Source organism: Phalacrocorax aristotelis, chromosome 1 (assembly GCF_949628215.1).
Source record: "Phalacrocorax aristotelis chromosome 1, bGulAri2.1, whole genome shotgun sequence".
In the NCBI taxonomy this organism is placed as follows: domain Eukaryota; kingdom Metazoa; phylum Chordata; class Aves; order Suliformes; family Phalacrocoracidae; genus Phalacrocorax; species Phalacrocorax aristotelis.
Window position 1 is genome coordinate 170,474,446 of NC_134276.1, and position 144,179 is coordinate 170,618,624.

At 39.0% G+C, this 144,179-nt stretch overlaps 1 long non-coding RNA gene across 2 annotated transcripts; it reads right to left on the reverse strand.

The window, feature by feature from the left end:
- Positions 1 to 15,208: 15,208 nt before the first annotated feature.
- On the reverse strand, positions 15,209 to 79,903 carry LOC142051531 (uncharacterized). Of its 2 annotated transcripts, none has more exons than XR_012658534.1 (4): positions 79,649 to 79,903; positions 34,117 to 34,208; positions 22,389 to 22,480; positions 15,209 to 16,020 (listed from the first exon to the last, which is right to left on the reverse strand). It is a non-coding gene; the product is annotated as an uncharacterized LOC142051531 (long non-coding RNA). The 2 variants fall into 2 exon arrangements; XR_012658533.1 differs by lacking the exon at positions 15,209 to 16,020 and adding an exon at positions 18,782 to 19,454.
- Between the last annotated feature and the right edge of the window lie 64,276 nt (positions 79,904 to 144,179).

The following is a 144,179-nucleotide window of genomic DNA, read 5'->3' on the forward strand; positions in this document are numbered from 1 at the left end:
GCAGGAAAAAAGATATCTTTCACAAGCAGCCGTAACTGTGTCTCTGACATTTGATAAAGGGGAGAGAGATCTGTTTGTGTGTAGAACTCTAGAGCCATTTAATGATCAAAGAGCAATCCTGATTTAATCTTCCAGTACTTCCTCAGTGGTGATAAGATTAATTCTTTTAATGTTACGTTAGACTGCTCTAACCATAAATAGATGTGTAAAAATACAAACGTGCAAGACTTGGGAAGGAACAGGGAGAATTACTTTGTCAGCCAGAGTAAAAAAAAAAAATCTTAAAATGTTTAAAATACATATATTTCTTTTTTTTCTTTGATTTTGAATTTTCATTAAATTTTTAAGTAAAAATGTATGAAACTACAAAATTATTGTTTACATACAAACCTAGAGCTGTTTGCTTCTTTTTCTTCTTCTTTTCATATCCTCTTTCTCTTTCTTTAATAGAATGCCATGCTGTTTTCAAGATTTTCTGACATCTATTCTCTATCTTACTGCTAATTCTGTCTGCCTTCTGCTTGATAGATGGGATGTTGGATGCGGGCCCTTCCCTGCAGGAACTCAGTTGGCACTTGCAAAGACGGCTGTCCCCAGCAGACGTCAATTCTGGAATGTGGCAGGGGATCCCCTTCCAGAAGTCAAGTGTGTGATGCCGGAAATGCTAGTAGCTATTAATACTGTCTGTATTTTTATGATGAAAAATTGGCAAGTGCAATGCTTTAAGACCCATTCCTACCCAAAGTGTTATAGTGGATGTTGGCATGAGACCAAGTGGGTGACTTGAGTCTTGTAAAACTAACCTTGTTCTCTCTTTTTTCCCCCTCTACAGGTATAGTCATCAGAATAATTGAGGCACTGTTGTAACTTAAAGAAAAAAAATGTGTTCTGGGAGCCTGATGAGATAGTAAGACATGAAACTCAAGCCTGATACATTAAACCCTTGAGGAAAATTAACTTTGTTCATAGTGTATGGTGTAAAATAGCAAACTTTTATTCTGTTTTATACAGGCAAAAGTTAAAATTGTTAGCCTTTATGACCTTTGTGACCTTCCTATAGCATTACATTGCTGGATATTTAAAAGGTAGTTTTAAGTGTCAAAATTTGAAAGAAATTCAAATTTTGCATGTATAGCAATATAGTTGTGCAAGTGAGAAAGAACTTACAAATGCATTGGTATGCACAGTGTAAGATCTGAAAATCTGAAAATTGGTATGCTGGTCTGCTTTTCAGCAGAGCTATTTTGGCAGCTGCCTGAAGTGCCTGTTCTAAAAAGCACGATATTTAACTTCTACTCTAAGGATTTTTACATTCCTGCCATTTTTGTCCTCATAGTAGCACATCAAAGAAGCTGGTGGCATTTTGGATGTCAGGGTGAATACAATATTTACTAACTAGAGCTATTCCTAGAGACATGTAGCCAGAGGACAGGAAATTATGGGTCTGTCCTATACTTGGATGGGAGACCATGAGGAAATCTGGATATAAGATGAACATTTACCCACAGGAATTAGGCAGAAGCATTGCACTTAATTCCATTGTCACTGCTGAGCTGAGAGAATAGGAAAGCGGTGAAAGTAATGCCTAGAGATTACAAGTGGGTTCAGGGTTCTTTATTAAAATATGTGATAACTCTTAAATCCTGGCTTTACAGAGTTACATGAAAGGTGGGGGGAAGGATATTGGGGAAACAAATACTTTATGTTTAAGTTACTTTTAGAAGCAGAAGACCACTTGGAGCTGGGATTATAGTCAAAATCTTCACATGCCTAAGTGAACAACAATTTCATTAGCCTGTGCTGCCACTTCATCAAGTACATCAAATGCACTTCATCAGCAAACTCCCTGTTAGCAGCCGTAGCATGGGGGCTGATAATGGCAATACCATTCTGTAAGTCTTCTTCTTCTTTATTTTAAAACCAGAGGAAGAAGGAGGCAGAGCTGTATCAGAAACCATTCAGTTCAACTAGCTCTTAAAATTATAGACAGCTCTGGAACAAGATATTTGCTTGTTTTTGCTGCATGCTTTTCTGGACTCCAACCCCTCAGTGCCCACCACCACCAGCCTTTGCTGCTCCTTTTCCTAAGAGCCATGTCGACCAACCTCACATAACAGAGGGCTTCTCTTTCCTTTCTCCTCTCTCCTCTCTTAGGCACAGGCTCAGAAGTCTCCACTCCTGGGCAAGGGAACAGGTGCCAGAGAGGCAAAAAGAGAGCAACAAACTACTCAAGATGGGCTCCCTGTGCAACCCTCTGGCTAATGTCTGATGTATAAATGAGCTGTCGTGATTTAACCTTTTCATACACCCTTGGTGAGAACAGATGCAGGTCTGATGATGACAGTTTAAAAATGAGTTAACATTGGAATAGGGTGCAGGAACCATTCAGAGGTAGGAAGGATGAGCTGCAGTGAGTATTGAGAAAGGAAAAAGCTGTTTACCGAAAAGCAGATTAAGAGATGTCTTAGTTACTGGATATTAGAAGCAGTGTGGAAAAATTAATTGCTAAAAGATTATTGAATCTACTAGACAAAAACATAAAAAGAACTGATGTTTTGAAGCTCAAGCTGGACAAATTAAATTAGAAAAGGGAACACACATTTCTTAACAATTAATAGGATGTTAACCTTAGAAAGAGGCTTCCAGGAGAAGAAATATGTTTTCTTCTCTGGATGTCTTTCTGGAAGGTTAAGTTTTAATCAAACCCAAAGTATTGGCTTTGGTACAAGTAAATATAATGGCCTGTGATATAGGCAGGCCTTAAGTTCTGCCCAGCAGTAGAATACATGAATAAAGACGTTGTATGAATCTGTGATTATGTGATGCATTCATGGGACCAACAACTGAATAACTGAGACAGGAACTTGGATGTGTAACCTGTTGGTTGGGACCTCTAGCTAGCTTTGGGAGATGGACCTGGCCCCGGTCCTCTCTGTGTCTTTATACTAGAAAATCCAAAGGAGAGAGAAATCCAGGAGACAGATCCTACCCTGATCTAGGCCATGGCTGCTAGACCTCACAGACAGTTACCTTTTTACACACTTTCCTACTATTTCCCCAAGTCTTGCTTTCCTATCTGCACAGGGGTCTTTAGCCTGAAGAGAGGGAGATGACAACCCTGCCCTCGGGTAGTACATAATAGTCTAGGTGATACACTCTTAAGATACAGAGGCTACGAGCCTGACTCCTGGGTTTAGACAAAGCTTCACATCAAGTCTCTGGTTCCCTGAATGACTGACCAATAATTAATTATGTATAAGTGGATATTGCCATCAGCAGTTGTTTTTGTTAATGAAGTGGTGGGTTCCAGTTTGAGATTAAAGTACCTGCATCTATGGTCTCATTACAGTCAGGGTAGATCAGGGTAGTCAGTGCAGTCTCACTGATGCTGAGAGAGATATTAATTTAACCAGCCATTAGAGTTGCAATTCAGTTGCCCACAGAAAGCCATTTGGGATCCTCCGAACATCTGAAATGTCTGCAGAGTGCTGGCAGAAATGCCCTATGGCTTATAGGAGATCCTGGAGTGGAAGCTAGATGCCAGGGAGGGTATCCCACAGCAACTAAAATAGCACTAGACATCTATAGCTGGGTAGCTCAGTCCATCCCTGGGTGTCAAATTCTGGTTAGATAAGCCATTCTCATGGTTCTATTGCCTATATGACTAGATGTCTGTTGAGTATGATGGGAGTTTTGAAATCTCGCACACAAGTAGGCACCCATGTTTAGGGGTCTTAATCTGAAGCTAAATTCTACCCAGACTAACTGTAGTTCTGGTCCTTTGTGTTGTGGTCACTGGCTTAAGTCTGTGCAAAGCATACCTCCTCAGGGATCACAGGTTTTGTGTGAATGCTAGAATGAGTGCCAGGCTCATCGCGTGTGGGTAATTGCACCCAAGTGGCTAAACCTTGTGGTTCTGAGAGCTCCGAGGCTCAGTCTGGAGTTACCCTATAAGTCGTAAACATGACTGATTAAAAGCAGTGCCAGTGGGAAGGCTTTCCAGGTCTGCTCTTTAGGATCAATATGCCTAAACTGAGCTGTAATCCCAGCTTGGATGGTCTGAATCTTGTCCTAAATGCTTTATTTATTACTTTGATATTACAAAAAAATGTATGTATGTATGCTTTGGCTTAACTAGAAATATATGTACAATAGGCAACAAACCACTGTTACGACCATGATCTATGACGGGGAGAAATTAAGTTCTATTACTAATGAAGAAGAAAGATTTTTAAAAGCCTGAAAGATGAAGCAAAGTTTCTTAATCAGTGTCCTATTCTTAAGAATGGTTAACAATATCTTTAATGAGATCTACCCTTGAACGTTTGTAATGGCCACAGAGTCCTTTTCAGCACACAATAGTAAGGTGAGGGAATAGAATTGGGAGTTTATAACAAAAGTTTTCACTTCAGTCAAGGAAAGATCACTGAGGCAGATAAACTGGGTAATGAACCATTACTGACACTAACTTCCTCACAACAACCAAAACAAAAGAGTCTGGGTCTTCCACTGTGGACAGTTTCATTTGATATAATACCTACTACACAGCGACTGATGACGTGAATAGAGATAGCAAGTATCACAGAGCCAGCTGGGAAGAGAGCTAGCAGCAAGCAAGGAAAAAAACAATGGCCATCATTTTAAGCCGGATAATTCACATTTCTTATGTCATACTATCTGACTCCTTTCTTGTCTGTCTACACTGGCATAGCTGATCCTGCTCTGTTAATATACTTTGTACAATGCATATCCCAGCCCTATTTTTTCTGCCAGCATCCTTCAGACATCTCTAAAAGCCCCACTGAAGCAGAACATTGTTTAAAAAAATGTAACAAAAGTAGAATTATTTGGACGATGTTACAATGCGGAAGGTGAGTCCTTGGTTTTCTGCCCTACCCCTTTGCCATTACTGCCGCAACACATGCTGTCCCTGGGTAACCATGGGCCAGCCAAGCACAGGGAGAACCTGGTGTGCCTCCCACATCACTGCAGTCTCATCCTTCAACTCCAGAGCTGCATGGTTTGCACTGGAAACATGGATAACCGATGATAATCTATGCACACTATGGCTCCCTCCACACTGTGCTACTTCACTCAGGGAAGTTTTGTTGAGACTTTGTCCTGCTATATTAGGTACAGAATGCAGAAGAAACTGAGTAAATGGGTGTGATGTGGTTAGTGGATGCAAACTCATGTCCTATTTTACTTACCTTCACTGATCTTCTTGCCTCTTGCCAGAACAAGCACCTTCCCAGGGAGGCAAGGCCTCAGCTGCAGGAATGGATACTGCTGTACTATTTTCTGCTCTTTCACACATCCTATGTCTGAAGGAGCTCCTCCCTTTCTTCCTGGGGTATTTAGAGGACAAATACCTCCCAGGTGGGATCCATTTTTACTTCTGTGTTGTGGCTGTGAGAAAGGTACAGCAGAGTACTTCAGTAGATTGGTGGACAACATGCTCTTTATTTCTAGAACAATGCAGCCTTTTTCTGAGTTGAACAAACACTTTACCCAGCAATAGTATCCTTGGCAGTACTACAGTGTTCCCAGCTTCCATGGACTAAGTAGGTAGATTAAATTTCTCACCTTATTAATCACCCCAGTGACCCTTGCCCAACCCAGGTGTCTCTGCAGAATAAGACATTATCGCTTGCTGCAGTCACCGATGTTCTTTTCTGCTGCAAACTTTTTGAGAATTTGGATAAAATCCTTTTTTGCTGGGTGCTCCCTTCCCAGTCACTGCTAAACCACTTATTTGAATCTATTTTCTCCAGATCAGTCTCACTGCTGCAGATCTCAGAGGTTCCCAGTATCCAAGCTAAGCTTGTCATGCTGCAGAAACATCTCCTCTAGTGTTCTTTTGCTTCTTGGCCCCCTCCCACTGGCCTACCAACTAGTCTAGAATTACCTTGCCCGTTACCCTGCCTTGGTTTTGGACTGACAATTGCTGTCTGAAGTGATAGTTAAGCTGCTAAAAACAAATAATTTTGTCCATCTGGGTTTCATACTTTCCACCTTCAGTGAGTGGCTGTGGTCTCTTGGATATTTTCTTCAGACACGGCTCAGCCTGGTGGGAACTCTGTCTGTCTCAATCCAGTGACACTGGAGCAGTGGGCTTTTCCTGTGATGCATAAAGGGGATCTAGCTCTGCTTTTAAAGTGTAATCAGAAGAGAAAATATAATTTAATATTCATAAAACAGTGGGGGAAGGTATAACCTGGGGGAAGGTATAGCCATTAGAGCTTGAGGCAGCAAACAGCCTGTTGAAAAAGGGGGCTTGAGCAGAGGAACACATTTTCAGTAATCTGCAGGGAGAAGCTGTGCAAAGCTTTCCGCATGTTTCAGTTCTCACTTGTTTTGGCAAATTACCCCTGGAGAGGCAGTGTGTACCGTATGGGTAACCCTAAACCCTGCTTTCAAACTGAAAGGTGTTTGCATTCAAAAAGTTTAGCCCCAGATTTGCACACCATGCTTCAGAATTGTAAAGTATGAGGGGTGCCAGGTACAAACCACCCCATCTAAATATTCTTCCTTCCTACCAAGGTAGAGAAAAGCTTTAAGGACTTCTCCCTTGAGCATCTTTGATCTTGAGGTGGAGCCGATTCATTCTCCTTCCTCCCAGTGATGGAAGCCACATCAGGCCTTCTTCCCCTCATCCATAGAGGACATGTGTCCCACAGAGGGCTGCAGAGAGAAGCTGCTTTTCTATGCCCTGGCTAGGGCTAACTGGCAGAGGTCAAAGCAGTACCATTAATCACCCTGTCATGTGATGGATGTTGATATCCACTCCCTTCAGTGATTACTGTTGCATCTCCCTCCTTATATAAAATCAAAAGCAGCCAAAACATAATGTCAGCCAGTAATTTATTGAGAGCTGCAAGCTAATTCACCCTATTAATAAACCACACTGGTTGACATGGTGAGGATGAGGCTATGGTAAACAACTGAAGCCTCCTGACAGAAGAATGGATAAGACTGGTCTCACTGGACATCTATCAGCAGCTCTCTTCCTGAATCTTGCTTGCCCCTCGGGGCAAGCCCCCAGGGCTGCTTCCTCCTCCCAGGGGGTTTCCTTCCAGTGCAGCCTGTTTGCTGCTAGAGAGAATCATCTGTTTCATGCCTGCTGCTCTGGTGTTTCTCACTGCCGTTGGCAGGGTGGACGGTGGTACTTCTGTTGGTATGGAAGGGCTGTTGGGAGCCTTCCCAAGCTCTTAGGAAACATAGAAATTGCAGGCATCTGTGTTCTGCTTCAAAATCTTCTCTTTCTTCTGTGGGATGGGGAAAAAAGGCTGGTTATGATGTACAGCTGCAGGATGAAAAGAACAAGTGTGGGATCCCCCAAGGGTTTCATGGTGTATGGCATTTATTTCATTACTCACCTCTTTGGCTAAAGAAGTCCATTGCAAAAAAAAACATTAAGGCTTTGAGAACACCTACCCCCAGCTGCATTGGGGTGCTTGGTGGCACCCTCTTAACACACTGCACTGGGTCTAGGAAGAAATGTCTGCTCTGGGAAGTCTAATCTAAGGGGTAGCATTTCTTAGCATGACTATAAAGAGGAACTTGTGCGAACCGGATGTCTCGGGCTCTCTCCTCACCATCCTGTGACTTGCTGTGTAAAAGTGATCCTTATCTGCAGCCTGGCAACTGTATATAGGTCTTTGTACAGGCCACTGGCTTGCAGATTTTGTAGGAGTCCTTTCCTCTGAGTAAGATATTAGCCAGTCCTGAAAGAGTGTTTTCCCTAATGCTACTTTGAATCAGTTTTATTGCATGACAACATTAAGGGGAAAATAATATGTTTGCTTAAAAACGTAGGTTTTCAAAAGTGGAGCAATACTTCAGAAAGACCATCCATTATTGGTACCCTTTCTTTCTGGTTCGTATTTTATCTTCAAACTGTCATTAGAACTAGCAAGAGAATATGAGGGAGGAGGTCACTGGTAGATAGATAATATCAAAGTTGGCTAGCTTATCTACCTTGAAATGTATCTTGTAGCTATACTAAAATATTATACAATAAATTGTTTTTCAGTAACCAAAACAGGCTCCTCCCCATCAAATTTCTCTGGCAGAAGAGCTAAAATAGTTGCAAGTTGCTCTGCCAAAATGCTAATTACTCCCTAGGGAATCATCCAGTTATGCACAAACATGTGGCTGTTTATGTCTTCTGCATAATGCATATAACTTAACTAATGCACTTTTTTTTTTTTTCTTGCACAGGAGATCTGTATATCTGAATTTATTATATCAGCTGCAAGTCCAGAAGTTGCAGAAGAAAGAAAGAAATTAATGTTAATTCCAGGAATGCACAGAAGCCTGCCTTGTATTTCAAACTGAAAAAAAATTTCATGCCTTCTCTGCATAGCAGCCACATATATCTTTCTGTCTTCTAATAACTTTCAGGTTCTCAGGGGACTGCAATGTAAGTCCAACATGGGCTCACTACCAGCTCAGAAAACAGGCAGAATGGATGATGAAGAGATGCTCCTCTTTCACTGCTCACTAAAGGTAATTTGAGGGAATGGGAGTTTCTGTGTGGGAGAATATGTGATGCAAGAACAATCTAAAAATATTTCTTTTTGCTTCCATAGCAACTAACATGCCAGCATCTCTTTGAATTAATTAATTCATTCTTTCATCCCTCTTTGTGGGCTCTGTCCAGTTTCAGAGGTGCAAAGTGATGTTTACAGCTTGTGTTTACAGACGTGTGACTGCAGTCTGTTCTGGCAGCAGAGTACCTCCTATCCTCTGCTGGCAGCAGCACTGGCTAGGGGAAAGGGTGATGGCCCTAACCTCATGCATGGAGCCAAAGGACAACAATTACTCTCTTGCAAACTGCTCTCACCTTTGCACTCTGGCTCATGCACCAGCTGACCCCTAGACATCAGAAGGTAGGCCATGGCAGCCCTCACCTCAGGGTACAATGTTGTAAAAGCAGTCTTGCTCACATTCTATCTCTATCCATTCTGTGACATAATGGCGCAATTCTGAATTTTATACTTGCAAACACTCATTTCGGTAAAATACCCTGTCTCTGTGAGGGAAGGAGACAGAAAGAGGGTGCAAGATTTGCTGAATTGATCTTTTTTTTGGTCCTGAAGGGAAACTGTTTGAGCACTGTTGAGACGACATGGCTTTGTTGAACATTTCCAGGTCAGCTGGATTTAAGGGAGAGATGGAAATGAAGTGCATTTTGCTGTAGAAGTCTGCCTTCTGCCTTTTGGCTGTAAAGAACACTCTTAACACCCAATGACTCTGCTTTTGAGTGGGTTTTGCAACAACAAGCTCCAGTGGGTAGGGCAGGGATCTGAGAATCTCTGGTCCTCATCATGACACTGGTTCCTTGCAGTTGAGTCTTTCTGCCTTGTGTCTGGTGGCAGCAAAGATAAAACACATCTCCTTCTTTAAAAGTTATAAGCAGAGCCTTGAGTGAAAAGTGCTGTAACAAGAAAGGTTTTATTGCTCTCCAGAATTTTTTTTTTAGAAAAATTATATTATTTTAGAGAATGTGTGGGTGCTTCTGGAAATTCAGCGAGGGTTAATACTGATCTCATCCCTGTGATGACCCCTGTAAAACTTTTATTTACAGGTAAACAGTTTTAAGCAATAGCGGGTTAGCAATTGGTCACGTTAGCACATATCATGCTTCTCCGGGGTATGGAGGGTGAAACAGCCACAGCATGCCCAACCTTCCACAGGCCATGGTGGACAAGTGACTTAGGTTTGATACAGATTTGTGTGAGGAGCAGTTATTCTGCAGGATGATAACTATGAGGCGAAAACCAGCCTTCTGGCAATGGTAATGGTGGGAAGGTGCTGCCAGCGAAAGGTCCACAGAGGTTCATGCAAGTAGCTCTGAGACAAGGGCCCCACTGGACTCAGGGGGCTCCCGCAGCTGAGGTGCGTGGCCTCAGCTGGGCCCTGGGCACAGGAAGAACCATTCTCTATGTCTTGAAGTCCAGACCCAGCCATTTCTAATCCCAAACTTCTGTAGTGCTCTGAACTTTTCTGTCAGAGTCTTGTCCAAAATCTTCCAGTTCCCCAATTCAGCAACTTCTCTTACACCCCAGACTTTTATATCCTCCATTGTCAAAGGAATGGAGATTCAGGTGATGTGGCCAGAGGGCTGTTGGACAGTCCTTTCCATTCCCCTTTTTTTGTCTTTTGTCACCCTTAGACTAGATTAAAAAATTTGGTTTGATCCTTTTATAGTTTTGACTTCAGCCTTCAGCCAAGAAAGTCATTAAAATCAAAAGCCAGCACAGATATACGTCAACAACGTATCAAACTGTAATGTAATAAAATAAAAAAACAAGCAAACCACTCCAGAAGATACCATTTGAACTAATTCAAAACAGCTGCTCTGCCACCTAGTGTCATTGAATAATGTATGCTGAAACCCAGCTTCCTCCCTAACCGTTGAAACACCGCTATCATGTATTTTTCTTTCTAGTAGGTTTTTAAGATCTGGCACGTGCATCTATCAGTGGGTGACAGAAAGAGGGATATAAGTCAGGAGTAGTCTCCATTCAGAATCTTTCCCATGGCAATAAGGTGAATATAAGTTGTCTCTTACATAAAAGGACTGTTCCTTACCTGGAAATGTGAGCTGCAAAGCTAGACACAACTCAAGAACTGCTGGGCTTCTCCCAGTGATTCGTTAGCTCTAGGGAGACCACATAACAGACTCTTTATTTTAGGCAGGAATGCAACAAGCCTGTCAGGAAAATTCAGTTTTTTTCAAGCCTACCAGATGTTCATTTTGCCCCAGGTATTTTCTGCTTCATAGTATGAGGTCAGCTCCAGAAGTGAAAGATTGCCTAAATTAGGCAGTAGAGGTCTTTGCTGGATGAAGGGAACAGACTGGAATTTGTTTGTTTCTTTCTTTTTAATTCTCCCTTTGCATGTTTAATGTCCCCCCCAAATAAACTTACATTCATCATGCTCAAGGAGCTGTTTGGTTTTTAAACAATTTAATAATAAATAATAAGTGATAAATATATTTGCCTATTTTAATGCCATATATAGGTACTTAGAAATTATTTAGAAATGCTTTTTTTCCCAGCGCTAAACACCTTCCTTGCCAGGGGAATCAAACATGTGGAAATTAGGAGTTATTAATGTATTCTGCTTGTTTCTTATCAAACCAAATCTCCTTACTTAGAGGTTGTCCTGATAAATCTTTAGAAATTGACCTAATTTGCCAGAATAACTCCAAATTTGGATCAGTGCCCACAGCTTCAATTGATAACAGATGTTTGGCTCCAGCTAAAGGATTTAAATCTTAAGTATGACTTTACACATCTTCTTCTGAAATGTCACAGCTCTTTGTACTCATAACTAGAAGCTATGCCAGAGCAAACCAATACTGTCAATAGCAGAGCTGAAAGAAAACACACAAAGCACAAGGAACTGCATTCCAGAAACAGTACAAATGTGGTTTGGAAAAGATCAAATTTGAGACTACTAAAATTATGATATAAATACTGCAGCACAATAATGGTCTGCTTAATTTAGGAGCTGATGAGAAATACTGCCCTAAATCATCTTCTTTCTCAAGCAAGCCCATGAGATTGCCACTTTACGGGAACATAAGTGCAGTGAGGCAGATCTCAGCTACTGTTACTTAAAGGTTTCCTCGAGTTTTTGAATTCCTAGTCCAAATAGATATTTATCCTAAAATAAGGAGAAAAAAAAAGAGAAGAAATTTTTTAAGGCCAATAGAGACTGATTTTATCTTACCATAAGGTCTCTAAAAGAAACATCCGTATAGGCTGTCTTGCAGGCAAGACCTCTAAATCCACATTCGTTCCCTAAGCACCCTAGTCTGAAGTGCTGTAGAGGACTCTGGAGACCCCTGAGGTGTCTCTGCTGAACATGCAGAACTGGATTGTGTTGTAGGTGACCCCTTTGCCACCAAAGCTGACCAAAAGACAACCGGGGTTTCAAGTGTTAAATGACAACCAGAGGCCAGCAAGCTTGGTGCATGGGTGTTGTTTACCCTTATGTGCTCTAGTTCTCAAAATAAATAAATTATCCCCTTCTCACCAAAACTGAGTTGTGTTTTGTTTTTATCACAATAGTCCCAGCTGTTACAAATAGCTGGCACTAATAATCTGTGGTTTAGGCTGATTAGCATCCTATATCCCTTCATTTCTAAAATGGAATTTTAATCAGATTGTAATTCCTTGAAACCTCCACATCAGTGAGTACTTCCCTAGCCATTAATCAATTGAATTTTGCCCTCTATTAAGCTGCTTAAATCCACTTCACATTGCTGATTGATAACTTCCATTGCCTCCAGCACGTCGCTGACATACTGTGGTTTTTTTTTTAACATTAGGGCCATGACACTATTATAAGACTGAGAAAAAAGAGCAGACGTTTGCATTGCTGCTGTTGTGGCTTTGCAGCTTTCCCATTTTAAATCCCTGTTTTCTTCAGGGATTTGAAAGTAGGTCATAAATTCATTCCAACGTGAAATCACTTTCATTGGTCTAATCATGCAAGTACTCAATGTCTCTACTGGGAGGCCAGTTCTTAGTGTGGAAGTAGCTTAGCTCCTTCTGCTCAAACCCCCTGCATTCATATTTTCCGGCCTTTATGCTCATTTTTTGGTTTTTTGTTTGGCTCTTTGCTTTTGGTGCTACTGTGTTGAAGCACAAATTTATTTTTAATAAAGCAGTCAGTAAGTTGTGACTCTCCAGTGCAGAAGGATAATAGCAGTTGTTTCTGCTAAGAAGGCAAATGAAGTTTTTGGGTTAACTAAGAGTTCATGATGGAGGGCTTGATTCAGATATGTCCTTTCTTAGATATTTCCTTTTCCTGAAGCAAATTAGGTGCTTTGCACGCTAATTTACAACAGTATATGTGTTTTGTTTCAATTTCAACCTAGTAACATATTCCAGCTATGATACACTCATGCATTTAAGTCATTATCTGAAAGGCAGAGCCATGGACGGTAACACCTACAGCCTGGAATTTGGCCACCAGAAGAGGTCAGAAGAAAATAACCCCTCAGAACCCCAAGGCAGCACAGAAATCACCTTGAAAGAGTAAGCTAAGTTCTCCTCAGGTCTTGCTACCAATGTAAAAAAGAAAAAAAAACGAACCCCACAAACCCAAGCATTTCCATTATGATTACTACTGCTAAACCTAATTAACTCACAGTATGTGCCAGGCATATCAGACCTGATTAAAGTCTCCTGTTCTGGTGTTAAAAGGTAATCCAAGGCCTTTAAGCTTTTATTCAGATGCCTATGATTTTGCTAGAGCACCTGCTATACAGAATATGCTAATTAGAATTTTTGAATTAAAATTGTCTACATCACCCATTTATGGGAGGAAAGAAGGAAGGAAGGAAGGACATTTTAGCACTAGCTGACTGCCAATGGCAGCTCCTGAAGGAGTGGAGTTGCGCTGCTGTCTGCAAGAGCTTAGGATATTTTTTCCTTAATCGCCTCTGCTGGAGATTAACTTCACCTTTGTTTCATTTCTACCTTACAGAAATTATGTTCCTTACCTTGCCGTGTATTGTTCAGGCTGCTGGAATACTGTTGTTTGTGACTAAAGGTGTGTTTTGGTTCCAGCTAAGATCAGATTTTGTTGCTGTAGCGGAGTTCTTCCAAGTTCAGAGTAAACATTTTTTTTCTAAGACATTCCACTTTGCACCAGAGCAGACTCAGAGCAACTGTGATGACCTTGGTGGTATCATCGACTATGGTTTTGACAGGAGAACTAGCAGCACGAGGTGTTGTGTAGTAGGAAGTGACTGTATCCTGAGTTAATCAAAGTCCACAATATAATACATAAACAGGGTTTGACTATAGTTCATTATCTTAAAGCTTTTAATGTTGGGAAGGAGAAGAGCAGCTTGCCTACTTTTATTTTGAAGCAGCTCTATAACTTATGGTAGGTTCCCAGCTCAGTTATTAGAAAAAGACACATAATACTTTTTGGTACTTTTTTGTTTGCTAGAACTTGTGAGGTCTCCCAATGCTTGTCTATAAAGGTTTACCCAACACAATCCTTTAACAACCGGCACGTGTCCCCATTTGTTTCAGGGGAAGTCCTTTCCACTTCTGTTGACATTGCAGCCTCCTGTGAACCACTGAGTGAGGAGGTGGAGAATCAGGGGTCCCATTTATAGCTTTCTAAGTCAATAGAAATAATCCCAGGGGAATTTTGAAAGAGATCTTTAATTACTTAACACTGACCCTGGAAAATAATCTCCTGTCAAAGCTAGCTGTTCAGCAGGACAGCTAGTCACCTGATGCTTTCTTATGCTTTTTAAAGAAGGAACAAAACAACTGGATGTATTTGTTATTGTCAAGAATATTTTTAAGACATTAACTTGAGTTCTGATTTAGAAGTTTGCTAGGCCAATTCAGATGGCCAGTTTTTCATAACAGAAAATACCTACATCTGTGTGTGGGAGTTCCTTCAGAAATGCAACATGGTTTTTTTCCTCAGGCACTGTTAATATTTCAGGTTGACACTGTGTTAGAAAAATACAGAAACCCATTTTTCTTGTATTTTGGGTTATGCTGTCTGAAATCTTTTCCATGGCTACAAGAAATGTTGGTGCAAACCGCAAAATTTTGTAAAGGGAAATCATGCTGTACTAAATCTTGACCATAATCCAGTAACATTAAGATGAGAGAATACTTCAAAAGAGTGAGTTTTCCTCCCGCTCTCACATCAGTCAATCAGTAATGCGTAAGTATTTGCATATGCGCAAATCTGGTACAGTTGATAGCGTGATAACAAAGCAAGGCTACAATATTTTCACTGTTGCCACCGTCCAAGGTTCATTAAAAAAAATGTATTTTTTCCTGCCTTTTATTTATTTGCATATAGATTTTGACCCTTTGTCATTTGTATCTCCAGACCTTTTCCTGCAACTGTGAAAGACAAACAATGTAAAAACAGAAGTCTATTATTTACAGTTACAAATTTTATATAGCTATTAATTAAAGAAGGTTTTAATTTCCGTTCTGGCTTTCTGTTGTAAGATCATTGTTACAACTGAATCCCCTTTTCAGAGGCTCAAAAAAACTCCAGGAAGATTTATGGGATAACCTTTCTTTTAATCACTACTTTTTGCGTATATGTTTACCTTTTTCTCTGTCCATTGCTCGTTCTGGGCATATTTGCCTTTATTTCTGTTGCTTCCTTTTCTGTGTTTGCTATTCACTGTCATTCCTATTTTCTTAGTGTTTGCCTTTCTCATGTATGCTTTTAATGTACCTTTGCTTTTCTTAAAGCTTTCTGTGTGCTCATATTCTCTGAAGGTGCAGGATTATGTTTGGCAATCAGTAACTCAGTGACTGAGTCACCGATCACACTGAATTAATGCTGCATCTCTGGTATCCTCCCGTCACCTTTCTCAGCTTGCTTCTTCCTGACACTCCAAGGATTTATTAAACTACTGTGTCAGGTTAGGAAAATAGCACAAGCTTGCTCTGAGATAGTTTCTTTCCCCACTGTGGTCTAGTTTGCTCCTTCTTGGCCTTGCAAGATTCATTGCCTTGCCAAAGCTGTAATATCCTCCCTGCTTTGTCTGCAAATGGGCCAGTACATTTTTGGTGAAGCTGTCCTTTCACTCCACTATAGTGAGCCAAAGGGAATGTGCTGATCATGGCTCTGCTTCAGGATGTTCATATTGTGCTAATGCCACAGGACTGGCACAGACTATTCCCTTAATATGCATCATGTGACCACATACTTTTGCTGTGATCCAGCATCTCAGCCTTGTTACTACAGTCTTCCTTACCATTTTGTGCAGCTCAGTACCTCATGAAGGTGTTGTACTCCAAAGCTAAGATTTTTACCCATGCATTTATTGATTTTGTATGAGCTCTTCTTAGGATAAAACTTGTACATTCAGCTGATATTAGCAGGAAAGAGATGATGTCGTGCTATCATGTCTGGGAGTCTGTAGCATATGGTAAAATGAGCTGAACAGCCTTGTCCAATTCCCATTGATACATCATTCACCACTGCTGCTTCTATCACCTGCAGGAAGTGAATGGACATGTAACTGAGCTGTCATCTTGAATTAGAGAATGAAAACAGACATGTTATAAGTGCACATCTTCACACCTTGAAAAAATAAGTGGTGCATTCTCTCCTCGAAAAGAGTGTTAATTTCTTTTTTTCCTCATTTCTAAAGCAAAACTTCAAGTCTAAAAAGGAACAACACAAAATATTTATGACTCTGGAAATCCTTTCATAAAAGCAAGATTCCATTTAAAGGCTTCCCATACAAAAACCATCATTATTTTAGTTAAGTAATGGACACATGGTAATTAAATAGAAATTGATTAGAGTTCCTATGCACAGCAATACAAAAGCAGTAACATTAAAGGTAAGAAACCTGCGAAACTTCACTCCACTGGAGATTTTAAACAAGAACAAGTTGAGAATGAGCAATATAACCTTAGCTACCCTAGCTTAAAAAGAAAGACTTTTAGGGAACATGGTCAATATAAACTTAGAGATAAATTAAAAATATTTTTCTTGTGTTAGAATGATTAGAGATGCTTGATGTTGTTGATTTTTACACTGAACTCTGAGACCTTTAACACTGACTACTGGTGGATAGGCTGTCAGACTTGATGTGCCACATCTGATGTAATGGAGTTATTGCTGTGTTGGTGGGACATTGTGGAAAAACTCTGGGCTTAGCTGGGCCGGAGCAGCTGCAGCTGCAGCATCGATGGGGCTGGACGAGGTGAAGTGCAGTGTGAGTTGGCCACTGGGGACTTTGGGCTAGAGAACATGTGCAGCACTGGATGGCACTTAGGGGCAGGAGAGGAGAGGGATGTGGCATAGCATTAGGTCCTTACACCCAGCAGGTCTGCATCGGTCTGTGGGTGACTATGGAGCTCACGGGGAACTGTCAGCTTGACTTCTTTCACAAATTCTAATTTCATCCAACATCATTAACTTTTTTCTTTTAAAATGCTGTTCTTTGCACTGACTTTAACACTCATCAGTTGGTGGAACATAAAAGGCCCTTTTTGAAAGTGGTTTATACAAAAATATTCTCTAATAAAGAAGAACGTGTCTAGACATAGTACTGTAGATAATTCTTGCTAGGATAAAAGTAATTTCCATGTTAAAGGGAAAACATATTTTTAATAGAACTGTCTTTAAAAAAAGGAATGTTTTCTTCAGTAATGTTTTGCGATGGCTGAACTTTGCACAGTTCTTCTTTCAGCCCCAGATAAACAACCACACCTCTCACTTGCATTCCTATCAATCTGCTGTCCTGACAAGAGTCCTTACTGTTGCCACCACATATTCTTCTTAAAAAATGCTAGTGGGACAGCAGTACATAAACTACAACAAGCCAGCACAAGCACCGGTCTGTAGGAACTGAGGTCTTTTACATATGACCAGACAATAAGAGGATTTGAAAGGATGTCAAGTGTGAGACTTCGGCACAAGAATGTAATGCATCATCATTTCCAATCTCACAAACCTTAGTGGCTGTGAAAATTAAGAACCACTGTTAACAGCTATGTTCCCACACATGAAGTCCCTGCTTTGGCTTCAGGCTTGAAGAGGGTACTACGAGTATGAAACATTGCTCATTTTTTCCGGTTCTGACAGTTGCTCTATAAAAGACATTACTTCTCCCTGCAAACCTTGCCTCTTTCGTAATGGCCAGGGAAGCCTTGCTGCAGCTGCACTGGCAGCACAGGGTCCTGCCTAGAGTCATTCTTCAGACACTGGCTCAGTGTAGGAGTGTCCAGTATCCCAACTTGATGCAGCACATGCCCATTTTTAAATTGCCCTCGGTCACTTCTAGAAAATATTTTGGGACACTGCCAGTTTCCAAAAGATGCCAGGGATCCCAGATAACAGTGCCAGAGGGACCTCCCAGGATGTCTGATGAATTCACAGAGCTGCTGAACGGACTGTGTGTTACTTCTCAGGACTGACAACATGCGCAGATCTGCAGCCTTGCTCATTTGGGCTAGCTAATCTTTAAGAGAGTGGCAAAGTAATTTCAGGTTCCAGGTTTTCACCCCATATTGCAGGCATGAGTAAATACTTCCAAAGGGGTTTAATAGGCAATTTGAGTGCTGAGTACTGTAATCAATTTACAGTACCAAGTACAGCTTCACTTCTCTCCCTCCCTAGCCAGTCTTCCTGGCTCCTGGAAGTCCTAGACAAATGGTCAGTGTTTGCATGAGAAATCCAGGTTTCTGCTGCTGGCCAGGCAATTTGTGAAATTCACATACAATGGATCCTGGAAAACCACAGTGTATCAGACACCACACAGTCCACACTCACGGTTTCCCTGTAAATCACAAAGAATGGATGTACTGGAAAGGATTCTTAGGACAGGACTTAGGATTTGTTGTCCTAAGTAATAGTCCAGTGAGCACTGAATTTTGTTGGAAAAGCTGAGAAGCATTAACAGAGATCTACCTACTGAGGAGCTACCTGGGTTGGACAGGCAAACAACAGAGTGGGAAATGCAGTGTCTTGCACAGTAGGAAAGGAAAAAGACCAGGAGTGTGAGTGAGGGCTGTCTGCTGTGCAAGGCAGGAAACAACAACAAAAAACCACCAAAACCAAAAAAGCCCTGCAAAGGAGGTAGGTAACCAAGTTTTTCTATACAGAAAGGTGGCTGGTGAAGAACTTCACTTAGCGTAACAAAAAACTTAACGGACATTTAACTGCAAAATCGGTCTGCTTCAGATCCTGATAAGCTCCATTTTATACTTAGAATGTATAAACAATCAAAGAGGAAGTAGCATCTGGGTATGAAGTAATTTTATTTGTATTTACAAATACATGCACGCACACACCCTCACCCACTTATTTCTGTACACACAAACCCACACATATATGTATTTATATTACTGTGCTCTCCAGGATGTAATTCAGGAGTGCTTGGCCAAGCACCATTGCCCTGACCTGCCAGCACTGGACAGAGAATGTTTAAAGCAGGCCTGGGTTTTGGAGGCTTTCCATCTGCAGACTGGTGTGCTAGGCTGGTTATGCATAGGAGGGTTGGGGTGAGAGCGAAGAGGTGGGCAGTTGTAGGGCTGGGGTAATGATTTTTAAAACCATCCTCCTTGTCAAATGCAATATTTTAAGACTCTTCCTCCAAATGCCTTGTTACCTCCAAAATATCACCAAGAAAAGTTTCCCTCTAATGAGACAGACAGTTGCAGCAAGTCTCTGCTCACAGTGGGGGCTCAGCTATTCCGACAGGCAGCAATGATCAATGAGAAAAGCGGTGTCTGGCATGTCACGAACGGAACAGAAAGGTTGCGGACATCTGAACGAGGGAACTCTGCCATCACCATCAACCTTGCCTCTGGGTCTCATTCTGAAAATCGCAGGGAAGCTGTGCTCCTCCTCTCTCGAGATTTGCATAGGACATTTACTGCATCAAGGATTCCTTCTGACATTTCTAATGGAAACAGCTAGAAGAAAGAGGGAAATCAGATAGCAGAGAGTCTCTACGCGCTGTGCTGTTGCCAAGCAGATTATGTGCTGTAATCTGTAAGCACTGAACTGTGTTTGAATTATGAGGAACCTCTCCCTTGCTTTTGTTTTAGCCCCCTGGGAGAGGCGATGTTTCCGGACTGCTAATGTCACAGCGTGACCTGTTAATAACCTGCAAGAGCCTTCCTCCACTCCGCCGCCTCCTGCTCCCCCAGGACCCGGCAGCTGCCGTCACATGGATCGAATGCCTGCCTTGTATGCGGTTCATTGAGAAAAATTCAAGCATGTGGCCTGAGGTTCCCCTGATGACTGTCTGGGGATGATGATTTCTACCATCTGTTCTGGCTGCCTGCAGCTCCCGGAAACACCGAGGTGTATGTTGCTTCTGGCCATACGTGGGATTCCTAATGAAACCTCAGCTGCCGTCCAACTGTTTGCGAATATCAGATGGGTTTGAATTATCTTTCCGCCAAGAGGGGAGGGAGAAGCACTTTGTTTAACTCTTTAATCTGAACCACTACACAGCACGTGCATAATCACAGGGTACAAAGCCGCTGAATTATTTGCATCTGCATCACGGTGGCAGCTGTAGCGTTTGCACGTGTGCTGGGTCTGTCCGATTCGAGATGCCCAGGCTGGTTGTTTCCAGGCTAAATATACAGCCTCAAGTCAAATTCATCTTACTGTAGCTCACTTGGAAGCCCTGTAATTATACCAGAGATTTATTTGATCCTTTCAGTTCTGATTTGTGTTAAAGGCACATTTCAGCCATATAAATTGTATATCAGTATATGACAAAAGGCTGCTTATCAAACGGTTTAAATGCAGCTGAGGGATTGCAACAGTTTCAAAGCTATTTATTGAAATAGAGGAAGTCACAGCAAATTGATATTAATTTTGGTATATGAAAGAGACTTTCATGCAAAAAACCTTGATAACAAATAAATAGAAATCCCTTGTCTTTCAGGATTTGACATCCTGTCTCTTATTTTCCCTGTAATCTATCATTTAGAAACCTTTTCTTGCTGTTTGTTGAATATCAGATTTCAGTGGATGTTGAGGGGTACTAAATCACTTAGAGGACCAGGTCTCAGTAGAAAGGATTTTACATTCATTCTTGTTAGAATTACCTAGACTTCATCCATTTATACTCACACTGTTTTCTCCATTGATATTCATACTATTTTCTTTGAATGAATAGATGCTCTCAGTAAGAAATCCACTGAGCTTTATGTGGTCGGAAAAATTGTTTACACAGTCAGTGCTGGAGCAGTGAAGTTATTACAGAGTTGCCGAATGGATCAGGAATAACTGCTTACATTTCTTGCAGTCATTGTTCAGGCAGGACAATGTAGAATATGAGACTCATAAGTGGCCTCAAAGCGCAAAAGAAAAGGAAAAGGAAGTAGCTACCCAGCAGTAGGCAGTGGTGATAACCTTGGGTTGTTAACGGTAAGGGGAGAGTGTCAGTACACGGGACTGGATGTTTCACATTTGCAGATGCAAGTTAAAACACCTCTGTAGCATGACCTCATCCACTTATTTTTAGATGCTGTTTTTCTACTAATATTGTGGATGCTAATCAAAGAATGCAAAAACACTTCTTAGCAGTGGCTTGCTGATTGGTTTTGCTTTGGGAGCTTATTTTGTTATGCGATGAGACATCACAGCGATCTCCAAATGCATTCAGCAGCTAGTGCATAGGCATGGGGGTGGGAGGCAGGGTTCCCACTGTTGCTGGCATTCCTTTCTCTTGTCAACTGACTCACAAAGAGATGTGCACGTACCTCTTACATATGCACACTGCCAGAAATCAATATCAGGGTAGAAGGCTTGAAAGCAGATATTACCAGAAAATTCAATAAAGCTTAGAAAAATATTTCTATTTCTAATTTTCTACTTTATTGATCCTTTTTTTTTTTTTTAAAAAAAAGACACTCAAAGACACAGGAACTATATACGGAAACTTTTCATGCATTTATCTTTTCCAACCTGGAATGACCCAGGAACTACCTCTGCTTTCATTTTTAAAGCAATTTTTCTTTTAGCAACAAATCCAAGACTACTGGCTTTTAGCAAACATGAGCTAGTTAAGCAGGGCATGGAAATACAGAAGAGGTGGTTTGTTTAGCAAAGCTTTTCTAGGAACATTTCTTTTTTTGTGGTCTGGGTATAGGAAAATTTCACTTTACTACCAGTGGCTGTCCAAAAAAAGAAAAAAGAAAAAAAAGCTGAAAAAACCCACCTTATTTTTAAAAATAGTTAGATTTTGGCCTAAAGCTTTTTAAGGAAAACCTGGTATTTCTTTCTTCTCTCTGCGTAGATCTCTGCATTACTTAAGAGAGATTTGACAGATGGAGACAGCTTGTAACAATGTACTTGAAGCTCTGAAAGACTAAAATGAGTAATCAAAACCATTCCAAAAATGACTTTTTCATGAATCTGTCTAAAAATATATGTCACAGAGAATTTCTTTCCCCTCCTTTGCACTCCTCTTTTTTGTTTGAAGTAAGGTGCATATTTATACTTAGCTGTATCTAATTATGCGTGATTTCCCTTCTCTGTTAGTCACATCACGTCTTGGCTTGCAGTCACAAGTGACGTAAGATGTTGCAAAATGTCACTAATAAATATGTTAAGAGCCAGTGAACTAGAAATAAAATATGGGGATCCCAAAGTTAATCTCATCATCAAGTTCTTCTGCTGTAGTCCCTTTTTGATGAAACTTAGATCATGATGAAATGTCTGAAAGAATTATTCTGAAATGGAAAAATATACCCTGCAATTTCCAGGCCTCAAATGATGGCTGTAATCATGCTCGAAGGGACAGAACACGATGCTTCCCTCCTTCTGTCACTTGAAATATTTCCTCTAGGCTTAAAGGGCTATTAGAGGGATTTGAGTATACATACCTGTGGGAATATTTGGCCTGAAGGGATTCTTTCTTGGTTGCTATTGAGAGTTGACTGTTGCACTGAATTCCCAGTCGTCTGTCCCACAAACCCTAATAGGATTAGAGAGAATGTTAAGGAGAACATCACAGACGATGGAGGAAGAAATGGCTGCCAGAGCAATTTTGTTGCTAGCAAAACAGAATAAAGCCTGTATTTCCAAATACATCCATATGTATTCCCTGCCCCACCTTATGAACACCCAGCCTGAGGTACCACAAGGGTCTGTCTGACACAGATGCTGAGCACTTACCTTTTCGCTTGTGTAGTTGAGAGTTTGCAGTTCTGAAAATGAAATCTATGATTTCTCAACACAAGCAACCATTTATGGATGCATGCATTAAAAGCAGTTGGATGGCTAGGCTTTCAGATACCTGATCTGTATTTGTGCATGATGATAAGTGGAGTGTTAGCTCTCTATAAATGAAGGAAATTTCAGTGCTGAGGGGCTCTTTTGATAAGAGCCCTGGAAGTATCTGGGTTACCCATATAATTCAGACCACAGAGAGAATCCTAAACTTTTAGAGCCCTCCAAAACAGTCTTGTTATATAGAGGAGGATTAAATTTTACATGGAGAAAATGAAGAAAGGTAACTTCTCTAATAAAGGAAACATATCACATGGTGGAGTATGTTCCTACAGAAAACGTGCAGGTGCCATCACTCAAGTCATAAGACTGACTAAAACACTAGAAATATACAGGTAACATTAACTCTATGCTGAGTAAGGTTCTAATGTGAGTCTCCATCTCTAACAACTATGGTGACATTTCTTTGCAGTGGCAAACTCGGACTGAGCAAAGAACAGTTAGCACTAAGGGAGTAATTTGCCAAAAAAGTGTCCCGTCTTCAATTAGAGCAACCTTCTGACTGCTCTAGCTTGTCCTGCCTGTCTGCTGTTTCAAGGAATTGATACAGCAGCTGGCAGCCAGCAAGGTTTCTTATGACAGCAAGTGCATACACAAATAGTAGTAGTCAGAAGCTTCTGGGCTTCCTAGAAGGAAATTTTAAATAATCTTGCAAGATCCTAGGTAAATCGTTTGGACTGGCCAGCGAACAGATAAAGCCCAGACAGTTGCAAGTGCAAAATTGTAAGCCTTACAAAGATCAAATGACTACATAAAATGGTACTCTCTGAAGAGGCTGTAGTTACCATGCTAAAGAAGACTTTTTTGTGTCTGTTTTGCTCTGTGAATGCCACAGAATTTCAGTTACTGAAGGTAACATTATTGAGGTGTAATACCAACAATGACTGTAAACAAACTCCTTAACATTCTAGGTAAATTTGGATCTAAATTTGAAATAGTTCTAATGAACTGGGGAAAAAAAAAGCATTTTACAAATACATTAAGTACTTGGTTTTGACTGAATTCTCGCATAACACATTAAATGGAATGTATAAGTAACTTCCCTGGGTTTTTCTTTCTGAAGCAAGCAAGCAGGTATTGAAAGGGCCAGTAGATAATGACACAAACCTATCTTTTTGTCAGTTCTTTCAGTTAAATCACATCTCAGATTCTTACCGTACACAGCTGTGTACTAGTGAAAATTTCAGCAAAGGACAGCCAAGTCTGGTTCTGGAGAATTGGTGTGATTGCTTGGTAGCCTTGATCCCTGATAGGCAACTGATACAGAGTACTTTTCCATCATATTATTTTAATCCAGAATTTAGGCCAAATTCTGATATGCTTGTAAGACTGAAGTCCTCAGATACCTATGAGGTCAATGGGACTACTGCAGGAATAAGAGACTTTTCATTGAGGTAATCAAGTGTGCGAGACTCTGGCCCTTTGCTAACACACTGTTCTCCTCTTTTCCTTCCATGTTTTTATTGTCCTTACACTGCTTACTCTAGGGGTCAGGGATTCTCATCCTATGTGTTCATGCATAGTGTTTCACAGTGAAACAGCAGCACTAAAAAAAGTACTGTTGATAAGAGAATAAAAGATGCAATATCAGGAATGAATATAGGGATACCCTTAGTATGAAAACTTTTGTGATAGAGACCTTTTTGCTAGCAACTAAGAACAGAGACTATTGTTTTCCATCATATGTGCCTTCCGTGATTCTAGGAACACACGAAAAAAATTATTTCAGAAAGTTTCATGGTGGTATAGCTGAGGAGAAAGGAATGATATCCCCAAAAGCTGGATCACTTTCTCTCACCAGGTTCTCCTCAGAGAGACTTGCCCATTAAGGGAAAGCACACAGTTTCAATTTCAGTGAATGCAGTTCTTATTTATTCTGGGTACAATTGATAGGATGACTCACTGCTCTGCTAATGAAAGCCTGGTATTTTGCCTTTAAAAAAATACATTCTGAATTCATTCAGGCAAAACAGATTTTACTTACTGCCTTTGTTCTGCTATTTTAAGGGTGGGATTAGAGGACAATGCTAATAGGTAGAATTAAAAAGACATGTTTGTCCCTGCATGAGCATAAAATGAAAGCACACAATTAAAAACCCAGTGAACTAGAACGGAAGGTGTACAGTGAGTAACAGCAGGTGTGCAGGTCTGCGTGTCTCAAACAAGGTGTAATGTGATCACAATCTCAGCCTTCCCATGGACCAGGAATAAGAACATGAAACAAGGGGAGAAAATGGGGCCACATCCTCAGTTAGTGTAAAATGTCATAGCTCTGCTGAGTTAAATGGGACTCTGCTTAATCACCTTAGGTAAGGATTTCATCTTCTCAGCATTCTCCCTAGCTGGACCCTTGCCAGACTGCCACGTGGGTGTCACTCCATTCCACCTGCGTGATCTTCAGCTCTCCCTTGCTTAGGTGGATAGCAATATTGCTCCTGCCTGTAACCTGGATCTGGGGGATATGCCTTCATGGGAGGGAAGCTCTGCTGCTTTGCACTCCCACAAGCAGTGACGTCTGCCCTGGGGCTCAGTTGTACATTTCCCTGAGCCACCACTTATTTGGGGTTCAGAGTCTGGTCTCACTTCTCAAGGGCACGCGTGTATGTACAGACACACGCGCGAACACACACACGTTTTACATAAGATTAAATAGTATGTTAGTTTTTATTTTACTAACATGGAAAACATGCAGATCTAGGGGAAAAAAATAACGTGCTAAATCACAGATATATTTTTTTCTTCTGTTTTCTGTTGACAAAATTTTGTTTGGGTTTTGGGCCTCTGTGTCCAAGTTCCTTATCTTTCCATCAAGTCATGGAGCATCTCTCGCTCGTTGCTGCCTGCTGGCGTGTTTGTCCATTTCTGATAGCCAAATTGAACACAATCTGCCAGCTGCTATAAGTATGCTCCCCACCCAGCTGCCTACCAAGTAACTCTATGATGTTTCTTGGTCTGTACCACCTCTGCACTCTTTAATAATGCAATTACCTAGGATTTTCTACTTTCACATTCAACAATAAAGAAAGCCTTATTTTTTCTAGCTTTAGCTAACTGATTGTTCAGTGTATTTTCACCTGAAAAGACGGCCTTTTAGGTTTGACTACAGATTGCAGTTCTTTGTCTTTCAGAGATGCTACTCAGCTTTTGCCAGTAAATGTGTCTATAGAAATGATACTCTACAATACTGGTACTTCCATATTAATGATTTAATAATTTCTATATTTTTCATGAGCTTTATCTAGTTGCCACCCTGCAACCACAGGTTGACTGTCTTATTAAGTCCTGATGGTATTTTTATTGTTTATTAAGCTTAAAGATAATTTTTAAAGGTAGGTACAGATTATATTTTTCTGAAAGTTATAAAGCAAAGAACAACCTGAAATCAGCCTGGAATCTGAATCTACTGACTGCTTTGGAGAACTTATTTCCTAAATACTTTACATCTCAGGCTGCAGCAAAATGAAGGAGATGGTTCTTACTATAATCTGTTCAAAGAGAGGGAATTAATGGGCATCTTATTTCAAATTTCACTATAATAAAATGGATAAGATTAGATAACTGCTAAAGCCCAATCTTTTAAAGAGAACTCCTGGCCCACTAAAGACAACGGAACAATTTCCAGTACTTTGAATGGTGCTAATGTTTCATTTCACTTGTTCAGTCGGGTAAGTGATACAAAACAGGCCCTTTTCCTATACACTGGTTTTCTGTGTCAAGTGACAAAATACAAAATATAAGGACACATGACTTCAACACTTGATATAAAACTTGGATGTCTATTATCATTTCAGGTAGGGAAGGCATATCATGTGTCTGTGAGAACAGGCAGAGGAAGGGTAAGCGATAATCTGAAGTGCAGATTTAAGCCTGGTGCAACTGGAATAGTACTTGAGAGTAATGATATACCATGCTGTTGTGACATTTTGCCAGATGTAAAGTAAAGTAAGGGTTGCACTGCAATAAAATGGGATTTTAAAGTTAACTCCAGAAGGGTTACATTCTAATTTTCTTGAGTGTCCTAAGAGCAGTTTTCTGTTCTATATTAGCTGAAGGAGGAGAAGAAAGTTTTATCTTGTTCTAAGTGTCCAATGCACTCTGCTGTCAGAGTGCACTGTAACGTGCCTGGAAGGATCTTTTTGCTTTTACCTGAGTTCTTATATGCAAACACACGATGACATTCTTCAGGTTCTGAGGGATGCATTCTCATTTGTTGCAGTACAAAATAGAAAATAAAATAAAACCTACAGAATAAAATCTGCTGTAAACTGGCTAGTCCCCATGGGCATATTTGCTTCTTGTATCCACAGTTAGTTCACTTGAGACAGAGAAGCAGAGACCAGACTTGCTCTTGTTCCACATAAAAGCTCCCGCACGGTTTGGCAGCCGCACTTTGCATAGTCATTTCCTGTGAGTCAGTAAAAGCTCTCAAAGAGAAGGAGTAGTTTTGCTAAACTGGATAAGTAATACCTGTGTTTATGATTTCCAGTCTTCTGGGAGTAATATTTCTCTATCCAAATTTCCATGGTATTCTAATAAAAGACACTGGATGCTGTTTGCCCCTATTCTCCCTAGATTTCCACAGCTTTCCTTATTCGGCAGAGTTTTTCAGGAAGATTCCTGTGCCAGGTGGGTACGCTTCAGGTTCAGCTCCATGCCCTGGTTCACAGTGTCTCCTAGCGTACAGCTGTAACACAGAGAAGCGGGCACTGGAGAAACAGCACAACAAATGCAACTAAATAGAAGAAAAAATGTTGGTGGGTTCTTGGTTAAATATGCACTAAAATATTCATTGTTAATTGTGTATTATTTCAATGTTCCATCTTACAGCCCTGGCGTCTGAAATCACCTATTAATGACACAGGAAGTACCAGCCAAGAAATGTCTGTTCCAGCTGACCAACAGCACCAGCTAATGTGCTCAGATCCATTTTCAGGGGTGAGGAAGCAGGTTGCTTGCTCTATTCATTCTGTGCCAGGGTTGCCAGGATGTTGAACAAGGTTGTATTTACACAAGGAGTTCTTTGCTGATATGAGAAAACTGGTGTACTCTACTGTTAAAAGGCTTCTCAGGCAATTGCAGGCTACAGTAGCAGAGCTGTTGAAAGCCACCCCTCCCAAGTAAGGCAACAGCAGCAGCAGCTCTTTTCTCTGGCATAACTCTTTTCGAATTAGAGAGTTCTGATAGTGCAGCTATGTCGGGGCAGATGTGTAAAGAGATGAAAGCCATAAAATACTCCTTCCACATTACCATACGCAGAGTCTATGTTTCTGAGTAAATGCATGTGTGAGGAAAAAAGGTGGAAGAGCGGGAATCATGAGAGAGAGAGAAAAGTTGCCCTCTAAGTGTTCTTAAGAGATCTGAGATTCATTTCACATAGGCAACTGCTAATTTATCTTTTGTATTGAGATGAGTTTGTGCCACTCCATGGAATAATCTAGGAGGGAAAGATCAGGAAGGAGAAGGGAAACATTGATACCCCAAACGTTAACATAACCACAGGAAGAAATAGGTCCAAATTGGAATGAACAAATTTAGTCTGGAAAACAGAAGAAAATTCCTAACCATTGGAGGTCTAACATCCTGTACGACTTCCTAGTAGAGAAATAGTAGAGGCAGTTAGTAGTTAATTATTAAGGGACTGACAGTAGGAGACTGGTCACCAGGGCACATAATGACCCAGAAGGACCCTTCCAGTCTTATGTTCCAAATAAACATTTTAGGAGTTACAACAGAAGATAGTAAAAATTTAGGAAGGCACAGTACAGTTTCCTGGTTGTCAAATGGAAAGGAATCTCAGCTCCAGAAAATGGCTGGGTGAAAAACGCTACTCTATATCATTACTCCTGGCTACAGCTGTCTGAGCCCCTGATGACATATAAGACTGATGTGAGAAATTAGCTTGAAATTAAGTGGATAAAGTTATTTTTTAAGGTGAAGTCTGTGGCAGTTTGCAGAAGGCTGCAGAGGAAGCAGTATCCAACTCTTCACCTCTGTCCACATCAAGTCCTTTTATGGGGAACATCCACTGATGGACTTCTCAGGGAGAAAAAATGAAAGTGACTGTAGATATATGGATATAGAGGTTCTTCCTTGCCCCCACTGCTGAGCTGTAGTTCTTGTATCCCAAGCAACATTTCTTCCTGAGCTGGATGTAAACTCCAGTTACTAATGAAGAGGGAGACATCCACAAGAGTAAGGATGTGACCCAGGTGTCATCAGGTAACCCAGGAGAAAAATGCTCCTCTCTGCCTGTCATTGATAGTTCTCAGAGCCAGTTTTCTCTAATTCTTAATTGCCTTCCTGGTATAGCTAGGTATTGTCCTGCAAAACTGTTGGTCTTTGTTTTACAGTCATAGATAATTTTAAAACACCACTGCCTTTTATAGTGAAAATTACACACATGCTACCAGTGGTGTGAATCACGTTAATTACATGCCAATTCAAATGCCATAATAGTACCTTATGTAGTGGAAATGCCACCATCTGGTGGTTGCATCACTGCCGAAAGGCAGAATGGCGGGGGCGGTATTAGGGATTGAGCTGCCTCTGCTCAGTGAGGAAATCCTGGTTTAGATTTAGAGATTAAGGTTCTGTGGAAATCGTTTCTCCTGGACAGCATTCCACATTACAGATGTGCCAGATAGGCGCAGTGATGCAGAGAAGAAGGCACTGGAATGAATGTCTTTTCTTTTATTATGTGATTTTATTACTGAGAAGCTTGTGATGTTCAAATACTTCTAATGCAAGCTTTGGTTTTGGTTGCTTTTTGGGGGGGGAGTTGGTAGGATAGAGTCACAACGTGACTTTTTAAGAAACACATATAGAGGCCATCTCCACATTTCTTGAACATGCAGCCTCTTCTTCCTCCTGTTTAAATGCTTCCTACAGGCTTGTGAAAGGGAAGGTCTGACACTGGCAGAAGCTTATTCTCTCCCTACGAGACACTCTCTAGAGGATCTTAGTTTCTCTTGCTTTTCTTTTGCTGTCAATGTCACTTTGTTACAGAGAGGCTTTTGTTCAAGTGTAATTGTATATACATCCTTCTGAGGTAGCTCAATGAGTTTTGCTATTATTGTCACCATGTTCTAGAATAAATAAAAATATGCTTGAAATAAATAAATAAACAAACAAACAAAACAGAAAAATTAATTATTCTGTTCCTGCATACCAGGAGGGCAGCCGAGGAACAGCAATGATCTCAATAAAGACACTTTGGATTTACCCTAGGACAGAAGAGAGCACAATGAGTCTTTATGCTGAGCTGAAGAAGGAAATGAATGATAAACTTTGAGCAAGCAAGAGGCTTTCGTGCCTTTTGACTGAAGAATTTTGAGTCTGTCTCATTTTTGGAAACTGGATTTGTGATTAGGTTGCTGCTGTATTTTGTGCTGTAATTAGGCCTGAAGTTCACAGCAAAATGGATTCATGCTCTAGAGCAAAGCCCTGCTCTGTGTGACACAACAGAGCTGCAGAGTAGGATATCCTGCATAACTTGCAGAAAATCTAAAACAAAGCTTTGATGCAATACAACAATATGTTACGAGGAGCAGCTTGTCTAAGCAACCTACAGAAAGTCAAGCTTTTTTTTTTCCCCCAATCACTTTTTATTATTTTCAATTAAATTTATAACTCTTGAATATAGGGTCTGCTTCTCCTCGCACACTTGTATGGTGCCTAGTCCAAGGGACCTCAGCCTCTGATGGGACCCCTTAGCAGTACTACCATATAAAACAGGTGCTCTTATCATGCACAAATTGCTTTGACAGCTACAGTAGCCGGTTCTTGGTTCTCCAATTTCCCGAGCCCTTCTCGGATGCTGTTAGGGAAATGTGGGTAGGAAATACATCCATGTGCATTAAATCCCATGAAGCAAAATAGCTAAGGTACATGGATGGCGGGCTCTGGTGCTTCAGGGGAGACACCGCCAAAGACACCCTGCCCCATCATATTACACATTTAGTCAGCAAAATTGGCTATCCAGGCATAAATAAACATTGAAAACTGTGCAAATTAAAAGGGAGAGCAATTAATATGCAATTTTCTATTGAAGTCCTGCTTCTAGTCAGCCTATGTGAAACACAGTTGTTAATGCATGTCAGATTTTTTCAACTGGCCACTCTCAGCTGCTTCCTGCACCCACCACAGATCTCTCTGTTCCCAAGTCGGCTGTGGATGTTATAGCCAGTGAGAAAGGCTGGAGTTATATGACTGAAATTCGGCAGCCACCTTTGCAATTGATTTCTCCTCTCCATTGTTAGGAAACATCAGATTGCTTAAAAGATCACACTGGGAGTTGTAACCTACTCCCCCAGTGGCTCTTTGTAAGCCATTGATTAAACGCACTAGCCTGTGCTTTTGCAATGGCTTAAAAAAAAGAATGACATGAAAATGTTTTGTCAAAGGATAACCTTCTCTTTCCAGGTATTTTTAACCTCACACTGGTATTGATTTCAGCTGCAACAGGTTCTAGGAGTCCCTGAGCTTCCTGTTAGCAGTACTAATTGCCCGCTGATGCCAACAACAAGCCCATACCCCACCCTGCAGTGTCTGGTTCCTCCCAACAAAGCCAGCATGCAGTGACACCCACTAGCAAACAAATAGAGAAAAAAGACCCAGAAAGTGGGTATCTTAACTCGCTATGTGCAAGGCCATCTGTCAGCTACCTGGCAGCTAAATGTTTACTGGCTAGCAGGTGTGCCTTGATGAAGACTTAATTGTCTATCACTATTATTAGTTACTACTTATTCAGTGCCAACAATCTGTTCCCTGCCATTCAGTAGAAGATGCAGCTTTCTCATCTTCAAACACCTCTCATGAAACTATAATGAGAGAAGATAAGTAATAAACAATCATAAACTACTTGGTTTGGCTTAACTCATGGAAATAGATTTCCGCCCCTGCTTTCCCAGTAGGTTTTTGTCTTTCAGTAGATTACTTTAAAAATGCTCCAAAACCAGGGGGAAAAAATAGATTTATGCAGGTGTTTATAATGTGCCATCCTGTTTAATTTGCTCCTAAGCAGTGACTGAGATTACTGTATTGTCTAAATATGCATAAGGAGGGATTTCAAGCCACGGGGATTTCAAGCTTTCTTGTTACTTAATCCTCCTCTCAGACAGCCACATCATCCAATTAATGCTGGTTCTGTCAAGACTTTCAGACTCTTCTGAGAAAAAAATATTGCTCTAGGGCTATGGGGACATACTCTGGAGCAAGACAATCTATGTCCTCTAAACACAGGAGGTAAACTCCCTGCCTTCCTCCCCACACCTGAAGCTTCTGGGAAAAAAACCAACCACAATAAAGAATTTATGAAGTAATTTTAAAGTGCACGATGGGCTTGATATTGCATTACTTCTAAGTGTCAGATTAGTCTTAATAGAAGTAACTTATTAAATAATTCAATAATCACATGAATTTCAGATTCTGTTTGACTGAAGACTATATGAAAGAGAATATATAGCATAAACAGATAGAAAAACACTTTTATACAGACGAAGTAACTTGGTAACTTCTTTCGCAAAGTAAGTTTGGTGCCTAGACTACCTAAATACAACAGTAAGTAAACAGTAAATTCAAAAAACTATGTGCTGGGAACCTTCACTCACCTGCTAGCTGAGTCCCTGGGGCCTTTATGTTTACATCGATTAACTTAATGCCTGAATGAGGTGATAAAAATAGGTAAGCTGCCAGTGGCCCAAAGTCCTTTGGAAAAATGGGACTTACACCCTTCATACGGTCTTGAAAATGACAATCCAGTTTGAATATTCTGAGGGGTAATTGGATGGTTGGCCTGAAAGGGGTCATTAAACCAAAACTGCTGTCAGGTCTCGCCAACAGCTGCAGTTTCATTAATTTTGCAGCCAGCTGAAGGTAGGCACCTCACTGCTATCAACTATGGTGTGTCACATAGGCTACTCCCTGCTTTGCTCAGATAATGCCTGCTTACCCACCCAAGTGTGTACTTGCCATGGACAAGAGTGCACAGATGTATAGGAAGAGGCTACTGTGGAGCAATAATACCAATGTGTAGTTGTCATACACAGCACCAAGTCCATAAAAAGAGTAGGGGTGGAAATGAGAAGTGTATTCTGTTCTGTACTAAAAATTAATTTTGAATAATAGACATTCGCATGAAACATGTCAGATCATTTTACTAGCAATCCATCTTCAGAGATGTTTATGTGTATTTGTCTATACTTTTTTCTCCTCAGAAGTTTAAAAATTTCTAACTGCCTGTGCTTACAAGAATTGCTTAGCATCAAAACAGATAGTAGAAATAAAAATTATTATAGCAGTTTTTCTCATAGACTTCTTTGCTCTGATTTCTCTAAGTGCACTTCCCATGAATTTACTTCAGTTGCATAGGTTTTACACAAGTGGTATATGTGTTTTACGTCTTGGATTTTCATTAGAATGTACTCTTACTGAACAGCATGGTTCCTAATTTCTCATGTTCCACTCACATATAAAGCACACATTGTCAAAGAGAATTGGATGATATACATACACATGATGTATATGGGTCACATTTCTCCAAGTCCTCCCAAGGCTGAAGGAGATGAAAACTGACCTGAACCTCTGTGTCAGAGATCCACTTCATGTATAAATTTAAGAAATACAGCTGTCATGCCTGATTCCTATACCATCTTCTCAGACCGTTGATAGAAGTCTGTCAGAAGACAGCTCAGATGGTGGCCAGCCTAGGGTCCTATTTGTAGGTTACAATGAGAACTAGAATAAAAAATATTGTCCTTGGGGCTGAACAATGTTCTTCTTCCAGGTATTCAGTGTGAACAATGGGGGGAGACCTCTACATCGTTTCCCTGTGATTGCACATGGGCCTGGACCAGATTACATACTCAGCAGAGGAGTTTGCTGTGCAGACTGTAGGTCCAAATGGGGGATTACTGAAGTTTGGTAATCGCTGTTTTCATTGACTGTGGGGCTTAAAAGCAACAGACTTCTCTGTCCCAAACAGTTAGTCAGCTTGGTATGAATGTAAAGAATAGGTTCTAATTTTAAAAATAATTCTCAAAGATAAATTCACAAAATAGCAGCCACCGAAAATGCATGAGGACATTGCTGAGCAGACTTAGTCAGGCTCTTCTCAGTGCTTCATGGCTGTGAATGAAAATGTTCTTAGCATTAGGCTGTTAAGTTTACAACCCAAGCCATACAGCAGCCAGCTTTAGAGGCTACCTGGATGGACAGAATCCATTAGATGGAGGCATGTAATATTTTTTATTTGATGTCTGGATCCAGGGACTGAGTTAAACTGTTCAACTGTGCCAGTAAGGGTTGACCCAAGGAAGTGCCTACCTCCTTTAAGTGTCTTAAGTGTCTGACCATGACATGTGTTTCATTCATGTCTTCTCTGAGTTAATTTAAGCAGACCAGGCCAAGTGGAACACCTACAATGAGAAATATTTAGAATTATTCATCATCAAACATAGCCAAGTGATTATAGCTGTTCCTGGAGATGTTATGAGGGAGTTGAATTCCCCTCTGGTGGAAGAAGGAAATGAATTTGGATTTACTACCTTCTGGCAGAATGCTCAGCAGTTCAACCAGTAAAGAGGAATCCCATCAGCTGTCTGCATCTTCTCTAAAACTTATTCCATTTCTCTCACTACCCAAACCCTAGGTGTATTGCTGACTTTTGGACACTTTACAGAAGTAAAATTGCCTTTTCCTTTCAGTTGTTGCCATGCAGGCCTAGTCTTCAGTGTATTGCTTCTCCTGTGCATTGCCTTTTCCCTCTTGTACCTCCAGTGGGAACTGCATGCTTACAAGAGGGGTGGTTTTCACATAGACCTGTGAATAAACCTGGGAACACAGAGTTGCTGTTCTATTGACTAAGAAACATAACAACCTGGGCTTGTTTTGTCATGTTTTTCTTCATCCCAAGACTTAGCATTATTTCTCACTGCTTCTCACCCATCCCCAGACTATAAAACTGTCATTCTGAATGAATGACTAAACCTGCCGATGAATTGACATTAAAATACCTGGTCAGCAGATGACTTCCACCTCAGTTATGCAATTCTGTCATGCTTACAGCTATACCTTACTTACTGCTTAGGCAGTATGTGTTGTCAGGTCAGCCAAACCACTGCCATGTCAACTTTTCCTGATTCCCTGAGGTTCAGCAAACTTAAGGATCCACCTGATGGCAACCTTAGATGCTCTTATTCTTGCTTTTCCCGGATGGTTCACTTTTCCTGAGTCTCAGTCATTTTGGAGATCTCTCAAAAAATTACCAACAAGGTATGCAAACTGGCCTGCTTCAGAGTTGAGATGATAAAAAAGACTAAATTATGAAAAATATCAAAATTGTTTCCATTTAACAGAGTCGAAACCAGACCACTTGCTGCTTGAAACTTCTTGCTGAACTTCTAAAATGCTGGACGTATATTTTTTTTTATTCACAACAAAACATTAAGCATTCTTATTGAAAACATTCTTTACACTGTTGTAGGAAAACAAAAATTATGTCACTAAAGAGTTATTTTTATTCTTTACTTCATTGTTGTATTTATTTATTAATATTCAAAGATGGTTTTAATTCCCTCTTTCAGTTTTCAAAACAACTGTTGCCAAACTGTGAGAGATAAGCCCTTTTAGATTGATCCTGCTGTGGATAGTTTGAATCTGTGAATCTGCCTATCCATTTAGTCTTCAGACCTGAAACTAAAAGAACCTGCAACACAATTTATTTAAAAAAAAATCAGAAAAAACGCAAACCAAACCCAATTTATTTCTCTTAATTTACCCTTATTTATTTGAATTCTTTGCAAATATTAATAGATATATTAATAATAATAGATATATTAATAGATACTTTATCAGGTAATTAACTAGAGAATGACTTATCTAAGCGAAATGAAAATAACATTACAAAATTGAGCAAAAGTACTTGGGTAACGCATACTACGCTACCAACTCATGTTGATAATTGCCCATGTTTCACTTTTATTCGTAGGCTGTCTAGGCCTTCCCTGTCACTTTGGACATCAAGCTCACTGAAAGCCTTATCACTGCATGAATGCAGTGCTTGGTATAGGAATAATTAACCTGTCTTAAGAATTAGTGCTACTACAAACACAGTTCTGTACTGTGTAGTTATTACTACTTTACCCAGACAAATTAGCTAAGAAGAAAGGTTGCCAACGTAACAGTGGATGTGATCCTGTTTGTTATTATTTCTTTTGTATTACCTCCGCTGCAAAAAGATAAAGGTTATTGGGATTACATCACAGGGCAAGCGATCTATATTTCTGCTCCTGTAACCTCCTTTCTGGAAGTATGCAGAGATGGATTGTACCTGCGTGTTCCTCAAAATTCCTTACAGTTTTGTGGCCACACTCACTGCTGTTCATAATGCATGGATTTAAGGCTCTCAGACCCTGGTTCCTGGTGTGACATCCAGCTGCTATAATTTGATAGGCAACTTCCAGGGCACAGAGTTTCTGAGAAGCATGGCAAGCCCAGCCTACCAAAAGTGTGTATGTACGTGGAGTACAGACTGCAGATACGCACTTGTTATGAGCATGGTCTGGAAAAACTGGTGCTTCCAGCAGCATAACTACAGTCTCTTCTGGTGTTATGTTTGTGCAAACAAGAAGCATTTGGGAAATATCATTTGGATTTCTACCTAGGGAAACTTCTGCGCTTCTCCTTGTGCACTGCAGTATGACTGTCTTCTAGAGAACAGACATTTCCTCTTGTTAGGTTTCTGTTTCCTCATGGTTTTTTTGGGGGGAAAGGAAGGCAGAAAAGGGATGGGTTATTTCTTTTCATTACTCAGGGACAGGGGGAATGGCAGAGATCATTAATTACTCTCCCATGGCTGAGATCATTTTATTCACAGTATTTTTACCAGAAAATATCCGTCTTAAGACTCTGATGGATAATTCCAGTGGGTGAAAATTGAATAATGGATTGAGTATGATCTCCATTTCTCTGATGGAGGTTGTCTTCCTTGAAAAGGGTAAGACTTAACTGCCTCATAAGCAACTCCTGAACTGCTGGAATGTTTCACAGAATGATAAACCCATGCCAATTCCTGCTGACTGTACAAAACCACGCCCAAAACTACCATAGTTTAGGAGTGGTTAAGAGGCAATCATGTTCAAAGGGATGCTGGGGAGAAGACTAAATAACAACACATGCTGCAGCTGGCCATTTTTCATTTATTGCCATATATAAATCAGAGCCCATAGGTGCTGAAGTTTGTCTATGGAAATCTGAAATCCTATTATTTCTCTGCCTTTCCTCCCCAGTCTTTCTTTCTTTTCTTTTTTTTTTTTTTGTTTATATTATATGTCCTTCAGTTCTCTTTTCCTGTTACCTTTAAAAAGACTTTTTTTCCCATTTTTCACTTAATTTTCTATCTTAAGTGTAACTTTGCATGATAACCTGAGGGAAATACTACAACCAGGAGACACAGGTGATTAGGTGATGTTGCGGCTTGATCATTATCAGCTTTTCTTTGACTTTTCTCAGGAATGCTATTGCTGTGCTGGAAGATGCTAATGGCTGCCATAAAGCTTGTCTTTGATCTGCAGAAAATTCCAGGCCTCATTAATCCCCTGGTTATGGTGGGCGCCCTCCATTCAGTCTAAACAAGAAGAAGCAGCTAAGCTCCTGTATGAAGTAAAGTAGCTGAAAACAGTAGAAGCCACCACCCAGGCAGTTATCCTACGAAGAAAAGCTGAAGCATGAAGTAATTTGTGGAGAACAAAGAACTTTCCTGGGAAATTATTATATATTCACTGGCTGAGACATCAACTGATAGGAGCTATGTTTTTAAAAGTAATCAGAAAGCTGGGAAAAAAACAAATAGGCAATGTGGGTGGCCCAGAGAGAAAGCCAAGAGAAAAAGCTTCTGTTGAACAGAGTACCTACTGAAAAAGGAGAGTTGGATTTCTGGGCAAGGAAATAACCTTCTGCTGTTTGTTCCTACCATATTTAGGGAAACAGGACTTTGTGTACACTGTTTGGAACTATACAGGATTTCATTAGAGAAACATTATCTGGACCAAATCAACAGTTACTCCTGCTGAAAGAAATAACGTGTCAGGATCGTAACTGGTGGCTAAAGGTTTGGGCAGGACAACAGCTGATTGAAAATGGGAGGTATTTCATAAGGTTTGCTTGTTTGTTAAGATTGCAGACTTTTTCAACCTTGAGAAGCCCAGTTCATGTATGTGACCAGCCCAGTGAGGCTCAGGAAGCTGAGGCATCTTGTAGCTCAGATTGTCTTTCATTTTTTACCATAACCAACTGCAGAATAAATCTGGCAACTGAGTGATACTCATGATTGCACAGGTGAATAATGAAATTTTACCAGATTTGGTGAATTTCTCCTTGGCTGTTGTAATGCTTGCAAAGATAATTCCCACTTCTATTGCTGTATATGATTAAGTAAGATTAGAAGACTATAAATCTGCACTGAGTTGAGCCTGAGGCTAGATAGAAATGTTTCAGGCTGCTGAGCTGGTTTGGTCACTGTCAGAGCCATTTTGAATGTATATAATTGTTCTAAAGAAGCTTTTTGTGTCAATGAGAGGTGGTTCACTGATGTTGTTTTATTAGGCCACAGTTTAATGCTAGAGCTTTAAAAAGCTTATTTCTACTCTGAGGCTTCTACCAACACTAGGTTTTTTCCTAAATTGTGTGATAACTTTGTGGCCTACAGGATTTTTGAAGTTTAGAATTGTAATGAAACTTTCCTGGAATTTCTGTCAAAGACAACAGAATTTGTGACTCAAACTTAATAAACTATTTATATTATTTTACTATATCACAAATGGCTTTGGGACTAATTTTTTTTTCTACAGATATCTTTGCTGTCTGTAGATTCATGCATTTATTTTTCCATTTATCTGTTCGGCCTTAGACTGACCAGTTTATCTAAGAATACCTGAAGTCCTTGTTAACTAATATCATCACTGCTTCTGTTTCTTTGGGACTACTTGCATGTATTTAACTTCCTAAGCTTGAAAAAAAAAGTCAGTGTAAGGATTTGCTGTTGACCCATTCATACTAGACTTTGACCCAATTCCGTCAGAAAGAGAAATTGTTAATATAGGCCAGATATCTTGAAATGCATCTAGATCCAGCAACGGAGTCAGTCTTGAGTCTTTTTGGATTTAAAATAAATATCTTGAAAGATATTAGTGTTTATCAGTTTCTTACAAGACACCCTTTGGAAAATTTTGCTGCTATGAGATCAGAATGGGAATTATGTCTTTTGGTTGTAGTATATGAAACACACATTCAGAAGAAAACATCTTACTTATCATTTGTTACAGCTATTTATTTTTAAGTAGGATATCTAGGCTCTTTTGAATTCCTACTCAAAAGAAAGCATATTAAAAAACAGAATCACAAGGGCTATCTTTAATTTTTCCACTCTTTTAGACTTGGCAGGGGACTCAAGTTCTGAAAGGAAAAGGTATCTGTACTACATTTCTCCTCTCCCATCCACCCCACTGTCTGCCAGTGAGCACGTATGCTGTGTAGTCTGGGGAGTTTGCTCCACTGCAGCCTTCTCAATACCTCTTCTGCAGAGGAAAGACTTGCCCGTTTCACACTATCTTAACCTTTCAGAATGCAAACTTTGCTTTGGAAATTCTTAACAGACTGCATTTTATTTTGGTTAATCTTATTGCTACAGTTTGCCTGTAAAACGGAAAACAGGAAAAAGGACATATACAGTATACCAATGCCTTAAGCAAAAATAGCTCAGCTATCTAAGCTGGCCTGCTGTTGGAAAATCTCCTAAGTAACTCCGATCCCTCCCTTCATCATTCTCTCATCCCCAAAGTAATAAAAGTGGAGTTAGAACAGCAAACACCTGGCATGTTGGTCACGCAGCATGACTTTACATTGTAATCATCTCGTCAAGGAGCTGAAAATAGCATTGTGCTGCAGTGTTGGAGCGGTACTGCTTCAGGAAGGAAGACAATAACCAGCATTTGGCAGCAACCTACACGCTAACTGCGAGCGATACAGAAGTATTCCACAAATTGTTTCCCTCGCCTCATCTTGAAAACATTCACCCTGCATCCCTTGGCAATGTATCACTGAAGCCCACACACTTCTTGTCTCCACGTAAAAGGTGGTGGGCATTTACTGTGCTGCACACAACCATAAAGCAGTCTTCCGTATAGCAACACTCACTCCAGCTTTCAACAAAATAGTGCATAAAATTAAATTAATTCGAGCATGTTCAGTGTGCCATATAAATTGCAGGAAAGAATGGCACAAAAAGGCTTTGTCTGAATGAGTTAAGATGAATCATGAACAGATAAGAATCGTGATACATAATTATTAGACTATACAACAATCCAAGGATATAAGATTTAAACTAGAAATTTGGACAAAGGATCTTGCCCAAAGAGAATTTTGAGGGAGATCAAGAGGGTGGAGAGTGTCTCTCAGTTAATCTGGCACCAAGGTAGTGCCTTGTGAGATTAAGGGGATCACAGGAATTAAAAAGAGATTAGGAAATAGACACTGTTTTCCAAAAGTTGCTGCCATCGTGGCAGGAAAACTTATTAATTTCTTGGAAAAAAAGCATAAGCTTTGGAACTTGTAAATATGAGTATTTTCATGTTCAGTCACTCATTCATATAGACAGCTAACAAATTTATCTGTGGACTAGCAGTGATTGTACATTTTTGCATCTGGGCAACTTCATCTTTATATATGAATTTTTTTTTATCACACTACTTCAGCACAGCTCTCTGGGTTACTGCCTGCAAGACACAAGATCAGCAAAGGGAAGAGGACTAGGGCACAGCGTCTTGACATGTTAGCAACATTTATTTAAATTTGATGTTAGGTTTGCAATTTAAATGAATAGAGCCAGTAAGCTTGCATTCACTAACCCGAAGAAACTGGTAGAGGTTATTCCTGGCCTAAGTATTATTACTAAATTGTGGCTTATGACAAACATTAAAGAATTTTGAGTTTTATAATTGCAGCAGTTTTCCAAAGGTCAGGTAGGATGACCTAGATATCTATGAAGAATTAAGTATGTCCTCATTCCCAGGCAATATGATAAGAAAGCTGGTATTCCACTGATTAAGAAATATATGTGTAGTCAGTACAACTATATATTATTTTATAGAAAGTGGTCAGACAAATATGTTTTCATTCTCTGAGGAGATTTCTTCCATGTGAATTCCTTTATTTACCAAACTCGTAGTCTGTTTGGACAGATTCTGGACACTTGAGTTAGTACTTAATGGCTTTCTGATTAAAAAAATAGTGCTACACAGAGTAATACAAGCCTAGTGCATTAGACGGATTAAGAACTGCCTAACTGGCAGGCCCACAAAAACAATCACCAAAGGGAATTGCTCCCAAATAGAGATGCTTCTACTGGAGCTTTGCAGGAGCTGGTGGTAAGCCGTAACACCATGCAATGTTTTCTTCTGCTGAAAAAAATTGTGTATGAGAAAAGATGGGCAGAATGGTAATTAAGGAAGAGGGCAGGACAGTCATACAAAACAACCTGGACTGTGTAGCAAAATAGGCCCCTGTTAAACAAAATATCTAGTAGTGCAGTCAGAGCAAAACTGCCCGTGCAGAAGTAGGAAATACAAATGAAATTAAAGCCTTTTTTTCCCAGACATTTGGACGCTACTCAGAAAAATGCTTCTGTTCCGTACAGAGGATGTTGGAATCATAGAAAATAATAAGTGAATTTTAGCTGTGAGCATATGGAGGCTAACACTGGAAGTAGAAACCGGGAAACAGCAGAGTAGAAGGCAGGCAACTTTTCATCCTTTGTATTGTATGGGTGATGCTGCACAGGGCAGGGCATAGGGAAGAGCCTCAGAAATAATTCAAGGACTGAAGAAAATGGAAAGATTGTAAAGATTCAGGGTTTATCTTATTAAAACCAGATGACAGAGTATTTAATTACACAGTGTAAGTACCACAAGTAGGAAGAAAATAGTAGCTACCAGAGGGTTTTTTATTCTAGCAGAGAACAGCATAATGAGAAATCAGGAATGCAAGCTAAACCCATGTAATGTTAAACTGGAAATAATAGAAAATTTTTCCAACACTGAAGGTGATCACCTTCTGGAAAATCCTTCAAAAGGAAACACCAATTTACGTATTTTTAATGTCTTTAGACTAACATTTGAGTTGGGCCTGATGCTGAAACAATCAGAAAGATGTTCAGATTTGTGCAATGAGTGACTTCTTTTCTGGTCCTTGGAATTTTAACATTCATTGCAGGTGCTGTCTTAACATCCTGTTTCTGTGCAAGCATTTATTGCGTGTGCATTTTTAATGCAGTTTTCTTATCAGAATTCCCCTTTTGAACAGTGTGTTAAGTGGTAATCATAAGGATAGCGTCTGATCTGTACTTTTAATTCAACAGGCAAAATTCAGCCTGATCTCCTGTGTTTTCTTTCACTTTGACTAACAAGCTTTATTTTCACTTTTTTGTTGTTGTTGTGACAGGGAGCTAGCAGAAGGTAAAACATGGTGGGCATTTTTGTAAAATGAAGTTTTAAGCAATGGGTTTGCTAATGTATTCTTTTTTCCCAAGGGTCTTGTCAGGTGAAAAATGAAAACCTGATTGTTATTTTGCTGTGAGATATGCTGGTGTGTCTCATATTCTATCATTTTTTGGTGCTTGGCAAAGAGGCAGATAGAGGAAGACATGGAAAATATGTAAAATTAAGACATTTAAAAAGGGATGAGGGAGAGAGCAATCTATAATGAAGCAGAATGTGGTTTGCCATGTTTGAATTCTATGTGATGCTCAGCCTCATTATTTTTCCCCAGTGAAAGTCAGGAAGTTTTCAAATAATTATGTTTTAGCACATTGTGCATGCTAGAACAAGAGAAAAAGAGAGAGACTGCCTGTAACTCAAGTGCACATGACTGTTTATAATTTTTTGTAGATTCTAACCTCTTTAATTGCCTCTCTAACCAATCCATCACTTCTGCTGATTATATTTGCTAAAATAATATAAAGTGAAGAAAATCAGCTCTGGCACAGTACATTCTGGAATATAAAGATATAAATACACTGGAGAGTAGCTACTTGAACCAGAGTAGTTAAGCAGTCACGGCTAAAACTCGTCATTTAAGATTGATGATTGCCATTTGTGCAACTGGAATATGAGCTGAATATACATTTACAACTGCTTGCATTGACTCCTTCCAGGGACTGAAATCATAAATGCATCAGTTTCTAAGTGTCTGGTACAGCAAAAATGAGTGTTGTGCCTTGTGCCCTTTCCAGGTTTTGGTTTATTGATCCTAGATCGCATAGTGCATGGCTGCAGAGCAGCAGACAAATGGGACTTGACGCTTCTCTCTGTGGGATATTGCTCTACACTTCAGTTAACAGTAGAGGAAACTTCTACTTAATTGATTTTTAGCTTATTGCAAATTCGTCTCGGGCTGGTGTCACAAAAACACACCAGTATGACTTGTGCCAGCTTCAGTAATTCTGTAAGAGAGAAAGACTGAAAAGTGAGGAAGAATGATTTACCACATCATTCCTGTGACTGTCTCTTCTCTGCTTGGAGGTGGAGCCAACTGGCAGTAAAAAAAGAGCTCATGTTGCCACTCAGCACTGACAATCTTAGTCTGTCAACAATAATACCTAGGATTTATATAATGCTGTACTGGCATTAGCTAATTAATTCTTGCAACAGCACTGGGAAATAAGTCTCCAAGCACCTTTAAAAAGACTTTCATTATAATACCTCTGGCAATGTTATATGCTAAAATGCACCGATTACTGGTATTCATCTCAAACAGAAGCTAGGAGGTGACATTAATATTTTATTTATATTTTTTATAAAAGTAAGAAATAATGTAAAAAAATCTCAGGAGCTTAATAATGAGAGGGAAATGTTTATGCTTTTAACTCTTGATTCAAATCCACCTTGTGTCAATAGTGAATAAAAGGGAATTCCACCAGAACTCTGGTTAATTTCAAATGAAATCTCAAGGGATAATAACTGAGTTCAAATCAAAACCCACAAATGCACTTGCAGTAAAACAGCATCTTGTTTAGATTGTCAATACAGAGGGAAATGCATTGAAAATTAAAAAATTTTATTTTCTCACCTTGACAGCTGGGCCTCCCAGACAGCATTGAAAGATGCCATTATTCTGCCAGAGTAGAGAAACACTGCTTGCCAGAGTAAAACCTGTTACAGCAGTGGGAACTTTTTTTTTCCCCACTCAGAAAGTAGCTTTTTTGGGGTGGGGATTGGTTTATGTTGGTGAGGACTCATGCTATTCTTCATCTGTGGCAGGCACAGCCACAGTACTGTCCTTGGCAGGTTAGAGTTATCCTTGCACTTTTACCTCCTGGTAGGTGATAGCCGGTGGCAGACTTGCTGAGGAGCATTTTCTCCACTGCCTGCTCTCCCTGGGGCACCCCACAGCCCCAGGGCTGCTGGCCATGCCTGGGGTCTGTTGAGGCATCAGCAGTGCAGCCTCTGAGCACGTCCTGCATGTGACAAAGAGAGGGGCAGAGTGCTTACCCCAGTGCTCTTTCTCATGGAGGCAAGTGTAGCATATATGGTAAAAGACTGGAAATATAAATGTGTTGCTGAGCTACAAATGAATGGATTCTCTTTTTAGGTGCACCCGGAAGGTCTCACTTTCTAGCCTGGTAATTACTGCTGACTCCTTCTACTTAAAAGCAGTCTGCTCTCTCTCCAGTCCAGGTATGAAACAACACAAACTGGTAACCTTCCTGTGAGTACTATGGCTACAAATGAAGGAGAAGAAGGACCGTTCAGAAGGGAAGGTGCCATCACATCTGTGTCAGCCAAACAGGGTGCTGTTTGTGGTGTTAGTACTATGTACTTGCACACAAAAGTATGCTTCTGTACACAGAAGTACAGCAAACTTCTGGTACTTCTATTACAGGCCACTCATTTTTACAGAGAAGGAATGAGTTCTTTGGAATTAAACTATTCAGAAAATGCATTGTTCACATTCTTTAATAAAATAGTTAATCATAAAATCAATGCATGGCATTAGGAATCACATATCCACACAAATATTCATTGATTTATATGTGGGCTGCAAGGACTATTGAACGTAAAATACTCCACAAATACTTATCCCCCCAAAAAAACCACCCAGGTGTTACAATACATAGTCTATTAAAATACTTAACATACATACAGTGACAAGGTTACACTCTACATATAAGGATACCAAACATGTAATAACTAACTTTGGCAGTTCCTAAAATACTGATGTTTTGTATACATCATGTATATGTAAGACAATAATAAAACACAGCATGCAAGTAATCTATATCTGTTTTTTTCACCACAGAACTGTAAATTGTCTGCCAACATACACAGAGTGTTGACACAGACACCTGCATTCTGTGGCAGAGATTTAATATATGTGATAATGTGATTAATACATGTGATATTTGATTTTTTTTAAGCTTAAAAAGTAGTCCATAAAAGTTCAGTAATCGTCTTTAGTTCAATTCAGGGTTGATTTGTTCTCATTGTTAGCTTTATAAGAAATTCAGGAAATTCTCTAATGAGGTACCTTTAGAAACTGCTTTTCAGCCAAATGCCTCAGATTTTACTTGCATACATTCAGAAGCAGCCAGCAATGCTATGCTCTCATGACAAGGTGATTTGATTAACAAGCATGGTGTAAGTCTGAAGTTTTCAACAGTTTATAAAAAAGCAGGTGAAAAGTTATTCTGGAAAATCTTTCCACAGCACTTCTACAAACAGTCTTCAGGTTTTTTGAGACACTGTCTTCTCATACCACAGCATATCCATGGCAAGAGACAACCAAATAGCACTATTTATATAAACTACTTTTTTCAATAGTATTGTATTACTGTGTGTGTTTTCACATATTGGCCTCTATTACTTATCTTTATTATTTAAAAAAAAGGTCTCAAAGAGAACTCTACTGTCTTATTTAATGTAATATTTTCTGGTTTCTGTTGCAAACAGTAAATGATTGATACCGCATTGCTTTTTTTCCCCCAAGGAATGCCAATTTGTCCCCGGTGGAGCCAGCAGTGTCTGCCAACTCCCTGCTCAGCACAGGAGTAGCTGGAGGGCTGGGATGGATGCGTTGGTAATGCAGTGTGTGGACTATTTGTTTGGAGAACTCAAACAAAACCAGGAAGTATGATCAAGATAAAGCTTTTAATGATGTTTGCCTTATGATAGTTGTGAAGCCGGTCTGTTGTGTCTTCCCCATCGTTTACTCAAATTGCTAAGTCGTTTTCAAGTTCTTCCCATAATTAATGTGAATGAAGCTGACTGTTGGCTGGCTAGAAATATTTGCTGTTCAATCTTCATTCATTAAAAGCTGTCATGAGCAGTGGTCAGGCACCGCTGAGGTGCTTAAAATTTATACCATACCTATAAAGTAAAGGATAGGTTAAATTCTTTAGAAGAGACTAATTTATTTCAGTTGTTCATTTTAGTTGGTGCAGAACCTGCTGAAATATCTTATGACAACAGAACAGAGTTTTGGTGTAATTTGAACAACAAAATGGAGTGCAAAATCACTTTACTGTGCCAACCTGAGTTCCTTACATGAACTGTTCTAAAAATTGCTGTGGTCTCATTGGCTTCAGCACAGCTATTCCTAGAGAGCATATGAGGACATATGTAACTTGAGTTTTTCTCAAAATCCAAAGGTTGAAACTATTTGCTGACAGCTTTCCTGATCCACACTTGAGGGAAGAAAATGTGCCATGTGAGGATGTTTGTGCAATAGTGGTGTGAATGTTCCACAAAATCATAAAATAACTCTCTGTTTAGCTCTTTGCTCCTTTCCTCTGCCTACACGCTATTATTGGTTCTATGCAGTGCCTAATTCTTTAGCTTCCATGCAATTGTTTCTAATATCTCCTGTGATGAACTTTCAGAATGCTATTTATCTCATCTGTAAATACATGTAAATAAAAAGCTTTTACAGCCTGAATTAAGTTATGAATAGTTGACAGTATTTTCTTGGATGATGCAAGAGGGAAAGTCTGGGGCAAGGAAGACTTACCCTTAGTGGAGGGGGACCAGGTTAAGGAACGCTTAAACAAACTGTAGCATCTCTCATATGAGGAGAGGCTGAGAGGTCTGGCATTGTCCAGGCTGGCTCAGGGGAGTTCTTATCCATGTGTATGTCCGATCCATGTCCCATCCACATCCCATCCACATCCCATCCATGCGATGGGAGGGAAAGAATATTTTTCTCAGTAGTGTCCATTGACAGAACAAGGGGCAATGGGCACCAATTAAGACATGAAATTCCATCTCAAGAAAAGAAAACACTTTTTTACTGTGCAGGTGATTACATACTGAACCAGGTTGAGAAAGAGAGGCTATGGAGTCTCCATCTCTGGACATACTCAAAACCTGACTGGACACAGTCCTGGGCAACTTGCTGTAGGTGACTTTGCTTGAGTGAGGTGGGGGTGGACTAGGTGGTCTCCAGGGTTACCTGGATCACAGTTTCTGTGATTCTGTGAAGATAAATTAGTCAAACCTCTGAAATTTGGTAGTACGTAGGAAATATTGTTCACAGCATCGGGGCTTTCAAAAGCTGTCTTAGACCCTCAGACAAAGCAAATATTTGCATTCAGTTTTTTCCTTGCCTTGTCATTTTACTTTGGTGATACTCACTAGAATATCTCCTTTTCCCTCCTCTCCTTCTACTCTTTACATTTTCTGACAAGAAACTGGACAAAGAAGCCTAAGAGATATTCATAGTGGCTGTAAAGGTCAGAGTAGGCAGGGCAGTGTGGATGTTAGACAAAGTCCCTGAGCCTTGCATGGCAGAAACTTCTGCTGGGTCTGGGTGGAAAAACCCGGCTGTCACTCACTCTCAGAAGCGTCATCCAGCATGACCTCCGTGACACCCCTCACTGGGACCGTTCAACAAATCCAGGGAGACATTTCTCCTTCATGGAAACATTTAGTGTGTCACATCTAAACACCTTCTCCAGTATATGCTACTCACTTCCTCATCCTTGAAGGGACTGCAGAGTCCAACAATGCTACTGGTGTGTCTGCTAAACCTCCATGCCTTTGAATTGCTGTTGGCAAGTAGAGATTCAGAGGAAGCAGAATAAGTCCAAGTAAATAGTCTTTCCCAGTGCTGGTGCTGAAAGGGAAGAGAAATCAGTTTTTGGAAGAAAATGTGCAACATAGTATTAAAAGCTCTGCAGTTGATGTATGCCTTGAGACTAGGTCTACATTTAAAACTGAGATGATTAATCATCATTTTATATTTCAGAGTCCAAAATGCATGTACTGAAAATCCTTTTTCATCTGCTATCTATCTGTCTCGAAGGAGCTTATTTTTTATCAGTGAAGTTCCCCAGATACTGGAGTTCTGCTTCTGAGCATGGTATGCAGTGCCTGACATCCACAGTGACTTAGCAGCTAGATTCTCACAAGGAGAAAAGACTTGGATTCCAGTTCCTACATCAGTAGGAAGTATAATGCTTGTTGGAAATGCAGTAGGAAATAAAGCTTGTATGTGTTTGTATCCTGAATGTTCACTGGGGCAAGGACAGGCACTAGGGCCATTTTTTTCTTGGAGACAAACAGATCCATTACCCTGTCTTCAACTCAAGACAGGGTTAATTTGTCCATAAACTTTTTTCCCTAGAGCCAATACAAACACTAGATCCAAAGTATAACTGGTGATATGTATTGAATCACAAGGCTTGTTAATTAATCCCATGGTGGTTCTATTACCCACGAAGTCCTTGAGCTGATGCACTGCCTAGCCAACTGCTAGTCACCGAGGTATCTCAGCTTTTAGGTGTTCAGTGGCACAGCGGGATAAAACATAACTGGTCCACGTAATGACTCTTCTGCGATGGAGTTTGGGTACCTTGGAACTTATCACAATACTTCATCCCTGGGATGACACACTAGCAGACCTGATGTATGAAAGGTACTTTTGGAAATCACAGTATGGTACTCCTCAAACAGTCCATATTCAGTTCACACTGTGCTGAGTGCTGTCTTGGGACACTAATAGTGATGGCTGTGATAGGGTATATACAGCTCCTAACATAATTTCTAAAGTTACACCTAACCAGGAGAAGTCTGGAAAAAAGATTTGTCTGTAGCAAAGAAACTGAAAATGAAGTTTCTGTAACAGCTGTATGAAGCAGTATCCTTCAGAAATATCCTAATAACTATTTTTGTAGGCAACAAAAGCCATGCCTATTCAGAAGTAAGCTTACAAAAAGGTGCATATATGTAACACACATTAAAACATTCTATTCTTTTCATTCATTTTCACAAGAACATGTAGTCTTATGTGCAGTATGTACCACATTTCACACTAGTCTCTCAGAACTCTGTTGGAGAACTTTTCCACTATTGACAGGTTTCCCCCATTTAAAATTAGTCCTTTGCGTTGCACTAAAAGATATGCAACTTGATAGTTTGGGTAATAAAAGTATACCTTGGTCGATGCCCGTTATTATGTTCTGTTTTTGTTTAAAAAGTAGAACCATACAAAATGAATATTGCACACAGTCTTTGGTTTAAACTGGATATCAGATAATCTCAAAGTATAATTACATATAGGAATTTTAGCCCTCTTCCATTTACATTTTTTCTTATTGACCTGGAAAACATACAATTATGACTAAAAATTTTAAGCCATACTAAGAATGCTCAGATAGTATATAATGGAAATGTTGGACTAGCAGACACTGAGTAATTTTAATTTCTTATTAACTTGGCAGCAGTGAAATAGTAGGTATACTGAAGCCAACAAGAAATCCTGACTTTCCAAATACGGACCACTGGCTAAATTTTCATTTAACACACAGCAGTAACGGCAGTTTTCTTACTGCTTTTCCTCTGCTGGCCTACATCATTGACTTTCTCCTTAACATTGATCATTACTATTTCTGCCCAGATTTAGCTCTGCACAGAGACTACACTTCACCAGGGGATCAAGGTGAGTGGAGACAAGTGCTATTAATGCTCATGTTGCACTTAAAGTAAGAGTTAACTCTACCAAGTTTTGGAAGAGTTCAAGTTTTGGAAACTCTGCCTTTCTGACTTTGGAAAAGAATTGGGTTCATACCAGGAAACCAGTGAAGGCTCAGCTCATACTGAAAAAATGTTATCAGAAGGACTTATATGATGAAGGATGTGCACAGGCTTAGGGATAAAGGAAAAAGAAAATATGCACATGGCCACCCTCTTCTTTCCTCTGTCCCTCCCCCGTGATGGCACTCGTACAACTGCTCTTGTTCCAGTATCTGCATTCCAGAAGGATGACAAAACTTTTATAAAGAGCCATGAGGATGATAAAGCATTAGAAAACATTCATATAATAGAAGTCTTAAGAAGCTCAGTCCATTTAACATACTGGAAGAAAGGAGGAAGGTGCAGGAACATAGCTTATAAATACCTAGAAGAGAAACATTAGAAGAGATAGTTCTTCAGTCTATCCCACAAATATGCAACAGCCTCTAATGGAAGGTAAAGTTAGAGAAATCCAGTCTAGAAATAAGATGCAATTTTAAAAAGTGAAAGTAGTTAAACAGTGGAACAATTTTTAGACTTTAGAGCGGATTCTCATTTCTCACATTCTTAAATCACTGTCAGGCCTATTTGTAAAATATATTTCCCTGTTTTAACTACAGCTACTGAAATCAGCTACTGAAGCGAGACATTTCCTATATCCTATATTGCAGGCCTGACCACAAAAAAAACCCTTATAATCTCAACATTGGTATATTTTCTGCTGCTACTTCCAGAGTTACTGACAAAAGATAAGGGCAAGTGTATACGGTCCCAATTGCAAGGGATGTTTAACTCTGATCGACAGCCTCTTCGTTAGACTCCTGTGTGGAGATGAGTTGGACCCTGTTGAACAGTCTACACTGTCTGTTCTAATATGAAACAGAACACTTTAATTGAAAATGTATACACTTAAAAATATAGCATTCATTTTCTAGAAGTTTTTCTGTACCTGTATGTTAGCAAGCCCCATGTGCAGAGAGAGAGAGGGAGGGCAGAGAACACCTGGGAGCAATGCTAGCAGGAATGAATACTCACACAGCTCTCCTGCAGCAATTTCAGCTCCTGCCCTGGAAAACCAGACGTTGCTTGTTTGCCTTCTAGTGGCTTCAGTTTAGAAAAGCTTCAGCCAAGAATAGGTCTTGCAAAAGAGCTAAGTGAAACTGAGAAGTTATTAGCTCACAGACACTATTATTATAACAAGTTCTGAAATGTCAAGATGCTTTCGGAGGGAAACATCTGTGAAATGCCATATACTGTATTAAGAACCTGTAAGGACTAGACCAGTGCCCATGTGCATGAAGCAGATCTAAAGAACCATGATTTCAAATGAAAAGATGTCAAAGTAGATGTGGTTGTTCTGATACCAGTGACTTTTCATTCAAGCAACTACATTATTATTTTTGGAAATCTTTGGCACAGCTGTGACTCTGAAACAGTGGTCCCTCTGGAGCTGCTCCACTTCGTGTGGGATGGGTCCCCCCCCGGCGCAACTGGGCCTACTGAATATAGCAAAAAAGACTGAATGTGCTTTACACGTCATAACATAATTTGAAATGACCTTCACAGACTCCTCTCATTCCCTCCTGGAATATTTGAGACTAAAGATATAGGTGAGCACTGGTACCGAATTTACTGCAATAGACAGACTGCAATACAGACAGCCCTGCTTCTGCTGTTCCTGCAGATGTAAACTCAGGTGCCTCTGTTCCCTTTAATGAGGCTACATTGATTTACATTATTGCTCAGGGCTAGATTACAGCAAATTGTGAAGCAGTAACATATGAACTTACCCACCTGAACCTTTTATGGTGTGGTATCTTAATGTGTACGAAACTGGTCCTCTTAGTGAATGAAGACTGCTGTGTTAGTGTGAATGTATTTTTTCTGAAATACAGTCTTGGTTTTTGTCACTTTTTTATTCCTTTACCATCTAAACTATATTTAGATTTACAGGATGGGTTTTTATGTTAATAATACACTGTTCCTTGCTGAGAGGCATAAACTCATCCAGAGACATCCTTTGTCTGCTGGGGTATCAAGGCTGCTTTCAAATTTTGCTGATCCTTCTCCTGTCCACTCTGGAGCACTAGCAACTGTCTCTGTGCCAGCTGTACTAAATTAGTCTGCACTCTTCTGGTCCATTCTGCTGAACACTGAAGGCTTACCAGAAATCTCTGTTGCTTATACGCTGTTCTGCTAAATTTAAATGGGTCAGAAACTCTCACCATGCTGTCACAAAAGCTATTTTTAAATTTAATACAACTCAGAGCTGGATTAATGAGTGCACATCCCTCTAAGTGTGCATGAGCTCAGTATGGTCCAGCAGGAAATTGTGCCCTTGGCAAGCACACGTGAGGAGCATCTTTCTGTGTCAATGCTCATGGCCACCTGTTCAAATGGCCTAGTGCCCTCTCACAACGTGGTCAGACAGCTGACTTTGGGAGTTCATAAAAGCAAGGACAGTTTTAGAGCCATACAAGGAATAACACTGTTAATTCCAGCTCCTCAGCAATCCTGCATGTGACAGCATTGGTCGCACGTGCCCATTTCTTCTCATCATTTGTATGTTACTATATGTGTATCAGAACTGTCAAGAATACAGAATTTCTGAAACATAATTTTGGCTGCCAAAAATATGTGTATTCAGGACTGGGAGAAGACAGGAGAAGAACATGGAGAATTGGATTCTTCTTGTATCAATTTGTATTAATAATCAGGTAGTCTTATTTCACAGATCAAACGATATTTCAAAGATCAAAAGAGATTTCACAGATCAAAAGAGTTCTTTTTTTTTCAGTTATGGATCTTGTTTAGATGAGATACACATCCAAGCCTTTAGTGTTCATTTTCTACACAGAAGCCCCCCATAGCTGCGCTAAGATAATTCACAAGTGATCTGCAGCTGTCTCTTGTGTGAGATGTGGCAGCAGCAATATGCAACAGGAATACTTTCCCTAGTTGAAGAAAGAAAACATAAGGATGTTCAATTACTCAACTTCTTAATTATTTCAGTTTATGAATGAGTCATTATTCCATTTTGCAACAATATCAGAACATCCAAATGTCATTCAGTTCGTTTTGCTCTTGAAAAATACCCTCTAGCAAAATTACTGTGAGAAACACACAACAACTTTACCTTCTAATTCCATTTCCACCTAAGATAACCTTGAAACAGAAACTTTTTTTCAATAAGCCCCGAAACCAAATGGGTTTGGATAATAAAGGTCAAAAAAGAAATAAAGCTCCAGAGGAGAAAAATAGACTCTTTAAATATGTCTCCAAAGAGTAAGTACTGCCCGTTTACTCTCTGGAGAGTCCTCATGACCTACTACGTGATAGGTACAGCTGATAACAACCTATACAGGGTCACTTCTGGACATGAACCCAGCTATATTGCTGGATTCTGGCTGGACATCAGACTAAGGAAGATCAAGTTTCTTGGAAATGCAACTGTCTTAATGCACTAAAACAAAGATTATTTCAAGTAGGGAAAGGCACTTGAATTAAGAGAATGACAAGTTAAGATCGTATAAGCCATCTTAAAAACTGTTAAGAAACTGAAAATAACAGTATGACTCACCTGCATGAATGATCAGAATGTAATTTCACATGATTTTACATGTGAAGTTCAAGTAGCAGCATTAATATAGTATCATTTTTTCATTATGTCTTTGTGGAAGTGTCCTGTTCAAAAACCGAACTACTTGTTCATACTTAACTAGTCAGATTAATAAAATAGAAGCTTCCCTTTGGTGTAATTACAAGTTATATTATTTTACTTACACAGACATTGTCAAATCAAACTCTCTGATGAAAACACGCCTGAATTGAGTCTTTTACTGATACACAAATGATTATGAAAAGAAATATCTCATCCGTTCAATAATCCAAGTTCTTCAGGATGTCTTCTGCAAATCCTATTCTTGGTTTGCATGTGTCTCATGTTTTTGAAGAGTCTGCTCACTAGAGCCATACGTATGTCCACAGATGTTCTCATGGAGAGGGCAAGGCCACAGAGGGTTCTAAGCCCAGAATACTGTGACAGTGGTGAAATAGAGTGAAGTGTTCCTTATCCACATATGAAAAACACACCCTGAAGGTACTCAGATACTCTACAATTAGGTTTTTTTCTTATTTTGAAAATCTATTCATGCGCACGCACACACACACACATACATGCCCATGTGTGCACGTCTTGGTGCACAGTAAAGGAGCTGAAAATTTGGAGTTAAGGAGAGACTGTCATGCAGCATTACCAAAAGACCTCTACCTCCCAAAATAGCAGTGCTTTGTCAAAAGTATACTTACTTTTATGTGATTGTTCTAGGAATATCAGAGAAAGAAATGGGACATGAATACTCTGCAGATGGTCTCCAGGGACTGCTAATATAGGCCTTACGCTGACCTGAGAAATGACCGTGTTTTAATAAGCCTAAGCTGAATCTAATACATGCCTGGGTCTAAAAATCTGTAAGTACTTCAGGGAAAGACTGTGACTGGATATAAGTAATATTTTGTTTGAATAAACCCAACATCAAGGCCAGTGTCTCCACAGCCTTCGTATTTTATGTAACCACTGTTAAGGAGGCTTTTAGAGCTAAACCTGGCAAGAAAGACATGCTTTCACTTCCAACCTGACCAAGAGAATTACATTAAGGCTTTATGGGCAGAAACGTTTTCTGACTGATAGAAAGATCCTGGTAAGTCCCTTCAGTACAGTGGGGTTGCACAGTCCTGGGGTGACATGGAGAAAGAACTGCCGAATACATGCTAATCATATTCACAGAAAACCATCATGTTTTAGAGAGAATAAGTAGGCCAGTATGTTAGGCAGCTGGATATCAATAAATTCCTACTGTCTGTTTGCACCAGCTGGTAAATCTCCCAGTTCAGAGAGCTGGCCAGCCTCGGTCTTTTCTAGTGTGTGTTAAGATAATCTGTATTTCTGAGAATCATGATCCTTCCCAACTTGGCTTCCAGCCAGAAGCCAAGTCATAACATTGAAAAAGGCTGTTTTTGGGTTTGCAGCTGACATTTTGTATGAAGATATGGGATTTTGGTTGGAAAGGAAGACGCATTGGAGGATAAACAAAAGACAAGGCAAACTCTGAACACTGAAACTAACAAAATATTCATGATGTTAAAGAATTTTGTCTGATCTGCCATTGTATCCATGGAATCATGAAGGCTAGAAGACAAATATGTGTAAAATGTTACAGACCCCACTGTGAAAAAAAAATAGAGGCCAGAATGGATATCAGATGTTTTTTGTCCTGGATCAAAAGGCATTTCCTATTCTCAGTTTTCACAGCCTGATAGCATCTTTGGTCCATACTGTGACTCACTGCGTCTTTTAACTCCCCCTCATAGCTTGACAAGAGATGTCTGCTCAGCCTGTTCACTGGGTTTTGTAGATACAGCAGAAATGACCCCAAATCAGTGGTTTCTTCTCACCAAAGCTTATTTGCAAAGTTAATGCCTGTCCCAGCTCTTGCGTAGTACATAAACAGGGACAAAGAGTGTCCTTGGAACATAAACAAGAAACACAAAGTTCTCAGAACCTATTTTTAACAGAGTTTTAAAAGTAAGATCTACCACTAGTTTTCCCCAATTCATTATTAGTTCTCCTAAAAGGTCCTGAACAGTACTAGTGGCAGGCTAAGCTGAAACTTCAATGTTGTTCTAAAGAGCTCTGGTCCTGAAGAGCTCCCAGAGAAAGGTTCCAGATCTGGAAAGAAATCCAGGAGAAAACTTCTATGTAGAATTGACACCAGTGTTCTGGTAGTTACAAAAAAAAAGAATAATAAAATATGTCCCTTTCTTTAGAAGGAGTTTCCAAAGAACAAGGAGGATGATTGCTAAAATTGCATACCAGGAGACAACTTTGATGATTTTCCATGAAAGCATAGCATAAAATTGTTATGCTCCTATATCAATGCACCTGATTTCTCTACACCAAGCCCTTTTTTTGTTTGTTTGTTTTTATTATGTAAGTCCCTATTAAAGGAGCAAAGGAGATTTTTAAGTATCTAAGCTTCTTATCGATAACTTTCACTCTCGGGATATGTTTGTGCAGTTACAGTGAGTTTGCAATTCAAGTTTAGAAGAAAAAGGAAGGACAGATCTCACGGACCAGAAAGGACTACAAAATCTGAGACAACCAAGGAGAATCTTGAAACTGGTTTCTTTTCTTTGGATTTTTGAAAAAGATTGAGAGCAAATTGCTCTCCAGGTGACTCCACCTAGACACTGGGAATGTGTTTTTTACTTGACTATGGACTGCCATCTGATGGTTGTAGTTAATAATGCTGAAGGACATGTTGAATCTACTTTTTAAAAAACTTAGCTCAAAAGAAAACACATATAGGGCCTCATATAACACTGCTGGATAGATTTCAGATGCCTGGTGATTTACAGTTGAGGTTAATTTTTTGACATACTATTCCAGAGTTACAATAGCATCTCTCTGAAAGGCTTTTCAGTACAGTGAAGAATGTCTAGAAAATTCCAGTGTTGCTTTACAGAACAGCCATGACTTTAAGTTGAATTTTCCAGGATTCATGAAGCTCTTGCATGTCTGGCTGTTTGAGAATTTTTCTGGAAAGGAACACAATCTTCTCTTACTACCAGGGTATAATGACCTATCATGGGTGTGTCAAAGGTTTCTCACAATGGGGAGAGCATGAGGCCGAGCCTATGGTGGCAGCCCTGTTAACAGAGGTTAGGGCTCTTTGAGAAGTAGACAAGTGTTTTCTCCTTCCCAGGCTGAAACGTGAAGTACATCAGTGCTGAAGAAACCAAAACAAATTTTTGATGACCTTGCCAGGTATAGCTAAAATCTAATGCTCTTTTTTTAACAAACCAGCTGGGAAACTAACAACAACTATCCAGTGTCAATGGAGCTACCACTTCACAGTTCATGGTGCAGTACAAACCAGACTGAAGACTAGGAGGAATATCTTTGTTCACCCAACTGCCTCTCCCAGCAGTACCTATGCTTGCTACATGTTGGAAGACATTCTCGGTATCAATGAACTCAAAAACTTCCCCTTTCTCTACCTGTCAAGGAGTACGTTAGCTAGGAATGTTTATTCTAACTGAAGCACTGGCATTGAAGAAACCCCTCACCATAATGTAATCTCAGACTACAAAGAGAACTAAATATTCTAGGATTAAATACTTTTTGGGTTGTATACCAGAAAATATCTGCATTTAAAATAAAATATAGCAAAATAGGTATTGTGCTGAGTATCTGGATGTACTGCTCAAAAGGAAAATCTACCATGCCAGGAAAAAAATAAAACAAAACCCAATTATTTTAAAAATATTAAATATGACTGCTAAGATAATCAATATTCAGGTTAAATGTTATTAAGAATGATTTTATTGTAAAGTGTTTTATTACAATTCTTTTAACTTTTAATTGTTCAAATAAAGGGTCAGTGGCTGATGTCAGTATATTATATGGTCTCACTAAAGCAAAATTTTGGCAATATTTATTCATGTTAAATTCTTAGTTCCTCATATACTGATTGAAGAAGGACAAAACTTATGCAGTAACAGCAAAAGGTCAAGGCATAAACAATCACCACTTAAATCTTTAAAGTAGCTTTCTATACAACAGGTGAATGTTAACTTCTATGCCTGTAAAGTTGAGAAAAATTTTATAGACATTTGGATAAGTAATGTTTATCTCTGGAAGAAATGTTCATTGTTTTGACCACCAGAAGGCCTCCTTACACTGGGAAAGCTGCTGCAGCAAAGCCATTATGCTTTTCCTCCGCTTAGTTCACAAATCATTGTGTTAAAGAAAAAAGGTGAAGTGATCAAATTTTCAAAACATTTTTCTTGCTGACCACATCAAATTTTGATTTTACATTTATAATGCTTTATTAAGGGTTACATTTGAGAAATATTTCCAGTAACATATTTCTTTTTCTCATAGTCTTCCCCTCTCCACTGAACACTTTTTCCTATTATTTTGTAGGTCCAGTGCTGGGAGTTTTCTTCAGATATCCATCACTTGCACCTCTAGTCTTCCCTAACAGACACAGCTGAGTCTCTTGCACCATATTTAAGGTGAGAAAAGACTAGAGTCCTCTCATATTGTGGCCTGAAGTTCATACATCTGTTTAATAACACATATGAATGCAAAATTTCAGATAATTGACTGAAGCAGTATACTGGAGTTGGGACCAGTTCTTTGTCATATATTTTCTCCTTATGGAATGAATCTATAATTCTGAATTTATACTGAAAGACATTTTCCTTACATCAGGTTTGTGTGGAAAGGGGCTTTATAATTAATAAGTTGGTAAAATTTAGCATTTAGGTATATAAGACACATTCACCTCACTCTTAGAGTTATTGTTTCAAGTAACCATTGTACTATTAAAAAAGAAAGAATCTTGCACTCTCATGCACATAGATTTCCTGTGATTTCAAAATTAACCTACAATAAAACTATTTAAAAAAAAAATAGAAGGAAATCTCAGTGTTTTGCCCTAACAACATTGTTTGCCAGGAACTTTAATCTTTCAAACTCTAACATACAATACAAGCCAAAGGACTGGGCTCCAAATATTTTCTCATATTTCAATGTACCAGCATTTTACAATTAATGTATTTTTAACACCACAAATTGTGGCCAGTTTTATGACATTTTAAACACTACTGTCAACATATCTCAAATATGTTTTGTTTCTGTTGTTTACTTATTCATAAAAGTATCTTTTTGCAACATGTTAAGCAATTACTCAAATATATTGATAAAAAAATCTGTGTTTCTAAGAGCTGGTGAATTAACTCTTCTAAGCTGTCTAGACACAAGCATTTTCAAATTTCAAAACTTTAAAAATGTGTCACATATCATATGTGACCGTTGCCCCATTGCACATCTCCGTTGGTACTGGATTTAACCAGATTAAGTGCTGCCTAATTCTGTAGTTCTTAGATATCCTGACTCTCTTTGAATCTTTCCGACTCAGTCATCTTCAGACAAAAACGTCACATTGCAAAATGACATAGAACAAAAATTTGAGAAGTATACACTGATTTGGATTGCCTTCATTTACAGGTTTCCTAAAACATGGCTCAGGTTTGATACTTTAATATAAAGGTCTTTAAAATCAGTGGACTCTCTAAAACTTGAAACTGTACTACTGTACTTCATTTAGTCCTGCTCTAAAATAAAAGTAGTAAATTTAAGATCCGCATGTGAGAGTAGCAGCATATATTCTTACTATTTTTCAAGGATGCTGTCATCTTATTTACTATGACTACATTTTTCTTGTACTGGAATAAAAGACAGATAAGCCAGAGTCTGTTATTTTCCATGGTATGGTTTCATCACAGTGTTCTGTTATGATTGGAGATGCAAGATACATAAATAATAATTACAACATAGACTACTGTGGCAGTAAGTTCCAAATAAGTTATTTTTTCCTTTTTATGAATTGTTCCTAAGGAAAATATAGAACTATTAGTTCAATTTTCAGCTTATTAGGATTGCTTAAGATAATAATTGGGAGATTTATTTGTCTGCTGCACATTGTCGCACACTCTTTTCCTCTCATTCAGAGATTTTAAGTGTAAAAATTGATGTTTTTTTTAAATTAACAGCTACTTGAGAATGTAGGCTGTGAACTTTAAGTAACTTTTTAATACCTATTGAAGTTAAGCCAGATAATTATATGAAAGTAATTTACATGAGCTTGATTTTGCCTTTTCAACCTAAATCCAGTGATAAAAGGAGAACTGCCCAGTTCCTTCTCATGTATATGAAAGCAGATAGCACCAATGATTCAACCAAGTGAAACTGTAAATTAAAATGGTTTTCTCCCACATAGGAATCTACATAAACCAAATGTTCCATATTCATTCATCACCTATTACAGTGTAAGCACTCTTTAGATATCATACATCTGAAAGACCACATTGAAACTCAAACAGCAAACAGCTGAAAAGTAGGTATTTTACGTTCAGAACATTTTACCAAATAATAAGCATGCTCTTTGCTTATTCTCTTCTGAAACTATTGAGATGAATGCATTTTAGTTACCATTTAGTTCAACCAAATGTGCACCCAGTCCTTCCACAGCTGGAGGCCACTTTTCAAACTATCCATACTGTTGGATAAGTTGGATGCTTACAGTGGGCACCAGAGCTTAAGCAGGTTTTCCAGCAGATCTGGGTCCTGGGAGCCAAGGCACCTCCAAATCAGTGTCAATGTGAGGCAGGTACTTCCTGCTTTCCTGAATTTCAAAGTCTCTGGAAGATGACTTACCTCACACAGCTGACTGGTCTCATCTTGCCTCTTTGAGCATCATCCCCTTCCAGCTCCTGCTAGGTTTCAGTTGTCATACTGAACCACTAATTTGAGAATGAAAACTATGGTCTGGCTCATCACTCTGGAAAGATTACCACCCCCCCCCCCCCATCCCCCAACCCCTGCAGTAATTATGGTCTCCGTATTCCAGGGAAAACATCACAGAGAGCAAAATTTCCCCTCCCATCAGCACCAGACATCTCTGTTCACCAGGGAAGTGTTTTGATGGCAAGGGATGTTCTAAGTTCAGACTATGCAACAGATACCTGTACTACCTGTACGGTAGGGGAATAAGTGATTTCACTGGGCTGTTCTCAACTTAGTTGTAGGTTGTATTTGTGAACCTAAGTATCTCCTGTAATTTCTCACCACCTCAGTTTCCCTAGGGTAGAATGGATAGAACTCATTAACATTTGAAAAGCCATCTGAGATCTTGAGATGGAAGGCGAAGCGTAACTGCAGATCAAAGAGAACTGTGCACCAATACTGATAAAAAGGAGAGCACCACAGCTCAAGCTATAGCCTTAAGTACACCATTAGTGTAACCTCAGTGAAATTTATCTGCATGAGTGGAGGTTGTGAAGGATGCCCAAGGACATGGGCAAGCTCTTGAGGATCTGATGGGTGTCTTCAAAGTCTCCTCAGCTATCCTCTTACTTCAGTGGGAATTATCAGTGTTTATGACTTGGCAGGACTGGTTTGTAGACATACAATGTGCTTGTAATTTTATTTAGCATCTGTTTAAACAAAGCATTGGCACGAAAAGATCCCTGATACAGAAGGAATGAACCAGAAGACCTTTTATCTGTAAGAAACTAGTTGAAAGGAAGAGTGGATGATGAAACCACTTTTTTGAGGTAGTTGGTAATTTATGGAATGAGATATATAATAATATGAAGAACATCACAAACATGCCTAGACTAAATAAAGATATAATAATATAATCTTCTCCTTCATGCTTTTATGCAAACAGATATATAAGGAAACATTCTTTAAAAAAATCACCAGAAAATTCTTCTTTTCCATTTTCCTTTTCAGGCATATAGCCCATGATTTCATCCCTCGCAAGGGAGAAGAGAGGAAGAAACAGTCAGGATGGTTAATGGAATAAAGTCCTTTTCTGACCTGAGTCTTAGCAAACTGTTATTTTCAGCTTTCCCACAGCAAATGACAAATCCTTTGTCCTGTGACATAAGCCATTGTTTAAAAGGAAACCTAAACTGACTGTGACTCTGTTCTTCTCAAGTAATAGTATTGGCCTGAAAACCTCATGTATTTAAAGCTTCACGTTATGTCATTCTTCTTTAAGGTTGTAACAAAACTGCAATAATGTATCCTCACACCTTCTTTATCTACAGACTGAACTTGCGAGAAATAGTGATCAAAGTAACTGATTAATGTGGACACTGAACAAGATTCTGACTTAGCTTAGATGTGCCCAACCATAATGATTTTAATCTCGGCTTTGTCATCAAACACATTTATTTCTGCATGCAGCAGAATTACCCTAATTGTCTGGGTTCCTTTCCTTTTTTTCTTTCTTTTTTTCTTTCTTTTTTTCTTTTTTTTTTTTTTTTTTTTGTTGGACTAAACATTAAAAAGCTGCTCCAGAGCTCTAAGCGCCTCCTCAGCTATAAATCAACAAACAGAAGTGCTGTAGACTAGCCCTCAGAACTCACAGATGTGCTTGCACACAAACCTACCCACAATGAGCTTGGCTCCCCACCTGCCCCCACTCTGCATTTTGCCTTCTGCAGCTGCCTAAGCAATATGCACACCAGACAGCACCTTGGCAATTGACAAAGCAAAGATCATTCAGATGGATCTTGTCTGAGAGCAGAAGGTCTATAAATGAGAATGTTCATATATTGCTGCAGCTCAGATATTCCAGAATTGTTCATTAGTACTTGTTGCTGAGAGATGGACAGGGTGTTGTTTTTGCAAAGTAAATCAGGGGTTCTCCTTAAGAAGACATGATGTTAAGATTGGGACATTTCCAGCAGTGCTAAGGGGAGTGGCAAATGTTCAGATGACTTTGAAAAACCTTCTGAGCAGCTGAAGAGATTCTTCCTGAAGCGCAATTTCTTTTGAAAAGTCCCCAAGGTTCAAGGTCCATATTCCATGCACTATTAGTTCTCTTTTCTTTTCACTAGAAATGTTGGTCTCCCTTCTTTTTCTCCTGCTTATATCAGCTACAAGCCCATGAAGTCACCTGTACCTCCACTGAGAATACATGCACTCCCTTTTCACTTCTCTTGTTAATCTTTGCTTCTCACTCTCTACTGGACACTTTTCCATCAGTGCTTGCTTTTCTTCTGAATGTGTCAATGTTCATATTGTCTCTCATTTGATGTAAAGCATTCATTTCCCATCTCTAGCTAGAAGTTGTACCCTTTGTCCCATCACCACAACATTTCAGCTCACAGTGTTCCCCGAGAGAAGATCCTGTTCATGCATCTGCTGGTGGGTACTGCCTCTGCCCCCCACAACTCTCCCACTGCTCTCCTGCCTGGATGCTGGGGGCTAGGGAAAGACAGTGGATGGATCTTCGGCAGGTGTTTTGTGTGAAGTAAAAGTCCCAGATATGCATGTGAGCACAGCCCTGACATCAGGACTGGATTAGTACACAGAAATTTATATACCAGACAACAGCTAATTGAATTAAATTTAAGTGCCTATATCCAAAACTGTATTGTTGAAAACTTCTCAGCTGCCACATAATCCTGAGGACCTCTAAACTGATTAATCTTTCAGGTTTTCCAGACTTAAAGCTGTACAGATCAGTGCCTTGCTAGCACTTAAACCCAATTTTGAGCTCTGAGCAATGCAATACACTTATCAATGGCAGCTTAACAGTCCAGATCTCACAATGTACAGAGGTATGTGCCCCTGTGTTTTGAAATGCTCAAGGTGTTCCCAGAATTCATGCATAAAATAAGACTAACCACAATGTGGGAGGCTTGGGTTTAATTCTGTCTTTTGAGGAATTCAAGCCAATGTTTCTTGTTTCTCAGCAAAAAGTCCTAAAACCAGATGATAGATCACCCTGGCCTGAGTCAGTCTGTACTTCAAACCTAGTGTTAGAAAGAGTCAGACATGGACCCTTCCATCCCTATATCTGCATACTGCATAGCTTTATGGCTACAAAATTTAGGTAGCAATGAGGTTTCCCAAAGGTGGCGATTACAAGTAGTTTTCCCAGTTGCTTGTTTCTCTCTGCAATACTATTTTGAATTGACATACTTAAAAACATGTAATTCCAAGAACAGTTTAGTGCCACCAAAAGTGGCATTTTGGAGGTGTCTTCCATTATCGTTCTCCTCAAGTCCAGAAGTTGAGTAAAGCTTACAGATAGGCTGAAAGATTTCTCAAGGCTGATGATTTTCATACAAGGATCCCAGTGCAGCCCTATGCTCACAATTGTATTTATACATTCTATTTACACAGCATTTACTGTATTTACAGTGTATGTATAAAACAAAAGGTCTCTCTGTTTTGGCAGGATTTTATAGTAAACCCAACTTACCTGTTGCTTTTTCCTGTGCTTTCCCCCACATCATTCCATCCTTTGACTCATGACACTGTTCCCCAGACTACCATTGGTAAGGGTCGGGATATCTCAGTGACAAATTGGTTAAGGACAGAGATTCTGTGCCCAGGTAAATAAGTTTTATAACCAGTAGTGGGTAATGTTCATGTGCTTTAAAAAATGTTGATTTTGACTTTTAGCCATACCACAGAACAGTTTAAAATAATCATGCAATAGAGAGAATAAATAGATAGTAAAAGAGGAAGGCTGGGGTATTTTTTTAGGTATATGGCTTTTGTGCTACATATTTTGTGCCCAGTATGGTGGTTAAACTTGTAAACCCACCAAGGTCAAGCCTGAAATTCAGAATAGAGATGAACTTGTTTTTTTCAGGATCGATTTGTGGCAACAGCAGTTTTATCAGCAGGGTGTAGTAACTATGGCAGAGGACTGTCAAACTGCCAGCTGAGTCTCTGGGAAGCCTATTATCAGATAGGGCAATGATTATTATTACAATCCCATCATTTTGGTTTTGTTGGAATATTCTTGTAGAAGTGTGAGAAAATAATTGATAGACACAATACAGAGATTGAAATGACTTATCTTTCAGAGTGTACCTTTACAATAGATCCTCTATCTCCTTCCTCACCTTACTGTGTAAAAATGACTGAAAAGACAGAAGAAAAGAGGTGAAGGCACTGTAGAAAAACCTAGACAATTTCTTCATTATTAGGGACTGAAAACTGTGTGGTAAAACCCTGTACATATCACACAGATCTCAACCTGAACAGCAGAAAAGGAATCTTCTTCTATAACGCTGATAAAGTCATATCGGTTGTAACATAGCTGCTAAAGAGACCAACCAGTACTTATAGAAGTTAAAAAAAAAAAAAATCTCTGAGACGAAGGTAGAGGGAGAAGAATGTAGACCAGAGAAATAGAGGAAGACCGGCATCCAAACACATAATCACAGAACAACTAAAAGTACTAGGCAAGTGAGAAAGGAGATATAGAAATTAAATAACAGAGGGGCTGGCCCAGCAGATAAAGCATAACTTCTGCGTTCACAGTGGCTTGCTAAGACCACACACATGTGCTGCCCACAAAAAGTTCATTCCAAGGTCCTGCCCAAGGTCACTTCCTTGTGATTGCACAAGAGGCTGAAATATTTCACTTTCTGGTATTCTTCCTTTGGCAAGCAGCTTTCTTCATAGCAGCTTTGAAAATATCACACAGCAAGGAATGTACATAGCAGATGCCTTAGAAGAGTTCTGAGTACCATGTACTTCATGCACCATTCCCTTCCTCTAGGCTTCTGTATTGCATATAATCTATGGGAAAGAGGAAGAGGGGGAGTAGAAGAGATTTTTTTCTTCCATCTGGCTAAGTTTTCTAAATTTCTCCAAATGCCACTGCCTGCAATGTATGTACATATCTGTAAATAACATGCCAATAGTTGCATGTAGAAGTCAGCAACTACCTTATCTTGCGTGATGTCTACAGATGCAGATGGAAAAGAATCTCAGTGATTAGTGTGAATTTTTCTCCTTCAATTGCCAAGATTTTCGTCTTCAAATTAAAGGCAACTTATAGCAGAGGCTTCTGAAATACTCTCTTGTTTTTTTTTTTTTTTTTTTGCTTTAAAACACATTACTTGTCACTAAAAGAGATTTTCCATTCAGTAAAAGCCTGTAGCAAGAAAAATTGTTCTCTTGGAGTCTTCTCTTGGCTCAAAAAGGCCATGTCATTTTCTAAAATTAGACCACAACTTCAGGTCAATATAAACAAAAAAGGGCGAGGCTCAAAGTAGCCTCTATATTTCCTTCTCTCTTCCCGATCTATTTCTCTAATTATTTCTTATGGGTTTAGTGTGATCATTTTGTTCTGATTATCTGCCTTTAGATGTAACTTGCCTCTATCTCCCTCAGACACAGACACTTCCTGTGCTGCAAAGATATACAGATCTTTCTGGATAGTCAATTTACTGCCATTACAGTAAACACATCAGTCTTCCAGTATTAAATCCTGCAGCTAAATTGTAGGTCTTGTCAGAGGTGCATCCAGAGGGAGGATCAAGCTTTACTTGATGATTTCTCCCTCTGCCATTCTTTAGTTCAAAGTTCTTGGTTGTGCTTTGGAATATGCCAGATAGGTTAAAGTTCATTAAAAACAGCGGAAAAGATACGCAGTGCCAGCCTTCCCACGCTGCATTGCTAGTAAGTGGGCATGGAAGGGCATATATACCAAATGTTCCTTCTATTGTAAAGACTGAGAAGCATGAGCAATCATCATCTTCTCCACCCATCTGTTGTCTCATTCACCTCCTAAAAAGAGGTACTTCCATTACAATTGGTCATACCAGTCATAAATAGCACAGAGGCACGGCAACTTTGGTGTGTTCCACAAATGGCTTTGATTCATGATTTAAATTGTAAAAGTGAGTTGGGAAAGTTCATTTCTAGCCAAGCCTGTTTTTTGGTTTTTGAGGTTTTTTTGGTTTTGTTTTGTTTTGTTTTAATTTATTTGACTTTGTAATGCATTTAGAGGCATAGGGTTTGAAGGGATGTGCCTGAGAAAAAGTTCTTCAGGGTATATTAACCATTTGAGCCACTCCCTCTGCCCCAAACCAGGATAAAAGGTTAGGTACAGAGAGGATCAGAAACTGATAATCACAGAAAAGTACAGCAAGATTGTGTGATCTCAGGTAAAAGAGACTTTGAAAATAAATTTTGTTAGACAGGAATGCTGAAAATATGGGCAGAAGCAGGAAGAAAAGGCCAATTTGACTCATGTAGGCAGAAAGGCACGCACACAATTCCTCAGAGTATGCACAGCTTTTAAGCACCGGTTGAGATCAGAATCCTTCTATGCTTTTGCACTCCGTTATCCCTTAGGACAGAGATGGTGAAAACGGAGGGAAAAAGACCATATGGGGTGCAGAAGTACCTCATGTATTGAGCAGCTGAAAAAAGACCACACTGCTGATCCCACTGGGTCAGTGCAGAACACCAAGGGCATGACTTGACAAGTGCAAGATCACAGCTCTTTGTCCCACAGTTCCAGTGCTCTATATCATATTAGTCTGCATAAAGAAGGTATATGGCAGTAAGCCAAGATCTTCCCTTTTTTCCTCCTGACTGCTTTAAAAAGAGCTTTTCCATCTAAAAAAAAAAAAGAAAGTAACAGAAACAGCAGTAAAGCTTCACCAAAGACAGGCTGGCTCCTGAATTGAGGGAGTAAGAGAGATAAGGTGACCTTGCTTGAGAAGAGCAAGAGCAAAGGAGTGACAGCGAACTCTATTCAGACTTCGCCAAACCCCTGGATATTTATGGCTACAATGTGTCTCTTGAGCTCTTCATCTTAACCCACCTCCACATATGAAGACTGACCCCTAGATTTAGTGAAAAACAACATTGCATAACAGCATTAAAGCAACGTGCTGTCAAGTGTCCCAGTCAATTAAGCCCAATGTTTGCAGTTCCCCTGGCAACCTAATCTTAGGGTGTGTAGATATTTCAGCTCTTTCCATACTGCTAAATAAAACAAGGGCAAGGAACAAGCTTGAGCACTGGCCTGATGATCATGCACACTGTTTAATTGCTGTCATGCTTCCAGGCTGCTTTGTCCTATGCCAGTTCTTTGGGAAGTGGTGCCTAAGCCTGGCTGGAGGGATAGCCCATTTGGGGGTCAATTCCAATAGGCAGTATAGCCACCATAACACCAGGTTTTGTTCCCTCCAGCCTCAACAGTCTTCCAACATCATTCCAGCTTTGTTTGCATCTCCAAAGATTCCTCATGCTGTACCCTAAAGGAAGCAATGTATGAAAACATCATTCTGATGATAACCCAACACAACACCCAGATTTTTCAGGTGGTTTATACTGAAAAAAAAATTACAGAATATAGTTACGTTTTAGACCTAGAAGGATAACTTCAAGGTTCATAGGAGGCCAAGCGCTATGTAACATAACGTGGCTGGGCCGGGCCACCTGCTCTCAGGGTCAGAAAACTGCTCCGGTCTCATTTAGCAACAGGGATGTAGGCTTTGTGTCTCTGCAGAAAGCTCAGTGGTTCCACAGAGCATTATGGCAATAAAATGGCTAAACTGCAGCTAAATTTTGACATAGAGGAAAACATGGGAAAGGGATCCTCTTCCATTATGCCACAGCAGCAGCACCATGATTTTATCTACAAAATACTGGGGAGCTCAAGGGAAGGAAACAAGCCAGTGCTGTCTGTCATTGCTCCACAGCCACCTGCAGGCAGTATGTGCAGGTCAGTGCACTGACAGCTCTCTCACTTCTGTTTGAACAGATGGAGTAAGGAACAGATGATGAACACATTCCTCTAGTAATCCTGCCAGCACTATGGTTTCTATGGACCTGCCATAGTGGCTTAAACTGGAGATGGCCTTAACTTTGAGGTTTGACTTTCTGAAGAAGAAAAATAAACACTCACAACACGTATATAAAAAACATAAATACTGTTCCTGCCCCTACGTGCCCATATCTCAAAAGCCAGTGCATCCCCAGACTTCTCCCCAGAACTGCCCTGTATTTTATTTTCCCAAAGACCTCAGGCTTCCGTCATGGACCCACAGATTTTAAACACTTTTTCTAAACTTGCTTTCTATATGGACTGGTACCAAAAATACTTCAAGAAATTTCCAGCAAGAGCTAATTTTCCCTAGAACTCTGACTTGGCTGAAACCCAAGGTATGTGAGTAGAAATCATAGCTCTCAGCACCTAGGCTTCATTATCATAACACAGATCTAAACCCATGCAGTCCTCTTGTGTGTTCTCTACCATACAGTGCTATGTCCTCCCACTGCTATTATTATTAATGGTTTTGTTATTTTGACTTTCAGCTGCATCTCACTACAAATGAGTTCAAAGGCCACAATCAGAATTGGGGACCAGTACACTGTGGCATACACAGACATCCTCACACACAGAGAAATCCTTTGGATCCTGTCCCAAAAGCTTATATTATAATTAAGATTTATATTATAAAGGCACTTAAAGGTGCCAAATGGAATTGGGGCCCATTATGTCATAAACACATGCACTGCATAAATACATAGTAAAAAGCAGTTCTTGCCTTGAAGAACCTGCAGTTGTGAGCTTCAAGCAACTGCTAAACCTGCAACTGCAAGTTTAGCAACAAAGTTTGGGACACACCCAGCTTAAGTCGGAGATTAGTGTCATTGCTATCAGCTGTGTTATTTACTCATGCCTCCATATTGGGCTGAATCCTGCCTAATTAAAAAAATGCATTCTGTTTGATAGATAATAAAATAACAGGAAGAAGAAAGGCCTGAGGATACCTGTTGCTACCAGATATTTTATAAAGGGTGGACAAGGTCACAATATGACAGTTTCACCGTTGACTCTTTTTCAGCTCTTCTCTTTGAAAAATTTCCACCTTCTGTGATCCATCAAAATGGTTTTAGTACCTATTTCTTCCATAGTAACCATTTCCCTCTTGTCCCCATACAATCACCCACTACCTGAGGAACTTCTACACTTTTTGCTATGTAGAGATCATGCTGAAGTCACAAGAAGGTGTGAATTTCATTTGCCTAATACTTATGGTGGGATCTGTTTTCATGACATAAGGCTTCTGAGATACCACCAAGATCTACCCATAGATTGAGCTCTCAGTTTACTATGTCTCTTTCTCCTCCCTCCTGAAGTCAACAGCTTTTTATGAATAGCAAGCCACCAGAGTCTACAGATCTGGACATTCAAAGAATGTCCGAGTCTGTAAATGGAGGAAAAGTGGGTTGCTGAGTTCATGTCTCCTGGTTGGGAGAAAAGTTAATGCCTTTTGCCGCCGTACATAGACAATAATGGAGAATTGCTCTTAAATCTCATTTCCTCAGAGAAACTCTGTGAAGGTATTCAGTCACAAAAGGAGTGAAAGAGAATGCAGATGGATCGTGCCGGAAGGTTGTGAATTTTCTCTTTCTGGAGGATAACTAGACTGTATTCATCTTTTTTAAAAGACTTTTTGGAGGACTTTTGCTTGATCTCACATGCTTAAGACACGTGAGTGTCCAAGGCAGCGCTGTACGTAGTGAGTTCTTTCTGTAAGCTTACCTGATTTTACAGTTGCAGCAGGTATCTGGTAATAGCGTTGATCACAATGCATCTTTGATTACCTTTACCACGATTGTAGAGAAGGAAACCTAAGTACCTTGCCCTTTCAACACAGTTGTCATTTCTCACCATGTCAGTATATTTCTGTCTCCTGTAGCAGCACTGACATCAGAGTAGGAAATTATTATTTCAGCTTTATATATCTCCATCCTTTTGTACACCTAGCCTTAGTCACTCTATGCAAGGCATTCAGCCATTTGGTACTAGTACACCTGAAAGGCTTAGTCATGGTCTGGATTAAGGACTGTCATCTACAATTCCAGCTGACCTGCTGAGCATGATTCATGAGAGCGGGTCATACCCACAGATGCATTTCAGAGCATAATGGATTTTTAAAAACAGACCAAGAAAACTAAACACTTCACCGAGAACAGAATTCCTCCCCTATGTCAGGAGAGAGAAAACAAATCGTATCTGACAGAGTGTGTCACAGTATTTACTACACTACTGAAGGTGATGAGTTTGCTGATGGTATGGGAAGTATCTGTAATGGAACAAAATACAATTAAATAAAGCCTGAGATTCACCAGTACTTTTTTAAAAAAGGTATAATCAAGAGTGTATTAATTACAAAAAAATGTTTAATATACTACAATTCTCTGTCTGCTGCCAGCACCTCAATTATATTCAGTCTCTTATGTGCCTGCAGCCACAGACATGCCAATACTACACACTGAAGGAAAAAACAAATTCATGTCTTATTAAATCTGCAACTGTAGCCGCGCCCATTTCACACTTGAATTTCTCATCCTCCAGGCAGATTTCACTTATGCATTTTTAAGCGAAATGCACTATGTAAGAGTTTCTTTCACCATTTAGGCTCTTAAGTATGCTGTTTCCTTCTCCTCTAAAAAATCGTATTTGTGTGGTCAATGGAGGATCCTGAGGTCATGAACCATCATCTCTTTCTCTCTTCCAGTCAGAGTTAAAATCATAAGAATATAGTGTAAGATATAAAACTCAGATTGCATAGCCTGTTTTTTCCTATAATGAAAATTCAGGAGTTATCATTCAACAGCTTCACATATTATCTTATCATGTGCACTTAAAAGTGAAAGCAACCAGTTTGTGTCTTTAATTACTTAACTTTTTGCCATACTCTGTACTTAGACAAACTCACACAACTCACATTCATGTCCTTCTGTTTCTATGCACAGTGAGACCTGACTCACCTGACATTACAGTTTATTTATACAAGATACTTAAATTTATAGAAAAAAAAAACTATTGTAGGGAAAAAGACAGAAAGAAAGTTCTTGGATAAGCTAGTTAAGGGTCATAGCTACTGTTGACAATTGCTTATTTGATTGATGAGATACTGGACTTTCTACCTCTTTTATGGTTATACACAATGAGATAGGAGAGCTTTAGCAAGAGACATTGCAGAAGCTTCCTGCTTTCTAGGACATTCTGTCCTGGTGGATTGCTGGAACACTGGTCTTAATGATTGAACATCGACATTTACGTCCTTGCAGGCAGAAGGTTGTGAATTCAAGTATCCCACAACCTACTTGAGGTTTCTGATTGCCTAGCATCACTGCCCCTTCCACAACTTGTACAAGGCCTGACCAGAGAGGCCTCTTCAGAAAAAACCCACACAATTTAACTGTGTACGTGGATAGACTGAAGAACATGAAGTCTATGGGTCTCAGCAAGGCTCAGGTGCCTCCTGTCTCAGTATTGTGAACAAGACCATTCTCACAAAAATACTTTTAGTATGCAGGTATGTTACTGAGGTCACTTCAAGCACTTTATGCTGTAGGAGTCTTTAGAGCCAGATGGCATTTTAGTAGAGATTAGTTTAGCAGAGAACCTGCACACACAACAAAGTGACTTCCATGTGAGTACAGTACACTAGCTAATTGATAGGTGATATGGAGGTGCTGGAAGGTAGGCTGGTTCCCCCTACCCCACCCCCCACTCCCCTTTATGAGCAACACTTGTCATTCTCAGCAAAGGAGAGTAGCCAGGACATGGAAAGCAGTCATTGATCTTGGGCAAAAAGATTGGATCAGTCTATGAAACATGGGACCCCACCTAGCACAGAAAGGCCACTGTGTCGGTTAGTAGCTCTTTCCTATTGAACTAATCATTTGTGTAACTGTTTCAAAGGGCTGTGTGCTGAGGCAACATAATTGTCTTAGATATTTTTCAGATACACTGATGTTCAGTGGACTCATCACTTTTCCAGGGTGATGTAATATTTTTGTGATCTGTATCCTCATGACGAGCAGTTTCTTACACAAAATACAATGTACTTCTGTAAACCTATAAAATCCTCCAGAAAGGGGGATGCGTTGGGAGATCAGGTTGTAAGCTGGGATCTGCAGAATTTCTGCTGTAGAGACTTTGTACAGCTTTAACCAAGTATCTTTATCTTTCAAGTTAAATTTGCTGCTGATATAATGATTGGAACTAAGACTACTGACATTCATGCCATTGGAGACTTTGTTCTTATGTGACGTCCACTGTGTAGTGAAGATGATAGTTCTCACTGTGAGAGCTGGTAGGAAGGTTGGGAGAGTTAATTCAGGTTTTCAAATCGCTGCCTAAATGCTAAATAATAATGGAAGTTACTATAATACAACTAGTCTTTTTATTCTTTACATCACTACCTTATTTTTGGTTATTCATCAATGTTCTCATGCTTCCTTTTCCTTTTCCTGAGACGTCATTATAAAGCAACTGTTTAAAGGCACCAGATTGCTCACAGATCCTGAGCAAACCTAGCAAGTGCAAGAATAGTTCGGGTCTCTGCTTTTTCCATTTATTTTTTAAGAGTACCTGCATTTGATATATACTGGTCTCTTCTTTTTGTCTGTGTCTCTTGTCCAAGCATTTTAAAGCATAAAACAGAAGGACATTGCCTGAGGTAGTAGGAGGGGATGGAGGAAATCCTATACTGGAGGAACAATTACAGGAAGCTGACATAGCCATTAAGATGTTTAGAAGAATCAACTGAGAAGAAAGTGGTTTTGGTGTGGTGCCAAGTTAGAGGAGGAAATGGCTTGTATGCAGGGATGGATTTCAAAAAATAAACATTAAAAAAAGCACAAAAAATGTAGTGTTAGTATTTAGCTGAAAAGTCCTGCAACTTTGAGATAGTCTGTTGCCTATGCACCTGCTGTAAAGGAGGTAAACATAGGTCACATGTTTCTAGAGAGGGATTTCCTCAAAACTGAGGAAAAGAGCTGTCAAAACCTTGTACCCATCTTCATAGGGGCCGACTACAAAAATGAATGTGACTGAACTGCATTGTATTAGGATTTTGTCCAAGTGCCCCATTAGGAGCTTTTAGCATCTGGCATAATTTCATGCTGCCTGAAAGTCTTACCCGTAATCTGTACTGGTCTGAGAAATGGAGAGGCATATGAGGCTAAATTCTCACCTTCAAAAGCTTTCTAAAACTATGGTTCTTTTCCTTGGTCCCCCAAATTTTGTTGAGTTAAAAAACCTTGAATTTGCATACTTTTAGTAGAGACCTTCATTTTAAAAGATAAAATCTTCATGCTCATGAGGCATATTCACATCCCTCTGCTGATGGCAATGCTAGTCAGAAAGATCATGTTCCATCATCAAAGAAGAATTTATCATATTCTGCCACCTAAGGGCTTGCACATGTGACAAGTCTGCATTTGCTCCGTCTCTAGAGTGACTGAGTGTACACAGTCCAGGGCTGAGAGGCGTGAAGGATGGACACAAGCACACAAATGGACATCAGGAAGTGCAAGCCCCTGGTACCCTGACAAGTGGACGGAAACTACCTTATGGGGACTGAAAAATCTTTCTCACAAGGAGAAGAAATATGTTACAAAATGTATTGAGATTGAGAACTGCATCTGAGCCTGGAAGGCAATAGAGGAAATGAAAGGGAATTACTGTGGCTTAGCAAGAAGGAGAGGTAGGAATAGAAGCAATTGGTTGCTTATTAACATAAAATCAGAAAACACCGTATGGAAAATAGTTGGAGTAAGATATGGAGAGACAAGTTCATCAAAGAACTGGGATGTGGGAGGGCCACTGGAATGAACTGGTCTAGAAAGTTGGGGTGAGGAGGAGGAAAGTAAAAAGATGGAACAGATTCTGGGCAGTGAGATGGAGCCCAGCTCAGCAAGATTGCTGTGACAGAAGTGAAATAGCTGAAGAGCAGAGACTGAGAAAAAACATGGTGTAAGGGCAAAGGTGGAAAAAGGTATGGATTAAAGACAGAAAGAGAATTAAAATGGAAAAACAGGCATAAGAGTTAGCGCCAATTAAAAATCACCCTGTTCCATAATATTCAATGGAGTCTTATTCCTGTCAGCCCTGCTGTCAGAAAATATCTGTGAGACCCGCAAGCAAAATGTCAGCCTCGTACTGCCATTAGTGATGTCTGCATGGAGGACTCATGTATAAATTCATAGGAATTAAGACTGAAAATACCATTGATTTCCAAATGTTCAAAAATAAATCCATTCTTGACTTGAAGACAGGAAAAGATAGAAAATGTCTAATCACTGTTGAAACAAAAGCCATTACAAATTTCAATTACAAATTCACCTTATTTTTTTAACTTCCAGCCACGAGTGCTTGTTATCTCTCTGTTAGGACAGAAAAGAAATCTTTTCCATTCTATTGTTTCTCACAGCTAGGGTATTTAAATTCTAAAAACAAAAGACTGTTTGATAGTATTTAAAAGCCAAACAGATTGAGCCATTTAGGCTTCTCACAGTTTTCAGATGGTAAACCACTTTTGTTGCTATCATTTTCACACAGTCTTTCCCTTTCTGGTGGTAGCAGTTGGAATCTCCTATCATTTCAGTGCTGCTTTATTGGACTAACCCAATTATTGGGTTAGTTAAGAAGATGACGTCCTGGATAAATTCACACTTTTATTGAGTAATTATTTAAAATACCTAAGAGATCATTCAGGAAACACCAATGGGCTTCACTGGTAGGTCCCTAATAATTTGCCATTGTAAATAGAAACAAAGGGGTCATAAAGAAATACCAGGCCTGAATATCAGTTTCTAACTGAGCTCATGGCTCTATACCTCCGCTGATGTAACCAAGCATGATGTTGATCCTTTTATTTGACCCTAAAATAAGCATTAAACTTTAAATGTACGAGGATTCCTAGGAGTCACACTACTTCAGTAATTCCTTCTAGCATAACATAATTACGTACCCAAATGTTCAGTAAGAGTATGGTTCATTGTCTTTGAAAGTAGAAAGAAAATTTCTTATGACAGCCTTATCAGGAATTTTTTCTGTTTTAAGCTTCTTAATATATGTGTGTGCCATTATATTACAGTACTCTTTATGGTAACATAATTATGCAGTTAATCTAGAGTTATAGCATACACTTTACAGATAAATTGATTGTCAGTAATGACTAAAACCATGATATGGACCCAGACTCTCAGTACATTATAAGAAATAATTCACCTCAGAATGGTCTTATCTTCCCCCTCTCACAAGAAAGCCACATAGTCTGGCATTTCTCAAAGGCAGGTAAGCGAACTAACCACCCATATCCTATTCATACTGTAAACTGTACACTTCTTCCTTTTGACATGTGAAAAAGGTCACGTCAATCATAGACACTTAATTTTCTGTACCTTCTATATGAATGTATTCCATTAATTCATTAAACTCAGTGCTATATGTTTAGGCGCTTTTTCACCTTTTTAGAGTTCATGGTATAATCATGACTGAATTGTAAATTACCTGCTTAGCCCACATGGCTAGGTTTTTATGTAGAATGTAAGGTTTTCAAGCCTCCTACTTAACCATCCTAGTGTCAATTCAGCAATATTTGTGGCTTTTTTAGTTTTCCCTGTTTCAAAAATAGGAAATTACACAACTTCCATGTCTTTCATATTAAAATAATATTTTTATTTAATATTAAGATTGAGTAAAAAAAAGCCAGATGTATCTGTACCATGCCAGTTAAGCAATCTAAAATATATGCTTTATGATGCAAGCTAATACTTTTTGAAGGAAGGTAGGATTTTTGTGAGTGTGATGATACACAATGCACAGTAATTTCATTTTAAACATTAAGATATGTAAAATGTAGGGGGTTTGTACTTCTTTCTGGATAGACCTTGCCTCTCCAACAATACACGAGTTCTGTGTTCGTTATCTTTTGCTTTATTTTTCTATCCAGTTTTGGCTATAAGAATTGCAAAAGCAGAGATTCATGTATTTCCCTGTAAAGCCCTGCTGTTTGAAAAGAGAAAGCATTTTCTAAAAGCCAACGTATTGCCTATAATAAATGTGGGCTGTCATGTATCACAGTGTGATAGTATTTAGTAAATACAGGGGTTTTATCAGTGGCTATCACGTGAATAATAAGTCTAGGTCATTTTAATATCCTTCTCTGTGAAACCAACACGGATAATGTCAAGGAATACGTCATTCACCCAAAAGATTCATTCAAGCACAGGCCAATAGGGCAACAAAGACTGGTACTATTCAGGAGGCAAAAGAGAAAGCCTCAGGCGTACCCCAGTTGTGACACAGTTCAGAAGGTTATGCCAGGGTCAGAGAGCTCCATGGGGAGGTCCCTGCACCCTTTGCCCATCCGAAAGTGTCGGGCGTGTAAGCTATTTGTGAACTCAGGAAAGGCATGTTGCAAAGAAACACGTTCTATGAAGTTGGGTAAAGGAAGAAGCAGGGGGGAGGGGGGCTTGCTGTTGGGTGTTGTTATGTTCAGGGGGCAGTTGTATCCCCTCACACAGCCATAGCATTTCTTCCCAGGCAGAGTGAACTGCATCGAAGCAGGAGGAAGCTGCAAAAAAAAAAGAAGAGTGTCCTCAGGGAGAACACTGCAGCACCCCTCAATCACCCACAGCATCTGCACCCCACTAGCTCCTACAGTGTGCTCCTGGACTGCTTCTACAACAATCAGAAGATGCTAACAGTCTGAGAGTGGTATCTGAGAAGGCAACAGAGCAAGTGGTGGTTTACCATAGCTGTCCAATAGCAAACACAAAGGAATAGCAATAAAACTGTTTTCCTCTGTTTGTATAGCTGGCTGAAGGAATATGTCCCTCCCTAATCAAGATTTGTAGCCCTAAATCCTCTCCTGTCTTTTCTCTCAAGAAATTGCTTAAAATGTAGAAAAAGCTCCTTTTTCTAGTCAACTACTTGCTAATTATCATATCTACCTTGGGTGGGGAACAAGTTCAAATATTTCTTGCAGTGATTTGAACATTTTTTTACCTTAGGAGATAGTCCAAACAACAGGCTATGCAGTGTGATGGAGCACATTCCTTCTTTTGATGGTATTCTATTTTGGATTAAACACTGAAGTTTTCATCAGATGCAAAAGTAAATGCAAACTCCTAGGGGTTCGGACACTCACCGGGCAAAAAGGAAAAGCTAATTTCTAACCCTTGTTCTTGGTAATACTTTGTGTAAAACTCTGAAATGATATCTGAATCCTATGTGTCTATATCCATTCTTGAAAAAAGCTATTTAACCACTAAGTCTTACTTATGAGGCACCTAAACCCTACAGGTGAGCAAAACATCTTTTGTCTGTGGGTATTTTAGATGTCCCCTGCTTTTCATTGTGAGTGACATGCCATGCAAAGCAGAAAGGTCCCTAAGTTGGATGCTCTAAGTCTGTCAGATAATCAATTATTAAAGCATAGAATCAGTCCGTGCTGTGATATCCAAGGCTCCTTCATGAACCTACGCACTCCAGACAAGCAGTGGTAAAAACAAGAGTGCCTGCAGAATGTAACTTGCTTCTGTGGTTCAGTCAGCAGCTAAGGTGGGGTTTTGTGGATGAATATCCTGTACTTAAAAGCACAGGGAGACATTATAATACCCAGGTCCTTTTGCAGAGATAGCTCTATCTCTAATTTTACACTTCAGAGTTAACACACGATGATATTACGCAATGATCATTTAGTGAACCCTTTAATCTCCTAGGGAATTAGGACTTCCTCATATTCAAAGTCCTGCATAGCTGGAAGGGTATCTGGACTTTTGGACTCAGCAGTTACATATTCTTAAAAAGGAAATTGATTCTACAGACATTGAGAGTAGATACGTTGTGTTCAAGGAACAACAAATAGAACAGCTTTTAATATTTCACATACTTTACTCCAGAAATTTGCAGTATATCTGATGAGGAATGAACCAAAGCTATCAAGAATACACAGGTATTTTTTCACTGGATGAATTAGTGAAGCTCTCATTTCAGTTTGTTCTTAGTAGTTCATTGAGAAAAATGCATTAAATTATCTATTTCACCTAAAGGAGAGGCAGAATTTACTCATCCACATACTGAACAACCAATGACTGCTCAAAAAAATAACCATTGAAATAAAAGAAGACTGGAAATCTTTACCAGAACTACATTTTATGTCTATTTTCCTTTCAGAAATCTTAAGTAGGAACTTGCTTGTTATATACTCCATTAACCAAGGACTCTGTAAATAAACATCATATTATTTTGGAAAGGAATGGTATGGTTTGTTCCAGCCAAAGCCAGGCACAACAGAGCTCTTTTTAGTGTGATTACGGTAGGTATTAGTACCACAACCAGCCACAGAAGCTGCCACATCAGAGGTGAGGAAACAAGACTTCCAGTTCACATAAGTCTATCATAGTGAGCTAAAAGAGCTAACACAGCTAACAAAGCTCAGTTCCCCAGATGTACAAATTAGCCCTAACAATGTTGTGCATGGTAGATAGCTGGAAGTTTAGTTGCTTTTACATTTGTATCCATATAAATCAGAATTATAAGTCAAGTAATTTTCAATACTTCAACAATATTCATATAAATATTGAAGATAGAATTATTTTTACATTACTGCTGATGAAGCAATAGCTTTTCATAGTAACTGCTTTTCATTCACATCAGCAATAACGGTATCTTTTATTTAACAGTAGAACTTAGCAGGAAGAATTATGGCCATAGCCATTGCACTACGATTAAAATACTCCATTGCAAACAGAAAATGTAAAGTAAGGTTGCCAAAACTGTAAAAAAGCTGATAATGCAGGATTTCTGCACTGTCTTCCACAGCTTAAAGGCTGATGTTGTGCTTAAAGAATAAGATGGGAGAGTCACAAGTTCATGCTTCAGACTTGTCTCTCTGATCTACAGTTTTGACTGACGTTGGGCAAAGAACTGAAATCCTTAGAAGAGGGAGGAAGTTCTCCTGAGTCTTTGATCAGTTCTTCAGTCTTTTTGACCATGTTCCCCACCTCTAATATAGGGATGCCATTGCTCTTTTGTCTAAGTTTTTAGCCACTAAAAGGGTAAATATCCTACATAACTTTGTGTGAGTTTCTTCAGTGCAAAATACTCATATAAACTAATTTAGGCTATCTAACATCTAACTTCAGTTCAACTCAGGCACCAAAATTGGGGCCTTAAGGCAAGATTTGTCCCACCTAATGCAGATCCCTAAATTAGGGGTCCAGTTTCCCTACAGTCCTTAGAGTTCACGGAGAGAGAGACATTTACTGAGGCATTTATGCTGTCATAGTGGGAGATGTACCTTGCAGGACCTCTCATTCTCCATTGACTCCAGGAAGCATAGAGTGACTGAACTCCTATCATACATAATTCAATTACCCAAACTTAGCTGAGCTGGGTCTGGATCTGGGTCTTAGCTCTGCACTGAGACAATGAAGGGTATTATTGAGATCACATAAGAACCCCATTGATTTAAAATAGGTACGGCTAAAAAAACCCATAGAAGTAAACTTATCATCACTTAAATGAATTAGAATATGCCCACCACCTCTCAGACTTAGAAATTACTTTACTTACAGCTATTTCTCTTGCCAAATCTGGTGTATTCATTTAAGGAGTTAAATATGAGGTTTTGCTCCACTTTACTCTTAAGGAAGGAAAGAATGCCTCTTTGAAAAACTTCTTCTTGCCCTTCTCTTTTCTTGCTTGTACATTTCAATTGCTGTTTTCATATTTTCCAGTCTTAACATCCCCTCGAGTAATTATTGCCACACAATTAAGAAAACATTTAGAATGGAAAAGTCATTTGTTAAAGAGTTTCACTCTAAACCAATGGTGTACTCCTGTGCTTTGACTGATAACCTTTCCCCTGAAAACTTTCTGGGATCTGATGACTGTTTAGATTCACTCGTTACTGATTCTTGAGTTGAATTGTCTGTGACCTGACCTTTCAAGTAGTATATTTACTTGCTGAAACTAACACATTTTCACAGGTCAATAGGGGCCAGCATGACAATCCTTAAAACACAGAAGCTATATTTACTTAGTTTAGAGTGCAGAACTGTTTTGCTCTATTTTTCTTCACAGTTTGATGGGTTAACCCATAGTATTTTCTGTCCTAGGATTGGATTCTGTACTGTTCCTCTTACATTCTCTGTATATTGACAATACAGGTTAAGCAAACTACTGTTAGTGTTGAAGAAATCAGCTAAAAATACTAATAGCAAAAATTCTGGGCTAAATTAAAGAGAGTAAAATATGCCACATTTCCTTCAGAAATCAGATAATTTAAGTAAAAATCTCCGTATGCAGAGCATTAGTGTGTAGAAGACTATATGGAATTTATTGCATATATTCCCAAATAATAATTTTTAGAGTAATGCTAATAGATATTCTAAAAGATACGTATTAAGATGGATGTTTCTCATAGTGCTAATGAAAGGTTAGAAGTCCAGCTCCTCTTTCCGTCCTTCTCTTCTGCTGCAAATCTGGCACTGATAATGGAGCTGTGCAAGAACAAAAATAAAGACACAGAAAGGTTGGGCTATAATGGGAAACTATTAAATTAAAAATTATCAAGTAACAAAAAGTAAAGCTGCATTCAGCTTAGCTTTTCTTCCCATCTTTAATAAACATATGTAATGCTATACAAAGGTGGCTAATACTGAGAATTGCTTAAGGTACTGAATTTCTCTTCCTTGTCAAGTTAACTTCATTTTAATATGTCAGTTATACCTCAGCTTTACACTTCTTATAATAATTTTAAAAGCTCTGCAGGACTCCATTGTACTTTGCATGCCTACCACTGTCAAGCAGCATTTTGTCTTCATTCTGTTCCACTGTTGTTTTCCACCTCTGTGTTTATTTCATATTCTTAGATAGATGCTCCTGCTTTTTTTTTTTTGTATGGTACCTTTTGTGAAGAATAACCTCACAAGGACATTTTCATGAATGCTTCATGAATGTCTAGCAAAAAATTAGGAATCAGTATTATTAATTTTTTATCCAGAATAAATATTCTAAAGTTGTGTGCTGTGACTGATACTTTACACATTTAATAACTGTGCAAATAGAATTTAACAATGAGAACAGACAAATTTGCAAGTGATCCAAAATCTGTTGCTCTGCATAGCACAGAGAAGCTTACTAGGACTTCTGAAAGGATTTAACAAACAAGATTTGAAATGATTGAATTTTAATTGAATTTGAAATTAAAGAGGATTCGAAATTCTATGTTGCAAGTTCAAAAAGAACTACAACAAAGAGAATGATCTGAAGTACTGATAAGCATTAATAGGGCTCTAAAAATCATAACTGCTTATAAAAATGTTTTGAAATGTCAAGAAAAAATTCTGCTTGCAGCTGTTTAAATTATGTGTCCTAAAAGTAAACAATCTGGCTGCATTAAAATGTGTAGAGTATAATAGTGCAAATATTATCGATGCATAATATATAGCAGTAGGATGACCTCATCCAGAGTAGCAAGTTCAGTATCAGCCATGCCATTTTCTTGGAACAGTAACTGACACGGCAGAGTTTGGACTAGGTAATGATAACCACCGGGAGCAGCAGGAAAAAAAGATTATATTTTCTTAGAAAGGAATGGGAACATAACAATTCTACAAATTAATCACCAGCAGTCAGTTGTGAAAGCAGGCCCTCCTCTTTCATCTTTTCTCCGAAATCAAGAATCAAAGGGCAATCACTGATATTGTCAGGCATCTCAGTTAAAGTCAACAGATGGAAGTAAGTTTTTTTACATAACACATGATTAATGGTATTCCTCAGAGCATTGTTTCAAATTCATAGCAAAGCAGAAAATTTAATAGGTATTTGTAAAACATTAGACAATTAAATAGATTAAAAGAACATCCAGTTATATAGGTGTGTGAGATTATACACACACACAAGATATTAAAAGAACTTTATTAAAATTGCGATATCCTTTCAAAAAAGTTGGAGAATGTCAATATTAAAGTTGCCTGCACAACATTAATTCAGCCTTTTATACATGTGATTATAATACAGGCTTAAGTTAAATGATCACATCCTTTTTTCCCACAGGACTTCTGCCTCATTTCAGTCATGCTACAGGGACGTGTCCAGGCAGAGTCAGGCTTATCTGCCTACGCACTCAGCAAATCAAGCATAAAAACCCCCATACCTAACAACAATAAAAAACCTCCGGTCCAGAAGCTGTACAGTCATGTTAGCAAAGTACTGAATTTGATTTAATATGCCTCCTGCAAGAAGGCTGCATGGCTTCCTTACCGCAGCTGGCGTGCTTCTGGCCAGGGGAATGCAAGTGCGGTATGCAGGACTATCTGCAGCTGGCCATGTAGGTTTGCCTGCAGTTATATCTTGCCAGAGCACTCATACATCTTCATTGGCAGATGTAGATGTTTAATTTTGAGAATATTAAACTCACCAGTGGTCTCTCAAGCAACTTGTATTTTTCACTCTTTAAATTCATTCAAGACAAAATGCTGCTCTGCATTACAGACTGTTTCACTGAGTGACTAATTACTCCAGGGAATGTTGCACAAAATGTTTTGCATCTCTGAACACTTCCCCCCCGCCCCCCCTCCCCACCTATTCTGGTTTTAAAACAGTCCCAAGACAATTATACCTGTGAATAAGCAGCTTCAAAAACGTTGGTTTTTACCACAGGGAGGACAGAAAGCCAGTTGCCAAGATTGTGAAGAATAACATTCAGAAAAAGGTGGTCTCCACCATTCTCCCTACTTACCCTCATGTTTCTGCTGCAGAAATAATTCAAATGTGGTGCGAGAGGCAGTGATGTAAAAGTGCTTTATACTGTGACCAGAGTCTGTGATTCTTCCTATATCCTGCAATATAAAGTGTGTAACCACCATCAATAGAAAAATAATGTGTTCCAATTTTTAACATTAAAAAATTTAGCTCTGTTTAATGTTAGTCTTATTGAAAATGCATGTGGAAAGTACTTGAAAAAAATCAAGGTCATTTAACCATTTTAGCAAATAGCGTCATTTGCATAATCTCAATTATGCACCAAAAAGAGGAACGTTAAATACTTCCGCAAAGTTTAGAGGCAGAAATATTGCCTGTTTCAAACATGGTCTCCAAAAAGATCTTTTTAAGATTTGATTATTTGGAGTTTGAATAAATCCACAGAAGGGTAACTTTTCAAGGAAAGTAATTGCAGCACACTTCCAATTCTGTCCAATAAACCCACCTACAAAACAAATCAGCTTACAGCTGAATGGTTTCAATTATATCCTGAAACCAGGAAGAATATATGATGTCTCCAATCCATTTGTAAACGTTTTTCTAATTTCAGGTGGTATAAATCCAAAATAATTCTTCTTACTCAAGTGAAGATCTTCAGAGAGATATTAGTGCAAATAAAGTCAGGATATGGCATGAGAGATCAAGAAAACCTTTTTAAGGAAATGGAATTTAATAGTTTGACATAATGGATTGTTCTGATTATTATTATCTTGCTAAAGACTACAAAAGGATAAACTGATTAATGGTTGGAGAATGTATCATGCAATTTCAAAGTTGTTCAACCTGCTTGCAGTCCACTTAAAGTTAGCTTAATTTTTAAGGTCCCCTTAAGCGCATATTAATGCTTAGGCCCACTAAAACACCTATGACCACCTAAAGAAAATCTCTTCAGATAACTTCCCAGAAAAAAAGTTGTACTTAGAGTGATAGTTATAAAACACTGCAACATTTATCTGTGAGTGTAGAAAACTGCTATGAATGAGGAATTTGAAAAGTGACGCTCCTAGAGCTTAGTTCTTCAGCATACAAAAAAAATGTTTGATAAAAATAATCTCCTCCATTGATATCTGCATTATAATGACACCTAGCTTGGAAGAAAAACAAACAAACAAACAAACAAACAAAAATAAAGAAGAATTTTAAAAGAATTAAATATCATATAAATTAGAGTGAGGCATTTATCAACACGGGGATGATTTCTCTATGTAGACACTACAGCAGTACTAATGTGAGGCTGCCTTCAGGCTAATTACACTGCGGAATTCAACTCCTTCCAAAATCAACACTGCAGTTGTATGAGATAGAAACACCCTGGGTGCGTCCATTTAACCCAGTTCCTATGGGCAAAATGGAAACTAATGTTTTAAGTTAGTGTCTAAGCAAAAAGTAGGAAATGGTGTGGTGATAAAGGCTGAGTGAGGTATATGCTGAGTCAAGGCAATTCACCTCGTAGAGGAAGAGAGACTGGCCACAAAGGCAAAGCTGTGGGAAAAAGCAATAGGAGGTGAGTTCAGACAAGTAGACAGGGAGGAGCTGTGTAGGGCCCCAGCTGAAAGGGAGATATGTGAACTACATGTGTTGGGCCGTTACAGGCACTGAAAGGTTTAGAAGGTAATATATCATGGACTGAATAATAGATCAGCATAAAAGCAGGTTTTTGGCACATAAGAGTAGGCCTGTGGCATCCATGTATTTACATGAGGAAATCAACCCCATGATCTAATTAATTTATGTGCTAAGTATAAGATAGGGCACTCATTAGCATAGTATCTAGCTGACAAAACTGACCAGTTGAAATGTTTCCCAAAACTTGCCCAGAAAGTGGTGTAATGTAATAATCTTGCCACTAATATACAAATAGCTATTTCTGAAAACTGTATCACTGCACCACTCTCGCTCTCAGTAAATTGCCTATTAAAGAGTATAAAGTTATTTTTTCTATTAATATCTGCCTACACAGACAAATTCAGACTTTTGTAACATGTTGAATGTGTGTCACCATAGTGTCTTTACTTAAATAAGGATACTTTCTATGCAAATGAAGGTTCGGAGAAATGTTGTGCAAAGATGTTGCCAGTAAATAACTTTCTCCAGAACTGCTTTCTTTATTTTCCAGACATTTTTGACTTAGTTATGCCATGTTTTGTTCTCTCTTTTTGTATAGTTTTAAACTAGGATATATGTAATAAGTGCCCATATGATAATCTTAAAGCAAGGGTAAACAAAGTCAGTCAGCACTTCTAGTACTGATTACTCATAGATGCCCATGAAAGCTTTCTTTGGACAGCCAGTTTCAATAAAGTTACCAGTCACATGCTGCTTACACAGACTCTGACAAAAAGGCTAAGTCTGGTACCACCATGTCCCTAACCCTAAGTAAGTGGTTCTTCTTTGAGGTGACGCTAAATCTCAAGGTGATTGTAATATAAATTCAATTTCAAAAAAGCTTCTGACTACCTATTCTCAGTCACAGGTTGATTATAATAAAAACTGTGGTGCTTAATCAAATGGTAGCTGTAACACATGAATTATACCAAACTGGCTGACAGAACACGTCTCTGTGCCATAGTCACACTCACCATGTTGTGCGCAGTAAGCAGAACTAATAAACAATGAGTAATAGTAATCTTCAGTTTAATAATACATTTATTAAAGTGGATGGGTTTTCTCATAAAGCTACACTTTTTAAATAATTAAGTTAGGTCCATTAAATGGTTCCAGAGAAAGTGGTGTAATTTTCAATTCTACTTTACACAATGTTCTAGCCACCTATTGTTCTAAATCAGACAACACCTGTGCTTCCCCTTTCAAACTCAAACATTTTTGATCTTAGAAAAGGTAGAGGGATGAAGAAAGAAACGAGTGTCTCTACTGAGATATCCACAAAACAAAATGCAGCAGGATCAAGCAATGTTGCTCTGATCTACTACTTCCATACTGAGGATACTTGAAGACATCATCCTGCATGCTAGCTATCCACTTTGCATTCTTAGCAAATGTCAAAGTGTACATGAAATCGGTGGCAGCTACAAAACACAAACAGTGCTTGGCTGATCTTATTGATATAAGAATACCCATATAGCTTTTCTGTCATGCTACACTGCATATCGTGCATCAGTTTGACAACATTTCTGCATAATAAATCACACTTAAAAGAGAACATGACTTGCAGACCACATCCTTCTCCAGTTAAATAATGCTATGGCAATGGCAGCGTCTGTTTATATGGAAAAATAATATTGGGAAAGTATTTTCTGTGTTTCTTAGTGTCATTTAATGTGATTTAATGGTTAGAAGGAAAGGAAGTCACACCATATGTCTGGTGTGTTCTTTGCAGATCACTGACTGCAAATTGGGAACAACTGTTTTAAATCATGTATGATTTGCAAGAAATAAAGATTTTCATCTTGCTGAGTTCTGAGCATTTACTGGGGTTTTTTGCATGTTTTCAGCTCATCAGAGGAAGCCAAGGTCAGTAGCATATCATATACTAGAGCAAGGAGATTAATATTACTTTATACCAGACTATTTCTGGAGTAAGGATACCAGACTTGCTACACTTGAAATGTACCTTAAATGACAAAGGTTAAGTATAATAAAACAAATGGCACAACTGAGTAATTGCCTCAGCTTTGCAGAATACTGGTACTGTAGAAATCACAGTTTGAGAGCTGCTGGTACAACACGCTTATATTAGGAGGTGCTAACATATACCTTGAATCCAAAGTGCTAATGAAATGAAGTAAACTGATGAAATGATGGATAAGATTCATTAATTTTTAACTAAGTTTGTAATATTTCAATTTTTTAATTTTTCTCTTAGTTTGAGTTTATAGCTGCGCTACTTGTTTGTCATTTGCAACTCATGGCTGAAGCATCTGTGTTCTTTTCTTTATAAATGTAAACTTGAACTTTCCTTTCAGAGGCAGAAAGGAAATTAATTTTAATTACAACTCACAAAAATCTGTAACAGCTTTCAGAACTGCCGTCTTTTTATGTTTTTATCAGGAAATATTTTTCTTTCTAATTTTTGCAGCAAAAGTTAATCAAATAGCTGAATCACAGTGGAAGTACTGAGAGAAAATTACAATAGTCCCATTAGACTAGGACCTAAAATTCCATTGGGTGGTTAGATCCAAAGCACATGTTGAATGCCTGTATGAAAAGCGGATTTGAAAACCCTTTGGGTACTCTTCCCTTCATTCAGCGTAGTTGATTTAAAGCCTACTTCTGACTGCTTCTATAATGCACCAACCCACCCCTGCCTAAGTATTCACAACAGCCGGGGTATAAGCACTTTGCAACTTCTTCTACCTTAGAGGAGTTGGTTTGACCTAAGATGGAACATGCAGCACTTTCTGAAATGCAAAACTCATTAGATTCTCTCAAACCGGGCAACAATCAATCCTAAGACTTCAGGTTCTGGTGTTTAATGATTAAAGTTTGAATTCTAGTGTTTAAACAACTCTGCTAAAAATAATAACTAGCTTAAATTGCAAAGGCATAGAGTGGTTATGTCTCCTTGAAAACGGTAAGGAGGGAGAGGAGGACTACAAGGGTGGGATAGATTCACCTTTCACTGTTTTTATGGAGAAGCTCGACTTCTTGATAAACTGTTCTTGGGGAGAGACAAGGAGAAGGAGGCCCAGGGATTATTCTCATCTGCTGCAGGTAGTAATTGTGGTCAAAAAGACAGAGCTTTCACAGAGCCATTTGGTGCAGGCTGGGGAATGCAGGTCAATGGATTGAGTAAATGAGACAGTAAAGCTTATAATCTTTATAGAATTTATTCTGTTAACAGCTAACCTTACAAAGTATTAGACTTGCCTTTTCCTTTCCAGATTAAAGCACCTCTATTTACAGCAGGTGATATATGTCAAGAGTGACCATGTTTTAAAAATAGTTTCACCAAAAAGAAGCAGAAGATCATTTGAGAGGAAACAAGAAAATGGGTTCAGCTGTCATGCTTCATTCCTTCTTTCTGGCTAGAGAAAATGAAACTAGGACTACAACTAGGCGAGTTAAGTTAAGCTGCTTGAGTGATAATTGAACTGCCTAATAAAAGTTTTGGCATATAGATGTGCGTAGAAAAAATACCCCAGTAGCTTTTATTACAGTTTCCTCAGACTTCCTTTGGCTGCTTCCTGTCTTTTTCAAATTTCTCCTGTATCCTCTAACAAGAGACTTTTAGCTTCAGAATTGCTGCCAAAATACATATTAAAAATCCTGATTTGCTTATCTGCTTCGATGTATAGACATTGTGATTATAGTTGGTACTTTCCACATATGGTTTCCAAATACCTAGATAGCTAGCCCAGACAGTATGTGATGGCACATTTTTTCCTTATCATTTCAGAGAGGGGAATATCACCTACTCTGCAACACACTCACAGGAATTGAGTGACCTTTTTAGGATGTTTCAGTTACCAGGAACAGTAGGTGGCAACCATGCTCCCTGCTCTTGGTAACATGTCCCCTTAAAATCCTACCTCCCCTAGGCTTGCACCCTGTACCTAAGCCTGGAGCTGTCCCAAAACTTGTCAGCAGTGTAGGCAAAATTGAATGTCAGGGAACTTTGAAGGGAAGGACCCAAACCTGAGTCTGCACTTGACAAGTAGGCATTGGAAGTGGTTGTTGTCTGATCCTTCTATTTCTGTTCTCCTTCTGCCTTCTCAGCCTCACCAGTATAGTTGTAGCCAAAACTGATAGATGTCCTCTGCAGTTCACTGCATGATCAGACCCTTCCCTCTGCTGTCTCCCACTGACCAGTGACATGTTACTTCAGATCTAAGACAAGGAATGAGCTGTGTCCCTGGCAGTCTGCTGTCCTAGCCAGCTTCCTAAGTTGTCTGTGCCTAAAATTGGTCCACACATCTCATAGGTATCATGAGATTATGACTACAGACAATATGGAACTTGACATGATTTTCCACAGGAAACTTAATACATAATGTTGTCTCCAGAACTGCATTCACCAAGAGGCTATAGATCTTTATTAACAAAGACTGTAGGCCTTTATTAATGACATAGATGTTGGGATTAAGTGGATCCTCAGCAAGTTTGTGGATGACATCAAGCTGAGTGGTACAGTTGGTATGGTTGAGGGAAGGGATGCCATCCAGGAGGACCTTGACAGGCTTAAGGACTGGGCCTATGCAAACATTATGAAGTTCAACAAGGCCAAGTGCAAGGTTCTGCACCTGGGTTGGGGCAGTCCTGATATTAGTACAGACTGGGTGATTAAATGATTGAAAGCAGCCCTGCAGAGAAGGACTTGGGATACCAGTAGATTGAAAAATTGGACATGAGCCAGCAAAGTGCACTTACAGCCTAGAAAGCCAACCAGATCCTGGGCTGCATAAAAAGTAGCGTGGCCAGCATGGTCAAGGGAGGTGATTCTCCTGCACTATTCTGCTCTCATGAGACCCCACCTGGCATACTGCATCGAGCTCTTGGGTCTCCAGCACAAGAAAGACATGGGTCTATTAGAGTAGGTCCAGTGGAGGGCCGCGAAAATTATCAGAGGGCTGGAACACCTGTCCTAAGAAGAAAGTCTGAAACAAGGTAAGCTTGTTCAGCCTGGAGAAGAGAAGGCTCCTGAGACACCTTATTGCAACCTTTCAATAATTAAAGGGGGCTTGTAAGAAACATGGAAAGACACTTTTTACCAAGGCCTGTAGTGACAGGATGAGAGGCAATAGTTTTAAACAGAAGGAGGGTAGATTTAGATTGGATATGAGGAAGAATTTTTTACTATGAGGGTGGTGAGACACTGAAAGAGATTGCTTAGAGAAGTTGTGGATACCCGATGTTTGGAAGTGTTCAAGATTAGGTTGGATGGGGTTTTGAGCAACTTAATTTAGTGGAATATGGCCCTGCCCATGGCAGGGGAACTTGGAACTGGATGACCTTTAGATGTCCCTTCCAACCCAAATCATTCTGTGACTCTATGATTCTATGATCTCTTAGTCCTGGCAATGCAGTAAACCTCATATGTAGAGATAATCTAGAAATTCATTGCCAGAGCTGTGGCTTTTCTTTAACTTGTTCAGTACTGGCCAAAATTAAAATTATCTTTAGCCACAGAAAGCCAAATAATCATGTTATTGTATAACAGAATAAATCCAGTGGGGTTTAACAAGGAGTTTCACAGAAATAATCTAGACACACTTGTGGGTCTCCTGGTGTTTGAGAGAAAATCCTAAAATAGTCCTTGAAGTATAGCAGCCTATTATTGTTCTCAGTGTATTATTACGTTTTCCTGCATAACTTTTAATAAACCCATCTTTGGCCTGTAACTTGCTGATGCTTTAAAAGACCTCAATGAAGTTTACAATGTTTCTGTGAATACTAGTAATTGTGGAAATGCTAATGGAGTATCTAGAAGGGCAACCAGGTGTTCTCCAGTTATTCCTTGGTAATAGCTACAATTAGAGTCTTGTGCTGCGCGTTATGTTAGGTCTCAGGTAAACAGGAATTTTTTATTAAGTTTAGAGACTGATGATACTGGATTTATATTCTTAAGGTCTGAGACTAGAAATGAGCAAAGAAGCCAAGAAATTCCTGTTCAATAGGTGTGCAGCAGTAATACCTCTTATTAGCAAAAACCAGAATCTTTTATTTAATCCATCATGTATCCTCAGTCTTGCCTGCTTTTTTAACTATATCATATGGAATAATAAAATATATTCCTTTTTTTATAAGTCTTGTGCAATGTGTTGCACAAGAAGTTACTGTGGTGGAATTTACGCTAAAGGCAACCAGCAACCACCATGTTAGACCAGCAAGACTGCTGTTGACCACTGCTGAGCTTCCACCTACTGACATCAGAGAGAACACCACAGACTGTATACAGCTACTGTATTTGTGTGTGGTCTAGGGTTTGTCTTCATTTCTTTTTACCAATTTGACATTGGTTAGAGGACCCCAATACTTAACTGTCTTAAAATGAATTACATCAATTATTATGTGACACATTTAATGACTCTTTGAAGAAAAAGGCAGTAAATACAGGCAGTGATGTCATAACAGATTTTAGTCTTCTCTTTACCAAGATAGGAAACCAAAACCAATTTTTCAGATCATTTAGCTATTGTATAAGTATTTTTGTGATCTAGTGCATTTTTCCATATCTCTGTTCTGCAGTTGCTTTGTCACAATACACATTTTTTTCTTAAGAACAGGCTCTAGAGCCTCCTAGAAGGACAAAGTAGGGTTTAACTGCAAGAACGTTTAACTACACGAGGTAATCCCTTTCCATTTCCATATTTAGTATCAAAATACACCATAAAAGATAATTCTGTTGAATATGGTGGGTATTGGCTAAATGTATAAAAAATTAAACTGTTTAGGATCACAGACATCACCATTTGTTTCTTGAGGGGGGAGGGGTAATATTAAACATAATTTAACATGCTGGAATCTGAGTTATTATTTTCTCTCAGCATTAGCATGTGGTCTGATGTGAAATCCTTACACAGCAGCAGACAAAATACAGACATTTCTCACACTGTTCCAGTTAAAATATTGCTAAATATATTGCTTTTATTTAGGTTGCAATAACTACTGGAGACATCAACCAGCTCAGGACTGTACTGTATGGGGGCTTACTCAAACCATGCAGCAGAACTGGGATTCACTTTACCTCATTTCCACTGTCTAGAAGATGGACAAGTGGTCTATACTAGTTACTCTCTGCAGTACAGAGAGAGAGAAAAAGAAAAATCAGGTTTAATTTATTCCACCTGTCTCATACGTGTGTTATAAAGAGGTTGAGTCACTACTTGGAAGTGTCTATGTATCTCTGTCAGCTATAGGGAAAGTCTGAACAACTATGTAAGTCTAATTTTATACTTGACTTCTAGATATCTAAATTATCAAAGATAAATCACTTGCTAAATTACAATCTTTATTTTTTTATCAAAACAAATAGATGGTAAAAATAAATGGTGAGAAAAGTGGAAACCAACAGGATCAGCAGTCAACCAAAATATTTACAGGTCTGAAGCTAAAGCATTGGGTATATTATTAATACATAAGAAGTATTGTCTACTGAAAGCATCTTTTTCTTAATTAAAATGCATTAATTGATTTCCTGCATTTGATGGAAAGTACCAAGCTGCTTTTGGTAGTCAAATATTTATTCTAACTTAGCTAACTTTTTTTTTAAACTTACTTTCCTTATAACTTCTTTCCTTCGTACAGAAGTGCATGCAGACATCCTCTTCTCCCCTATTTGGATTCTTGGGGAAACTTACTTGGACATTTGGAGCACAGGTTTGGTGAGCCCTCAAGTCCCCATGCAGAAGTGCTGAAATGGTTCCTCAGTGTCCACATGCTCCTGAATTGCCAGAATAGTCAGAAGAGTCTTGCTGATCCTCCTGTAGGCACAGGTTCCTTCTCAAAAGGCCCTGGCATTCAGGGCTTCCTCAGTCTTGAATAAAGTAAAATCAGTTCTATAACTTCATTGGAAAACTTGAAAACTTTGAACTTATTTGTTTCTCTCTCCAGGCATCTCATGTGCACTATCTTGTTGACAGAGGAACTCTGAAGAGCTTTAAAATTTAGAGGTTGACTCTTCTAGGGATCCCATTAAAGGGGCTAACCTCACACTTAATTTTTAGTCCAGCTCCATCCAGATCCCTCAACCCCAAAATGCCACCCTACGACATTTTATTTTTGAAAAGAGAAAGGAAATCAAATAAATGTAAAAGAAAACAAGGAAGTTGAATATGAAATGCTTTGTTGGTATGAAGTGCTGACTATGACTCTATTTGTCTTCAAAGCTGCCAAGAATTTCAGTTACACTTAATTCAGCTCAAAGCTCATGGTTTACATTTTTTTTCTCAGTAAGAACAACACAAGTTAAGGAAAAGAAACAAGTTCATCCTTGGAATAACTCCAGATCTCAGTGTTCTGGATTTGATCACATTTGAGCATACATAGAAAGATTAATGGCCAGATTCTATCCTTCTTTCCAGGTCCTTCTCCATCTGGCATGAAGTCTCCATAGTGGACTCCTTTCTAATGCTATTCACATAGAAGGGTTATTCACCGGCTGCTGCTAAGCATCAGTAGCAGGAAAGACAGAGCAACAAAGATAGCAGAGAAAAGAAAAAAGAAAAAAGATAGGAGGAACAAAGCAAATAAAACAATCACTGCCTAAACTGAGAATGAGCTGTAGAGCTGAGGGTAGTCTTCATGTCTGGTTTGTATATCTAGTCACGTTTTTCCTATATGTCTTCAGATATCTAATTCATTTATGTATATTTTAATGTTTAAATATATATATATGTATATTTTAATGTCTAAATCAATGTTGGAATATCCAGCTGTCAAGCTGTCAATATACAAGTGCACATGATGTAAGAGAATAATAGTATTTTAGAAGAGTTTTTACCCTGAACTCTTTTGGTCCCTTTTCAGCAGAAACCAGTTGCCAAGATAAAGATACTGTCCCAAAAGGGCTGTTTCAAAACTGGTATTTATAACATTCTCCAGTGGCTTTGCCATGGGATTAAATGTCCACTGAGTACAAGGTCAAGCCTACAAAGTGAATTGACTTGTGACCTGCTTTAGATTTCAAACTGCTCCACCAAGGACAGACATATGACTAGGTAGCTCATTGCATGTTGTGTTTTAACTTCATAATCATACCTCTGTCTGAAGTTTCTGGATTTTCCATGCCAATAACACTCAAAATACATCAGAAAGGAGGAAAGCAAATTGTATCTGTCTGTTCCTTTCTACATTTCACAGCATCCTCCTCTGACCAACTGGTCTCCAGTGCTATGGTGCTAACAAAGGAATGAAGTCCTGAGAGTTAGCAGAGCCCAGCTGATTTCACACATTTTATTTTAACTATCTTTTCTTAAAATGATCAGCTGTCAGGTTGCCTTAGTCCTTTAATATCTTGCTGTAGAACCTAAATAAAACAACTTACGCATACTCTCTGTCTTGATCACAGCTTGAGAGAAACTGGCCACAGATTTAAGCAGGGATTTTGCAGGAACATACTGTACCAGATCTCCCAGATATTGTGAAACTAACAAGAGGCTTAAGTTTCAAGCTTTTTAGATGACTGCCCCTTAGCCAGAAACAATGTTGTATTTAAACCTTTTCCTCTAGGCAGTCAGGGAATACAGGCACTGTCATTATGCTGACAAATGGCGTGCTCTGGGTGTATTACCACATGCAAAGACGGATAAAGTATGAGTTATCTGCTGCCAAAACCTTTGTACCATTGGAGCATCAAGTAGAATAGTAGAATATGCCACTGTTTGGTCTACATTTAGAATAAGTGACTCAGATACCCAAATAAAATCTGTTCAGAAGATCATAAATCTATTTGAAAGTTACATTGGTTAACTGTATTCTTTGTTTTCATGTTTATTCTTTTTGTGGTATTGCATATCTTCCCATCTTTCCCTAGAGAGATATGTAGTGACAATATACATTCCAAAACTGTTGGAAAGCTCTGTGCTAACAACTGTGTTTCATTTAAGAAAATAACTGTGCAAAACAACATTGCCCTCCTCTAGGTTTAGAAATGCCTTTCAGCACATCTACATGGAAGTCCGTTATCAAATGCACCCATTGAAAAGGAGGAACAGTGAACGCTACTGGCACTGTTGTACGAGACGAAACAGTGGGTTTGAGTAGACAAAATCCTGTTCTCTGCTTTGCATGGCTGTTGCGGGAACAGTTTGATAACACTGATCATGTTCATTTGCCTAGAAATATTTTTGCCTCTGTTGCTTTTTGAGGATAATGCCTTCCTGAGCTACTGCTCACCTGTTATGTTCTCATTCACATCTATGATATGGACACCAGACATAATTATTTAAACCTGAAAATTATTTTTCCAGTCAGATAATATAAGATAGATTGCTGTACAGCAAATTCCAGAAGGACACATTGCTTCTGCATGAACCAACCCTTTTTCCACCCCTATTCCACCCTTGATCTCCTAGGAAAAGCTGGCCCTCACATATTGAAAGTTTCATCGATTTTTGCATTTCGTTTTAATACCAGTCAATCTATGCAGCTGCAGAAATGCACTGCAGATGTCTACCAGAGACAGTGGTCTATGGGCTGAACACCAGGAAAAGCTGGATATAATTTCCCAGTAAATGACTGCTATTGATAAGCAGAAGTATTCCATTTTTAGAAAAATATTTTAACATACTGGTTTGCATCAGCTGAGATAATTGGGACAGTTAATAAGAAGTAGGTGAAAGAAAGTGAAGCAGGATTTACTGACTGTATGATTAAGTTACAGTGGTGAATGCTTGAAGAGTTTTGTTGTGCTATTTGTATAAAATCTGAAGAAGCAAATCTAGGCATTTTATAACCACAAGAAAATACAGATTAGCTTCCCAATCTTGCTACACCTGCCTGTAATTTTACTTTGAATCACAGTCTTTCCACAAAAGCATCATTCACACCATCATAACTGTTGTGTTGTCACTTAGCGCATTTAAGACTCACAATTCCCATTTTTATGGACTGCCTCACTGTCTGCAATCTGGTGCCTCACTTCAGTTGAGATTTACAGCCAGGCTTTGTTCAAGTACAGGCAACACAAAAGATTCCTAGGAGAAAACAGTCCTTCATTTAACTGGTGACGGCGTTTGGTTGATTTTTCCCCTGGTGGGAATGACTGTCTCAGATTTAAAAAGCACAGCTGGGAAAGCCAACCTCTTACCCTCCAGCCCTGGCTGCCTGCACACAGACACTGTATTTGTCAGCTAATGTAATACATGCTAAAGAAGCCAGAGATTTCATGACTTTCTGCTTGAAAGAGCCTGGGGCAGCCTCACTTGAAACTGCATAGCATGTGCAGAAGAAATCAGACAGTTCAGCCAAAGGCAAACTTTAGTATAATGGTTATACAAATGAACAGTAGAGGCTTAGAAGCTTTGTGCTAGCCCCTCAGAGCAACACCATTTTATATCAGTGAATATTAGATGTGTTAGCCGTATCAGTTCAAAGGTGGGGCAGTATGGCACCTGAGTACTCCACCCACTAGTAGTAGCACCTTACATCCAACTTGTTCTTACAGACATGCAACTGAACATAGTATAAAAGAAAGAAAACTGAGAACACATATTATCAATGTAGATAATCTGGGACTAATCTAACACAGAGAGTATAGGGCTTTCTGTGCTTACATTTAAGTCATGAGCATCTGGTCTTGGCCATATTTGGTCTACTACCGATGAATGGAGAAATCTGTCATCTGTGGATACCCTCACAGAACTAATATCTTCCAAATAAATGTCTGAGCAAAATAAATGACTAAGGCAAAGCCCTGTTCATTGCACTGGTCCAAAAATAGTTGTACATTAAAATAGTGTCAAGTACTACACAAAGTGCCCTGGCAACAAGAACTAATATTGCAGTGAGTTGTAAGTCCCAGGAATGCAAAGGGAGTTGGGCAAACAAACTGAACTGCTAAGTTATAAACATAGGCTGCTGCTGCAGAGAAAGGCAACAACCATAATGAAACATGTGAAGGAAACCTTGGCATACCACAAATCTAACTCGTTACCTTCAGGCAAAATATCACAGAGGAAATAAAAGCTTTGAAACTTTTAGAAAAAGAAGATGCACTTCAGCTGCGCCAAAGAGTCAGAGCAAACAGAGCAGGAGCAATTTCCAGAATGTTACAGCAGGTAAAGATTTTCTGGTGATGGGGAGAAGGAAAAAGAAGCTTTTCACATTTTAGCTTCTAGTTTTATTCTTCTCAGATTCTCACCAACCAATGCAGTACAAAATCTCACTTCTGCAGATGTACTGTGGTGGCACATATAGACCCCTGCCCATTTCTGCATCTGCATCTCTTCAGTACATGTTCCAGACATAAAAATAACTTGAAAAACTGATCTGATAGAAATATTTAGATGACTAATAATTCTGTCCGACAAATATTTCAGATGTTTTTTAAAGAAGAGTATTCTTATTATGAAGAAAATAATTCGAAGTGGTTCAGCCACAGTGTGCTTCCTGTATGGATGCTGATACTGGATACAGCAAAGCCAGTTATAGATTTTGCTTTGGAGAGAAGCACAGCTACACTAATTTATTTCATAAGACCTAGTTTGTGTGGATGCATGACCCTCATTCTGGAGATATTAGCTTGGATATACTGAGTCCAGGAACATCTATTTACACTAACACGTTTTAAATCTGTGCAGAACTATCAGCTCTTTATGGCTGCTAGTTCTGCACACCTGAACTTCTGGGAACTAGGTAATTATACTCCTCCCTGATAAACTTGGGTTAACTGAGCAATTAGGAATGGCCAAACTAAAACTCAGCTTTCAGTTGTAATCACCCTTATGAAGATGGCTGCAAACTGTGTTGTTATTGACCTAGCTACAGGTTTAAATACAGATTTATCTTTAGAAAAGTGTCAGCCTTGTCATTTTTCTGATTTTCTGTAGTTTTACTGTTCACAGATAGCAATAAAGAGAATAAACAGAAGTTTAGCACAACAGTTGAAAGATAAAAGCAAACAGTCAGTTTGTCTCTTGATTCAGAAAAATTAGGAAGCGACAATAATTGTCAATGACAAGAATTGCCAGATATCTACATATCATTTTTGTAAAAATACACAGGTCAAATGAATTTTCATAAATGAGAGAAGAATATGAATGGAGGTTACCTACTTTCTCACTAACTACATAAAATTCACTAGTGGAAGTATACAGCAAATATTAGGTTACATGAATATATTTGTGTCCCTATAAAGCACAAAAAAAGAATTCAGTTAATCATCATACTAAATGATGGTTCCACTAGTTTCTGGAAATTATATAACTGCTCTGCATGAGAACTGTGAATGTAAACAGGTAATCTAGATACTACTATGATTATACTAGGGAGAAGTTTCCCTCAAAAAGTATTTATCCCTTTCAGCTTCATTTCAATGTTTTTTTTTTCTCATTATAAATATCCAAGAACTACCCATCATTCTTTGACATTGAGGTGCACCAAATTTATTTTCAAGCAAAGTATGATCTTGTTCTTCTCAAGTTTCAGATAAGCTTCTCATCATAACTTAACTAATACGAATGCAAAAAATGAAATTTATTGCAATTATCTCTATTACCTCTATTCATACAGAAGGCCAGCTTACCTGCTTCTGAACAGAAATGCTTTGAATTCATTTGCAACAAAGCCATACAGTCAAACCATTGCCTCTGGAAAGATAAAACCAAGAAACAGATTGACACTTTTCTTGTGATACAGTGCTGAATGCATTATCTCCATGCCTCAGAACTTAACACTTATAACTTTTTTCTTACCTATGAAAAGGATAAGATTACCAGGAACAGCAGGGTAGGTGTTTTACCACCATTGCAAATAAATGCTCAGTAGCTTTTAATAAGACAAATGTGTCATTGTATATTTTCTAATTTATAATGATTTCTGCCTCATATTAGAAATACTGCACATTTCTCTGAAGAAATCTGAGTCCCTAATATTCTCAGTTCCCCTTACTTAGGAGAAGGCAGTTATCTATAGGTACCAAACTAGTTGCAAGATCCTTATTGTATTCAGCCTGTTCACACAGAATGGTATCAACTGATTTTATGCATAATACTGTTTGAAATGACATAGATTTCAAAGGAGAATTCTATAGATCTATTGACTGTGAAACCATAAAAAGGTCTTCATGGTCTAACTTGCACCACATGACCATACAACATTTCAGAGTAGTTTAGTACTGAACTAGATCACATGAATTTAGAAAAAAAAATCTAAACATCTTTTACATTAATTAAAGAATATTTAGTGATGGAGAAGCTTTATCACTTGAATCCTTCTTCAGCTGACCACAGAGGTGGTGAAATGTCATTTCTAGAATCTCTTTGCCTAGTGTTAACCTATTCTCACTGTTGTAACTTTGCTTAAGTTGAAAAGCCCTGTTACTGAATTCATGATAAAACCTTAACATTCTTTGTTACAAACTAACTAAACTGAGCTTGGATTTCCGCATCCAGAATGTTTTCTCATCCTTTGAATATTTTGTGTGGACCTTCTTGGAAACTTCTAAGTGGCTCCTTTATTCTTTGGAACATCATTCAGGGACCTGCCTTATATATGTGTCTAAAACATGTTTTGAATATGATAATATATATTTTCTCCTCAGAAATTTTGGAATATTTGCACTCACACATGCAAACTGAAAGCAATTCTAATTTCAGGGAAGTGCTTCCAATTTCTGTTGAGAAGTCATATAGCAGCTGCAGTATTGCAGCCCTTTTTATTCATCACTGCCTGTGTCAATGAAATAGTTAATACAGCTGTACAGCAAAACCTGCCATTTCAGAGTTTCTTCAGGTAACAAGAGAAAAAGCAGGTAGTGTCTACTTTGGTCCTGTAATAGACCCTTCAGGACACTAAGAAAAGCATGCTCAAAAGCTAACTACTAAAAGAAGAGAGAAAAAAATATTTAAAATATTTAATGAATAAATAAACCACTAATTGTCCTGAAAAGTATTTCCAATGAGAAAAAAAAAATTCAGATATTTATTTTATAATGCATTTTGTATTTATAAGCATAGCCAGGGCAGCTAATTTTGTTTCCAGAAACAAAATCCTAATAATACTACAAGAAAAGCAGCTCCTGTGAACGACATATTTCACTTAGAGGCCATGAGGACAAATCAGATCTTTCATGCAGCCATTATTCTGATCAGATAGAAAAAGAAGAATTTAAATGAGACATACACATACATACAAAAACTAAAAGGTTGACTCTGGATATGAATATATGGATTATTTGTAAGGCAAAATGGTTAAGACATTTTTTCCATTCTGTGCTCCATTTTATTTTCTTAAAAGGGAGAAATAGAACTGTTCTTACTGAGATTATGGTGTCTAGGAGGATTAACAGAAATTTCCTAAGGCCATTTCAGTAACTCGGAAAAATATTAGTAACATTTAATTAATAATAGCCTCGGTGAAAACAGGTTAAGCCAACCACATCAAGTTTCTAGCCATCACTTCTTACATTGCTTCTGGCTCCTTTGGGATGCTGTGTAGTGTTATCACAGACACATTTAACTGAGGCAATTTAATATTTCCCATAGAGAGCACAAATCCTTTTGCATTATCACCAAATTAAACCTTATTTTGATAACATTTAACATAATTAAAATCTATGAAAATAGAGTGCAGATTGAATTCTGAAAGTAGTAAAGAATTAAATATTAGAGTGACAGTTCCTCTGATTGAACATGTAAAATTTTTTTTCCAAGTTGATATGTGACCCTATTTATGATTTGTGCAGATTGAATATTTTTAATATACTGTTTGCATTGTGTATAGGTGTGAAGGTGGTGGCAGCAAGGGAGCTGCAACAGACAGCCTTTGTGTGAAGAGTCAGGGGCTGCCCCATGCCAGACACAGCTGGGTCCAGCCAGGTCCAAAACAGACCCTCCACAGGACACAGCTGAGCTCATCAGCCAAGCTGGTGGCACCTCTGAGAAAACATATTTAAGAAAGAACAAAATACCACATAGGCAGTGCTGATTGAGGAAAAAATATGTGAGAAGCAATCCTGCAAACACCAAGGTCTGAGAAAGAGGAGGAGGAGGTGCCCCAGATGCTGGAGCAGAGATTTGCCTGCTGCCCCTGGACCATGGTAGAGCAGGTATTTCCCTGCAGTCTGTGGAGGACTCCACATCAGATCAGGTAAATATGCCCGAAAAGAACTGTGGCCTGAAGAGAGGAGCCCACACTGGAGAAGGTTTATCCTGAAGGACTGCAGCCTGTGGAGAACCCACGTTAGAGCAGGGAAAAAGTGTGAAGAATAAGGAACTGCAGAGAGGAACTGTTACAGACTGACTGCAAGCACCCATTCCCTATCCCCCTGCACTGCTCAGGCAGTTGGGTTGGGTAGAGGAGTCAAAAATGAAGCCAAAAAAAGGGGGAGGAGGAAGGTAGTTTAGTTTTCGTCTTTGTTCCTTGCTACTCTGTTTCTAATTGGCAATAAACTAAATTAATTTTCCCCAAGAAGAGTCTGTTATGCCCATGAAGATAATTGGTAAGTGACCCCCCTGTCTTTATCTTGATCCACAAGCTTTTCCATCTTATTTTTTCCCCCTGTCCTGTTGAGTATGGTGAGTGACAGAGTGACTGGGTGGGTGTCTGTCAGCCAGCCAAGGCCAGCCTACCACACTGTTGTATGTTATTTTCCAGGTACAATGGTTTTGATTAGTAGGGCTTAAGCTACAGTTGATAAAGGACATTTCAATGTGAAAATCCCATTTAAATAAATGCTCATGGCATGCACTGCACTACAATCAGAAGACAGAAAGAAAGTGGGGAAGAAGGCACATCAATCCATTTTAGGGTCTGGGTTTCAGATGATGAAGATCTGTGGTTTTAGTTTTTTCCCGTTTCTTTTGGAAAGTACTTAAGATTGTTTTTTCAGAACTTAAGTAACGAAACCAAAGTCTCACAGAAGTGCACATTTATTGGACTTGAATAGGTATAGTAGTAATATACATGAAAAGGCAGTTTCTAGTCATTACTGCATATGCATTGAACTAGTTCACATACATATCTATACAAAATTGAATTTAAAAGTTCATTAAAATGCATGCTTATAAGAGGGTGGGTGCTTTCTTTCCTATTTTGTATGCAAACACATAGACGAATGGCTTGTGACTGCTTAATGAAATTTCAGAATTTATCTGATGTAACGAGTTTTCTCTGCATGCAACCACAGTACAAACTGACAGCTTGTAAAAGACCACAACTGATGTTATAAACAATAGAGTGAGTATAATAATTTAGACAAATGATGTTTCTTGAGTCAAAAATATATTATGTAGTACCTTAACTAACTTGACTAGCTTTTCAGATGCTGTTTATAGTGATTTCAGCAGCTGTGACAAATTACTTCAGTTGGAGAAAAAAAGTATGGTTTAACAGGAATATATATCAGATGCAGCTGTGATGCCCTCCTTAAAAGAAAAACATATTTTCAACACACTTTATTAAGCTGAATTACTGGTAAGGTTCTTAGTTTTGGTTACAATGGCCTAGAAGATTTACAATTGTTTGGATTACTATTGTTCAAGTGCATAGGAATTTAGAAACAAAATCATGAATAGCTAATCTAAACAGGCAGCTAAATGATGCTTTTGGGAAGTGCAGATTTTTGGTAAAGAATAAGAAAATTCCTTGGCAAAAATCAATATGTCTGATATATCCTTTAATACACTGAGTGCTGTTCTGACGAAAGCATTTATAAAGAAAATGTCTGTTGTCAAGTCATATACAATGTAGATAGCAGCTCATAGGATAATAATTTTTAATTGGACACAGGACCTTTCATCCACCCAGCTGAGGTAAATTATACCACGTTAACAAAACCTTATATTTGATAGTCACATTGATTTGGAGCTTATTTGGTAGGGAGGAATTTATTTAATGAAAGTAAATATTTATAATCTCTGAGAAACTTTTATCTTAAAGAGTGTTTGTACAGCTAAAAGAGGACTACAGCTACAAAAGAGTCACTGACATTTTAGAAAGTAAACACAAAGATACTAATGGCCCAACTCCAATGTGCAAAGGATATGACATATAGAAGCAATAACTGGAGTGGGTTTAAACACAACATCAGCCTGAAGTGCATTGGTTGGTTGGTGTTGAAACAAGGTAGTAAGCTTTAGACCCTTTCAGAATAATCATATCAAGATGCATAATCATCCATACATTTTAGACCGATACTGAATGTGTTGCAGACAACTAGACCAAAAGTAGTTTTTAAAATACTCTTCTAATAATACACTTCCCTGAGAATGGAGGACTTGCCTGTTGAGAAGTCCCAGAAAAAGGCAGGTAGTTTATATTTATATGCAGCAGGTATTATTTGTACTCTGACCAGTCTGGGCAGTCAAGGAGTTCCACTGTCCTTTAGGCATTGCAACGTACTGTTAGTAATTTACCGCCAAAAAGTCTGCTTCTAATTGCGCTTCAGTGGCTCATACTTGTTAAGGCTTGCCTAGCCACAAGGCTTGATCATACTGAGGTTCTTAACTAGAGTTTATGAAAGGCAGCAAGCATAACACTGGTATTGGTTATCAAACAGTAAAATATAGTGTCTGACTCATGCAGCAACTGGAATACAAAGATTAAAACATCCTGCTTCCCAGGTAAGTACTTTGTTATTCCCATTATACTGTGCCACACATTCTTCTAGTGGTTACTGCCTTCTTTCACATGCCCTTCTTAACTGGCTATTATCAATTCATTAAGCATATGGTCAAATGCCAGCAATTCTTATCATCATACATTCAGTTCATGCGCTAGCCACGAAGCAACAAATAACAAACAGTTAAATTTCCTTGTATACATATGTCCATTGTGCAACATCCTTTCAAAGGGTGATACAGGTTAGTTCATATATACTCCATACCATTCCCTGAACCACCTGGACACTGACCTGGGAGCACTTAATCACACATACAAATCAAATAATTTTCCAGATAACACATATTTCACTAAACTAGCTTTCTTGTAATATAATTCATGTAACCTAAATCCGTATATCCTGTATTGCTTTCTGCTTTTAACATACCAGTTCTCTTTACATCCTGAATTTTATTTCACTTTCCTATAATCAAATTCTGTCATTCTTCACATCATTGGCAATAGTCCAGGATCATACATAATTCCTTAGCAGAGGCTTAATTTTTACAAAGTAGGGTAATTAGACAAAAAGAGACTCTAAGAAAAAGCAAAATGGTTTGGGGCTATAAAGTACATTTGTTATCTGTTGCCCAGCATGCTTGATACACCATATTTAATGAGATACAAGTCTGCCTTAGAAAAGATAAGCACAACTCTGACCAGATTCAATAGGAAGCAAAAATGTTTGTAGCACAGCAAAGTATTATTTGATTATAATCAAAGATTAGTATTTCAGTCTTCTTAAACAAATTCATATTAAACAAGCTTATTCCTTACAGAAAAATCCTTAAGTTTATTTTAAGATTCCACATTGTAACAGCCGTTTTAATCTATGGAGTGCTCTGGTGACTGTAACTGGTCTTAAGCAGTATTCCCTTTTACCTTTTTAACTTACTGAACTTTTGCTGGAAAAAGCAACTAGTATAATTCTGCTTTACCACTGAGGAAAGTCTTTCCTGCATTCTCACCATTATCTCCTGTTACTCTCTTTCATATCCTATTTTGCACCTCATTCACACATCTTTCTACATTCACTTAAACTAAACACACGAAGGACTACTTTTATGTATTTAGACTCACTACCTTACTTGAAGAGAAGCTTAACCTCATTCCAAAACAATGGGAGGCAGAAGTCACCCTCAAAGCAAATACTTTAAGGAACTCACTTTACAAAATATAATTAATTAGCCCTTGGTGAATAAGAAATTTCAGTTACAAAGAATAATTACAAGTAAAGGTGATGGAATGTTTCAAAATCAAACAAGCCATAAAACACATTATTCATTTTAAGGAATTCTTATTTTATAGGAACTTTCAAAAAAACTACATTATTCGTTCTTCCAATCATTCACAGCAAAATCATGATGCTTAACTTGTCCACAAGACTATGTTTCGTGTATTCAAATCAGTATGTGCCAAATCTAACCTCCAAAAACCCCAGAAAACCTGTCAGCTATTTATATATCAGCCTGCCTGGTACAGCAAGTAGGTGTCAGTAACAGAGAAGGCACACCCTGAATTTAGTGATAAGCAATATAGGCACACTATTCACAGCTTCGCTGTTTGCCAGGCTAGATATATGACTGTCATTCTTTATAAACCAATTCTGGCTGGTATTAATCAGGTTACTCCATTTCAATGTTTTATTAATAATGTCCAGTATTAAGCACTTTCTATTTTGCCTTTAATCAAAGTTGGATGGGCAGGCCTGGAAATACCAAGATCATTTGGTTTAGCTATTCAACACTTATTAAACAGACTAATCTCTTGAATGTTTTACTGACAATTTTTTTTCCAGTATCTATTTACTAGGAAAGCAAATTATAACTTATTATGGATCCTGTCTTTCCTGTTATGCATTAGAAACTTATTTTCCTTTATACTTTCTGTCATAACTTTCTCTTTGTACCTTTTATCTTCATCAGTTTCCCATACTTCCTAGTTTCTTGTTGATGTTCAGTAGCATTAGTTTCTCCCATCTTCCAATTCTTATGAGTATTTCTGTTTGTTTCTTCATTACCTCTCTAAATGCTAAGGGGTTTTGTTTAGTTTCATTTCTTGTTTTTGATAAGAATAGTCTTCCTAATAGTGTGACAGCAAGCTTGACAGCACCTAGTAAAATGCTTTTAAGTAGTATCCAAACGTCATTCATATCTTGCAGAATTCTTCCTACTATCTGATTTAGCTATAAGTGTTTTTTTGGCTTTATGATAGCATCTCTTTAAATAATTACACGTATATTTTACTTTTATGTATTCTATTCTATATGCACATTGTAAACACAATTCACTGGAACATAATGACAGATTAGGGAAGGGGCCGAGGGAAGAGCTTGCTTGGCATGAGATCAAGTAGGCTATGTAAGGACTTAATAGCAGCTTTCCAATACCTAAGGGGAGGTTATCAACAAGATGAAGCCAGGCTCTATACTGAGTTGCATGACAGGAGAACAAGGAAAAACAAGATGCCAACTTTACATAAGAAAAAATCCTTCCTATGACACTAACCAAGGATTGGAACAGGGAGCCCAGAGAGGTTGGGTAATCTCTGTCCTTGGAGGTTTGTCTGACTGGATGAAGACCTGAGCAGCCTGGTCAGATCACAGAGCTGAGGTTTAAGCAGTGGTTGGACTAAAGACCCCCTGAGGTTCCATCTGGCCTGAATTATTCCAATTCTGTGATAAAATCACTCATAACTCTTCCAGCATTTATTTTTAATTCTGTTTGCAATTCCCTCTGTCTTTCAGGACAAGGCTTATGTTAACATTCCTTTGGGTTGGTTATGATCATGTTTTAGTTGTAGATTTTTAGAAAACAAATAAGTTTAGAAATTTTGAGGATGTTTTAGAATTAGCCATGTGAGATCTCCAGTTCTTGTCATTATGGGTAGATTACCTATGATAACACAAGTTCATTAAACAAATGAAAGCCTTTTCCAGCCTTCATATTTGTTGTTTCTTTTGTATAGCAGACAAGCTATTCTCTATATTAGAAGGTCACCATTGCATGTACAGTAGGTCTTTGTCAAACAATCATTTAAAAACTTAAAAACTGTGTAAATTGCCAATAACAAGTTCCAAAGTACATTTATTAGTTGTGATAATACCTTGTCAAAGGAGCTAGGGTAACGCAGGATGAGGAATACTCTGTTGACAGAAACTGCTTGGTTTCCCAGGCCTAGGACAGTTCTTTAATACCTATGTCACTTGACTGAAGTCTGTTTTCTGCGTTCTGTAAGCCACAGGCTCGCCATTACTGAATGTAGTACATACAATATTATCTTGCACTGAATGTTATACATATGAGTCTTTTCTGCTGACGTGATGAAGGCCCAGATGGTCCAGATTCACTTCTCTGAGCTACTAAAGAAATTTGTTTTCAGGATTTAGAGAGTAACTAATGATTACACAATTCAAAACAACTGCCTCTTCTCCAAAGGGTCACTTTTGCTTGGCTACAGGCTTTCTACTCCATCTTCTTTTAATTGATCAGAGAAATGTCTGAGTACGCACACCTCTTGATAGCATCCAAAGCTAACACTGTAAAGACGGTTATTCCCATAATACTGACCTTTTCAATGTGCTGTTAACGTTGACATGTTAAAGTGGCTTTAAATATTCATGCCAATGAGGATTCCTTTGCTTTCATGTCAGAATTCATTACTCTCTGCCATAAACAACCTCATTAATACGCCTGTAGGCTTCTCATAAACTCTGTAGTCTCTTCCCATAAAACCAATCACACTACCAATCTTATTTTGAAGTTGGTATTAACAGAGGGATAGGTTAGTGTTCCCCTATTACCATAATCCAGACAGAACTTGCTGCATACAATTGAAGCATAAAACTTTTCCTGTTATGAGGTCTGCCAGCTGAAATGGAGACATTTGGCAGGACTTGGCCTGTGATTTTGCAGGATTGTGTCTGCAATACATGACTATAGAAGTCATTAATTCCCCAGGTTTTGCCTTTGCTATTCGAAGTCTACACAGTATATATTTTCCCTGTGTACCCTGGGAGTAAACTGAAGGGGATGTTGAATTTATATTTATATAATTTATATTTATATTTATATATTTATATAATTATATTTATATATTTATATAATATAAAATATATTATAATATATTTTATATATATAATATATATAATATAATAATATATATAATATATAATATATTATAATATAAAATATATATAAAATATATTTATATAATTTAATTTATAGCTGAAATGTTACAGTGTAACATAAGAAAGACACATGATAGTCTCTTTGTCACAGCATGCACAAAAGCACACCCTCAGCACTTTCTAAATGCTTATGAATATGTTGGTTAATATTACGTCCCTCTGTTACATGACATGGATTTCTTTTCAGACACCTTTTTATATCTTTGCCTCTATTTCATGGAAAAACATATAAACTTCTGCTCTCACTTGTGGGAAATAAGGAGTGCACTGTCTCTGGTATAGAGTAGATGCAGATCTACATATCTGCATTGTTCTCAAAGCATTTAAAATCAAGGAATTAGTTTCATTCTGAATCTCACCAAACAGTGTTAAGTAATATGATTTGTTATGCAAGGCAAAATAATTTTTATACCATCATAACCCTCCGATTCAGCTAAATGGAAATCCCTAACTTATGTACTGGTAGATGGCTTGGAAGGGGAGGAAGACAAGGAGAAAGAATTTGCATACTACTATTCCTTACATAGTTTTTCTCTAAACATCTTCCGGCCATTATCAGAGGTAGAAAATTATGAAAGTCTTAGATTCTTACAGTGTTTTGGGGACTTAAAAAGGGAATAATATCTGACGTTTAAAGACTGCAAAATCAAAAAAGTCATTTGGGAGAATAACTTCATGTATTAGATGAAATTTTATTACATCTCCAATGAAGACATGGTAATACAGAAAAAGACCCATCTCTCATTAACCTGTGGCAGTGGCTAGCCGATCAAGTAATTGTTGTAGACAAGATGTACATTTTCTAATCATATTAAAACAATGCCAGTCTTATGTAACTTCTGCCACCTAAAAGCTAGGCATCTGAATGATTTGTCTTATGCACAGTCCTTCTCTATAAACAGTTGGGAGTGGTAAGGAGAAGTCGATGCATCTCACGTCCCATGTTAGGTACCCAGAGTGGACCTCTGCATGACGGTACATTTAGAGACAAACTATGAATTAAAAGACGTATAGAACATGGTTATTAGAGCATCAAATAAGTTAAAGATGGAAAATACACTTACTATTAGTTGAGGAATCAAAATTTCAGGCCCAAAAATTTTAGACAAAAAATTTTGGCTCCTAAAGTTCTTCTCTACTTAAACTCTGTACTGAGGATTCTTGTCTAGCAGGCTTTTGTAGTGGTTATCCATAAGACGTTCTCTTCTGTATTTTTATTTGTGTTTTCAATTACAGTACACTTCTTAGTAGACAGGCAACACCTTTTATACTAGAAAGCTGCTCAAAGTAGCAAGCCCACACTTAGAGATAAATTGTTAATTATTTTCATTTTTCTGATGTGGAATAAATGTACATGCTATTTTCACCACAAATTTTAATTAATCCAAATCAAATTTCATATATGAGCTGTCAGAGGAAATGCCCAACCCATTACTGAGAGTATAGTTACCTAATGTAATGTGAAGAAGCCTCTACTTGCTATTATTTTGTTTAGTCACCATAGGTGTTTAATTACATTCTTTTGATGTCAGTAAAATCATTTAACTTCCCCTGAAGACATTGAAAGGCATCTGCTATATTGAAAAAAGTATTTTCCCATGCCACAAATTGAGGTTTAAGCATAACTACTTACACAACAGATAGCTGTATATTTTAAAAGTTCAAAATAAGTTTTATGCTCAAATAAGAATTCAGCCATTATTTCTTGCTTTTAAAGTATAGTCAGCAATACACATAAAAAAATGTACGTTTCCATAACAAAGAACCCCATAGCTGGAAATATATCTGGAAGCTCTTCTAATGGTGCAATTTCAAATAATTTTATTTCTTTCCATAAGAATTTTGTTGTATATCTAAGCAGTAGAAACCAGAGCATAGCTGCATAGTTTATAACCATATTTGAAATTTATCAGCTGGGTCAGCATATCTGATGGTGTGTAAAACTAAGAATTTAGTCTGAGTCCATGATGTTTCTAATGTCCAGTTTGGAATTATATTTTTTCTATGCCATTAATCTCTAAAAAAGTCTACAAAAGAGAATGTTAAGTGGTAGATTCAGGAGCAGGACACACTGTCCCATTAACCATTATTTAGATATTTTCTGTGCTCTTTCTACTATAGTATTTCATACTTAAATGTTTTGTATGCTAGCGAAGTATGTTATGGGAAGATGCATTACTAACTGAAGGTAAGTATTCAATATTTTAATGTATATTTTCTTTTTCTTCTGAACTCTGATATCATGTGAAATATTTTTAGATCATTATACCATCACTGTTACAACAGAATGTGCACACACCATCCTTTGGAGAGACACTAGTCAGCTCTAAAAACATTAGTATAATAAGTATTCTCCAATAGTATAATCCAATATTCTGCTTTTTATCTATTCAAACTACATGAGACACAGGAAATGATGCATGCTCGTTTCCCACTATCATAATTACAACTTCATTCTTCTATGTTTAAAATAGCTAAGCCTTGGAAAGTTTAACTCCAGTATATTTGCAGCATTTTCTTATGATCACTCATCTGTAACTCCTAAAAAAGTATTTGTGCCTTATCATTACCATTTTGGTTACACCTGGGCCACAGTGCTGAGGTTGGTAGTATTAAAGCATATCTACATAAGAACTGGAAGAAAATTGTCTTTCAGCATACAAAAGATAAAAAATCATACCCAATGTTCCTATATACATAGGAATATTTGCTTTGTGTTGTATCCAATTGCAGTTGAAACTAGGAGGATCACAGAACAGATCCTCCTAGAAAATACGCTAAGGCACATGGAGAACAGGGAGATGATCCCAGGCAGCCAGAATGGCTTCACCAAGGGCAAGTCCTGCCTGACCAACCTAGTGGCCTTCTATGATGGAGTGACTACACCAGTGCACAAGGGAAGACATAAGGATGTCATCTATTTGGGCTTCTGTAAGGCCTTTGACACAGTCCCCTCACAGCATCCTTCTCTCTAAACTGGAGAGATACGGATTTGATGGGTTGACTGTTCGGTGGAAAAGGAACTGGATGGATGGTCGCATTTAAAGGGTAGTGGTCAATGGCTCAATGTCTAGATGGAGACCAGTGGTGAGAGGGTGGTGTCCCTCAGGGGTCCATACTGGGGCCAGTACTATTTAATATCTTCATCAATGACATAGACAGGGGGATCAAGTGCACCCTCAGCAAGTTTGCAGATGACACCCAGCTGTGTGGTGCAGGTGACACACCAGAAGAATGGGATGTCATCCAGAGAGACCTAGACAAGCTGGAGAGGTGAGAACCTCATGAGGTTCAACAAGGCCAAGTGTAGGTTCCTGGGTTGGGGCTGGGGGATGAAGGAATTGAGAGCAGCCCTGCAGAGAAGGACTTGGGGGTAGCGGTTAACAAAAAGCTAGACGTGAGCCAACAATGTGCACTTGCAGCCCAGAAGGCCAACTGTATCCTGGGCAGCATCAAAAGAAGCATGGCCAGCAGGTCAAGGGAGGTGACTCTGCCCCTCTGCTCCGCTCTGGTGAGACCCCACCTACAGTACTGTGTCCAGCTCTGGATCCCCCAACACAGAAAGGACATGGACCTGTTGGAGTGGGTCTAGAGTAGGGTCACAAAAATGATCCAAGGGTGGAGCACCTCTCCTACGAAGACAGGCTGAGAGAGTTGGGGTTGTTCAGCCTGGAGAAGAGAAGGCTGCAGGGAGACCTTATTGCAGCCTTCCAGTACTTAAAGGGGAACTATTGGAAGGATGGGGGCAACCTCTTTGGCAAGGCCTGTTGTGACAGAACAAGGGGCAATAGTTTTAAACTAAAGGAGGGTAGATTTAGACTGGAAAAATTTTTTTACAATGAGGGTGGTGAAACACTGGAACAGGTTGCCCAGAGAGGTGGTAGATGCCCCATCCCTGAAAACATTCAAGGTCACGTTGGATGGGCCTCTGAGCAACCTGATCTAGCTGAAGATGTCCCTGTTCACTGCAGGGGGGTTGGACTATATGGCCTTTAAAGGTCCCATCCCACCTAAACCATTTTATGATTCTATGATTCTGTAATATTCCTTTCCACTTTGATACTTTAAAAAAATGTTTTACATGCAAGTAGAAATTATAGAATTGTTAATTTTGTAATCTTTCCTATAAATTATATAAACAAAATAGTAATTTTCACTGGTCATTGTTTAAAGAAAATGAAGAAAGCAAATAATAGATATGGGCTTTCAAATGTGGCTTTTAATCCTTTCCCATCAAATCATATTGCGAACACTAGTGGAAATCCCATAAGGACATTGAAACAAACAAAATACAAAACCACGACCTCACCAAAGGAATTAATAGGTTTTTGACAGATTTGAACTCTATCCAAATGCAATTTAATCCAAAACTTTTTCTTCAGTTAGGTAGCTGTATAGTGATAAAACTGATGCTGTGCTGCAACAGCAATATACATTAACACAAGTTTTTTATAGCCATAAATATCAATACAGAAATATAACTTCATCCTACTTAATTTCAGGTGTTAAAGTATGTCTCAAGTGAGTGTGTTGAAATTCCTCATTCATTTCCATTAACCATAGAGGAAGCCTAGACCTCTTACTTAGAGTAGGTCACTAATTTTTAAGCACTAATATTAGGTGAGTTGTATTCCACTGTAAAAATCGCCGTTTCTATTCTACAAAAAACCTTGACATAGGAAATAAGTTAACCTGTAAGAAGCAACATTAGCTTTTTGTATTTGTAGTTTTCATTGCTCATTTAGTGTAATATTGTTATAAAATATAAAGTGATAATATATGCCATCAAACAACAGTAAAAGTATGTTAATGCGTAGAAGGAATAAGAATTAAAATTCTGCCTAGTGCCATGGTCCTCCTTATGGATATATATGTTACATTGTAATTATTATAATAGCTATCTGGTTTTTAAATATAATGTATTCTACTATTAAATATTTCCATGGACTGTAAAAATATTTTCTATTAAAAGAAAATGTGAATATTTCTAATTGTGTATGCTATTTGTTTCATATGCAATGATATCCACATAGCTCTTGTGCCTAATGTATTCAGCTAGGGAAATTCAAATACAAAATAGTCTGTACTTTTTTCCAAAAGTAGTACCTGACTGGCAATTATAATTTAGTAACAAGCTATGAAACTTACATTATTTATTCTTCAACTATTAGAATTCATTCCACTGGGTCTAGAGCTTAAGGTAAATACTTAAGGATGAATGGCATTATACATTGCTGTTATAACTAGAAATTAAGATATGTTTACTTAATATAAATAATAACATGTGCTTATCCAAAGCTCTAAGTAGCATAACTATTAATAACACAATACATAAAATAACATCAACATTAACTTAATTGGAAACTCAGCAAACAGGAAATATGTAGACGCTCCTTTCCAACCTCTCACCTTTGCGGGATGTGAAGTTTCCAACACCTTTTTTCTGCCCTCTTAAAATGATGTCATTTGCAACCTCAGGCAGTTTCAGGCTCAGGTGGTGTTAAAGTGAATGTTTAGAGTCCTAGAGCATTTATAGAGAACACATCTGATTACACATACGTGTACAGGGAGAAGGGAAAACAGGAGAACAGGAGGAGAGAGTGCAAAGAAATCAGTATTGAGTTCTCTGCTAGCAGCAGCTGTGGTAACATGACATTGGGTAATACAATATTTTGTAGGCTTACATGATTGATAATATCCTAAACAGCTTCTGGAAGCAATTAAGCAACCAGTGCAGTCCTTAGAAGATGGGATGCTGCCTGCCTCCCACAGTTCAATAGCTCGCTAAATTGACTGCTGCATTCATTATCAGTTTCAGTCTCTGACAGCATGTATCAGCTCGGTCTAATTTCAAAGTAGCAGAGGAATAGAAAAGAGTAGCAAAAAGAGCTGCTTTCAAAAGGCGGCAGCTTACTAAACAAACACAGGTCACAATAAGCTTACTGGGTAACTCATATAATAAGATCACCAAACGGAAGTTAGGAAGCCTGTCTTAAATTCCCATTTTCATTATTTTTAGCAAGCAATGGTAGATTTCTATTCTCAGTTATCCTCTGTTTCCTTTTTCTGCATCTGTTTCCATAACTAACAATCTTTGTCTTGGTCTAGGTTTCAGGCAAGTCACTCCCTTCCATGGCTCTAGCTCACATAGATAATGGCTGCAGTCCTTTGTTGCAACATCGAAGCCCCAGGCATAGGACTACGTACAAGCAGCTTACTGGTAATATCATTTCCTTTGCCTCCTAACAACGCCCCTAACAATGGGGAATACACACTGAAAAGGAAAACTGAAATCTGTGCCTGATACCTCTTTTGGGAGAGACTACTAGCTGAGTTTTCATCTAAGGACAAGAATGAAGAATTCTTCTGTTTGCTTTTGTAAAGATCTTCAGGTGCATCACAAAGTTTATGAACAGATCAGCGGATTTTATAAGACACCACTGTGGACATCTGATCATTATCTGTTTCCCAGAGGAAAACCTCAATTTTCCTTATATGTCTATTTGACACGAATGTTTTATATGGAAACCAATTTTATAATTTCTGAATAAGCAAACAACTCTTCTAAATACAAACCAAACCATAGGTGTGTCTGACTCATGTTGAGTCAATGCTAGCTCAAGAGCTACGGCCATACACTACACAACCATAGTTTCTATTTATAGCTGACAAGGTAATAATGGGAGCTAATACAGCCTTAGCAAATCTTAACAAAATTCAAGGGTCATTTTAAAATAATTTGTGATTTTACAATATTGCCTCAGGTAAAATAGTAAATTGTTCGTGAGTGAAGCTCTGATGAATATTACTTAGCAGGCTGGCTGGATAACAAAATGGATTTTTTACAGAGTATGTTTAGCTGAATAAAAAGTGAAGTGCCAACACATTTAATTTCTAAAGTATCATGAAATAAATGTAAGACTATTAGCACAACATGGCATCCTGGACTTGTGTCGTGGTTCAGCCTCAGCTGGCAACTGAACACCATGCAGCTGCTCGCTCACACACCCCCCCCACCCCCGTGGGATGGGGAAGAGAATTGGACGAGCAAAAGAACTTGTGGGTTGAGATAAGCACAGTTTAATGATTACAATAAAATGATGATGATAAATGATTATGATAATAATGACAATAATGTTAATATAATAAAAGGGAAAAGGAAGGAAAGGGAAAACAGGAAAAAACACGCAGAAACACAAACGATACAGCCGCTCACCACCCGCTGACCGACGCTGCCCGTCCCCGAGCCGCGATTGCTCCCTCCCTCCCCCGGCCAGCCCCTCCCAGGTAGCATACTGGGCATGATGTTACATGATATGGAATATCCCTTTGGTCAGTTTGAATCCGCTCTCTTAGCTGTGCCCCCTCCCCTCCCAGCTTCTTGTGCACCCAGCAGAGCATGGGAGGCTGGACATGTCCTTGACTAGTATAAGCACTACCCAGCAACAGCCTAAACACCTGTGTGTTATCTCAACAGGGTTTTTTTTCCCTGCTAATTTCAAAGCACAGCACTATACCAGCTAGAGTGAAGAAAATTAACTCTATCCCAGCTGAAACCATGACAGTATCCACCCCTTATTCCATATCATTGACATCATGCTCAGGTCCCATACTATTCAGTACAAATTCAATAATCCCTATCCATCTTCTCATCCTTTAAAAATATATATATATATATCTCTATACAGATTTTCATTTATCATTCCACTAGTCTATGGAACACCCCTGTAGAATGCCTGTGGAATGTCCATTGAGTTCATTTAGTCCATGACTTTGGATTTCATCTCTTGTAAGGGTCCTTCAGAGAGGCGGTGTGCGTGGGGTCAGGTTGTTGCATGTCAGTCCTTGTTCCACCACCGCTGCACTGGTAGTTCTTGTTCTCTCACTGCTGCACTTTGCCTGGTTCCATTGAAGGTTCATTTGCTATTATTATTAATTGGGAGATTCCCACCATGATAACATTCCATTGATGCAACCATAGTAGTGATGACATACAACATCATATAGCAATTAACAGCATATTATTCAGTTCATTGGCTGTTTTCACCCAAAATTAAATCCCCCTGAGGTACACACCAGACTCCTCCATCCTCCCGCGTCACCCACCAAGTGCACCCAGGTCCTCAAGCAAACGCAATCCCACGAGTGGGTTTGCCTCTGCTGGAAGCAGGAATAACCCAGACTGTCTTGCCCAGCATATTTTTTATGTGCACTACAGGGACTCTATCCCCTTCCACAGTACGTAAGGATTCTGATTGAGCAGGGCCAGCTCGCCTGGCAGATCCCCTCGTGTTGACTAACCAGGTGGCTTTTGCTGAATGTGTATCCCAGTGCTTGAATGTTCCACCCCCCATTGCTCTCAGTGTCATCTTTAATAGTCCATTGTATCTTTCGATTTTCCCAGAGGCTGGTGCGTGATAGGGGATGTGATACACCCACTCAATGCTGTGCTCTTTGGCCCAGGTGTCTATGAGGTTATTTCGGAAATGAGTCCCATTGTCTGACTCAATTCTCTCTGGGCTGCCATGTCGCCACAGGACTTGTTTTTCGAGACCCAGGATAGTGTTCCGGGCAGTGGCGTGGGGGACAGGATATGTTTCCAGCCAGCCAGTGGTTGCTTCTACCATGGTGAGAACATGGCGCTTGCCTTGGCGGGTCTGTGGGAGTGTGATATAGTCAATTTGCCAGGCCTCCCCATATTTATATTTCAGCCACTGTCCCCCATACCACAGAGGCTTTACCCGCTTCGCTTGCTTGATTGCAGCGCATGTGTCACATTTGTGGATAACCTGCGCAATAACGTCCATGGTCAAGTCCACCCCTCGATCACGAGCCCACCTGTATGTTACATCTCTCCCTTGATGGCCTGAGGTGTCATGGGCCCACCGAGCTAGAAATAGTTCACCCTTATGCTGCCAGTCCAGATCCACCTCAGCCACTTCAATCTTGGCAGCCTGATCTACCTGCTGGTTGTTTCGATGTTCTTCAGTGGCCCGACTCTTGGGGACGTGAGCATCCACATGCCGTACCTTTACAACCAGTTTCTCTACCCGGGCAGCAATATCTTGCCACAATGTGGCAGCCCAGATGGGTTTGCCTCTGCACTGCCAGTTGCTTTGCTTCCATTGCTGCAGCCAGCCCCACAAGGCATTTGCCACCATCCAGGAGTCAGTATAGAGATAGAGCACTGGCCACTTTTCCCGTTCGGCGATGTCTAAGGCCAGCTGGATGGCCTTTACCTCTGCAAACTGGCTCGATTCACCTTCTCCTTCAGCAGTTTCTGCTACTTGTTGTGTAGGACTCCATACAGCAGCCTTCCATCTCCGGTGCTTTCCCACAAGGTGACAGGACCCATCAGTAAACAGGGCATATTGCTTCTCCTTTTCTGGCAGTGTGTTATACAGTGGGGCTTCTTCAGCACGTGTCACCTCCTCCTCTGGTGATATTCCAAAGTCTTTGCCTTCTGGCCAGTCCATAATCACTTCCAAGATTCCTGGGCGACTGGGGTTTCCTACTCGAGCCCGCTGGGTGATCAGTGCAACCCATTTACTCCACGTAGCATCAGTTGCATGGTGTGTGGAAGGGACGTTCCCTCTGAACATCCAGCCCAGCACTGGCAGTCGGGGTGCCAGGAGCAACTGTGCTTCAGTACCAACCACTTCTGAAGCAGCTCGGACCCCTTCATATGCTGCCAATATCTCTTTTTCAGTTGGAGTATAGCGGGCTTCAGACCCTCTGTATCCCCGACTCCAAAACCCTAGGGGTCGACCTCGGGTCTCCCCATGCGCTTTCTGCCAGAGGCTCCAGGTAGGGCCATTCTCCCCGGCTGCAGTGTAGAGCACATTTTTTACATCTTGTCCTGCCCGGACTGGCCCAAGAGCTACTGCATGGACTATTTCTCGTTTAATCTGTTCAAAGGCTTGTCGTTGCTCAGGGCCCCATTTGAAATCGTTCTTTTTCCGCGTCACTTGATAGAGAGGGCTCACGATCAGACTATAGTGTGGAATATGCATTCTCCAAAAACCCACAACGCCCAAGAAAGCTTGTGTTTCCTTTTTGCTAGTTGGTGGAGACATGGCTGCTATTTTGTTGATCACATCCATGGGGATCTGACGACGACCATCTTGCCATTTTATTCCCAAGAACTGGATTTCTCGTGCAGGTCCCTTAACTTTACTTTGTTTTATGGCAAAACCAGCTTTCAGGAGGATTTGAACTATTTCCTTTCCTTTCTCAAAAACTTCTTCTGCTGTATTGCCCCACACAATGATGTCATCAATGTATTGTAGGTGTTCAGGAGCTCCACCTTGTTCCAAAGCATTATGGATCAGTCCATGGCAAATGGTAGGGCTGTGTTTCCACCCCTGGGGCAGTCGATTCCAGGTGTACTGGACCCCCCTCCAAGTAAAAGCAAACTGTGGCCTGCACTCTGCTGCCAGAGGGATGGAGAAGAATGCATTAGTGATATCAATTGTGGCATACCACTTGGCTTCCTTGGACTCCAGTTCATATTGAAGTTCTAGCATGTCTGGCACAGCAGCACTCAACGGTGGAGTGACTTCGTTCAGGCCACGGTAGTCTACTGTTAGTCTCCACTCTCCATTAGACTTCCGCACTGGCCATATGGGACTGTTAAAGGGTGAGTGGGTTTTACTGATGACTCCTTGGCTCTCCAGTCGACGAATGAGCCCGTGGATGGGGATCAGAGAGTCTCTGTTGGTGCGATATTGCCGCCGGTGCACTGTTGTGGTGGCAATTGGCACCTGTTGTTCTTTGACCTTCAGCAACCCCACAACAGAAGGGTCCTTCGAGAGACCGGGCAAGGTAGACAGCTGTTTAATTTCCGCCGTCTCCAAGGCGGCTACACCAAAAGACCACTTGTAACCTTTTGGGTCCTTGAAATACCCTCTCCTGAGATAGTCTATGCCAAGGATGCGCGGAACCTCTGGGCCAGTCACAATAGGGTGCTTTTGCCACTCATTGCCAGTTAGGCTCACTTCGGCCTCCAATACAGTTAGCTCTTGGGATCCCCGTGTCACTCCAGCAATGCTGATGGGTTCTGCCCCTATATAGTTTGATGGCATTAAGGTGCACTGTGCGCCGGTGTCCACTAAAGCTTTATACTCCTGTGGGTCAGATGTGCCAGGCCATCGGATCCACACAGTCCAGTAAGCCCGGTTATCCCTTTCCTCCACCTGGCTGGAGGCAGGGCCCCCCTAGTCCTGATCATAGTATTCATCACTCACTTCCGGTAAATATGAATCACGGGTGTCTCTGTTAAGATCAGTCAGGCCATCAGCACTTCTGCTCCTCTGTCTGGAGAATTGCTTACGGGAAACTGGGGCAGCAGCTCTCCTGGAGAAACTCCCCTGAGTAATTGTTGTCCCTTGCAGCTCACGTACCCGTGCCTCTAAGGCTGAGGTAGGTTTTCCATCCCACTTCTTCATGTCCTCTCTGTGATCATGCAGGTAAAACCATAGGGTGCCCCGTCGTGTGTATCCCTTCTCTTGAGCCAAGGGACGATTACTCCTAATGGCTGAGATACTGGTCCGTACTGGTGGGGAGTAGGACCTATCTTCTTTGAGTTGCTGGAACTCTCGGGACAGTTTCTCAACAGCAGAGACGAGCGAGGAAGAGAGATTCGCTTCATATTCCCGGAGTCTATCAATCAACTCAGCCACCGTTGGTGTCTCGTCATCTTTCCAGGACATCACTGCCAATGAGTTTGCATACGAGGATGGTGCGCTCCGTACAAACTTCCGCCACATGGGTCGTGTGCACTCAGCTTCATCTGGATCTTTGGAGAACCGTTGATCGTCCAGGTCACCATAAACCACCTCAAGCACAGCTCATTCCCTTAGATGCTGAATGCCTTTCTCCATGGTCATCCATTTTCCTAGGCGAAATACAATATCTTCTTTGAAGGGATACCTCTCTCTCACCGCGGACAGGAGCCGCCTCCAGAGGCTGAGGGCTTGTGTTCCTTTTCCAATTGCTTTATCAATACCCCCTTCCCTAGAGAGGGATCCCAGTTGTTTGGCTTCCTTCCCCTCTAATTCCAAACTACTGGCCCCATTATCCCAGCATCGGAGCAGCCAGGTGATAACGTGTTCACCTGAATGACGCCCGAAATCTTTCCGTATATCCCGCAACTCACTCAAGGATAGAGATCGGGTAGTTTCCGTTTCTTGTACACATGGTTCCTCCTCCTCCTCCTCTTCTCATGATGGCCCTGGTTCCTCGTAATCTCTTTCTAAACGAGTTGACCTTCTCTTCCATGATTTCTTCTTGCGTATAGGGGCGACTGATACTGGCACAGGTTGGTCCTCTGGTTTAGCTGCAACGCTTGGCACTGGGGTTTGAGTAGCTGCAGTGCCTGTCGTGGGGGTTTGAGTGGCCGCCGTGCTCGTCACCGGGGTTGGAGCAGCTGCAGTATCTGTCGTGGTGGGTTGGGTGGCCGCAGTGCTTGTCACTGGGGTTGGAGTAGCTGCAGTATCTGTCGCGGCGGGTTGGGTGGCCGCAGTGCTTGTCTCTGGGGTTGGAGTAGCTGCAGTATCTGTCGTCGGGGGTTGGGTGGCCACAGTGCTTGTCTCTGGGGTTGGAGTAGCTGCAGAGTCTATCGTGGGGGTTTGAGTGGCCGCAGTGCTTGTCACGGGGGTTGGAGTAGCTCCCTTCTCTTTCCGTTGGGGGTACTGAATAGTGTTAATAGGGCCCGATAGGCATAAGCCAGACCCCAGCACATGGCAGTGATTTGTATCTCTCTGGAATTGCCAGGGTGACAACATACTTCCTCCAAATGTTCTACTAATTTTTCAGGATTCTGCACTTGTTCAGGGGTGAAGTCCCACACCACGGGGGGTGCCCACCGTCTTAGGCATTTGCCCATACTTTCCCACATACCCTGCCACGCATAGCTATCGAGCCTTGGGACCGATCTCTGGATTATATTCTTAACTTGCTTACTAACCTTAGACAGATCTGATACCACCTGCCAAAGCAATATCAACAGATGTATCTTAACTACACAAGGATGTTCAAGATACTGAAAAGTTGTTGTAATGAAGGAGGAGGCATTACATAAGATAGTAGCTACGGTGCCATTCTGTATTTCCTCCATAAAAAACTCCTCAGAGGAGGAGGTATAATTGCTAATTGCCTCCATGAGGTGGTAGCTGTAGTACAGTAACGGCTTCCATGCAAAACCTAAATACCCGATAACAGTCAAGGCCAGTGTTTTAATAACAAGTCTCCTAGGCAAAATATCTCTAATCACTGCAGAGCACAGCAAACTGACAAAACCAACAGCAAGTTTTAACATGTACTTTACAATCAGCATGGTAAAGACTGGACAAACTAATACTGCGAGCAGATGAATCAATGCTGTGACCAGCAACTGTTATTATCTCAAACCCTTCGTGCCCCACGTTGGGCGCCAAAAATAGACTGTCGTGGTTCAGCCTCAGCTGGCAACTGAACACCACGCAGCCGCTTGCTCACACCCCCCCCACCCCTGTGGGATGGGGAAGAGAATCGGACGAGCAAAAGAACTTGTGGGTTGAGATAAGCACAGTTTAATGATTACAATAAAATGATGATGATAAATGATTATGATAATAATGACAATAATGTTAATATAATAAAAGGGAAAAGGAAGGAAAGGGAAAACAGGAAAAAACACGCAGAAACACAAACGATACAGCCGCTCACCACCCGCTGACCGACGCTGCCCGTCCCCGAGCCGCGATTGCTCCCTCCCTCCCCCGGCCAGCCCCTCCCAGGTAGCATACTGGGCATGACGTTACATGATATGGAATATCCCTTTGGTCAGTTTGAATCCGCTCTCTTAGCTGTGCCCCCTCCCCTCCCAGCTTCTTGTGCACCCAGCAGGGCATGGGAGGCTGGACATGTCCTTGACTAGTATAAGCACTACCCAGCAACAGCCTAAACACCTGTGTGTTATCTCAACAGGGTTTTTTTTCCCTGCTAATTTCAAAGCACAGCACTATACCAGCTAGAGTGAAGAAAATTAACTCTATCCCAGCTGAAATCATGACAACTTGTTACTATTCTCGTCATACTCCTTGAGGACACATAATAATTGCCTCTGGAGTTTTAATATTCATTTGCTCATTCATTTTCACAAGTGTATAACTGTGCTTTTCTTGCCAGGAAATGATTGGTTGTAACAAAGTCTGGATTTAAATATCTAGGATTGGACTAAAACTATCAGAACCAATGGCTAAATCCCTACCCAGAAATCTGGGAAAACACACACTTCTTTGAATCACTAAGCAAGCCATGAATCCTCTCTTAAAAGCTTTGCATCTGTGAATAAATAAAACCAACTTTACTGAAACAGGAGAATACAAGAGCATTAATGTTGGAAGACACAAGAACAGATCCACCATGTATCTCTTACAAACAGAATAATCACTCTGTTGATGTCTTGGGCTAAAATCCACTGTATCTGGTATTCTACCTTCCAGACTCTGTGTCCAGTAGACAGTTGTTTCCTTCAACACTCGTCACTTTTCTAATGTATCACGTTCAGAGCATATTAATCATGCTTAATGTTCCAGAGATGCAGTGTGTGACTGGCCATGTTCATCCCCTCGGGAGAATGCTGGCTACCAGACACACCATCCTAGCAGCATCACCTCATGCAACTGCTGCAATTAGTCACAATGACAACTCTGTTCTTTGACACTGGCACCAGAGATTTGCACTAAATTATTGCCTCCATTTGAGCAACCCAGAGGTATTCCATCCAACTGAACCATGGGTGTTGGAAAAAAAAGCCTATTTCAGAAGCTATTCTGATTTAACATCGTGCTATGTAAACTCACTTTCTTTTAAATAAAATACGAGGTTCAGGATTTTAACTACACTGCCATATTCTGCACAGGGCTCATACCCACATATGGTTCATACCGTTACACAGACTACATACAAGCAGGAATTTCACTCCCTCATACAAGAAAAAAGTAGTGTAATATTAACTAAACTCTCCAGCATTCACTGTTCTAGGTGTATATCTCAATTTAAGGTTACAATGAGGTCAGTTCTATTGCTCACTAATTGCATAAAATTCTCTTACTCCTGCCTCCAAAGTATTAATGAATTAAACAAACCAGAAATAACCAAAATATTTGAACTAGCACAGCAAGTATCAGCCATACAGATTAGGGTTTTTTCACTGTGAAAAATTAAAAAGTACAGAAATAGGGAGGAGAAGCTCCAATACATGTAATCCTGATATCATAATGATATGCTAATCTATTCTGAAATATGCCATATTTGCTCATCTAAAATTAATAACACTAATTTTCTTGGAACAAATGGCTCATCAAAGTCAAAATGAACCACTTATTAACACAAAGATTCATGTCTGATTCATTTTCTGAAATCATTCTACATGGTTCATGTAGTTAGGTTACCTTCTTTTTTTCACTAAGGAGTTTTTGTATACTTTTCTATTTACCTCCTCTGCACCTGGATTTTATTTACACTTAGAATATCACATTTAAAATAACACCGTTAAATCATATATTACATGACAGGGAATCATTTTATGGGGATTCAGTAATGGCAGTATCCACTCTCTTGGCAACCTTCTCCCATAACTTGCCACTCATTACTGTTGAAGTTTATCATAGAATCATAGAATCATTAAGGTTGGAAAAAACCTCTAAGATCATCAAGTCCAACCGTCAACCCAACACCATCATGCCTCCTAAACCATGTCCCGAAGTGCCATGTCTACACGCTTTTTGAACACCTCCAGGGATGGTGATGCCACCACATCTCTGGGCAGCCACTTCCAATGTCTGACCACTCTTTCAGTAAAAAAAATTTTCCTACTATCCAATCTAAACCTCCCCTGACACAACTTGAGGCCACTTCCTCTTGTTCTATCACTACTAACTTGGGAGAAGAGACCATCACCCACCTGGCTACAACCTCCTTTCAGGTAGTTGTAGAGAGCGATAAGGTCTCCCCTCAGCCTCCTCTTCTCCAGGCTAAACAACCCCAGTTCCCTCAGCTGTTCCTCATAAGACTTGCTCTCCAGACCCTTCACCATCTTTGTTGCCCTTCTCTGGATGTGCTTCAGCACCTCAAATGTCCTTCTTGTACTGAGGGACCCAAAACTGAACACAATATGCATGGTGCAGCCTCACCAGTGCCAATTACAGGGACATGATGACTTCCCTACTCCTGCTGGCCACACTATTCCTTATACAAGCCAGGGTGCTGTTGGCTTTCTTGGCCACCCGGGCACACTGCTGCCTCATGTTCAGCTGGCTGTCAGCAAGCACCCCCAGGTCCTTCTCCGCTGGGCAGCTCTCTAGCCACTCTTCCCCAAGCCTGTAGCGTTGCATGCGGTTGTTGTGATCCAAGCGCAGGACCCAGCACTTGGCCTTGTTAAACCTCATACTGTTGACCTGAGGCCATCAATCCAGCCTGTCCAGATCCCTCTGCAGAGCCTTCCGACCCGCAAGCAGATCAACACTTCCACCCAATTTGGTGTCATCTGCAAACTTGAGCACTCAATCCCCTCATCCAGATCATTGATAAAGACATTAAATAAGACTGGCCCCAAAATTGAGCCCTGGGGAACACCACTTGTGACCAGCCACCAGCTGGATTTAGCTCTGTTCTCCCCAGACACCAAGAAGCACAGAGGAAGAATGGCACATAGGGGAATCCAAATCCTATGCAGCCCTGGCCAATCACAGGCTCATCACAGGAGAGTTCAGCCTATCAAATGCCCATGTATACAAGCACAGAGGTGCACAGCGTTACAATGGCAGGAAGAGAAACCCAAATTATGGACTCAGGTGAATGGACATGCTGTCTGGCCCCTCCCAGGACTGCCCCAGGAGACCATCAGTCCCTGTATCCAGGTGTGAAACCCACCAAACCCATGAGTCAACAGAAGAAAATCCCTGGAGGATCTTTCAGGAGAGTTATTGCCTAGGGGTCTGGGGCACACTACGGGATGAAAGGGAAGAGCATTCTGAGATTGCAGAAGACATATTATGGGATGTTTAGGGGTGGCATCTAAGGTAGGGGAAGGGAGGGATCAACATAGTTTGGGGAGGAACAAGCATGGGAAAATAAAAGGATAAAGTGGTAACTGAGCTGGCAATGCGTAAACAGTGGGTGGTCAGTGGACTTGTCTGGCCATGTTCTGCACAAAGGATTCATGTGCCTGGGTGACAGCATCTGGACAGACCTGAGTGAAAGCAAGCGCCAGCCTCTGGAGTGGGTCCAGGGGCCAGAGGGCCAAGTGCCTGTGATGGAGCACCTGGAGGGAGTGTGGGCATGCAAGTGGGTCTGTGGGCACTAGTAGTGATCAAGCTGGACTTGCTGGCAAGTAGGTGAAGAGGCCTGGGAGCAAGACAGGTGTGTGTGTCTCCAAGGGTGACACCACAGGAGGACTTGGTTACAAAAAGGGACCAGGGGAGTCCCTGCTATTGGAGGAACCATAGGGTCTGGGGGGCTCTGAGGGCAAGATCAGCTGGACAGTGTTCATGTTTGTGTGTGTTTATCTGTAGCAGCAACTGGAGTGGGGTTGCAGACTGAGGGATTTATATGTCCAGGTGACAGCAGCTGGGGGGACTGGGACCCAGGGGTCACTACTGGGCCAACTGAATGTCTGAATCCAGCTGCTAGGTTGATCCACCTTGTACATGTATTCCCGCCAGCAGACTTCCATCCTGCTCAGTCAGAGAGGGGAGCTGGATGAGGTCATTGGTCCTGTTTGTATGAGTGCTGACCATGTCTTTCTGTGTTATGTGTGTGGCTGGATGTGTGTACATGTGTGTTTGTGGTGTTGTACATATGTGTTTATGTGTGTGTCTACTGGGTATACATGCTCAGCCTTGATAACTGGTGGGAGCTGGGGACGTGGAGATGTGGCATCCTTACCTCTGTTGGGTTACTGGCTTGGCACCTGCCTAGCAGAAACTACAAATTTTGCAGTAACACCTGCTTAGTAATATTGCATCATAAGCCAAATTTATGGCTTAATTTATTTAAGTTATATATATATATTATTCCCCAAATAATTACAATGGATATTATGGAATAAATAAAAAAGAGTTCCAGGTATGAGCTTTAAACTAACATTTTGCTTAGTATTTAATAACTTTAGTTTTTTAAACCTTTTGCCTTTCTAGCAGTAGAAAAGGATAATTTCAGCTTCTGAAGATTCTTACTGTTACTTAGCCAACACCAGAAGGACTCTGCCCACACTGCCTTGGTGAGGTGTGCCAACAGTTAAATGAAACAGTTTTACTAAAGCGATATTTTTTTTAAATTTATTTCTCCAAACGGACTAGGGAGTCAGTGGAATCTGGTGAGATGTAGATATTCTCTCAGCTCTTAGTTGTCATTGGTGATGGAAATAGAATAGCTAAATAGCTAGTATAAAGACATCAGTACTATATAAACCTGTGTTCAGAATTGACATACAGCAGAGAAAGAACATAGTACAAACTGTCGAAAAATCTATTAGAACTATATCTTTGACAGTTTTTTTTAAACCATAAACCCCCTAAAAATATCACAATAGCAATGCTGACACTGTCATTTACCTTTCATTAAGAAAGTGGTGATAGGAATCCTGTAATTGTAAAAGCTTTCTAGATCAAAAAAAATTCATTAACGTACTCTCATTTTTTATTTTCTTCTCCCACGGTCTCAGTGCCAGCTAATAGTGGTTTAATGTGGATCACAGAAAGTATTGTATGAATGTGATACAAATAGAAGTGTGAGAAATTTCTTCTTTTTGATTTACAAACACCCTGTTTTTATCTCCATTTTTCTTTTCCACAAAAAAGAAAAAAAGGTAGTATGGATTTGGGCACATTCAGAAAATGAGCAAAAGGCTATGTTTAAGAAATTAAAACATTTGCTGACTGATATTTGGTTAGCAGAAAGTGGAACATATTTTTATTCAGTTCAGTGAAATTATTTGATTCAGAAAATCTGCTATGCAAAGTTTGCCCTCAGTTTAGCTAAGAAAGTAAAGGTCAGTTATCAAGACTGCACTTCCGTTCCACTGAATTACTGCTGCCCAAAGGTACAGCAGCTCAGTGCCTACAGTAAAGCAGCCCAGAAATGACATTTAATTCCATTGACTAATTTAATGCACATTGCTTTGACTATTGCAGACGGCTGATTTAGCCAAGTCCCACGAATTTAATGTTAGCTTTTGCACTGATCTTCACAAATGGAAGTGGTTTCTTCATCTTCTGACATGACTCTCATCAAACTAATCTTCTCATCCTTTTAGGCATTTTTCTATCTGTTCTGTGAAGCTTCAGATGTTCAAAGCAAACAGAGATGAGTCTATAAACCCAAGCCTTTAATTTTTGTTTTGCTTACAGCTTATTTAAACAAAAGTCTCAGAAACAAAGGTATCTATGTAAAGGTTTTCGGTGCTTCTGCTCCTTTAGTTAAAACCTGCAAAACTCCCAGTTACTGAGACTGATAAATAACTAATAAAAGACAGGGGATTTGACTTGAAAATAGATAGACATACAGGGAAAAAAAAAGAAGGACTTTGTTCAAACAGAATTTTTCAGCCCTCTATATGATGAAACATAAAAGTAAATTTAAAAATAACATCACTTAATTAAAATGTAATACAGACTACAAAAATATTATGCATAAAATTAATAATAATTTACATAACATTTTTTGACTCTGAAGTTGGCTTGATTCATCATTATTTTGGTTCTTAAATAATTGGGTTTTTTTTTAAAAAAATGGGATTTTTTTCTAGTGTTTTGAAATCTGGAACCATGTTACACTAATACCATATACATACCTATCTGTGAAATTTACAGTAAGAATAGGAAGGGCTCCTGAGAGGCCAAAGCCTGTTTTCTGTCACCTCTACCTCATCTTTGTCTAATCTTGCCTTACATAGTTTTGAGAATGCAGATTTCACAACATTTCACTCTCCCTAGTGATAAAAATTTTTCCCTAAAGTTGAACCAGACCTTTTCTTGCTGCTTACATCCATCATTTTTGATTCAACCCACTGTGGATACAAAGAATGGATTGTGCTCTTTTTCTGCAGACACTTTTTATTTATGTGATTACTCAGCAACCTGCGAAAGCCCTACTTTTGGCAAAACTGTACATTGCACATGAGTTACTGCACATTTCGTTGTGCACAAAGCTTCAAGTTACTATTGCTATCCTACTATATGGTAACTTCTAGGACCTACGGTGACATAGGAATACATTTCAGTTCACTAGGGACTTCACAAATATATAATGGCCCCTGTCTCAAGGGATTTTGTGATGTAAACATAAGATACAACAAATGTAGAAGTATATGGTCATACAATATTAGTAAGTGTAATAGTGTCTCCACCACTGCCAAGTTTTAAAGCCATCATGGCAACTGAGAATTTGAAGGAAAAACATTAAAGAGAACAATTAAATTACTTGGGGGATTTTTCAGGGAACTATGTATGGGAGAAACCACAAGCATTCTTGTTTAAAACCTACTAAAAACCCCATGCTCTTTAATGTTTTTATAAATGGTCTGGATGCAGCATTCAAATGAACATTAAGTCAGTTTGCTGCTGATACTAAACTAAGAGGAGCTGTGGACTCCCTCGAGGGCAGACAGGCTTTACAGAGAGGTCTGGATAGACTAGAGAGCTGGGCAGTCACTAACTGTGCCAGATTCTGCACCTGGGATGGGATAATATTGGTTATATGTACAAACTGGTGGATGAGAGGCTGGAGAGCAGTCTTGCAGAAAGAGATCTGGGAGTTTGGGTTGATGGCAAGGTGGACATGAGCCAACAGTGTGCCCTGGCAGCAGAAAGGGCCAACCATGTCCTGAGGTCCATCAAGCACAGCATAGTTAGCTCATTGAGTCGTTGTCCCACTCTACACTGCACTGGTGCAGCCTCACCTGTGTGTGCAGTTTTGGGCACCTCAATATAAGAAGGACATCAAACTATTAGAGTGTGTTCATAGGAGGGCGACCAAGATGTTGAAAGGGCTTGAGAGCAAAACTTATGAGTAGCTGAGGTCACTTGGTTTGTTCTGCTTGGAGAAGAGAAAGCTGAAGGGTGACCTCATCATGGTCTACAACCTCCTCAAAGGGGGCAGCAGAAGGGGAGGTGCTGATCTCTCTCTGGTGACCAGAGATAAGACACAAGGAAATGTAATGAAGATGCATCAGGGGAAGTTCAGGCTGGGCATTAGGAAAAGGTTTTTCACTGAGAGGGTGGTCCGTCACTGGAACAGGGTCCCCAGAGAAGTAGTTCATGGCACTCAGCCTGTCAGAGTTCAGTGAGCATCTGGATGACACTCTTAGTCGTATGATTTAATTTTACGTAGCTCTGCAAGGAGCAGGGAGCTGGACTCGATGATCCATATGGGTTCCTTCCAACTCGAGATATTCTATGAGTCTATGATTCTAAGTGGGAGAAAAAATGCAGTATTGGCTGACTAATAATGGCAAATTATGTTTTCTATTTATGAAAGCTGAAGAGTGGGATAAAATCAATGGTAGTTTTGAAAGTAAAACTAAATATCTTGTTTTGGTGAAGGAGAGTAGAATGGGTTTCAGGCTACAAGGTTATGTGTGACATTGGCAGGGGCATAATCTTTACACGCAACAGATGCAAGCAGTATTTATACAAACACATAGATTTATATTAGTTAATGTCAGAAAAGAAAGATGTCATAAATCTGATGTGAAGTTATATAATTTGATGCTACGTAGGAAAGGTCTTATAGGAAAATCTTTAACCATTTGATAGTGTTGGAGCATGAAATGCTTATTTGTTCATTTGAAGACTTATCAACAAAAAATAGAAACACAAAGATAACCTGACAATAATATAGGACTCATCCTTCAGCCTCTCACAGTCAAATTCCTAAAGACTAGCTGCAAGATCCTGACCATATTTTTTTGTTTTGGCAGAGTAACCCAATTTCATTGAAATATCCAGAAAACCTACCTAGCAAAAGCAATTTATTTTCCTTTTTTTGTTGTTGGTTTTTCCTTCCTATGCTACAACATCCAGCATCCCAGAAAATTTTTGTAGACAAATAGGTGGAAAAAGAAGAATTAGAAGGTCATTGTATCTCATTTATTTATTTTCCATTTATTTGTAACTAACACATGAGTAATAACTTTTACTAAACAGAAGAATGAGTGGTTATATTTTCCCATGTAGCAGTTACCTGAGCATTAGAAGAATCCCTTCTTAACCTCACCAGATGTATATCTTCCAAACTGGAAGGATATGCTTGTCCGGCTCTTTGATTCAAAGTAATTAGCACCAGACTTCCTGAATGAGAACATGTCCTGTGGAAACACAGGGTGGGTCCACAACATTACTTAAGATTTTTGATCTCTGTGCTCTGAAAGTTCATCTTGCAAAAACCTTTCTGACAGGATTTCTATGCTTTATTTTTCTAAAATTCTTTAAAAGACACCTTTAGAGTGGCTCTAAATGAAAATCCAGCATTCTCAAGCAAAAGCTGAGCATAGTATGTTCTAGTAAAATGACAGTATCATACCTCTATATTTTCCCTCAATCAATAAAAATATTTTTTTTCTCTAGATACCATTTTAGAATTTGGATTTCATAATGCATCTGACCAGTGTTTTTCACAAAAGGCATGATAGACTAAAATATTTGCATTAATTAAATGTGCAAAATGTTAGACTTATTTTTATAGAAAATTGTGGGTTTCTTCTGCAGAGTCACAAATTATTATTGTATTTCTTTCACAGGATCAGTTTCAAAGAGTTACTGGATAGAAATATCAGAAAAATATGCATGCTTTAAGAAATAGCTGGACAGACCAAGCAACACAGTTTATTTCTGTGTTGTTAGAAGAGAGTCTTAGGAGGATACATGCTTCTCTGCAAATTTCTACTTACTGTGTGTGATGCTTTACTTGCAGCTGCTGTGATGCAAGTCAATTTGTATTCAGTATCCCCAAAAAATTCACAGAGAAAATTAGGTGTTCTAGACTGGTATCTATAAAAACAGTATGGAGAATCCTTCAGAAAACCTGAGGCTAAAGGGTGTACTCCAAATCTTTCCCCTTTTCCAGAATTAGTACTAGTAGAAGGCAAAGGACCATAGGATAATTCATGATGGATGGGATCACATCTGCCTTTTCAATCAGGAAGGAGAAAAAGTGTTATATTTTCAAATCAGAAGGAACCAAGCCCTTGGACACCAAACCAGGTTAATTCGAATTGCCAGACCCCCACAGCAGAGTCAGCTCTCAGAGTTTACATTTCCACAATGTAGAGCTGGCATTCAAAAGCTATCTTGTTACTCAGCAAATGCAAACACACAGTGCACTGCCTTGAGCTATCCAAGAGCCATGTGACCTTGTGAAAAAAGGCAGAGAGCTTGGGTAACGAATTCTACCTTGCAGCAGGGCTGATTGGGTTTGGTGGTACAGTTAGTTACAGTCTCCTGGTTTTGCTTCCTTTGGAACAGGAGCAGGGTGAGCTTGAAGCAGCTGTAGTAAATACACCCTACAGAATAAAAGCAAAAGATTAGTTCCTTCAGGAGCCCTGAAAAACGCCATGCTCTGTAGAGTGTTCCCTGAGGTAGGTTTTTGGTGCTCCAGGAATTTTTTTAGCACCTGAGGGAGTTTTCTAGGATGTCAGGCTTAGGCACGTACATAAATCAAGTTTTAGAACCTTGAGTTCTTTTCTAGAAGTGAACCTAGAAGTAGTCTCTTCAACTGTAATGAAGCATATACGGAATAAAATACTGGGTGACTACTTTCAGAGATACCAGCCATCCTACACACTGAAAGAAGATTTAAAATATGGAAAAAAGTTATTTAAACCGCTAATTAAAGACTATATTGTCTAACATACATTCATAGAGGAGGAAGGAAGGATAAATTAAATTTGGACTAGCTATCTTGATCTGATATTTCCTGATTTCTCAGTAAAACAAAGAACAAGTGGGATTTGAGAAGACATTGTAGGAATAGGAAGAGAACTTGCAGCTGAGAAGTTGCACTCTGCAAGGGAAGACACTTGAATAAAATACAGGAAAAGTACAACACTGAATAAAGAATAGACAAGTTTAAAGCAGAAAATGTTAAAAGAGAGGAAAGTGCCAACAGTTGATTGAAGAAGAAAGGTGTATCTTCTTACTGTTCTCCATTTCAGTTGATAGCTAATCAATGAAACCACATGTTATATATGCAAACTTATGCTATATTTTCAGTTTGCATGTTTTCTTATTTCAATAGCTATCTGAAGGAAATAATAATGGTGACAGCACTCTACAAAAAATGTTTTCACAGCAAGAGAATCATTATGATATCAAAGGGTAAGTCTGTAGTTTTAAACAGATATATAATACAAACCTAATTTAGTCTCAAAATAATAATAAAATTAACATTAAAGAGATATTTCATGAGCAACTTCATATGCAATTTGTCAGCAATTCTTTGCTGACTCAAATTTAGAGGTCCAATAACTATGCAGGCTCCCTCTACTAATACATGATGTAATTCCACAGACATCAAACTGAAAACTCAGTGATCAGCAGTGTTCCTCAGTATATTTTATGCTATCTATAAAAGGAAGAGCTATTAGCACACCAATAACCTGTTTTGTAAATCACTAATAACATCACATTCCAAACAGCCATCCGTTCACACATCACAAAGATTTTGCAGGAACAGATTGTCAAATCAGGCAAAGGATTTAATCATTAAAGAGTTGATTTCTACTGCCTACCCTTTTTGTAGAATGGGGTAAAGGTATTTAAGGAAGGCCCAAATCTGCAGGGTGCTTCTACACTCCCTTGAATAAGGAGTGGCAATGATGGTTAAACTTTTGGGTAATTTAGACAACCAATAATTCAGATATCGTCCTGTTCAACAACCTTATGTCTGGGTTACAATACATCAAATTCAGGTGTAAGCACATCCAGTAATACTTTAAATATCAGAATGATATACTAGCAGAGAACTTTTTACAGAATGCCGTGAGAGATCTGAATCTATTGCTAGAAGATAACTATCTTAACAGAATTAAACTATGGAAACTTCTGATCTTCTTTATTTCACTTCTGATCTTAGTCCAGAAGCTTGCTGTAAATGTGTGAAGCGGTTCATTTCTCCTGGAATATCTTCGAAACATCATGCCAGCATCTGTTCAATATAATTTTGAAAAGGGATTTACTCAAAGCACTTAATATATTTAATGATGATAATTTAATAATTTGATAATCATAACAAATCCTTTCATATATGCTTCCAAAGTTTTTTGCATTCTTTTAGACATGTAGCTGTAATTTTTGGATACTGGGTATATTTCTGGCTGTAGTTAAAGAACTGTTTTGAAAACACTTCCAGTACTGGGGTTTTTTTAGTGCTGATATAATAAATTTCAATATTAAGGTTACACATTTCTGTTGCTTTGGAATTTCTAATAAACAACCATGTTCCAGACAGTTGCAGTGTAACATGGGATAAAAGAAACAGAAAGAAGTCATAACAGAAAGGAGTTATAATTCCTGTTATAAATTTTCATATTATTACGAGCTCATAAATGAAAGAAAGAGAAAACTTTTCTGAAAATGTGTAAGCTTATCTGCATGGTGACAAACTTAGCAGTTAACAAAACATTTTCAGAGCATTGTGATGTGGCCTTCTTAACTATTTGAAGACTTTCCAACTTTTTCTAGGACATTGCTGAAAGAGTTCCCTTAAATGTGAAATGGTGTTATGTCACACCAAAGTGAAATTCTGCAGACTGTTAGTGGTTGCATATAAAATACTAAAATGACATGCAAGTTCTTTAATGTAATTGGACTGATAAAAGTGGATTATTAGATGTGAGGGTTTTTTCTCTTCAAGTAAATAATTCTCAATGAAATCACTTAGAAAAGGCTATCTGAATTATTAGTAGACATAATACAGCATATTACTGTTGGTTTTAGATAGTTTTTTAAGGCAGAAAAGTCTTATCAGTTAGGTCAACAGTGAAGAAAATTAATCTCTTTCCCAGAAAGCCATGCTGCTTTTTCAGTGAAACAGGGGCTCTTATTTTTCTCTAGTTACATGTTCCAAAACTTACAAAATATTTGTGAAACATTTATTTAAGCTGTTCCTGCTAGCTGACATGTACCATAAAGCACAGAGATTATATACATGCCCTTCTGCAGTTTCAGGATAGTTTGCAAACACACATTATCTGTATCTTATAATATTCCAGTGATACAGGACTTGATATCTGGAACCATACACAGAAATGGCTTAAATAGGACTTAAAAGCAAGTCAGTTTTACAGCCTGGGTAGAACTCAAGAGATCACGGCTGCTGAATAGGGGCTTCAGATTTTACAAACTATAACCTCCCTCTAAATCACAGAGAGATTGCTATCAAGCAAAAGGTTATTCCACAGGTTAAAACAGATTTAGGGAATTTCATCCTCATGTCACCTGTTCTGACAAGCTTCTTACCCTTTCATATCTACCAGCTGCTAAAATGAGTGTTGAAATTCCTGGGGGGTAGTGAATCTCTCGTGCAAATAGAAAGAATGGTTACAAATGATATCTGATTTTTCTTTTTAAATATGTGCTTTCAGATAAGATGGAGGACAGGCTGAGTAAACCACCTCATTCAATTCTTTTTGAAAAGCGGAAATTAAAGCATTGCATCACCACTGGATCTTTCTGGGATATTGCTTCAGTACTGTGTCAGAAAAATTAAAGATGTCAAGAAAAAAAACCCAGGTTTGGTGGTTTGGGATTTTTTTACTTTTTCTTCCCAGAAAAAGTATAGGAATAACACTCAGGGTAGCAGCCACCTAGATTGGGACCCATGTGTAAAGGACTACCACAAACATACAGAGGCAAATGAGCCTTGATACTGTTTTCTCAAAAGGATATTCATCAGACTGCTCTGTTTAGGTCCTGCTGCACAAAGTTTAAAGTCCCTTCCACAGAGCTAGGCCTGATGACTCCTTGTTTCCATTCACCACCATGGGGTATTGTGAAACACCGTCCTCGTCATTACTCTTCACAGAGCAAAGACCACACAAATTCACAGCACTGCAATCGTTAGACTAGTATTGACTACCAATAGAAAAAAAAAGGAAAAGAAAAGACAACCCAAGAGGGATAGTTCACTCTTCAGGGCAAATGATAGCTACAGCAAACAGCCTTACATGCTCTATAAGGATTCCAAAACTCTACACCTTCTACATTAGGGTAAGTATACAAATCTAAATAAAACATCTACATGCCTTCCCTTGTGTCAGTTCCCTCATCAGTTTGAAACACTTCTTTGATCTCAGATTAGAGTCCCCTAGGGTGTTTTTGATCTCTGCCCCTGTAGCTCATGATTCCTGATCTCAGCCTGTCTCACTTGTGTATCCAGTTTTCTGCTTCTGGTATTTTCCCCTTCTTTCTCTTAAACATACCTTGGTCAGTGAAAGACTACTTCACAATGTCTTAATCAAATTCCAAAACTGATAGCTCTTTCTTAGCTATCTTCCTCTGTAGCTTGATCTTAAAACCTGGCAACTACCTCCAAAAGTCAAGACAATTATGCAGGCAGGAGCCTTCTTCTGAAGACAGTGGCCCCTCTGTCCAACAGTGAAGAGAACACCAGTCAAAGCAATTTCATTTTGCATTCAATGTGTAGAGTGATTACTTAGAAAGTCATGGGCAGACATTTGAATTCTGAAATACTCCTCTGGAATTGGGTGATTTGGAAGCATTCAGTTTCTTGAAGAAAAGCTGCAAATCTCTAGGAAAAGCAAAATATGTTTTATGAGGTTTTTTTAGACAAAAGTAGATTTCTACTGAAACTCACTTTCAATGAAATGCACTAATAATGGAAGGATTAGTTATATACACTTTGTTTGAAAGAGTTGTAAACATTTTTTAAGATATAGACAAGCATATAATATTAAGGAACTGGATAATCTTTGGTGTGAAACAGGTCCACATAACTTCTTGAGAAAGCTTGTGGAGCAATTATAAGGAAACTGGGGAAAACTGGGTAGCAAAGGGTCAAATTAATACCGCTTGCACAGTAATGGGCTAAGAAACCTGAGAAGATATAAAGGATTATTATTAAATAATTATGATCAAAATTTCAAAGAGTACTCAAAATAAGAATGGTAAGCTTATTCCTGGTGCTGTAAAATACGGTGAGTTAATAATGCCACTCATGGAAGAATTTAAAAGGTGAAAATAGTGGATTTTTACAATAGCATTAACAGTATTTTGAATGGATTTATATAAGGCCAAGAGGCAATTGTGGTGATAACAGTGCATAAGGATCAGAATAAAAGTCAGGCAATTAGGTAAATTTAGATACTGGAAAAAATGATCAAAAAAGTCACTGAGCTTTCTATAAAGTTTGTGTACCTAATTATATAGTAAAGAAAAAATACCTTAACTAAGTACATGTGTGAATCCAATAACAGTAGTATTGCCAGCAACTACAGAGAAGAATAAGTGAAAAAGGCCTTAGAAAGAAACATAAACATCTATCTTTAAAATTGAGCATGCAGCATTATCACTGACAGAACAGAGATCATATAACAATAAAGAGGAATTCAATGGTGTGTTCGTATTGAACTAGGAAGGAAAAATGAGAGGAAATATGGCAATTAAAAATACTGAAAACTTTCATTTCTGGTTAAACTGATTTTTTTTTAATCCAAGGTAAACTGCTCTGTTTTTAAAACTTTTTATTTCTCCACCTCCCCCCTCCTTAAAATGCTTTAGTGATGCTTTTAGTGTTTATTCCTTAGATGAGGTCAGTTTTGAGATGACAAAAACTAGCACAGATATGTAAGTTCTCCACCTATAGATTTCCTATCACATTTCTGTTTTATCTTGCTACGCATTAGACTTAGGTGCCACCCAATTTTCCTTATCATGTCAAAATGGGTACAATACACCCTTTCTTTGGTGAGCTAGATCTAGTTCACATGTAAACTGGTATAACTGTCAGAATAATCAAGAAAATGTTTGATGAAGTTCTTGATACTAAGAAATAATTTACTTCCAAGTTACATTTGACATGTCACACTTTAGTTTCAAAGGACTTTTTTTTAAGGTTATGCAAAAATTTTGTCCTTTCCATTTTTCTACATAAATAAATTTCAAAAAGCCAATTAAAGATATCACCTAGATAGGTGCAATATCTTCTTTATTAAATTTTTTCAAAAGGTATTCACTCTGTCTTAAGGTTTTTGTTTGTATTCACTTCACAGATGTGTAAACTCACATTTGTACCAGCTGACGGCTGCTGTTGTTAGCAGCAGGCGCTCCCATATTAGGGCTGAGGATGGGATACCTATGGGAGTAGATGGGATAGAATTATTACTGGCACAGCAGAAAATTATTTACAAGAAGAAGTTTGAAAAAGGTTTTCAAAGCAGTTTGCAAAATGCATAGGCAGACATGGGTCCAACAGTATCTAAGGTAAATAAGAACACAGAAGAGGCATTGCTGGATGGGAGTGTAATGACGGTGTTTCTAGTATGCGTGGGAATGCAGACAGAGGATATTGGCTAACACAAATATTTTAATGTCCTTTGATCAAAATGAAAAAGAAAAACAGTTAAATAGATTTTGAATTTAAAATACTAATAAAGCTGAAGTGTAACGAAGATGTGGTGTGAGAATTCCCTGTGCTACAAAATGGATTACCTTGTTATCCATAATCATAGGCAACTGTTCATTACTTTGCCAGTCTGCACTCTTAATTTGGTTGAAACAGTCTGAGATTTTGCATTTATACCCTGGAGAGCTAATTTTCTCTCCACGGTGCCCCAAAAGTTTTGGCGGTTGCTGGTGTTTTTCCTCCCCCTCCAGGAAATGCATGAGTTGATGAGGACTGATAAGAGGAACTATTTGCTGTTCCCTTGAAGACTGACTGAGCTGAAAGCGAGTTGTTTTCCTGGATGGGACAGGAAGACTAACCATTCTATGGTATTTCCCATAGTGCTTTTTCCCACAGCTATCTCATTAGACTTGAGCAGCTCAATCTTTTTCGAAAAGATTCCAACTCCCTTTCTAACTTCACATTCAAGCCAGAACTGGCATACCCTCCTTGAAGTGACAAAATATCCCCAAATGTAAGAGTAATTTCTCTTCAAGTCTTTCCTCAAATGTTTCCAAATCCAGCCATTTCTTCTCTACTGACAAGAAAACAAAATTCTATGGAAATTGTTGCAGTGACTCGCCTTAATCATAGGAGACAATTTTGGCAGTTGAGATTCACAAGTGTGGCTTTTAAACAGGACACCTTTTCTGTTCAGCCATAATAATTCTCTGTACAGTTATCTAAAGGTCAGTTGATTTCCCATCACTATGTTAGAAAAAATACTGTTTACAGAGCAGTTCCAACAGTAAATATTAGACTATTTGCATATGAACCACTTGAAAACTGGCATCATAAAACAAGCTTATATCCTTTTAGACATTTAAATAACTAACACTAAAAAGCTTATATTTGAAAAGAGAATTGATATCTAAATACAAAAAAGTAAATTAAGAAGTAATGAAAAATTGCACATTATGTGTTTTAGCAAGTGAAGGTTTAGACTGCATTACTAGAAATCATTTTCAACAATAACATTTCTAAAATAGTCCATAATAGCTTAGCAAAGACTTTTTTTTTCTTCTTAATGAGAGAAGCTAGGCTTGGATGGCCTTGACTAACCATCCCCTTTCAGATCACAGGAAAATATTCTCAGTGGCTTTTAACAAGCCCGCCTGCTGATTTGAAACAATTGCTAAAATCACAATTTACTTTCATTTCTTACATATAAATAACAATTCAAATGCCAACAAAACACTTTCTCAAACACCAAGTTTTTAAAAAAGTAACAACTAGATAGATAATTCTTACACAGTATACAATTACACACATTATTAAAGCAAAACATCATTATAAAATGCATTTCTAAATCTGCTCAGTGGAGCCTTGTCAAAACCTGTGGCCTGTGAGAGATATTCCTTATATTACTGCTTCCCTTGAACCATCAAACTAGTAACAAACTTTACGAACTAGGTCCATTGAACCAAAGAAACCCATGCACTCTCAAGTCTTGCAATATTTGTAGAATTTCACTAGCAACTTTTTTATGTTTGAAAGGCCACAATTACACCAAAAAATAATCTGAAGCAAGGTCACAGAAATATGGTCTTCCACCTTAGACATTTGCTGTACTCTTTCTTAACACTACTGAAGTTCCATTGGCATTAGGGATAACAACGGTATCATTGTATTATGCTGAAAACTGTGAGATCATTGTGGTATTTTAAAATCAGTTTTACAAAATTGTGTTTTCTAAATTACATTATCTAATGAAATGCCTAAAAACCCTAAGTTACAAGTCTTCTGTACAAGTGAATCTACATTAGAAGCCATCATATTAGAGATAAAAATTCTATAGTGGACAAGACTGGAAAGAATATCTCCTGGACACTAATTAATAAAAACATTGAAATGAATGATGTAAGCAACTTCAGTGAAGACCTTAATGCTACCCAAAAGCACAACTGTGAGCAAATACCAACCACTTTTTAAAAATAAACATTCACTTAACATCCTGAATCTGTAGTACATACGTCCATTAAAAGGGAAAAAAGCCTGAAGGAAATTGCTTGGCAATAACAGGAGGATGTAAGATACTCTAGCTCAAAAAATCACAAACCAAAAGGACTTAATTAGGCAGACAGATGGATTATATGAATTGAGTACCCCAGGTGCCCAAAGAGGACTTATTTTTCAAAAACAAAAAAACAAGGAAATTTACACAACTCTGATTTCAAGGTGAGTAGCTGATTATTATTTCCACCACAATGAAACACAGCAAGATAGCAGCTCAAATTTTAAATTCATAAATAGAAATGAAGATGCTTCTGTTTACCAGAAGCACCATAGGAGCAACAGGATGTTAAAGAGCAAATCTTGCTCTCACACCTACTTTTGCATTGATTTCTTGAGGTTTACGTGTGAATCAGGAGAAAATTGCTTTCTTTCTCTTTTCTGTTTTACAAAAAACTTGCAGTCGTAAATTGGGTTAGTTGATACAGGCTCATAGAAAATACACTAATTGTTCTCTCATTTTATCAAAAATGTTTTTCATACTATATATCCTCTTCAATTTCACGTAAGTGTGGTAGCCATCATATTGCTTGTGAACAAATGCATTTGAAAACATTCCTGAAATTAGAAAATTAAAGACATGAGCAGACAAACAAGTTATTCCAAGGTACACCAATGTTTGAATCTTTGCCACATCCATTTCTCTTCAGGAACTACCAATTTGCAATGTTCTTACCCTGAGGCACACGCTGGTAAATGTTAGGGAGGTTATTCCTCTCTCTCCGAAGGATATGCTCTCTCATGTTTCCACACAGTGAGAATATGCAGACTGCTTCTGTGGAAAGGCCCTTTTGTAAATTAGTACATAGCTTCAGTTGAAAAAAAAGCGCCCACCCATTATCCTAGAATTAAAGTATCAAATACACTTTTCACAGCAGAGAAGAAAGCTAATGTAGAAAAGCACAACTGCAGATGAATTAATATCCGTCTTCTAAGAGAATGAACGATACCTTGACCATTGTGTCATATGGAAATTATTGGAACACAAAGAAAACTGCAGCGATCAGCAACAAATAGTTGAGATCATTATACATTTCCTACATAAATATTGACTTTAGTTAGAAAAATTAACTAAATGATACAATCTTGTTAGATCAATGAGTTCTATAGGCTGCAGAGCTAGCCACTCCGTTACAGGTACCAACTGGCATTATTCTGAGTATAACTGATAAAAGCAAATCAGTTTTGGCAATAAAAACTAAGAGCTGGAAGGATTATGAGTAGTTCATTACACTATCTTTTAAAACATGAGCTTTATTCTTAGAAAATATATCACTTCAAGTTTCAATCATAGGCTTAGCATGAACCAGTCTCTCCCATGTGAGGGAAGTCTTATCAAGTCATTGCTTGATCTCATTTTTAATAATACAAACAGACTGAGCTTCTCAGTATAGGGCAGTTTTCTGATGTTAGATTATTTTTCTGTGTTTTGCTGCTATACTCTTGTCTAATTTTTACTGTATTTTAAAATGATTTTTAAAAATGTATAACAAGACCAGATATGGTACTCCATTATGGGGCACAACTATGCTGTAAACATAATTTCTTCTTCAACTCATTACTGCTTTATTTATATAGTCTCTACATATAAACATAGATTTTTTAATGCCTAATATTCATGCTGGCAATTCATTCAAGAATGTCTGTCTAGCCTTTTTTGCATACAGCAAAAGAGAATTTGGAGGAGAACTAAGAAGAGGAAGAATTAGTTGGATATTCAGAAATTTCAGAAAGTAATTAATGTGTGTGTGATTGGCCAAGAAAAATTGAAGTACTTCTTAAAATATTGAGTAATCCGTGCAATGGAGACTGGCAGAATAAACTGATCAGAGTGAAAAACCAGCTTTTCAGGACTAAATGAGACATAAGTGACAAAGTGAGGATAGCCCATGCAGAGATTTGGCTAGCATTTGGGTCTTCTGCTAGAAGAACTACTACTTCTTCTAGGAGAAGAAAGCTATAAAATGTACAGAGAGGACATATAACCATGCTCAAAGTGGCTAGGAAAATATTCTTTACATGTGCTTAGAGCAAAAAGAGGTTCCACAAAGACTAAGCTGGGAGAAGGTGGGAGAATAGAAAGACATTTAGAGGGGAATACACAAGTAGCATCAATGGGCTGTGAGAAAGTGCGTTGTTGGCCTTTGTCCAATTTCCCATTTCACAGCTGAAAAATGTCAGAACCACGGCCTTCTTCAAGCAACACTTTCATGGTTTCACAGGAAAAGGTCAGCTGGGTAGATGTGGAGCAGGAACTATGACTTTCTCATAAGGGTGAAGGATTATACGAAGTCGTGGAACATCAATAGCAAGTTCGAGCTACTTTTATCATCATACAGGCTATCTTCAGAGTTATTAAGCCTTTCATCTACAAGGTTATTAAGCTTTCCAACACACTTAATATCCAGTCAAAGGTGAAAAAGTAGTTTTATCCTGAATAATAAAACTAAAATCAGACATCCTGCAAAATAATTAATAGCTTTCCATTTGGCCTCCCACCTCACAGAGAGCATGTTATTGCCCAGAAGGTGGATTCGTGTGTTTAACTCATTATTTTTACAAGGAAGACCGATGGCAGAGCCTTTATTGTTTAGATTGTTATGTACTCAAAGACTTAAACTTTTGATTAAGTTGAAATAGGTAAGACACTATGCAAATTATATTCTTCAAATAACAAAGGTATTTTCACTTTAGTTTTCTGTAAAAATACTTTTGATCTGCTGCATTAAAATCACACTAAACACAGCAAGTTGAGACATACTGTAGACTTTATGTAGCTAAGTCTACAGCGAAGTCTTTAGGTTAAATTAACATATTTCCACCATAGTAGAACTTTCAGTATTATACTTACTTGCTATAAAACAAATTAATTACCATGTTATAATGTGTTAGTTATTAGCACAGGTAGATTTTTTTTAAATGATCATATCTTCTAGAAGTCATTGCTTAACGCTGTTCTATATTTGTTTGTGTAGTGATTTCTGTAACATATTTATTTTTTAAGCCTAGATTTAATTAAGCTCCCTTCATGAATTCAGGCCAGTCTAGAGCCTCTGTAGGTATGAGATGATTCCAGATATAAACTTGGCAATGTATTTAGATTTCCATTGTAACAAAACAGAAATATTTTCTACAGGGATGAGAGTCTGGCAGTCACTAATGTATTTCAAAATTGACCAGGTCATTTGTTCTCTCCATCTAAAAGCATTAGAATACAGGGCTAGCTAAGCATTTAGTGAGAGGAAACCATTAAAATGAATGTGAAATCTTATTTTATAAAAACAATAGGAGAGGCTTTCCAGATTCCTACTGCAATTCCTTTCATTTAATTCTAAGATACAACCTTTAATAAATGAACTACTAATCTAAGCATTATTTTTCTGGGATTTTTTTTAAAGGTCTTTAAATACATGCATGCAACTGTCCTGGTATAAAAGGAGAGACAAAAAAAAATCAATGAAAACATGCATCAGATATTTTTAGATTTTATTCTGTGTGGAAAGAATTCTAATCTGTGGCATTTGAATAAAAAGATGGGAAGGGGGGCCGAAACAGTGTTTTAAATAAAAGAATATATTTCCTGTTTCCTTTTTAAAATCAAATTATGAATGGATAGAAAATGTAATTCACGCAACATCTGCTGTTATTCTAGATCAAATTGTTTAAACAGAGAAAGTGAATCTGTATAAGGCAAAGCAGGGGGAGGAGGTACCAATCAGCAGGAATAGCTTTTCAAGAAAAACATACTTCAAGATGGGGAACAGTTCTTGCCTCATTCTCCTCTGTCACCTTCAATAGGAGAGCATGTTATTTGCTGGACTCAACCTCGTACTAAATTTGGGTTGGATTTAGCTTTAAAGCATAGGCCAGGACTTCACACTTCACAAATTCCTCACTTAAGGACAATGCCGGTGCTCTGTACTCTGTAGTTATTGTAACTAGAAACTCATTCAACACACGTTAAACCAAATATATGGCAATTTTACTGTATGTATACTCATTCACAAGTACGAAAAAAACCTAATATTATAGGCCTGTTTGTGCTTTCTTTTTACAGCAGCTTATAATGGAAATATTTACATGGCTGACCTTTAAATACCTAGCCCTGATACCTAATTTCAGAGGCTAATTTCCCTGGGCTATCTGTCCAGCAAACCAAAAGAATTTGTGTGGAATTGTTGTGGTTTAAATACAGCTGCCAGCCAAGTCCCACTCAGCTGCTCACTTACTCCCCCCTGGTGGGATGCGGGAGAGAATTGGAAGAGTAGAAGTGAGAAAACACATGGTCTGAGATAAAGACAGTTTAATAGGTAAAGCAAAAGCCGCACACACAAGCAAAGCTGTCCTGGCTGTGTCCCCTCACAACTTCTTGTGCAGCCCTAGTCTACTTGCTGGTGGGGTGGGGTGAGAGGTAGAAAAGACCTTGACTCAGTGTAAGAACTGCTCAGCAGTAACTAAAACATCCCTGTGTTGTCAACACTGTTTTCAGCACAAAGAGAAAACACAGCCCTAAACCAGCTACTGTGGAGAAAATTAACTCTCCCACAGCTAAAAATAGCACAAGAAGCCTTAGTTTAAAAATCCCTAACTTAATCCAGCAACAAAAAGGTCAGGTATTGCAGTCCCCACTTTGTGGAGATTATTATAGTCCAGACAAACTGTGGAAGATGAAGAGAATGGTACCCTGGGCCAACATCATTGGTCTACAGTGCCCAGTGTGTCATGAGAAAGCATCTGCATGAATCAGAGTTTCAAGGTCATTCTGTCTCTGTCTCTCTTAGCGTTCATATTTGGAGTGTTCTTGCTCAGTCGGTTCCTAGCAGAAGGAGAGCCATCTACTTTCCATTGTGATAACATTCCTTGGCACAGCAGCAGACAACACATTAGTTTAGTGCATTAATATTTATATTTGAGGGTCTTATTTAAAGTATATCTTTGTGAATGCTGTTCAGACTTGCATCCAGCGAATATTTTTAATTTAAGTCCGGTTCTTTCTTAGAATATAAACACTCCTCTTTCTACAAAGTTCAGAAGCTACATAAATACAAGACCTTTTTCACCTCTGACATTTCTTGTTTTAATACATTTCTCATTGTTACGAAGAAAATTAAATATGACTTACCATATGCTAGCTGTTAGCTATAGACTGAGAAATGCCCACGTCTTACACAGACATATTTAAAAAAATATTATGTCAGGGAGAACCTTGCAGGCTGTAGACCTGAGGCTCACAGTATTCATTACTGAATTTTC